Raw genomic sequence first — 144179 nt, 5'->3', positions numbered from 1 at the left:
GTCATCATGTGGGTGCTCAGAGGGTAGGCACTGTCCCCTGGGGAGCTGGTGATGGTTATCATTAGTGGGGTTGTGACATTACTCAGTATCTGACATGCATGCATCTGCAGTGGCTTTTATACTCAAGCAGCCATGTATCGCCATGCCGCCCAGCTACTAGGTCTCGGTTTAGGGTTGACATTCTGTAAATGAAACTGTTGTGGGTGGACCCTGGATAGTTGGCATATACTGAGGTGATGATTCCCTTGGCATCACATACTACCTGGATGTTGATGGAATGCCAGCGCTTGCGGTTTCTATAGATGTGCTCAGATGCCCTGGGGGGACGTAGAGCCACATGGGTTCAATCAATGGCACCTAGCACTTTGGGGAATTGTGCCACCCCGTAGAAATCCTGGGCGGCAGCCTGCCTTTCTGCTGGTGTTCTGGGCAGGTATATGTGCCTGCGGACTGATGGGCGTGTAGTGATGATGGCCAAGACCTGGTGTAGGCAGCGTGAGTGCGTGGCCTGTGACACCCCCCCACTATTGCACTTGTCCGCTGAAATGATCCAGTGGCCAAGAAGTGCAGTACATTAAGGACCTTCTCCAGGGGGCTGAGTGCTTGGGAGCACAGGGTGGGTGATGTGAGGTCATCCTTCCACTCACTGACCAGGTCGAGTATTATATGAGGTGAAAACCTGTACCTCCCATACACGTGGTCATCAGGCATCCCAAAAAGGCTGGTTCTAGGTGTGAAAATTCTGGCCCTGACTATCCTCCTCCTCCTCCTGCGGTATCCCACGGCCACTGCTGCTAGGAACGGTATAGTCATCCTGGCGTCTGAGCTTGTTTGTTTTTTGCGTGCACTTTTATGATGCGCGGGTCGACGTACGCCTGCTTCCTGCTGGTGTATGTGTTTCCGGATTGGCCCGTATTTTTGGGCGCATGCCTTAGCCACGTTCGATTCCATGAATACGTGTTGTAGGCGAGCGTGTGAAACTTCCCGCGCACCCCAGTAATACACGTACCCCGCTCGGCCAGGCCCAATCGCATGTGAAACTTCACGCGAACCCCTGAAATACACGTACCCAGGTCAATCGCGTGTGACACTTCCCGCGCACCCCAGTAATACACGTACCCCGCTCACCCAGGCCCGATCGCGTGTGAAACTTCCCGCGCACCCCTGGAATACACGTACCCCGCTCCCCCAGGCCCGATCACGTGTAGAACTTCACGCACACCCCTGAAATACACGTACCCCGCTCCCCCAGGCCCGATCACGTGTAAAACTTCCCGCACACACCCGGAATACACGCACAGGCTATTTTTCACACAGCGGGTGTCGCTGTTTGTCGCGTACCCCTTTGCACGTCATTTGTCCTAGGGGGCCACAGTATGGGACATTCATCAGAGCTGTATATTCGTGCTTTTTGTTAGCGCACATTTTGGCACACATTTTTTTCCAGCGCAGGGTCGCTACTGCCTGCCTTCATGTGGCGGACGGGTTTGGGTCTGTGCGCGTCTTTGCCCGTGCGCTGGTTTGCCCTATTCGATTCCATGAATACGTTTTGCAGGCGAGCGTGTGGGCATTCCGCGCACTTGCCTCCTGTACTTCCCCTGTGACGCCCACATTTTCACGAGTTGTTCCCCATTCTGAGTGTTACGCCCCGTGTTCCGCCTACTTTTGTTATGTGCGCCGCGCTATGTGCGCTTTCGCTGTGGCCTTAGTGCACGCCGTTAGATGACCTGTGCGCCGCGCACTTTTTCAGCACACTTCCCTGATTTTACTCGTGCACGGACTTCCATGAATAGATGTGCGCTGATTTCCCTGCAATATTCGCACTTGCACTGCGAATTTCACTCTTTCACTGCGAATCGCACGTTTTCGCATGCTTGCGCTGAAATTTTCAGCACACATTAATTCCATGAATCGGCCTGTATATGTGTTATATTTAACAGTTGATGTTTAATGTTTGTAACTGTTGATATGAGCTATCTATCTTTTGTTTAAATCTGTTCTAACTACCCTTTAGAGGATAGAGCTTCCACCTCGGTGGTGTCTATGGGACTCCATCCAAAATTTAGTGTACAAAACAAATGCAAACATGTAATATGTGTATTAAATTGAATAAATAAGAAAATGAAAATACTAACAAAAGCAGCACAAACGTAATACACATTAAAACATAAATAAAAATGCTTGCCATTTTTGTCAAGCAGAAACAACTATTCACACAACACATTACATCACTTTCACTATAAACATTTTATAGCTAAAGCAAAACATGCTTTCACCCCACAACGACAGGTGTGCGAAAAAGATTATAATATAAGATTGTTGTGAATAACACTATATTTGAAACATTGCAATAATGTAACACTGATTTTAGAGTTCGTATGTGTAAATATTTGAGATGAATTCTCGATGAATTGTTTTAAATGTGATGCTATATGATCTTGCATAGTTGTAAGACTAACATCAAATAAAGCCTTGAAAGTTGATTTATATTAACGATTACCACCCTCTAGTTAAGATCAAACCTAAGATCCATGAGCTCAAGAACTTCTTCTTCAAGGAATGTCTGCTCCCTAACACCTAGATACATACACCCTGCACTCCCCACCCTACCTGAGATTCAGTGATCTGCTCCCTACTGTCACCTACCCTGGTTGCTTATTGATTCCTTGCTGCTAATTGTCCTCCCTCCCCATCCCCTGTTAGCTCTCCGCTCCCTTTTTCTCTGCTTCCCTTACTTTGCTCTTCCCCCTTTGATTGTGAAGTACTATGTTTCTTCCCGAAGCTTGGTCCACGCTCAATAAATACTCTAATAATAAATAATAATAATAATAATAATAATTTCAAATTGACTTTGCTAATATTGCTAATAACATTTGACTGGTTTGTTGTATGTGCATAACATTTTCCAAAGACATTTTTGTTCCCGGGTCACCCATTTATGGAATGTTTGGTGCAAATGTGTGCAACATTTGAAAAATTATGAAGAGTTCAATGAAGGGGTGGTGCACACTTTTTGTATTGTTTTTCACATAGGTGAGCATTCCTTGAGCAGTTGCTTAGCCTAAACAACTCAACAGATCTGCTTCACATTTGAAATAAGTTGTGTACAAAGCAGTGCATATGTGTCTTTTGGTGGTTTAGTAAAAATCGGCCCACTATTTCTTTTCAAAATGTGGTGGACAACAGTGTACCCTGGTACCAAACTCTTTTACATATATCCCATGGTTCATTGGAACATCTAAAACTATTCAGAAATAAAAAGCCAATATGTGTGTTCAATGTTGCAAGAGGTTCCGGCAGGGATTTTGTGGTAAATTCATGTGACAACAAAAGGGGAGAAGGTCACACAAAACTCTTCAAAATGTATGCTAAAACACAAAATATTACACCCATTCTACTGGTGACACATTATCACAAAGTGGTCACTGGCCAGTGAGCAAGGACCCATAATGGGGAAAAATCCCATGGTGCACAGACTAGAAACACACTGATAATATTGAATGACATCTGTGACAATATGAAAAGAAAGAAAACTTTACTACTACGATGGTGTGAGGTGTAGCACAACAAAACCCTTGAAATTCAGTGAACAAACCTATATTGAAGTGACACTAATGCGCCCAAACCCTTGAAATTCACCAAATGTTGGAAGCTATGCACCGGAACTCTGAGCCCACTCCTTGCGCAGCCCATGAGCACAGTGATGACATACACTCTGCACTCCTACTGACCAGCAAAGCTCTCCTGCAGATGACAGTGTATTTCTATTGGGCTTAGACTTAGAGTTACATTTGGCAAAACTGCAGGTGGCATTAATATACTACTTGTACCTGAGGTAGGAGCACGTGTATGGTGCCAGCTTGTGCCTGGTGGTGACCCAATAGCTGCCATTGTTGCATTCGGATTTTGGTGCTGGAGTTGCGATTTCCGAGGACATAACAGAAAGGCTTCCCACACAAATGCTGAATCAATTAGAAATGGTGTTTCTCCAGCCCAGTCTAAAATCAGTAAATATGAGGCGTGAGGGTGTTCCTTGTTCCTGTTCCGCCATTAGTTCCGCCATTAGTTTCCCCAGTAGGCATTTGCTATTCGAGCCATTTTTATGTTTTGCTGACCCTAAAGCCTTGACGCAGCCACACAGTGGGACAGTTAGGCCAAAACGTGTGGTTTTCCATTACCTTTTTTCAGTGGGTTCATGTTACCGCTTATTCGTACACGTTCAAAAATGTGCCTTGGAGTAGGATCATATTGTACTGGCTATTGCACAGCCGCACATGCATTCTGTTTATTTTATTCAGCGATATCTAAAGTTGGCCCATGTGGCAGGACAAGAGGTGGGGTGACTGCTTTCTGCCTTCTCTGCATTTTGAGACTGGGGGCCTTTGCTCTGCTTGGTAACTCCTCTGGCAACTAAACGAAGACACTGATTGCATAGCACACCCTAAAGATGTGGCACATCCTCACAACTGAGCAGGTAAGCCAAAAGAATGTATTATCTTTGCGCATCATTTGCTCCTTTGATTGTGTTGCATACCCACTTGTGTTCTTAAATGTAATTACCTTTCACAGCTTAATGCCCATTAAATGGGAATATTTCTGCTCTCCTTGGTTTTCTTTTGTTACATGCTCGCATGCATTTATAAATTAATTTACAATTCCACAAACTATGTTTTTATGCCTTTTTCTGATAGCAATTATCAGAGATGTGACTGGCGCGTGGGGTGTCAACTAATTTTAGTCGCTCTCCTACTTTAAGTAATGCTCGTGTGTATCTTCTTTGCGTTACATGACCTCATTTTTACCTTAGGCTCCTTTGCACTTCTCCTTTTGACACCTATAAAGTTTAATATAATTTGCACACATTTTAGATGCCGACAATGGGTCATGGTCTGACCTCATAGCAAGATCTCCACCTATGCAACTCACATCACTAAACCCACAAAACTCATTAGAGACTCAGAGCTCATTAAGGACACCATGCAAGTAAGGCTCCAGAGGTTTGGACCCACCATCTATTTCTTACTACTACTTTCCCTTTGTGCTTCCTGCATTCGCCTATACACAGCAATCTTTTAGTTATGTCCCTTCTAGATATTTGCCTGGCAATCCCTGATTAATTCCCTCTGGAACTGGGAGGGGATGCTTTAAAATATGAATTGGCGGTCCAGCCTCCATACTTGTTTGAGCATTTCTCGGGTTCATTGCCGATCCATGCTCTGACTAATTCTAGAGGAGGCTTCCAAAAGAACCTGTCATCACCCGATCATGCTTAATTTCATAAGTGGTTCTCTTTCCCTGTTTCTGGTCGGCATTTCTCCTGACCCACCACCAATGCATACGCATGAATCCCTACTACTAAAATCACATATCCTCCCCCTCAACCCTTTTTTATCTCTACAATTGTCTGACTATCTGTTGCCAATTCTTAATCTCACTTTTCCTTCAATCTCACTTTTGCCCATTTTCATTTTCCTCCATGGAACAAGTTCTTGTTACCAAAGACAGGGCTACAATATCCCACTTTCCGAACAGGTTTTGATGCCGTAAGACCACTACGGTGGTGATGTGCACAATATAAAACCTTCTTAACATAATATAACATATTAGTTGCTTGCATAAATGCGTTTTGGAACTGTTTGTAACATTAACACAGTGAAACGTCTTGGAAATGTTTTAGGTAAGCGTGCATTCTGTGGTTCTAACTTTCATACGTGTGTCCAGTCCACATACGTGTTGCTTGCACAGAAAAGGCTTTGAACTCATTGGAAGCAGGGAGGATTATATTCAGTGGCTGTCAGTCAGCATGCTCTCTCAGTGCCTGAGAGGAGAGAACCCAGTGAGCACCTTGCATGACATAAATGCAGGTGCCAATGCTTTTCAGACTGGGGTTTTAGTCTCTTTCAACCAGCGCTCACTCCATATATAACACCGATCCAGAAACAATATAGACATATGTATAATAGATGGATATCCTAACAAATATGTTGGTTGTTACACAATCCTTTCAATTTATTACAACACAAGGTTACAAAACGTTCAGTCAACACGTGTTTTAACCAAATGTGGTCCTCTTCATGGCTGTTTAAATTACAAATGATACAAAACAGAAAAACATCAATTACAAATACAAGACAAATAAATCAACATATGATTCATCACCCAAATTAAAATATGGTAAAACACGGCTTAGATACATTAAACGAACCCAAAAATGTGGAAGGAGACAAACAAATAAATAAACGCAAAAAGGAGAGAAACAAGTTGATTTGACTAATTACACATTCAACATTGATTGTTGAGACCTAACAGTAAATCAAGAATATACCTCAAAAAAATGCAGTCATTCCCTATTTATTCATATATGAATAGAAAGCCAATTTGAATAAATACTTCCTTCTGTGACACCCAAACCTCAAATACAGTGTGTGCTTCACTGTGCCCGAAATACATGTTGCTTCTCTATCAACCATAATCAAAATACGTCAGAAAATAGCCCTTTTATGTGCCAACACAACACTAACTCCAATGTGTGTTATAACATGCTAAAAATTAAATCCGCCTGACTGCAAGGTAATCCCTGCACCAATGAAACCCTCTGTTGTGGATAAACCCACAACTTAACAACACTCTGTGCACATGGTCACTAAGTGCTAGTTCATTATGATCGCGCCTAGAAACACTTATGATATGATAGTTTATTTATATAGCGCCTATACACAATGTGTTTCAAAGCGCTTCAAGGAGGGAGGGGAACAAAGGAAAATACAGTTACATTCAGCAAAAGTCCTTGAAACAGTACAGAATGTAAAAATAACTATCATAATAGGCCTGTCGACATTTCTGATAGTGCAAGAGCATAGAACAAGTAAGGCAAGAGGTAATGGATAGGAGGAGAACAAAGCAAGCAGTAACATTACTATGTCTGATGACAATTTACGCAGTGCAGGTGGTAACAAGAGGAGGGGTGGGAGGCGGGGCAAGGGTACGGAGGGGAAAGGAGAACAAGGCACGATACTGAACAAAAATGTCGGTGACAAATTTGAAAGTAGGGGAGGGGGGGAGGAAGAGAACAAGGGGGGAGGAGGGGGGACAGACAAGCTGCTATCGAGAGTCACGGAACAAAAGATAGGAGTAAGTGCTAGGAGGGGGAAGTCTGAGAGGAGGGAGAAGGAGTGGGGAGTAGGAAAGGTAGTAGAAGAGGATGGATGTGAGGAGGTGGGAAGGGAAGGAGGCAGGAAGGGGGGTGGAACGCAGAGCAAAGAGGGTGGAGTAGGCACTCAGGGGGCGAAGGGGGGCACACAGGCACTCACGGAGGGCCAGGGGGGAACACGGGCACTCACGGAGGGGCAGGGGGGAACACAGGCACTCACGGAGGTGCAGGGGGGCACACAGGCACTCACGGGGGGGCAGGGGGGCACACGGGCACTCACGGAGGGGCAGGGGGGCACACGGGCACTCACAGAGGAGCAGGGGGACCACGGGCACTCACGGAGGGGGAGGGGGGCACACAGGCACTTACAGAGGGGCAGGGGGGCACACAGGCACTCACAGAGGGGCCGGGGGGCACACAGGCACTCACAGAGAGGGAGGGGGGCACACGGGCACTCACGGAGGGGCAGGGGCACACAGGCACTTACGGAGGGGCAGGGGGGCACACAGGCACTTACAGAGGGGCAGGGGGGCACACAGGCACTCACAGAGGGGGAGGGGGCACACAGGCACTCACGGGGGGTCAGGGAGGGCACACAGGCACTCACGGAGGGGCAGGCGAGGCACACAGGCACTCACGGAGGGGTAGGGGGGCACACAGGCACTCACGGAGGGGGGGCACACAGGCACTCACGGAGGGGGAGGGGGGCAAATGGGCACTCACGGAGGGGCAGGGGGGCACACGGGCACTCACGGAGGGGCAGGGGGGGCACACGGGCAATTACGGAGGGGCGGGGGGCACACAGGCACTCACGGAGGGGCAGGGGGGCACACAGGCACTCACAAAAGGTCAGGGGGGCACACAGGCACTAGGAACTCACGGAGGGGCAGGGGGACACACAGGCACTCACGGGGGGGCAGGGTGGCACACAGGCCCTGCCACACAGGCACTCACGGAGGGGCAGGGGGGCACACAGACACTCACGGAGGGGGAGGGGGGCACACAGGCACTCACGGAGGGGCAGGGGGGCACACAGGCACTCACGGAGGGGCAGGGGGGCACACAGGCACTCACGGAGGGGCAGGGGGGCACACAGGCACTCACAAAGGGTCAGGGGGGCAAGGCACACAGGCACTAGGAACTCACGGAGGGGCAAGGGGGCACACAGGCACTCACGGAGGAGGAGGGGGGGCACACGGGCAATCACGGAGGGGCAGGGGGGCACACGGGCACTCACGGAGGGGCAGGGGGGCACACGGGCACTCACAGAGGGGCAGGGGGGGCACACGGGCACACAGGCACTAGGAACTCACGGAGGGGCAGGGGGGCACACAGGCACTCACGGTGGGGCAGGGGGGCACACAGGCAATCACGGAGGGGCAGGGGGGCACACGGGCACACAGGCACTAGGAACTCACGGAGGGGCAGGGGGGCACACAGGCACTCACGGGGGGGCAGGGGGGCACACAGGCACTCACAAAGGGTCAGGGGGGCACACGGGCACACAGGCACTAGGAACTCACGGAGGGGCAGGGGGGCAAACAGGCACTCACGGGGGGGCAGGGAGGCACACAGGCACTCGCGGAGGGGCAGGGGGGCACACAGGCACTCACGGAGGGGCAGGGGGGCACACAGGCACTCACAAAGGGTCAGGGGGCAAGGCACACAGGCACTAGGAACTCACGGAGGGGCAAGGGGGCACACAGGCACTCACGGAGGGGGGGCACACGGGCAATCACGAGGGGGCAGGGGGGCACACGGGCACTCACGGAGGGGCAGGGGGGCACACGGGCACTCACGGAGGGGCAGGGGGGCACACGGGCACACAGGCACTAGGAACTCACGGAGGGGCAGGGGGGCACACAGGCACTCACGGGGGGGCAGGGGGGCACACGGGCAATCACGGAGGGGCAGGGGGGCACACGGGCACACAGGCACTAGGAACTCACGGAGGAGCAGGGGGGCACACAGGCATTCACGGGGGGGCAGGGGGGCACACAGGCACTCACAAAGGGTCAGGGGGGCACACGGGCACACAGGCACTAGGAACTCACGGAGGGGCAGGGGGGCACACAGGCACTCACGGGGGGGCAGGGAGGCACACAGGCACTCGCGGAGGGGCAGGGGGGCACACAGGCACTCACGGAGGGGCAGGGGGGCACACAGGCACTCACGGAGGGGCAGGGGGGCACACAGGCACTCACAGGGGGGCAGGGGGGCACACGGGCAATCACGGAGGGGCAGGGGGGCACACGGGCACACAGGCACTAGGAACTCACGGAGGGGCAGGGGGGCACACAGGCACTCACGGGGGGGCAGGGGGGCACACAGGCACTCACAAAGGGTCAGGGGGGCACACGGGCACACAGGCACTAGGAACTCACGGAGAGGCAGGGGGGCACACAGGCACTCACGGGGGGGCAGGGGGGCACACAGGCACTCGCGGAGGGGCAGGGGGGCACACAGGCAATCACGGAGGGGCAGGGGGGCACACAGGCACTCACGGAGGGGCAGGGGGGCACACAGGCACTCGCGGAGGGGCAGGGGGGCACACAGGCACTCACGGAGGGGCAGGGGGGCACACAGGCACTCGCAGAGGGGCAGGGGGGCACAGGGGCACACAGGCACTAGGATCTCACGGAGGGGCAGGGGGGCACGCAGGCACTCACGGAGGGGGACGGGCGAACGCCGTAACGCGGTGGACAGCGGTAGACAGGGCCTCGCAGTGGGCCTTCGATGTTGCAGCCGGCTCCTGCCTCCCGGTTGCAGCCATTGGCTTAAGGGCGGGAGCTGGCACCATAAGATGCAGAAACAACAGCAATTCAAAAACCTAGCCCAGCACACGGCCATCTTGGATGGTCTAAGGCATCAGGCCTCAATATGGCATATTTAAAACAAATCACCAGTAGAAATGCGCGGAGCGCAGCATGGCGATTCAAGTTAGATAAGGTATGCAGGCACGGTGAAATGTGCAATTAAGGCAGGTTTTCAAAGCTGCTCGCCGCAACTTGCCGAAGCGTCCCACAATTGTCAGCTCCTTACCCCACAGCAAAGCGCAGTAAGAAGAAGTCCAGGCGTCGATGGAGGGTGCTGGGGTGCAGTTGTGTTATAAATGACTTTTCATATCATATCATGATGTATGGGTTAAGCGTGGAGAAACATATCACGAATTGCATGATAGAGTATCCTTACTCATCCCTTACTTGTTGGTAATGTTGGCGATTAAACTTGTGCAGCATTTGTTTGGCATAAACAGCAGTTCCTCTCAGTTAGTGAGTAAAGTCTTTCAGCACTGGGAAGTTCCCTGATGCTACTTTTCATGCAAAGCTGCACCAGAGTTGTATGATGAGGTACTTTATGCAGCCAGGCAGGCACTAGATGAGTAGGATCCAGAAGGTTCACTTCACTAAGGGCATGTGGACCCGAAGAGAGAGCATTGTCACATGGCTTTGACTGCACATTCATTGAACTTCCTGACCCTGCCAGATAGAACGGGTCTGATCCCTCAGTAATCATGCAGTCCAGCACCATGTGACTCTGTGTATACAAGGATTTGACCGCATAGGCATGAGATGAGAATGTTTTTGATTCTCCCTTCTAAATGAGAGTTGTGAACATGAGATTATTTTGGGTAAACCGCACACTACAGGAAAGAGATGCAATCATTACACCAGGCTCTCACTGGTGATTGCGGTTGGAGGGTAGAAGGGCATGCGCTGGAGTACAGGGGAGAAAAGAGGAGTATTTACAGGGTGATGTAAATGAGCATATCTGTGGTGGCCATGGAGTAGGGATTAAAGGGGGATGGAATATGCTGAGAAAGTCTGGGATCCCCGTACAAGTGTAGGGGATGACCATAAGCAAAACTATGTTGGTGGTGTTTTCGATGTCACAAGCTATGGGAAGGGAAAAGGAAGGAGAATGAGTGGTAATGCGAGGATGCAGAGAGATTGGGGAGGATGCTAGATCATAGGGTGCTAGGATGAGAGTGGTGAGAGATGGAGTAGCCAGGGTGAGGGGTAGTCCATGTCAAACATTGAACGCTTATCAGTCTTTCCTCATTGTTCATTTCAGTGGGAAACTTTGGGATGATGGAGAGGCAGGTGAGGTTCCAGAGCATTTTGGATGGCAGTGTCTTCCAGCTCCCCTCGGTTGACCCCCACCCCTCAGTGCAGACAATTTGAGCCTAAATGCCAGACAGGAGATCAAATCAGCTGCTTCTGTATGTAGCACAGCTATCCACTCCACAACAAGAGGATGGGGAGCGAACTAAGGCACTACATGCCCCAGCAGCGGCAATCAGTGCCTCTGGCTGCAGTTGGATCTTTTACTTATCCTACTGTTCTCTTTTATGGTGGGGAATTGCCTGTATCTCCATAGGTGCTGGCAGATGCTTCCCCTGCACCACTTACATTGTTTGCCTTTTCAACAGAGGCATTGGATTTCACATGCATATAATACATTACTTTATGTCACCATAACGTGTTTACATATCGTAGTTGTGCCCCATACATAATGCACACTTGTCTTGCCCCCACACAATTCTTATTGCAGAACTTGCACACAACTGCACATGGTTCTGCCTGCACCTTCCACTCAGGCAGGGGGATGTACTTCCACACCCAGGGTGGGCCTGGATTAGAAAGTGTTTTCTAGTTTTCTTGAGTTAATCGCCTTCTCTTGGATCCGCCAATATCAGCTTGGTAAGCCTCCTCCTCCCTTTGGTAAGCCTCCTCCTCCCTTCTCTGCTCTGGTTGACACACCACCTCCACCTTCCTCCTTTCTTCCTTCTCATCCAGCTCCTAATGTTTCCCCACCTCACATAACACCTTCTGCGTCTCGTCCACATCTTCATGTTCCACACCTCCTGCCTCTAACTCGATTTATTTATTTATTTTGTTGAGCATGTGTTAGGTGCCTAAACAACAAAATGGCAGCACAAGGCAAAGTGGGCAGGGAACAGGGCGATTAGAAAAATGACCAAAATCAGTATATATTAAATTGTGGTCCTACTAGGCCTTGTGACATTCCGACATGCAAGTGCAATGAAGAGAAGTGCAGGAGGTAGGTAAGGGAAGGTTTGGGGTGTTAGAGAGCAAGGTTTGGGCAAGTGCTTGTGAGAGCCCGGGAGGGAAGTGCTGAGGGGTTCCAGGGGAAGAGGACTATTGCTAAGAGCTATGGCAGAGGAGTCCCATGGGTTGGATGTAAACCACCAGGTAGGTAGCTGCAAGGGCAGTGCTGCTTATGTGTTAAAACTCCTGCTGCACCACAGTTTCTGGTGCCTTGTGTCTCACATTCTGATGCCTCTAAATGTGTGCCTCCTTGTTTTCTACAAGTTGCTGCCTCCGATTTCACCTGCTTTTCCCCTTCATCTCCGCCTCCACCTGTTGTAACTTCTTCTGTCCCTCAATGTTTGCTTCCTAGCATCAGGGTCGTAGGGGACACATAAAATCTGGGAGGGGCAGGAGACCCCTTGGGGACTTTGCATGGTAAAATGACATGATCCATCAGGCCAGGCCAGCAGCCGGACATTCCATGTTGTGCACTGTGCTGTGTGCTGCCCCTGTGTGCTGCCCTACTGCTATACGGGTTGTTACATGCATCTCCATCCCATTACATAGCAACTGGGTTAAGAAAGTTGTCTCAGGAAGTTGTCTCGGGTATCCCCTTGCATGTAGAAGCCGTGATTCCCTAGGGAAAGTTTTGGCGGGTGGTGCCCGCTCCCTGCCGGCAGATGGAGCGGGTATAATATGGCCCTGTGTGTTAAGTGCGTGTAAATGGGCCGGTAACTAACGCCACATAATGGCCACATAATGGTTGCCATTGGTTCTTCCCAAGGGTGTCAAAGTACTGTCCAAGTGGTTGTGTTGGTCGAAAAAGAAACAAAAGTTGTTTTAATAAGCCCATATGTTCCACCTGTGCAATGTTGCCATGGCAACTGGGAGCGCTGGGATTCTGCAACAAGAGGAGCCTGCGTAGAACAGCATGACCAGGGCAATCCAACAGCATTAAACCAGAGAGCATGGCACAGTAGAGAGTAGGTTGAGCTGCCCACCCTCCTTGAATGGTTCATGTAAACGAGAGGCAGTTGCAGTGGGTAAAGGAAGAAGACTAGTCATTTGGGTTAAAAGAAGGCAGTGTGAAATGGCTTGAGGGGGAATGGTGTCAGTAACAGCGCAGAGATCATATAGCCCAAGGGCTCGGTGATGGGAAAGAGAACAGTTCAGGCCGAGTGTGAGGGAAGGGGGCAGGGGAGAGAATGAGAGCTGTATCCAAGGACTGAAGAGGAGTTGGGAGCCAGGATTATGTAATTGGAGGGGACAAACAGAATAAAGAGTCACAGAGGGAATGGAACTAACATTGGAGAAAGCTGTGCATGAGAGGATAATTTTGGGCAACAAACAGCTAATAATGCCCAGAATTCCACAGCTCTGATTGGGTGGGCCACCATAAACATTGTGTAAATGGTCCTAAAATATATTTGTACCTATGTTCTAGCTCATATTTCTGTTTGTATTGTTCAACTGAGTCAGAAAGTGGTGGCATAATAAAGTAGGACTAGCCAGTGTGTTTCCCAACCAGGAATGGCCCACCACCTGAATTAAGGCGCAAATGCAGTGACGGCTTTTGTCAGGTGCTGCAGAGAGCTCTTTATTGCCAGTATAGCCTTTAGAAGCATGCTTTATCACCACTATTACTCAATTTGTTTGTGGCAAACAGATGCAAACTGGAAGTGCAAACTTGTTATTCAAAAACAAATACAACTACAAAAAGGTGGCTGTCTTGGGGAATCCAATGGAATCTTTATAAATATACCCTTTTCCGTTTCAATGGCAATCCGAGTGCTGGAGTTAATATGGGTCAGGAGCAAGGGTGGAGTAAGCAAGCAGACATATGCATTTTGATTCATTTAGTTGCATTAGTCCAGATCTAGAAGGAAATGGGAAAACAGGGGAAAATAGGGGAGATGGATAGTAAACAAATGGTGTTAGCCAACTAAGAAAGTGGGCTGGTTAAAATGGATAAAGCCCATGTCCAAGCACACTCTTTGGCTGTAGCATACATCAATAGTGCTAATGAATGATAACACATGAGTCTGCAGGTGAATGAATGTATTCATTGGACGAGAATAAATATTTCTCATGGATGTGTGTGAGCAACCAACCATTGTGAGGGCTTCCAAAACCAAACAAAGGGAGATCGGAGAGATAATCCCCCCTTAGAATACATTTACAATTGTGCATGTTATGGCAGAGGTTTTTTGAAACAATGGGTAAATACCTATAAAACATACAATTGGCTGTGCGGGGTATCACATGAATACAATACAAAAATGTAATGCTAGGTTACCAACAGTACACACAAGTATTGTTCATTGCATTTCCGGATCCTTCTGCACACAATATATAGCAGTATTCTGCTAGTGTCAAAGACACGTTCAATCTCTATGTTTCAATGTGTGCCAGTATTCCAAAAATAAGGACACACTCATGTCGGTATTGCCCATAATGCCAGTAATGCCACTGTAAGAAGAAAAGTTCACACTGGCCGGACTTATATATGGCAGTATTCCCACATATGTTAGTACTCCCATATAAGAATACTTATGATGGATTGGCCCATAATGTTGTTGCTACAGCTTAGTTGTGCTAATTAAGGGCAATATCCTTATCTAATAAAACTCAAATTGCCTTTTCACATAATACCTCAATACTGAATGTGTAACTAGATAAAAAGTGTTATTGTTGGCTGTGGCAATAGTGGCCAGTATCTCCATGGAAAATCCCTCATGATGCCTTTGCCAATAATGCCAGTAATATTACCATGCCATTATAAACATGTCCATGCAGGTTATGCCACGATAGGCCATTGTCCCTCCTAAGAACACTCACATTGTCTTTGCCAAAAATACCAGTATTATTGACATGACACATGAAGAAAGTATGCCCATGCTGCCACTGTAAACATGTCCATGCATGTTGTGTAACATTTACCCATATAAGAACACTCATTTTGGCTTTGCCCATAATGCCAGTAACATTGCAATGACACAGCATAAAAACATGCCCATTCAGGCTGTGTCAACACAGATAACTACCTACATGTAAGCAAACGCATGTTGGCTTGGCCCATAATGCCAGCCACATTGCCAGGCTATTGTATACAAATATGTTCATGCAAGCTATGCAAACATAGGCGATAACACCCTTGAAAACAGTCATGCTGCCATTTCCCATAATGCCAATAATATTGCCATGTCACATTAAAAAAGATCAATGCTTGTCCACGTTTACCAATCCCCATCCTCTCACAAATTGCCCATGCACCAGCTCCTTCCATCACAGCCCGCAACCCCCTATCTCTTTTCATCACATCACAAACACAAGATCCCCAAGCAGACCAAATCTCACTCGAGAATTCATAACCACACAAGCTCACGCACAAATACTTTAACACAAACTCACACTTAAACACACACATATGATCACATCCAGGCCCGGGCTGGCCTATAGGGCAATAGGTCAAAATGGGCCTCTTTTTTGGCCAATTTGGGCGAGTAGATGAGTTTATTCAGTCTGCAGCTTGTAGTCTTGACCAGTGTTGCTGAATAAATATTCTTTAAAATGCACAATTTGCATCACGCGTTATCGAAAAACTCTTCCTTGCTTAATATCAAACCGTGTCACAAAAGGAATGATTGGCAATTTGCAACAGTGGGACACTTTTTCATTGGTGCCCGAGACAATTGTATGGCCCAATTCGACCCTGTTCCCATCGCACATTCATACACCATTATAGCACTTGCACATGAACAGTCTCGCTTTCTCTCTCACAGAGACAGGCCCACACACATTTGCCTTTGTACTTACCTTCGGGCTGCAATAGCAATTGCTTCATCAAAGGGCTTCGAGTATGCATATACTGGGGGGGGGGTAATTGCCATTATATCCTCCCCCACTTAAAATTGCCACTCCAAGTCGGTTTCCTCATGTCCCTCTTCCTGTTCCTGCTGCCCCCTCTCCTCACCCAAAAATGGCACACAACCAAAGATACCTTTTCTATAATGATTGTGTGGACAGCTGGTACTAAGGAAAGGTTTCACAAAGGGGTTCTACTCGAAGAAAGGCTTTCATCGTGGGGAACTCGTGGGGAACTCTTTTTCCATTCTTGAGGTGGCATACAGGAAAGGCATTGAAGAAACAACAATAAAAAGGTTTTACAAAGGATTTCTTTTTTCCTTGTTTTCCTTTTTAGAAGGAGAAGTAAAAAGGTTACGGGAAAGGGGTTAAAAAAAACAAAGCAATGGTATGTTGTGCTAATGGGATATATATATATATTGTGTTCTAGCCATATATAAAAAACAAAATAACACATTTATGACTTTTAACACATCTAAAACATGAATTTCTCATGAGGGTAAGACAAAAAAAAAAACACTCTTAACAGGTCTGTACAATAGGACCGCTCAAGGTTAACATTAAAATAAAAAGGAAAACGGGCAGATGCGCCATGAGAGTTCTTCACATCATGTTCACAGCATATTAGAGTGGAACTAGCCCTCTCCACCCCAAATCAAAAACCTTTAAAAAGTCAACAACTTCAGAGGTCAAAAAGGCTTCATTGCCTGATGATAGTCTTTCCCAGAAGATATCTGATTTCAGCCATCTTACATCATGGACAAATCTCTGGAACCTTGCCACTCTCAGTGACTAAGAACCTGAGCATTTGGATAGTAGATGTTGCAGCAACTGTTTTTCTTTTTCGTCACATTCATCACAAATGGAAGTAGGGTATTCCTCTCTGAATGGCTTCTAGGTGTTCCAGCAGATCCGAAGGGCAGAGGAGTGGCTTGTGTCAGGTGTTGCAGGGGGAGAAAGCAATATAGCTTTGTTACATTTAGCTTTGTTACAATAGTTACATTGTCGTACATACTGGAACTATCCTGAGCTGTGTGGATTTTTTTCTAGGGGTCTGTGTAGAGAGCACAGAGACATTTGTTTGTGGAGGGGAGCGTAGTGTGCCCGTGCTGCTTAGATGTATTGGCAGGGGATGTGCTATTTAAGTTGGTTTTTGAGGAGATGGGTAGTTTGACCATTTTAGTGCAGTGAACAACCACTGGATAACTTTATGGGCAGGTTGGTGAGCAGGCAATCGGCAGGCCACATCCAAAAAACCATAAGATTATATAGCAAGACATGAAAGGTTTAAAATAACATTAGAAGTTATAGCGAAGCATGACAGAGGCCTAACAAGGCAAAGCAACCTGGTATCCTATTGGCACTCCTACAACTGGCCTCTGCAGACAGCTCTGGCATTCTCACTTTGCAACTATCAACATCTCTCTCTCTCTCTCTCTCTCTCTCTCACTCTCTCTCTCTAACTATCTCTCTCTATCTCTCACCTCTCCCTACACCATGATGTGCAACAAGGATCTTGGAATTGTCAGATAATGGGAAGTGGCAGGCTTGAGACTACCCTCATTCCCTTAAGGCGAGTGCTAATGTTTATTGGAGGCGAGCGCCTCTCACCCCTCCCTACACCTTGATGTGCAACAAGGATCTTGGAATTGTCAGATAACGGGAAGTGGCAGGTTTGAGACTCCCCTCATTGCCTTCAGGCTAGTGCTAATGTTTATTGGAGTCGTGCTCCTCTCACCCCACCCTACACCATGATGTGCAACACGGATCTTGGAATTGTCAGATAACGGGAAGTGGCAGGCTTGAGACTACCCTCATTCCCTTCAGGCGAGTGCTAATGTTTATTGGAGGTGTGCTCCTCTCACCCCTCCCTACACCATGATGTGCAGCAAGGAACTTGGAATTGTCAGATAACGGGAAGTGGCAGGCTTGAGACTCCCCTCATTGCCTTCAGGCGAGTGCTAATGTTTATTGGAGGCATGCTCCTCTCACCCCTCCCTACACCATGATGTGCAACAAGGATCTTAGAATTGTCAGATAACGGGAAGTGGCAGGCTTGAGACTCCCCTCATTGCCTTCAGACGAGGGCTAATGTTTATTGGAGTTATGCTCCTCTCATCCCTCCCTACACCATGATGTGCAACAAGGATCTTGGAATTGTCAGATAACGGGAATTGGCAGGCTTGAGACTCCCCTCATTACCTTCAGGCGAGTGCTAATGTTTATTGGAGGAATGCTCCTCTCACCCCTCCCTACACCATGATGTGCAACAAGGATCTTGGAATTGTCAGATAATGGGAAGTGGCAGGCTTGAGTCCCCCCCTCAGTGCCTTCAGGTGAGTGCTAATGTTTATTGGAGGCATGCTCCTCTCACCCCTCCCTACACCATGATGTGGAACAAGGATCTTAGAATTGTCAGATAACGGGAAGTGGCAGGCTTGAGACTCCCCTCATTGCCTTCAGGCGAGTGCTAATGTTTATTGGAGGCATGCTCCACTCACCCTTCCCTACACCATGATGTGCAACAAGGATCTTGGAATTGTCAGATAACAGGAAGTGGCAGGCTTGAGACTCCCCTCATTGCCTTCAGGCGAGTGCTAATGTTTATTGGAGGCATGCTCCACTCACCCTTCCCTACACCATGATGTGCAACAAGGATCTTGGAATTGTCAGATAACGGGAAGTGGCAGGCTTGAGACTCCCCCCATTGCCTTCAGGCGAGCGCTAATGTTTATTGGAGGCATGCTCCTCTCACCCCTCCCTACACCATGAAGTGCAACAAGAATTTTGGAATTGTCAGATAACGGGAAGTGGCAGGCTTGAGACTCCCCTCATTGCCTTCAGGCGAGTGCTAATGTTTATTGGAGTTATGCTCCTCTCATACCTCCCTACACCATGATGTGCAACAAGGATCTTGGAATTCTCAGATAACAGGAAGTGGCAGGCTTGAGACCCCCCTCATTGCCTGCAGGCTTGAGACCCCCCTCATTGCCTTCAGGCGAGTGCTAATGTTTATTGGAGTTATGCTCCTCTCATACCTCCCTACACCATGATGTGCAACATGGATCTTGGAATTGTCAGATAACAGGAAGTGGCAGGCTTGAGACCCCCCTCATTGCCTTCAGGCGAGTGCTAATTCTTATTGGAGGCATGCTCCTTTGGTTCAGAAGGCTTCACAAACGGTTTTCGAAAAAGATGTATTCTTTCTATTTCTTTTCTTTTTAGGGCATCAGAAAATAAGGGAAGGCATTGTGGGTAAAAAACAATCAACGAGAAAGGGACGGGGTGTCAGAATTTAAGTAACTTCACAAAGCAAACACACGATAAAATGAAACTAACAGAAATGATATGTGAAAAATACACCAACAAAAATCAAATTCTCTCAGTGGCTACAGCACACGCTCTCCTTTCCTCTCCATGTGATTAACAGCAAAGAGAATCAGGAGCTGTGCTGGGCCTTTCACAAGCCACCTTTCCTCCCCCAAACTCCCAGGGAATCAGAGGCTTTGATTGAGCCATCAAAGCTTTACAGGAAGTGTAGTGGTTCTGATTGGCCTGCTCATGCGTGCCCAATACGCGGACTCGCTTGCTGGATTCGGGATACAACTTTGGGATGTCAGCAGTTCTGCTAGATCTCGTGGGAAGTATATGAATATTGCCACTGATTTTCGACTCATCCAGTAAGATCAAATTTATGAGGGTTCAACAGCACTTAGAACATGGCTGAGCCAGTTGATGCCAGACCACCACATTGTGGGTGGTTCTAGATTAATTGCAAACTTCATGTGGAATTCAAAGTGGCCTGATTTAGTCTACAATGGTTTAGACCTCCCTGACTGCACTGGGTCTGGATTAAGTCTGCCCTAAATCATCCATCCCTAATCATTTCCATTCACCAACACTGTATTCAACCCACTGTTTCGTGTTCACGCCGTGTTACTCTGGGCATTCTACTTTCGTCCTGAATATGTGACCCTGGGCACGCAGCTGATCACGGTGATCTCAGTAATACCGAAATCCCTGCTGCTTGCAAGCAGGCATGCATAGGAGGAACGCAGCTTGTGGGGATAATGATTCACACCTGGAAATGATTACAATTCAGCAAGATGTAAATTGGGCCGCCGGTGGAAAGTTTGCTTGAATGTACCTGTCAATCATCGTTTGTTTAGCAATGAATTTGGAGTCACTAAGCTGTGCAATTAATTCGTGAACGAGAGGCACTGGTCCAGCAGGCAGAGTGAGTAAATGCGGTAATTGAGAAAATCACCGCTGGGACAGGAAAGAGAAGCAGAGGAGTTTAAAGCTCCTCATTACATTTGACTTTTAAACTTCTTAAAATACCGTGATTTTCTCTTGGCTACATAACTTCAGTGAACGATTTGTATTTGTAAAACATTCCAGGAGTGCACAGGACAACGAACACAACATATTGGCAAGATACATCCAGCCCCCCAATACTTGTTTACAAGAGTACACTATTACAGACCTGGCCTTTGGTTGTATTTAGTTTTACTACAGCCCCTTGTATTCAATTGAAAGGAATACAGCTCCCAAAATGCACTTGGAGAAATGTACGCTCAGTTCTGGTACATGGCGTCATGATGACCTGGAGCCATCTAGTAACCCTGCACTTGAGTACCTCTGTAGGAACGAGCACACCATGTTAGACCCCTAGCATGGGAGTTAAAACGATCTGAAAACACACGGAGCACCTTGCTGGATCCCTAGGAGGGATTCAAGATCGCTAATAGCAATCACACAGTCCTGGAGGGAGAAAATACTCACCCGTACCCACCAGTCACCTAGAGCTACCTGAATTCAACCAGAACACTAGAGGGGCTAAATCTAAATGAGTACTTGAATGATCGGTTATGCCAACCATAAGACATGATGGATGCATACACACTGGAGCTTCCATCCAATCAATCATTACCTTGAGAAAGGCCAGTGGTCAAAACACGTGTTGGCTGGGTTGTGTTTATGCCAATGAAATACTACAATTTGAAGACTAATCGACTGCACTGAATTAATTGCATGAATCTAATTTGTAAGGTGTATTTTTTACTAATGCGCTCATAAAACCACTGGTGAGCGCAGAGACTGGTTCAACGTTATATCCTTAACTGCTGAACCCATTTGCATGCATTTTGTATTGGCTGGACCCTTACCATCCCCAGAAATAAGTTAGGGCACACGTTTGTCAAGTGTTGCCAATAAAAGGCCGTAGGATTTTATTGCACAGATATGGTTATGGAATAACAATAATCACATATCATAATAATATCATACTTTTGGGCACCGGGTCCTTAGGTTACCCCCTCTGGCCCGAGCCGCCACACACGGGCAGGTTGCCGGCTGGCCGTGTTCCCCCAAAAGTATCTCTTAAAGGCAACCCCTGGTGGCTACGGTTGCTGTGATTTCTTGAAAGAAATGTGCCATGCCCTGTTCTGATAGGTGGATGCCGTTCCTAAGGAAAAGGTCTGGGTCACCCAGGGTGATGACCGGGTGCTTTATGAAACCTAGGCCTCTTGCTTACAGAATTTTTCCAACCCCCTGTTCAGTTTCCTTCTGGAAATGTCTATTGATTTGTAGCAGTTGGCCCCCTGCCATTTCTTTCTGGGCAGGATGGCCAAGAAGTAGATTTCTGTGTCCCTCCAGTTGTGTGAAATGCCAGCTAAGGAAGAGCAAATTTCTTCAAGTAGGTTCCTTCTTCCTGTGGTCACCAGGTCGTTGCCTCCTAGGTGTACTATCAAGAATTCTGGGGGATCTCTGTATGCGACCAGTTCAGCTAGTGTATTGTGGATGTGGGCCTAGAGGAGGCCTCTATATCCCCACCAGGAGGCTATGGTATTCCTGAAGGGTGGGCCTTCTTTGGTTTCTTCTGCCCATTGACCTGTCCTGAAGACAAATGAGTGACCAACTATCCAAGCTGATCGGAGTGAGTGCTTCTCCCCGTCTGTTGAATCTGGAGGGGTGGGAGAAAAATTGGGGGGGGGGAGGGTGTATTAGCTGTAGTCTGACGTATCTTTTGAGCAGTCTGACTTCCATCCCCCTATGTTTTTCAGTTGTTCAGGTGCCAGGCCTCCTTGCCATGCTGAGGTGGCGGCCCAGATTCTGAAGGAGTGGGTGCCAAACTCCTTTGGATCCCATCCTGCTTTGCTGATTGCTTTCATCAGCACCCCTTTGAATCGGTAGCGGCTTAGTCCCGAGGCATCCCTGTGGATTAAACCCCCCCTACTCTGGGTATTTCTGTATAATAAAGGTTGGTGATGCACACCGGGCAGTTTGCTGCATCATCAATGCAGCATATGTTGATGGTTCATTTGGCCCCCGTTTTGGACTGTTGGATGTCTATGCTGACGCTGTCTTTTCTGCCCTGACCTCCATGATGCCTAGCCCGTTGCTGGCTTTGGTTCTGGAGGCGATGAGTTTGCCTATTCTGAAAGCCCCGAAATATGCCAGAAAAAAATGCTGTTTTAAATAGCATGATCTCATATGGGTGCCAGCATATGGCTTCTAGCTGGTCTGCTAACTTTACTAGTTTGTTGAAGTCTAAGGGACGGCGGGTGTCTACCTGCGGTTCTGCCCCAGTCTTTCATGGCATAGGCGATAAGGGCATTCTGGGTGGGGTCTGAGTCTCCCCGAATTTTTGAAAAATTTGAAATTGCTACAAGGTGTCTTTTTGCCCAGTCCCTCTTAAAACCCTGTGCATGTGCCCATTTAAAAAATATTTCTATGTCTTTGATCATTATTAATTCTACATGGTTTGAACCTGTGGCTTTAAATACTGTTTGCAAGCACTTACTGTACTGAGCTGCGGTGGTGCTTGCCAGTGCTATTTCCGCCATCTCTGTTAGGAACCTCGAGCCAGGTTCGTGTTCTCTGTGAGCAGCGTGTTGTTGGCACGCGTGTTTGAAGTGCCTGGTACATGTTGGGCATCCCGGCCTGGGCTCTCTGGCGCTGGCGTTGATGCTGTTATTCCTTGGTTCCCATTATTGACCAGCATTCCGCTGGTATTGCCGTCATCTGTCTGCGGGCGTGAGGTGCTAGCTTCTGGAATCTTGGCCACTGAAAGCAAGATAAAGCTCCTGCGATGTGTTTTGCCTTGACCACAATGTTTTCTTGTAGTGTGACCATTGTAATGGCTCGTAGTACTTTGAGTACTAGGTTGCATTTGGTAGATCTTCTGTTTATGGAGCCTACCACAGCCATGTTATCACACCAGACCAAGAGTTACGTGTTAGCTAGCTGTCTGCCCCAGATGTGTACGGTTAACCAAATGGGGAATATTTCTAGGAGGGTGATGTTTTTTGTCCAACCTGCCGATTGCCATGCTTTGGGCCAGTGTCCTGCCACCCATTCTGTGTCTAGGATGGCTCCAAAACCCCTGATCCTGGCTGCATGAGTGTACAGGACCCTTTTTGACCATGTATTCAATGGCGTGTGCGCCAGAGTGAGGTCCCATTGAAGTTTCTGAGGAAATTCCCCCAGATTTCCAGATCTTGTTTTACCTCTTTGCCTAGCCGGATGTGCAGGTGGGGTTTGGTGTATGATTTCATTTTTAGCTCTAAACTTCTGGAGAATATCTTCCCTTGGGGAATGATTCTGGCTGCAAAGTTGAGGCTTCCTGCAAGTGACTGAATTTCCTTTACTGTGCCCTTGTCTTTTGCCGTTAGGTTTTGTATTTTTTCCAGGAGATCAGCTATCTTTGTTTTTGGGATTCTGCATAAACCCCCAGCCGAGTCTATCTCTATGCCCAGGAAGATTACGTTGGTGGCTGGTTTGGTCGTTTTCTCAGCTGCTAGAGAGATGCCCCATAGTGTGGCCATTCTTTCTAATGTGGGCAGTGCTTCCCTGCATTCTCCTGATTTTGTTGGTCACATTACCATGAAATCACTGAGGTAGTCTACTACTCTAGTCCCTGGTCTCTGTTTTTGGAATGCCCATTGGAAAAAAGAGCTGAATTGCTCGAATAGGGCGCAGGATACTGCGCATCCCATGGGAAGGCATCTATCAACATAGAATGTGTTTTTGAAAGTGAAACCTAACCAAGGCTGAGAGTCTGGGTGAACTGGCAGCAGCCTGAAAGCAAATTCAATGTCCATTTTGGCCATCAAAGCGTACTTACCACATTCTTGTATGAGCCCTACTGCTTCCTGGGAGTGTGTGTATGATACTGCAGATTTGGTGTGTGGGATGCCGTCGTTCAGTGATAGGCCCTTTGGGTAGGACAAATGGTGAATTAGCCTCATTTTCCCAGGTTCTTTTTTGGGGACCAGTCCCAGGGGGGATATTATATACTCCCTGAAAGGCATAGAGTCCCAGGGGCCTGCAATCCTACCTAACCGCAATTCTTTTTCAATTTTGCTCTCTAATATTTTGGAGTTGTCCCTGGCTGACTTCAGGTTTTTGGGGATACTCTGTTTCCCTGATCCCCTGTAGGAGATGGTGAAACCCTTGGTGAAACCTTGTCAGATCGCCTCGCTGGTTTCTCTGTTTGGGTAATTCATCAGTGCTTCCTTGAAATTGTTTGGATTGATAGGGGTTCTGCCAGGCTCTAAGAGTGAGGTTGGCGGGCGGATTTGTTGTTAATCTTTTGCGTTTTTGGCTGGGACTCTGGTGCACTTGCTGGCTGAGTGATCACTGTTGCAGTTTGTGCAAGTGTGTTTGTACCAGCATTCCTTCCCCCAAGTGCATAGGTTTTTTCCGGAATTCCTGCATGGGATGTTGGCTTTGTGAGAGTGTTTTTTGTTATGCCTGTGGGCATTAGACTTAGCCGCCCATGGCTGATTCTTCCGAAAGGGCTGTTCTCCTTTTTTGTGTTTTTCATTTTCTTAAAATCTGGGGCCCTGTGCATTTTTGTTATTTTTGGAGGTTGCTTGGTTGGCCTCTTCCTCTGATGAAGGCTCAGCGTTTAGCATATATAAGTCATTCTGTACCTAGTCCCATTCTATGGCTGGTCTTTCTGACATGCTCCGCCTGAATCTAATATCATATGCTAGCCAGGTTTTTCCTTTTTGAGCGATTTTTACTTCTCTGATTTTGTCCATGTATGCCCATAATTTTCTACCATCATGAGGGAATTTTTATTCGCATATAGTTGCCAGTATGGCGAAAGATTGCAACCAGTTGTTCCAGTTCTGCTCTACTTGGGTTTTTCTAGCTATGGCTTTCTCTTCTATATTTTTGGAATCCCTAAAAGCATCTTTCTCTTTTCGTTGGGCTTCTATAAGTGAAAAGATTTTGATGAATTCTTTTGCCCAAATAGCTTCTTTGATTGTAATGTCAATGTTCCATGACAGGCATCTTTTGTATCTATTCAAGATTTCCGTCTGGAAGGATTTCAGCCTTTGGTCTAATTGGGCACTGCTAATCATGACCATGTCTGATGGGCTGTTGTTGCCTGCGCCTGTCTGGCATGGTATACTTGCATTGGGGGTTGCCCATGCTTTTAGTGCACCTGTTGGATCTGGTGTTGCCGCTCTTGTTGTCAGTGGACCTGTGGCGGCTGCTGTTGGTGTTGATGGAGGTGGTGGTGTTGGTGGTGTTATAACTGTGGGTGTGGTGGGGTTTATGATGGAGATGCCAGGTTGTAATGGTATGCTGGGGTTAGTAGGCCCTGTCCCGCATGCGGGGGGTTGTTGTTTACCCCTGATTTCTAAGCAATAATTGTTGCATATCACTCACGTTTTTGCATAATTTAGACAGCTTTTTGTTTTTGTTAACTTTTCCCATGCCCTCTGTCGTTTTCCTTTTCTTTGGAGGTGCTGGGTCCTCCTCCAGGCCGGGTGGCATGGGTGCCCCTTCCCTAGCTAAGCCATAAATCTTTTCTCTGACCCAGGCCCACCCGTAGTGTTCGGCTGCCTTGATTGCCGTTAGAAGGTGAGGAGATTTGGGTTTCTGCAGCGGAGTTGTGGGTTCTTGCGGTTTTCTTTTGGGGGCCATTGTTCTTTGCCTGTTTGAATGGAAAGAAATGTACTTGGTGTAACTAAAACAGCTGCTGTTAATACAGTTGACCATCATATGTGCAGTTTGCTTATTGCTTTATTCGCACTTGATTTGGTAATTCTGTATTTATATAGAGGTATGAATGAAATTCGGGCATCTGGGCACTGTTTGTTATGTGCCCATGGTATGTGATGCACTTTTATTGACCGGGGAGGATGGAAGGCTGGTTTCTGCCCTGACGGGACTCAGCCCTGTGTCAGCGGGTTCTGCTCAGATGTCAAAATTTAGCGTTTATCTTTGCTGTGTAATTGGATCTGCTACAGGTAAATTGAAACGGCAATTTTTTATCTGTTGCCCGTTTTGGGTAACTTGGTTGATGCTGCGGCCGTAATTTGTCAATAGTTTGATTTCCTTGTTCTGGCCGTTTTACCCATTGAACTTAAATGCGCTTTTATGTTTTCAATATTGATCCTAAAAAGTTGCAAATGTTTAGTCAATTTTGTAATTTATTTGGCCTCTGTTAATTTATGTCACGAAAAATCTTTTCCCTTCTATTTAGATAACATACGGTCTGTCTAGCGTACCCCGGGATAATTATCTCTAATATCCGCGCTGTGTGGCGGATGTGGGATTCGATCAAGCGCCGTCTTGCTTGCAAAACCTCTGCGTTGCCGGAGCGCTAAACCTAGCCCTCTGTCATTTCTTGTCTGTCTGCTAGGTCCTATATGCCTGAGCTCAAATGTACGATGCAGTGTGCAATTGTTGCTCAATGTTCTTAGCTTTGTAATTGACTTGACAAAAACAATACATTCATTCTAACGACGTATGCTGTCTGCGTGGCTGAAACACGACATTTAATGAAGCTGTGCTGGCTTACGCTCTTTGCTGTTGAGAGACAAACTGTATTTTCTGTAATCGCAGGCCGTCTCTACTTTCGGCCGGCTGCCAGCGGGATGTTTTATCTTTTGCCGGCTAATAGAAATGGCCTTTCGTTTGTTTCGAAGCCCGGCACGGGGAGGGGGTACCTACTTGGAATGAAACTGACATGCCGCTTCTGCCGGGCTTCCTTGTGTTGTTTTTTCACCACATGTTTGAGCCGCCCTCCTCCTGACCTGTTCTTCCATGTGCTGTGCGATCTCTTCAGACTAGTTTTAGCTTCTAGTTCCCCCGCTCGTCCGCAGGAGTTTGTTTGTTTTAGAACAGTGTGATGTTCTGAAAGGGAAAAAGACACTGCGGCTGCAGTGAACTTTTGAGATTGCAAAAGAAGCAAAGATGGGAGGACACTGAGTAAACAGCGAACCCCCCTGTTTGTTTGGGTCCCCATTCAGGGTCTACAAACAGATTGTGATTTCTTAGGGCTTGCTGCCCTTATTTATCAGACCCAGGGGAGCCCTGGACCTTTGTAGTGCATAGTGGGGGCTGTAGTCCAGCCCCCAGGCCAGTGTAGCTGACTATCTGGCCCCCCCTGAGGGGAGGGGCAGGTATTTGTACCTGAGCTCTGCCTGCCTGTTTTTACTTCCAGGTGCATTAGCACCTTGTTGCTTTGGGAAGGGTGAGGTGATTGTTCACAACTCACGCTTCCTTTGCTTTGTGAGCCAGAGACTGTGTGTCTCCATGACGTGGGGGGTGAGGAGCAGGCATGAGGGTGGGGGCTGCCCCTCTCCCTGGCCTGCCAGATGGTAACAGAAGTTACCCTGCCTCGCCTTGGGCGGCCCTGCGGCATTGCCCAGTAACGTTCTATTGGGTCTATGGTAGGACCCACATTTACCAGCTCTGCAGTAGACCTCAGCAATATACTCCAAATATTTTTATGCCTGAGCGCACTCACAGGCAGCTTACCCAAACAATCTTTTCTAGAACAGCCTGGCATGCTAGATTTAATCCCCGTCACCACTTTTCTCCTCCAGAAAGGGCATAAAAACAGTTGTAGCCCCTGTCTCCGGGTCCTAACCCAAACCAGGGAGAATCCAATCCTGGCCTAGATCATGGACAGTTCCCATCGAACCCCATCCTACCATTCCACAGCCCGCTGGGTAAGGAGGGGTGCTGCACCTGCTAAATAAAATCACTGTTAACAGGTGATCACTAAGTGACACAGACACCAGAGTGGATTTTCTATGGATCTCAATGGGGACCGCTCTTTATTTAATAAAAAAACACTAATACCTATTTCCTTTTCCCTAGGAGTCCCCTAGCGTGAGCTCAAACTGACTGGGGACCCGCTACGTCAGCTCACGCTTCCTTGGAGGGGTCTCAAGGACCCTTAGAGTGAGTCTGGTGCTACAGACCCCCCACCTAAACTCATGGTCAACTCACATGGAATATGAGGCCAGAGGATGGCCTCTGTGGATGGTCCCATCTTGCTAGTTGGCCTCAGACAGGCCACCACCTTATCCCACTACGCCACACCGGAGTACCTCTCCCGTACCCCTATTTAAAATGCCAGCTGTCATATAGTCCTACCTTTACTTAACTTCTAACTCTACTTAACATATCCCCTAACACTTACCACAACTCTATACTTCCCCCCTACTTGCCCATTAGCCTACATAACAGTACTGAACTAAATATATACATACAATACAACATGCATCTATACATTAACTTACAACATTATTAAAACATGAAACACTATGTCACAATGGGGTGAATGCTGCTGTCAGTCACCCCTTCAAAGTACCTTGAAGTCTGTCTCTGGTGGCACTGTCTGTTATGCTCACCTGGTTCCCACAGGAGCGTCGATCGGACCCGGACAGCTGCGGTCTCCACCAACGTGATGCGTAGTGAAGAGATGACAGTCTGGACTGGCCCGCCTAATCTTGTCTGCTGGACTCGTAGAAGTATTCTCCTGCAAGTGGAGAAAGGGATTTAGCCACCCGTGGATTTTAGTGATGGCCCCCCAACAGTTCTCGTTCTCCCCACTAATTACCTCCGATATTCCCTTTTGGTAACCTCACCTTATGTTTTTAAATGATGAGCTCTCCATCCTCCATGGCATGCAGGGGCGCGTAGATACCAGTTACTTCACTGGGTTGAAGGTACTGGAGGAGTTCCGGAGGAATATTGACTCCAGTGTCTATAAAGTTCAAAGAGTTCAATATGTCCGATGTTCACTCTTGTTCCATTCCCTCGTTAGGTTGCAGCTGGGTCCAAAAGAATTTTGCCTGGAGGCAGCTGATGGCGTTCAAGTAAGAGTCTGTATTACCAAACACTGTCTGGTAAAAGTTGCATGAGTTTAACTTGCTGTTTTCTCTCCCTTTATAGGTGCGGCATAGGAAGATGCAGCGAATTAAAGAATAATACCTCCAGTGGTAAAGCAGGTAAGCCTATGGTGGCAAAGAGATTGTCCTTGTTGGTTTTCTCAGCTCACCTTGTTATTCGTTTTGTTTTCCCCCCAGATGCTGGGTTCCGACGAAGAAAATGATGGAGGCAGCGCCGAGTCGAAAGATGCAGTGGACTGGTGAGTATAAAGGGGCGCTGCTGCTGGTGAAGTGACGCGTGCTGAAATAATGTCCTTTCCAGGCTCGGAGATGTGCTGGGTCCGGAATCAGGTAAGGAATCAAATAATGTCTGTGATCTAACCTCTTCTCCTTTCTTTGCCTTTTGTCTAGGAGCTCCGGATTCGAGGCGGGCGTGGCAGAAGACTGGATGCTGACTTGCAGACACAGTGAGCCTCACGCTGCTGGATGCAGAATAGCGCAAAGCATGGGCTGCTGTTTGGGCGTGGTTTAAATAGCCTGCAAAGTAGGCCCAGGTAAGAAGTTCCCCAGAACCACACCCGAGTGAAAAATAGTCCCTGTAATAAAATAGTCCCATCCAGGCCTCACATTGGCTTGGACTCATTTGCAGCATGGTCTGCATAAGGTAAGTAAAGTCTATGAGCCTGGCGCCTAATGCGCCAGGACTGAATCCAAACAGCCCCCAGCCAGGGCTGTTGGGGTTTTAATGAGTATCTGGCTGCCTGCTCTCGGGGCTGATGGACTCGATCCGGATGCCCGGGGGTAGACATCATGACACTGGCACATATCTGGCTGGTCACTGGCGGAAGGCAATGTGGGCTGGTGTTAACTTTGTTGGCTGGTGACTGGCTAACTGGGGCCTGTCCCTTGATACTAAATGATGGGACCCTCAGTCCACTTCTTTCTTCAATGTGGCTCTGTCCACCATGTGGGGCCACCCATACTCACTGTTCAGCCCAACCCTTATCAATGTCCTGGGCTGCTCCATGCATGGGTAGAGGTCTGCCCGCGTTCACCGCCTTGCCCCATGGCCAGTTGGTATCTTCAAGGTTGGCCTTGTTGATTGGGGAGCCCTCCCGCTCTCACCTCTGCGCCAACAGCCTTGTTTAAATATTCTAGGTGGGACCCAATGGCTGGCACTGTCCCAGTATTCTGGGTGAACTCCGTTGGCTGGGGGGCCTCCCAACATCACTGCTGTGCCCATAGTGCCATTTGTCTTCAAGCGGAATCCCTGTTGTCATGGATATGCACCATGCTAATTACCATGTTGCCCGTGTCCATCTTAGGTTCGGCAGTGTCTCCATGACAACGGGACACTGCCAATCTCTTAGCCATGTTCCGCTGCCTCAATGGGACTTCTGGCCCACCCCCTCTGCAATGCGTTACGAGACGCAGGGGGTGGGCTGCTGCCTTCACCTGGGCTGCTCCGCTGGGCGGCCTGGGCCTGTCTTCACACAAGCCACTCAACAGAGCAGCCTGGGGTTTCCTCCTTCCCCCCTCTTAACCTGGATTGGACAGCGAGGCCAACCCATGGCTTTCTCCCCGTCTCCACTCTCCTTGGTGTAACGGGATTCAACGATCTGCTCTCTTCACCTCCTGGACTGCTCCTAGCATGCACAGCCTGGGAAGGGCCTGACTTGCTTGCCACGAGGTTGGCCTTTGAGGCATGGCCAGGCAGCCCAGTCTGGACTGCCACCCACACGTGGCACAGTCCAGGCTGTACTTTATAGACCCAGGCATCACCTGGTACACTGCCTGGGCCCTGGATACTGCTGGGTCCACTGGTCCGGTGCATGAGTTAACAGTTGCAACTGCCCAGGGTGGCCGAGCTGCTCTTTGCATAGCAGCTCGGCCCCCTTGGGTCAGTCTCTGGGGGGACTCCCCACACACCACCCAGTGCCATTTTCGGGATTCAGGCCCTGGGGGGCCACTCGAGGCAGCGACCCCCAAGGTACATTTGTCTCTGCTTCTTTCTTCTTTCTCACACTCTCTAACTTTCCTTTTCTAACTGTTTTTCTTTTCAAATCCTCTCCATTCTTGAGCAGGGGAGTTTTGTCCTATAGTTCTTTTCGTTTTCTTTTAACATTCCATTCAGCCCCATGGTGTGCTGGATGGTTTCCTCCAAGACACAAACACACACACAGGACACATTTAAATAAATAAACACACTACACATTTATTAAAATGATTTGTTACCCTGGTGTCTGTGTCTTTACTTCTAGGTGATAGAGGCATGTTCCACACTGGCCAGGCCCTGTGGGGACATGAACAACACCTTTCTCTTGGTGATAGGGTAAAAGACTAAAATGTAATGTCGGCACAGGTTTTCCCGTCCTGAAATGTTCCTTACCAATTTTTTGTTCAACTGAAATTAACTAAGACTGCATTTTCCAGAATGCATTAATTTGTTAAATCAAAGCTTAGCATTATAAAAAAGTGATATAACTGTGATATGAATAATCTCATCACCCTATACCTACAGGGTAGGTGCCCAATAAGCAGTAGCTGTGACTAGATGCAATATGCCTAGATGTTGTTCACAAATGGTAAAATAAGCAAGCGTTTTGGGTGACATGCCAATGGAGCCAAAGAACATATATTTATGATTTTATATACAGGAAGGAAAAATGCCCTTTTGATCACAAAAGAACATACATACAATGAACAAGCAGACAAGACAGAGAGAGATGGGACAAGTAGACAATTAGACAAGACAACAGGCACTTAGATAGTGGTAGAAAGGTTCGCTAGATGAGTGCTTTGCTGGGTGGCAGTGTCACAGAATGGCACTACTTTCACAATGCAATTTTGAAAACAGGAGAAAACACACCTAAGTTTGAGAATCCTGAATAGTGGGGAAAGGGCCTAGGTTCCACAGTGAAATTCTGAAATACTTTCACAATGCAATTATAAAAACAGGAGAAAAACACACCTAAGTTTGAGAGTCTGCTAACTGGCAGGGTTATCAGGGTAGAGTGGAGGATCTATTCCTAACCTGGGCCACTCCTACCTTACTTAGTAGCTGCTGGTTGATGGCTGAACACTAGCTTCCCCTGCTGCCACCTGCAGACACGATATGGAGCCACCTCTGTAGGAGCCGCCCTTTGCCTAGGGGGCTCTTAGACGAAGGGGCTGCTGGGCAGAGGGCTGCCCTGGAAAGGTCAGTTAAGACCAGAGATCAGGCCAATCAAAGGTGGAGGGTGGCCTGGGAGGCGGGAAAAGGGAGGGGAAGAGGAAGCAAGAAGTAGGGAAGGAAGAGGCACACGGGCCTGGGGGCACACAAGTAACCAAGCAACAGATGTCAAAAACAAAACAAAAAAACAAATTTCATTGGGAAATTTCATTCGGAGTGCCCTGCAAGCAACCTTAATTATACAGATGTACAATGAATAACAGACATTGGCATTGTGAAAACAGAAAAATAATATGAGGCCGGGAAGCCCAAAAAGAAACACACCAACACAGGTTACAAAGAAACATACAAGTGCTTTGTTTCAAGCTACAACAGTTATCAAGTCAATTGACAAACGGATAGCTATTCGGCTCTCAGTATAACATAACGAACTTCAATGAGGGTTCGATGTGTTAGTGAGAGAGACCGCATATTGGAATACCCGGGCCTTTTATACAATTTGTCCAGCCCTGGGCCAACCCTCTTGCGGGTTAACCATTCTGCGAAACAGGTCTTAGGGTTCCTTGCCAGGTGAATCCTTTAATATATGCATTTCGATTAGTTTCGCTGATATAAGTAGTACATTTACATATAGGTCAACGGTAGGACAAGGTCTCAGTTCGCGAACCCGAAAAGTGGCCTGCAGGCATATTAATTATTCAGCTGTACGGAGGTCACAACGGCCAGAATCTTACTCAGAATGTCATTTGGCCTCCATTTTGATGTTCAGGGTGACTTCTACATAACAAGAGAACCTAAAATGGCGGCTCAATCCAAGATGGCGGCTTACATTGGTTTCTCTAAGGTCAAGACCTTGCTGTGGAGTTTGTTCGCACATAATGTTTAGACAACTTGGCGTAGGCCAATACACATACAATTGTTACAATAGGAGGCATAATATTGTTTCTATTCCGACAAACCCTCCTTTTGGCCTATGCCAAGTGCTAATACCATTTCTAATGTCTTTGTAAATAACTCCATGCATTGTCGTCCATACATCCTGAATCGTTATCTGTAATATCTAAAGCCATTAGGTCGTTCACCAGAACCTCTTGCAACACAAACTCTTTAGATGCTGTATCTGGGGCATACATTTTGTGCCCTATCGTGCTCACTACCTGAGCGCAACATCCCCCTAGCAATGCACATATACTAGGTAGACATTGGATACAGCAACAAAGGAGTAGCAGGATTCTCAAAATAACCAGTATGACAGAAAACACCTTCCAACCCCAGGATCGTAGAGAATCCCAGAACCAAGCACTAATACTCCAATCACCCACGGGAACATGCACTTCTGAACTAAGGACGTGCAAGTTCTGTATTGCTTTGAAAATTGTCGGTGAGGAATCTGGTACGAAAACACAACAAGCGGACCCCATTAATTTACATACTCCACCACGTTCTGCCAGAATGACATTGAATGCCATCCGGTTTTGGAGCGCTACCAATCTTATTGCTTTCTGTTCCAGTGACATATTGTAGAGTATATATCCGTGGTCCGGTTGATGGTTCTCTCCAGTACTCTTGCTAGCCCCCTAATATTTTCAGAATTTGCTATCTGTCCCCAAAATGGCACAACTGATTTTGTTATATCTCCCAATATTTGCCCTGGGGTATCTCCATTCTCGTCCCGCCGTGGGGGAGCCTTAGAAACTTCCAATGTATTAGCTATGAATACCCCAGGTAACAGGATTCCTAAATAACAGGTTCCCTGCCAATCCTTCGGCAAACAGGGAAATACTGTACTACCGCAAACGAAATAGACAGGCCCCCTACATACAGAGGCCTGTTCTCTCCGGTCAAATTTACAATGTTCACACAACCTTCAAAATCTCCCATTGACCGAGTGCCATTTCTTTGTACACAGAAGGGGGCTGAATCGGGGCTATGGTTAATGGAGTAGGAAGGAGGCACAGCGTCCTTATTGCCTATCAGAGCCATTTTAAAGGAAATTAGAGTTTGGAAAGGAAGAGACAGTTTATCAGATGGCCTAATAGAAGCAACATTAGGCTTACTTCTATTTGCAAAAAACGAGCATCCCAGGGGAGTCAATTCACGTTTCTCAAAATTATTTAAATTAGTTCCATCAAAGTTCCCTGAGATGCTGTCATTCCAACGGCCAAAGAATAGTGCTCTAAGAGAGGCATAGCAAGCAGTCGTTAAAGGTAAAGGGTGAATATACCATCCTAGCCCCTTGTTCCCATGTTGCGGTAAATGGGTGCAAATCCAGCAATTACTCTTATTAAAAATGGCATGCGTTGAATTCATTATTATCATTAAAGTGTTATTATGGTACTTTCGCTATGCTGGGAGTCCCTAGGTGACAAAGTATGAAGGTGTACAGAGGGAGTCAAAGCAGTAGGTACGATTTCAATTGGCAGAAGAGGCTCTAGAGGATACATTTCTTCAAAGTACCAGAGTCCCACGGCAGTAACTATACAAATTCCAATTACTATTAACACAACACAGCAATACGTCTTCGGGGCCCAGGCACATTGTTCATTGTCCGAGTTGGTCACCCCCTTATTTACAAGTCCAATGCGAGCAGCAGCAGTGGAGGTGGCAGGCATCGTAGTTTCTCAATCGACGACCCCAGTGTTCGTTGCTGGCGACACTACGGTTGCGCGACTTCTTAGTCCTTCCCCAACCCTAGCGAGCAGAATCCCCTTTCTTTCAAAAACTTTCTCTTGTAAGAACAAAACTCTCAATCACTCTTTTTCTTCTCCAGATGCACAGGCAAAACCCATGCCGTAGTTCAATTTTCTTCGTCGAAGGTCGTACCTGGTGATTCCCGGTACTGTTTGATCCGGAAACAAGGTAACATCACTTCCTGAGGGAAGCAACGTATCAGAGGCGACGGAAGTCGCAGAACTTGAAACAACGTTTTCCGGAAGTGACCTTTCCAAAGAGTGTGGAGACAAAATGGGCTGTTCCCCAAGCTCCACGGGCTCAGAGAGATTCTCCGACACACTCACAGCGCTATTTGCTACTCCAGGATCTAAGATTGTAGCATCAGGGAGGGGTTCTGCTTCTTCTGTAACGTGTGGCGTCGGGTGAGGAAGTTTCTTGACATGCGTTGCGTGGATCCAATGCTTCTTTCCAGCCACCCGCACTGCTGTCTGGGTGACCAACAGCACCTGGTAGGGTCCCCGCCAGCGAGGCGCGAGGCAGGAAGACCTTTCGTAGGCCTTCACCAGGACCCAACTTCCATGCTGAATATTGTGTCCTGGGCCCGTAAACCGTACAGGTAAAGCTGATTGAACCTGATGATAAATGAGATACAGATTTTTAGTCAACTGATTACAGTAGTCTACAAGCAATACATTTTCAACCTTCCTCAATGTTTTAGGCTTCGGAAGACCCCAAATATTAGCAGGTCTCCCCATCACTACCTCAAATGGAGAGAGCCCAGTCTTAGTTTGAGGTGTGGCACGCATGGCTAACAATACAATAGGTAAGGCGTCCGGCCATTTCAGTTTGGTGCCGGCGCATGTTTTAGCAAGCTTATTCTTTAGGATACCATTATGTCTCTCTACCAAACCAGAACTTTGAGGATGTCCAGCCGAGTGAAATCGCTTTTCAATGTGTAACGCTGTGCATATCTGCAAAATTACTGCTGCAACAAAATGGGGACCGTTGTCCGACCAAATTACTCTTGGCAGACCAAATCGTGGAAAGAATTCTTTTACCATAGTCTTTGCAGTGGTCATGGCAGTAGCATCCTTAACGAGGAAAGCCTCAACCCATTTACTAAAAGCACAAATGATCACAAGGACATATTTTAGATTGTTACACCGTTCCATCTCAATAAAATCAAAGTGGATGACCTCGAAGGGAACAGAAGCAGGCCCAAAACTACCCCTTGGAGTTACTGTCCCCTTCCCCACATTGTGCTGTAAGCATATCATGCAATTTTGAACATAGCACTGCGCGATCTTCAAAATTTTATCATTTACCCAGACTTGTTCTAACATTTTCGTGATCTGCTGAGCACACACATGCGTAGGACCGTGTGCCATCGTAACCATCGCCTGCACATATGAATCAGGGAGCAACCATTTCCCTTCAGATGTATCCACCCAACACCCATCGTCATCTAGTTTCCCCATCCCTTCGGCCCAACTTTTAGACTTTTCTATCGTGGCATCAGCTTGGATATCTCGTACAGACCCAATACCCTCATCCATTACATAGGCATCTTTTGTTTCTCTTAGAGCATACATGTCTGCGCTAAGGTCTGTGGCCGTTTGCCTGGCTATCTGGTCAGCAAAAGTGTTCCCTTTTCCCACATCATCTATGACCTTACGATGCGCTGCATATTTCATGATCGCTAACTGACTAGGGAGCGCGAGTGCCGAGAGCAATTGCACTATCAGGGGGCCCTGCTGAATCTTGGTCCCATGTGAGGTTAGGAACTCTCTTTCCGACCAGAGCCTCCCAAAGTTGTGAGCCACCCCAAAGGCGTACTGGCTATCAGTATATATGTTTACTGTATGCCCTTCAGAGAGTTCACAAGCTCGGGTCAACGCTATAATCTCTGCAGCCTGTGCGGAGTTATGCAGAATTCTCTTAGTTTCAACAACCGTACTCAATGTAGTAACTGCATAGGCAGCTGTAGATGTACCATCCGGGAGTTTGAAGCAGGAGCCATCACAAAACAGCTCCCCTTCTGCATTGCCCAAAGGAGTATCTATAAGGTCTATCCTGCCCTTCATTTCCTGTTCAGTAGTATACAGGCAGTCATGTGATTCTTCGTCACCGCAAAAAGTATTTTGCAGGAAAGGTAGGAGTTCAGCCGGATTAAGAACACAACACCTCTTAATTTGAATTTGAGGGGCAAACAAAGTTAATTCATACCTCGTTAGCCGTGCAGAGGTGAGGTGCTGTGTTTGGGTTTTATTCAATAGGACATCTACAGAGTGAGGTACCATCAGAGTTAAATAATGGCCTAGGACCATTCCCACACTCTGTTTTACAGACGCGGCAGCAGAAGCGACAGCTCGCAAACATCTTGGCAAAGCGCATGCGACAGGGTCAAGGGCGGAAGAGTAGTAGCCGCACGGTCTATTCTTCCCTCCGTGTTCCTGTGTTAAGACAGCCAAAGCACATCCATCACATTCATGCACAAACAACACAAAGGCCTTATTGTAATTTGGAATACCCAGAACTGGTGCAGAGCATAACGCGGCTTTGAGGAGCTCAAATGATCGTTGATGTTCCGATTTCCATGGCAGCGGCGAAGAAATGCCCTTCTTCGTCAAGGCCAACATCGGTTTTATCACTAGTGAGAAGTTCGGGATCCACAACCTACAGTAAGAAGCCATGCCTATTGAGGCTCTGACATCCTTCTGTGTATTTGGAACAGACATGCCAGAAATGTGTTTTATTCTTTCAGGTGTCAATCTTCTCCCCTCCTTTGACAGGAGATAGCCTAAATAGGCGACCTCCTGACAACAATATTGAAATTTCTTAAGCAAAGCTTTATGACCATGTTCAGCCAAATGAATAAGCAACAATATAGTGCCTTCTTTACAAGCACTTTCAGAATCTAGAGCTAAAAGCAAGTCATCGACATACTGAAGCAGTGTACATGTAGATAGCAATTCAAGGGTGTCAAGCTGCTCTTTCAAAGCCCTACTATAAATGCTTGGACTTTCAGTATACCCTTGAGGTGCACGAGTAAATGTGAACGAACGTCCCCCCAAGGTGAACGCGAACAAATATCTACTATCCTTGTATATAGGAATACTGAAGAAAGCATTCTTTAGATCCACAACACTAAAGTGAGTAGCTGTAGCAGGGATCATCGTTAGTATCGTTGTCACATCAGGCACAATTAGAAATTGTGGGGCGATAACTTTATTAATGGCGCATAGATCCATTATGAAACGGAATGGGATTGCATTGTCGCCTTTCTTGTACACGGGTAAAATCGGGCTGTTACATAAACTACCTGCAATCTCTTCGATCACTCCTCAATGCACAAAATCAGAGACAACGAACTTCAAAGCACGCTCGCCCTCAACTGATATTTTATATTGCGGAATGCGTGGTAGTTTAACTCCATGTTTCAAAACTATTTTAACGGGTTCAACCTGTAGTACTCTGACATCATTGTCGTCAATCGCCCACAAACATTCCAGGACAACGCTAAACTCGGGAGGCAATGGTCGAGTCAAAAACTGAGAACTGGGAAGTTGCTGTGGTGAAACTGTCAGTCGCACTCCGTCAGAGGAACAATGAATTACTGCATTTAGTTTCTTCAACAGATTTAACCCCAGCAAATTCTCCCCACAGTTTGAAGTCAAGAGGAATGGACAATGGTCCGTAAAGGGACCCAAAGAAACCGTCACCGGCGAAGAAACCGGACAAGCAACTGGTATGCCAGAAAACCCTACAGAAACATTAGTTTGCCCTGACAGTGGAATGTTTGGAACCCGAGAATGATCAATGGAGCACTTCTGTGCTCCAGTGTCTATCAAAAACTGATGTTTCCTATTCCCCACTAACAATTCAACGTAGGGACCTTTTTGACTAACGGGATTAGGTGAAGGTTCCAAACCCTGCTTCGGGCAATCCTAACGAAATAAAATGTCGTTAGAAGGAAGCTCTTCAGAAAGGTAGGCAGCAGAAGGGTGATCAAATATGTTTCTCGTGTCCACACTCGAAGTCTGATTATCCTGTGAAAAAGGTTGTTGAGGATCTTGTGAGAACTGACCTCTATCAGGGCCCCCCACTCCGGGGCGACCTCTAGGCCGTCTACCCATACTTCCAAATGTGTTGTTTGACCTCTGTTGAAGGACGGGGCCCTGTGCACGCCAATGACCTTCCTGGCGGCAATAGGCACATTGATTAATATTCACAGGACCCAAGGGGACGTTCCCTTTCGGAACATACTGACCTCTGGTCTGTGAATTACCTCCTCTGGGATTTCGAACAATTTGCTGTAACAATACTTTAGTCTTCAAATCTCCTTTCCTCTTCTCTATTCTCTCTTTTTCATTATTTACACGGTTCTCATAATACTGAGCCATGTGCAAAACTTCAGATTGGGATTTCGTCTGCCAAGCGCTCTCAGAGGACATAATCTGTGACTGGATGTCAGACAGCAATCCACGCACAAATTTGTCCACAAACAACCTTTTCCCAGACTCTGTGCCCAAGTCCTGTCCACTGAAGTCAGAGAATACCTGTTCGAATCGATTAAAGAATTCGGTGGCACCTTCAGATTTTCCTTGAACACAGGCCGTAAACTTGTCCCAAATAATTCTTTTCTCAGGAATTATGGTTTTCAATTTTGCAACAATTCTATCAGGCAAAGTGAGTATTACCTGAGGTGGTTTCTCACCAGCTGGTCTTTCCCCATCAAACCTAGTTATGTTAGCCCACGTATCTCCCAACCCTGGCACATCGTCTATTGTTCGAACCTGCTTCCATAAATCTACGGGCAGGAGTACAGGCAATAGCAAGTCAATATCACTTAGGGTGAACACAGAGGATTGTAAAACGGACTCTATCTCTTTGTAGAATCCTGTCGGATTTTTCTTATATCGGGAATTGATTGTCTAATAGTGTTCACTTCCTGTCGCGAAAACGGAACGTGAACAAATTGCGATACATAATGTGCAGGGATGTCCACAGCGGGTGCACCTGTCCCAACGTTAGCGGGAATCTCAACCTTTGGGACAAATGTCAGAGGAACCTCTCTCATTGGCAACTGAGATATAGGTAATTCCGATCGCTTACTAAGCAACAGAGCCAGGTCGAGCGCTAAGGCAGCCGAAGAAGTGTTGGGCAAAAAAGCCCTTTTACAAATACCCAATAACCCTATAGGACAACTAACCTTCTTCCTTACACATTCATCCTGCAGGTACTGTACCATTACCTGAATCACCTTCCTCTGCATTTCTACTGTATACTGACTATACGTGTCATATACTTCATCCGGCGGTATCGATGAATCCGAGATCCATCGAATCGCATCTTTGGTACAAATTCGTACTTCCTCAGATGCCGATTTACGACACGGAAGGAACCGTTTCTGTACATACATACTGTCGTCTTCACCATCCTCATCCCGTAATCTTTCTAAGTCCCTCCTATACTCAAATAACCTCTCAACATGACCATGTACTTTCTCCTCAGTGTCCCTCGAAAGCGCTAATGTATTTAGATCCCTCAACCCTTGTGGGAGATCCGTATTATGTAATCTACCCCACATTACACATAAATAAGTCCCCAAACCTTCAATGAAAACATTTTTCTCGGGAAAATTGCTCATATTTGATAATGTGGAAAAAACATCAGCTTGATCACCTCTCTCCATACAATGCTTAGCCCATACAAATAATTCCTGTTTCTTTTCTGCAGAAACAGTATTTCAAGTGACAATCTTTCAGATACTACTTGTTCAAAAGAGACACCTATATCTAGAATGAATAGATTAAACAAAGTGGACGCCAGAATGCACCCTTGTTTCAAGCCTCTCAATGTCTCGATGTGCGCAGATAGTAATCCATCGAGAGATAATCTTACTTGAATAGATGTTTTTGTATGTAGTTTTTTAATTATGGTTAGTAATGATAGAGGACAACCATACTTCTGCAGTTTCTGAAAGAGCAATGTTCTATCGACCGAGTCAAATGCTAGACGAAAATCTATAAAGGCCTTATACAATGGTTGATTAACTTCTGCATATTTAGACTTTAGCATGTTCAGGGTGATCAAATTCACTGATGTCCCTAAGCCAGCAACAAAGCCGGTTTGAAACGGATCTCTTTTGAGCTCATTAATGGTCCATTTGTTCAATTCTTGTAAAACGATACGGCTATAAAGTTTCCCAGGGGCATCTAGTAAGGCAATGGGTCTGTAGTTCTCAGGGAGACTCCGATCACCTTTTTTATGGATTGGAACAATCAACGAATGTTTCCAAGATGCAGGAATCTCTTGAGTTTCATTAATATGTTCATAAATTTGATGTAGAATTGATGACCATATTACTGGATGTTGTTTGAAAGTTTTATTGGACAGCCCATCAGGACCGGGAGCTCTAGACTGACTTATTTTGTTGATGAAGTACAATGTGTCAGATTTAGAGATGGTGATATGAAACCGTTTATGGGGAAAAGTGCTAAGAGTTGATTCGGAATTGGGCGGACCAGCGTAAACTTTAGAGAAATGGCTAATCCAACTTGCTTCCGGCACACTCTGCAGTTGCGACATAGATTGCACAGGGGATATGGCATTAGATGAAGCTTTCCAACGTTGAGCCGTGTTATGGTCGCGGATGCTTTGCAGCATTAGCTCTCCGTCTCGTTGGAATAGTCTACTGCGATGGTGTCTTCGCCAATTTCTATATGAGGTTTTAACTTGAGTGAGAACTGTAAACCTGATGCTTAATGGGAGCTTCAAGGCCTCTCTTTTTTTGAACCGAAATTCAGTTTTTGTGATTTTCGCTTCCACATCAAAGACATGTGAGCCTCTAAAGGTCTGATTTTTACGCACCCTATTATCTGCAAAATATTGTATGAGATCATAATAGGGGACAACAGTGGAGGATGTTTTTTCACGTGAGTGACAAAAGGCAGCTTGCAAGGAATTATTTAAGTCATTTAGTTTGTTTTCATTCCAGATTATACGATTTAACTGATTAGAAACATTTATTTGACCCAAATTTGCCAATGTGTTACATTTAGTAGAAGGCACATTGGTCAACCAGTTAATAATGAGCAAACAATGGTCACTATTTGGATTGGTTTCTAAGTTAAAGGAATGGATTTTCGAATACAACTTGTCGTCCACATAGATATAATCAAGTGTGGCTTTTGCAGCACCTTGTTGCCACGTATGAGCAGAATCACTAATGTCAAATTTACTCCCATTCATCATACAAAAGCCTCTGGAATGCATAAGTTGTTCCCACAATCTGCGTCTCGAATCTCCTATAACATAATTAGCAGGAAAACAGTGGAGATTGAGATCACCAGCAACAATTGTGTACTGTATTTTTGGGATAAATACAATAAAGTCCAACATAGTGGAAACATCAACCAAAAACCTCTGGTTGTCAATGCTCTTGGGACTCCAGTATAAGTTGACTATGGCGTACAAGGTTGACTCTATTGAGATAACAGTTAGTTGGGCAAAAGAATTTGGGGCGTAAGAAAAATTTATACTAGTATTAGAACTTAATTTCGAGGCCGTCAAAAGACCAGCCATCGGACACCCATTTTCGCCTTGTAGTGCTGGTAAAAAGTGTATGGCATGATTGTCCCAAGAGGGAACGCTTGTGAGCCACATTTTTTGTAATAGAGTCACATCGTAATTATTTAGAGTGTCTAGTGTGTTGTTTAGCAAATGACTAAAACCTCGAGTGTTCCAAGAGGCAAAGGTTATAATACGTTCATTCTTAACCTTGTACGAGAGTTAACTTCTGGAGTCACAATTACAGCAGCATTTAGAGGTCACATCATCTTTTGAGTATTCCTCTATAGAGTCTGTGCCCTTGTTGAGTTCGCTTATGGCTGAGTTGGTCCATGCTTCCGCCCTGAGGGATCCATCAGAGGAGTTTGTTGGACCCAATAGAAGTATGAAACCCAAAGCTAAGAGTTGATCCTTCGCCTCCCATATAAGATTTCTGACAACTCTGGACATCAGCCAAAGACACGCCGTACTTACTGAGTTATCATTAAAGAACTCTACCTGCGCTATATCTGAAGTTCCAATGTCTTGCAACAGTGGAATATCAGAAAACACCTGTAGGATACTGTGACGGTTTAGCACATATTGAGGATATGGTGCTGGACGACAACCCAGCACTAAGGCAATGTTTTTCTCCTTACCCACTTTTGTCTTCAGAATTGATTTAACAGGTGGATTACTGAAGGAGGTTGTTGTTGTAGAGCAAGGTAAATTGCTTGCAAGAGGGCATAAAGATTTCAGCAAGGAAGCAATTTCAGCATCATGGATAGACAAGGAAGAGGGCGAGACTGCCACTTTCTTGGTGTTATCACACTTAAATGAGACCGAAGGTTTAGATCCAGGTCGCTGGATGGATGGAGTATCGGAGCTGAGTGGTGCAAGTGAGGGCCTTTTTAGTATCGATAACGAGGTAAATCTGCTCATGTACACATCAACTTCCTTCCTAATTTCTGAACGACAACTCGCCAGCACCTCCTGACAAATTATTCCTGATTGCTTGTTCCACCGTCTCAACCAAAACCCTGTTACATCTCTTTATCAAACCATTTGTCTCTGGGTGATAACTGGCTGAACACCTCCACTCAATGCCAACAGAGTTAGCATAACTCATCAACTCACTACTTCTGAATTGTCGCTAATCATTCTTTTTGGATATCCTTCCCTCCTGAACACACATTTTAAGAACTTTATGACATCACTGTGCCAACCTTGCACACTAGCTTGGCCGCAAGCCATTTGGAACAGCAGTCCACCATCACAATCAAAAGTATTTTCTCCATCCCAAGATTTCCGTAGGGACAAACCATGTCAATACCAACTTGCTCTCATGCTTCCTCCAGCCTGTGTATGACCACTGGTTCTGACTTGTGCAATTTACAACTCATATCTGAGCTCTGACAAGGCCAACAACACCATAGAAACCTGTCAACCTGGAGGTTCACACCAGGCCACCAGTACTTAGATCTGACATTTCGCTTAGTGACTGTCAACCCAAGATGTCCTTGGTATGCTCTCTCAGTCAGTCCGTGCCTTAAACTATCAGGCAGTATTTACTGGCCACCCCTCAACAACAAATCATCTTCAAAAGAACATTCTCCCCTAATCTCCCAAAACAGAAGACAGGCTCCAGCCAATACATTTTTTCTGGGCCAACCTCCCATTGTGTAATCCATAACTCTACACAAAACCTCATCTGCTTGAAGATGCTCAACCCATTTCTCCATAGGAAGAAGTCCAAAACCACTGCAACCACATACAATTCTTCATCTTGAACCGCTTCTCCATTCTTGAAGGGTAGTCTCAAAAGAAAATTGACCACTCTGTTGTTAACCCCAGGCACATAGTTGACATCAAAGTTATAATCCTGCAACCTTATGCTCAATCTCACAGGGTGTTGCTTTGCACATTCCCCTCATGGTTGACATCTCCACTAACAGCTTGTGGTCGGTGCAAATGGTAAATCTGTTACCCCATCCATACTTTCGATAGTAGTTCACACCTCAAACACACGCCAACAACTCTCATTCTATTACGGAGTACACGCTCTGCATCTCTGCATTGGCCCTAGATGCATGGCAATCAATCTCTCATGTCCATCCACCTCCTGAGATAAGACCACCCCCAAACCAATCCCGCTGGAATCTACAGTGAGTTTGGTCCTCTTCCCAGCTACAAACCCTACAAGATTCAAAGTATCACCTAAACTGCTCTTTACAAGCTCTGCAGTCCACTCACATTCATTACTCCACTCAAACATGTTTTCTTTCTTAAGTAACTTCCTCATATTCTTCCTCAAGCTAGCAAAATCTCATACAAATTTACTGTAAAATTCACACAGCCCTAGGAAATACCTGAGTTTGTCCTTGTTCTTGGGATCTGGCATGCTCTTAATGGCCTGCATGGCATTGAATTTCAGTTTATTACCCTTGCCACTGACAATGTGACACACATTTTCAACTTCTGGCTCCTTAAACCTGTACTTGTTCTTTTCCACCTTCAAATCATTATCACCCAACCTATGCAACACTTCACTAAATCTCCCATTATGTTCAACCTCTCCTTTCCCAAACACAATATTATCATCTTGGTAAACCGGAGTTCTGTTTAGTCCTTTCAAAACTTGAGTCACCGCTCTCTGAAATACTGCAGCCACAGATGCTAGGCCAAACGGCATTCTCTTGTAGCGGTATAGCCCAGGTCTGATGAAATCAGTAAAATCTCTACAGAGTTTTGTAATCCAACATGGTGAACATATATGTTCCCTCAATACAATTCAATATCTCTGAAATTATTGGCAGGCAAAACTTGTCTACTTGAATGTTCCTATTTAGGTCGCTCGGTCCACACAGATCCTAACTTTTCCATTAATCTTGAGAGCCATTATAATGGAGCTCACCCACTATGAGGATTCTATTTTCTCAATGATCCCTTCACCTTCCAGCCTGTCATGTTCTTGTTCCACTTTCTGTACTCCGGCAAAGGGAATGGGCCTTTCCCTGTTGTGCACGACTGGAATTGCCTCAGGCGTTAATATAATCCTATGGGCATAATTTCTAAGCAGATCTAACTTCTCATGAACTACGTCAGTGGCTTTTTGTTCTACTTCTATGCAGTCACCAGACTTACTTGGCAATGTTTCCTTTTTTCTTTCTGCCTTTCACCAGCAAAACAGGTTCGTCCTGACAAGGATCCAGTCTAATCTTCAACGCTGCCTTATCTCTCTATCCTAATACTTTGACACCCTTTTTAGCTATGTACACCTTTATCTCTGCACAAAAGCCTTAAACTCAGCCATGCTCTTGATTCAGCCAACGATATGGATGCTTGATCCCTCAAACCCTCCATGGTTCTTTAAGTCCAGACCATGAACCTTGGCCATAGGCACTATGAATGTGAATTCCTGCGATGTCTTGTGAGTTATTATGGTGATAGAGGATTAGCTATCAACCATTATGGCCAACTTCCAATTTCCAATCATTATATCGTATCTTGGACACTTCAACTGTCAATTGTCTCATTTGTGAAACACCACAAATCGTTCTTCAGAATCCCTCTCATCTTGCCCCAAATAAATCTTATTCTTATGTCTATAAACTACAGCAAAGTGTCCTTTCATCTTGCATATGGCACATGTTTGAAATATTGCAGGGCAATTCTTCGAATTGGCATAGTGGCCGACTTTACCACACTTAAAACATCTATTCTTTACTTTGTTCAAATACTTGTACAGAACTTCCTTCACTCCTTTCTTCAATTCCTTGCACTCACATTCTTTTGGTTTCATATGATATGATATGATATGATATGATATGGCATTTGTAACGTGCCTATACACAAGTATTTCAAGGTGCAAAAAGGTAAGGAAGTGGGAACAGAGGGAGGACAGAGACAACAATATTACTATGCCAAATGACATTGAGATAGCACAAGTGCAGGGGAGGGGAGAGGGGAAAAGTGCCAGGGGAAAGGGGAGTGGGGCAGTGCTGTACATGGGAGCAAATCAATAACAAGAAGTGCAGCCAGCAGATGGCAGATGCAAGGGTAAGAGCAGACAGCATGTGTCCAAAAGTGCAGGTGTAAAGATACCGGTGGGGGGTGCCTTTACTTCTGCTCTCTATAAGGTAGAGGAGAGGCACAGAGGACCCATGCCAAGATTCTCTATAAGGTAGCAATGGACGAGCAATCAATGCCTAGCTTCTCAGGAGGTGATGCAGGTTGGTTCTTACGTGCAGTGTAGTCCCCGAAACCTCACAAAGGAATGTCCACACACTGTATTACTGAAAACACAGTCTTTATATAATTAATATTCAAAGGTATGTACACGATCACAATAACGCACTTTGTACTCGGAAATCAACAACGATAAATATATACAATTCTAAAGTGGTACCACCAATATTATCATGTCACACAGGATTCCAAGATGACGGTCGAGCCGGGTAGACGTGCGTGAGCGTAGCTCCGTCCCCTAGCTCGGGCCGCGACAATAAAGAAATGAAATAAGCAGGCGCTGTGCCCTTCAAGACGAACCTCCCTTCATCTGGTAGAGAAAAAGGGGCGAAGAGGAGCTGCGACGAACAGATGGCGGGCGACCGAGGGGTGCCCCCCCGGTCCTGACCCAGGACAGTCTTCCCGCCGGTGCAGGCCCGAGATGCCGCGCTGTCAGGCCGAGGGAGGTGCCTCCGGCGCGGGGCCAGCGAATACGCCGGAAACAGAGGAGCAAGTCCATGTGGGGACATCCAGACCTCTGCCGGAGCGCACCCCGAAGCGAACCGAGAATCTAGGCTGCGGTCCCCACCCCGCAGGGAAGCAGTGAGAGAGGAGCAGGTGGACTCGGATGCTCTGGGAAAAAGAGGGGACCGGGCAGGCGAGCGACCGCCTGGGAGAGGGAGGCGCCAGGTGAAAGGAATCGCACCCCAGAGCACACCGGCAGGGGAGCGGACGGCAAGGCCCAGCACACTGCGGCGGATACAGACGGAACCCAGTGATCCATCCGGCGGCGCGATAAGCAGGTACGAGGTGGGGCAGAGCTCTGGGACGAGCAGGGAGGGCCCCCCCGGCGCACCCAACATCGCGCCCCCAGCACGCAGATATCAGGAAACCGATCAGGAAACCGCATTCCCCAGGCAGAATCGACACAAACATAGGTCCCCCCATTCGGCGGTCCCATCAAGCAGGCCCCATTGGGAAAGGACCAGGGTCATTACCGCGCAACGGACGACCGGTGGGGAGCATATTTGCGCACAGAGGAACAGACCCCCAGGCACGCATAAGAGACTTGCAACACCGAGAGCAATAACAGAGGCGGAACCCCACCAGCCTCCTGAGAAAAAGACCAGACATCTGAGAAACCGTGGGGCACAAGCCCAAGCGGGGGTGAAATATCCGAACCCGGGAGGCCCAAGGAGTGATAGACGCAGGGATAGCGCACCGGGCAAAGAAGTCACACACATGTCCAAAGCCAAGGCGAGGCAGGGGTCACAGGCTGCAGCGACAAACAAAAGAGGAGCCAAGCAGGTACAAGATCTGACATACATTTGGGGAATAGGAAACACAGGACAAAGACAACAGGATAAACATGATAGTAAAGAAACAGACCCAATAGAGCGTAGCGAAGAGCTAGACATGGCCACTCGGGAACACATGAATACATGGTTTAAAGAATTCCAAGACCAGTTCATTGCCTCAAGGCAGTCACAATTCGATAAAATGAAAGGGGAACTGAAGCAGGCAGTACAGGAACTAAAAAAAGACATTGAATCCCTAGAGGAGAGGACGGACAACCTGGAAAAGATGGTCCAGAACATGGACGAGGAGGCGACCCAACAAGCTGAAGCACAAGACCGCCTTGCACGTCTGGCGATGGAACTCGAATCACAATGCGAGGACTTGGAAAATAGATCGAGGAGATCAAACATCTGCATCAAAAATATGCCGGAAACAGTAGAGGATAAAGATCTCCGCACAGCAGTGCAACAAGTATTTCATGATATTCTGGGGGACGATCCCAGGGAAGACATCTGCATCGATAGAATACACAGGGTAGGCCCCCAGAGAATAGGGGATCCAGGATCCCGCCCCAGAGATGTCCTAGTGGCCATGACTAGCTACACACAAAAGGAACAGATATTGAGAAAGGCCAGGACACTGGAACAAATAAGAATGAATGGCAGAGAAATACTACTGTTCCAGGACCTAGCACAATCCACGCTCACGAAGAGAAATGAGTCAACTGACCATAATCCTATCTGAAAAACCAATCCGGTACAAATGGACATTCCCCTTTGGCCTTCTATTCTCATGGGAAGAAAGGCAACATCGGATCACAACATGCGAAGAGGGCCTCAAGATTATGGGATGTCAGGAACACAAATCTGATTCCACAAAAACAAGAGAACCCCCAAAACAACAGAGACAGCCAAGGGGATGGCAAACAGAGAAAAGAAGGACAAGACTCCAATCACGCAATCCAGAATAAAATTAACGCACCAGGAACAGTAACTCCTATGCAGACTAGGAGGGAGAATAAACATTGGCACGAACATCCAAGCAAGGGCCAGTGGCGAAAAGTAGGCGCGGCAGTGTCACGGGACACCAGTGGAATTCGCACCACAAGCAGGGTTTAGGATCCCCTGCAAATAATTACCCTGAGACTTTAGAGGGCATGGAGCAAAGGCACCACGCCGGAGCAACCATAGGGCCCAGAGCCCTCCTCAGGGACAATGTTGGGGGGGAAGGAAGGGAGGGGGCAGGGGAGGGAGTTCATGGGAAAGTTCGGGGGGGGAAGACTCATACTCCGGTTCAAATGCATCCCATGGCACCCCACAGGATGGTCCCAGCAAGAAAACCCAAGTTCACGTGAAAGAATGGGGCTGAAAATCCTAACGTTTAACATTCGAGGGCTGAACACACCTGTGAAGAGGAAAAAAACGTACAAAGGGAAAAGTTTGACATAATATCGCTCCAAGAAACCCACTTTCAGAAAAAGAGGAAAGTCTACTTTGGATAAAAGGATACAAACAAATCATCCAATCCAACGATGACGAGAAAAAAAAAGGTGTACTCATAGCCTTCGCCAACCATCTGCAAGTCCAAATCAAGGAGACACTAGCGGACAAAAACGGCAGATACGTATTTGTGAAGGCCCAGATAGACAACCGTAAACTAACCATTGCAACCCTTTACGCCCCGAACATGGGCCACGAAGGATTCATCAAAGCAACAATAAACACACTAGAAAATTTTGCGGAGGGAGAGGTGATCCTGACAGGAGACTTCAACCTAGCATGGAATCTAACAGAAGATCGTTCGAATCCCAAAACACCCCATCAAGAGGCTCTGTCGAAAGCACTCAGACAATGCAGAACCTGGCACTAGAAGACGTGTGGAGAAGACTCAGAGGATCAACTAAAGGATATACGTATCACTCACACGTACACGATACAAGCTCTAGGATCGACTACATATGGGCCACAGCAGGCTGAGTCGGAGAAATACAGGACATAGAAAAAGGCACAATCTCATTAGCAGATCATGCCCCACTATGGATTACCCTTCCTAAACTGCGAAAACAATCAGGCCTATGGTGCTGGACATTCCCTAGAGAAATGATTCAAGATATAGCGACAAAAGAAATAATTAGAGAGAAAATTGAGGAATACTTTGAGAATAATGTCACCCCGGATGTCTCCCCGAGCACCACGTGGGAAGCCTTCAAAGCGGTGATTAGGGGACATCTAATAGCGTTAAAAGCTCAAAAAGATAAACTTCTACACAAATGGGAAGACGAGTTGGGGGTCAAGCTGGAAGAATTAAGGGAAGAAATGACCAAGAACACCTCAAGGAAGATGAAGAGAGCTTACCGTCACATCCAGAGCCAGATAGACCTGATAAGGACAAAGAGAGCCGAAACGCAACTACTCCACACCAAACACTGTTACGCAATGAAATCGAATAAAGCAGACAAGCTACTAGCACAACAACTAAAAGGCAAACGGCAAGAACAAATAGTGAAAACACTGACGGACGGACAGGGAGTTAAGAGATCACAAACGAAGGACACAAAAGAGGTATTCCGAGAATTGTACCAGAATCTGTACACGTCACAGCATCTGAGCGAAGAGGCACAGGCGGCTTTCTTGTCGGGGATAACATTACCAACAGTGGCTCCGGCAGAAAAGGAAGCTCTCGATCAACCAATCACAACAGAGGAGGTGCTGAAGGCAATAAGAGACCTTCCTAAGAATAAAGCTCCAGGGCCGGACGGCTTTATCGCAGCATTCTACAAAACATATGCGGAAACATTATCGCCCTATCTAACTACGCTATTTAACACCTTCAAGTCAACGCGCAATATAGCCACATCTATGAATGACGCCAAGATTTTAGTCTTCCATAATAAAGGGAAAGATCCTGAAAGTCCGAGCTCATATCGACCTATCGCCCTAATCAATGTCGACGCCAAACTCTACACAAAAGTCCTAGCCAACAGGCTTGCACCCCTGCTCCCCAAATTAATTCACCAAGAAGAATCAGGCTTCATCCCCAACAGAAAGACCCACAAAGACATCCACCTCATAGAAAAGACCGGAATCATGGAAATCCCCTCGGCAATAATAGCATTGGATGCTGAAAAAGCATTTGACCGGGTAGAGTGGTCGATGCTATTCGCTATACTACGGAAAATGGGCATGGGGGAGGATTTTATCGGCATGATTCGTGCAAATTACAACTCACCGAGGTCCAGGATTGCAGTCAACGGCGAACTCTCGGATCCAGTCACAATAGGCAGGGGAACAAATCAGGGATGCCCCCTATCGCCCCTACTCTACGCAATCTTCTTGGAACCCCTTCTAGCGAAGATCAGAGCGGCCCGGGACATAAAGGGCAATGAAATGGGAGGGCACACGCACAAAACGGCGGCATACGCAGACGACATGCTGCTGACCATATCAGACCCAAGCAACATACTTCCCCTCCTTATCCGGAGTGATATCGGGGCTGAAAATAAATAAGCAGAAATCGTCGGTAATGGCCCTGGCGGGAGACACAGAGGGAATATACAAGACAACTAAAGACCTAAACCTACTAAAGGCCGAAGAAGGAGTGAAATACTTGGGAGTAACCCTGACCCCAAAGATAAAAGACCTATATAACGGAACCTACCCCAAACTTATAGAAGACGTAAGAACCGACCTAAACAGATGGAACCCTCTATCAATATCCTGGTGGGGCAGAATAACGGTCATCAAAATGACGATATTGCCCAGGCTATTGTATTACTTCCAAGCTCTCCCCATCCGACTCCCGGTAACGTTCTTCAAGACCCTCTCTAAAATCATTACAAAATACATTTGGCAAAACAAAACACAGAGAATGTCCCAACAGGCGCTCACTGCACTTAAATCAGATGGAGGAATGGCGCTCCCCCACTTCAAAAAATACTACGAGGCGGCACAACTGTGGGTCCTACACGAATGGATCACAGACAACTCAGAAAAATGGTGGGAGGCACAGGACAGAGCCGTCGCAAGATCAAATCTGCACCACCTCCTACGGAGGAGACCCGAGCACAGACATCACAACATCAAACTTAGCGAAGTTATGAGCACCACCATGGATATATGGAACTGAGCAACCAAGAAGGAAACCCTAACGAAGGATCCCGCCCCCTTCATGCCACTGTTCGACATCCCAGACTTCCCCCCCGGACTGGTGAAAGGATCCTTTAGGAAATGGCGCGAGGCTGACTGCACAAAGGTGGGTGATATGATTGAAGGCCAACAGATCAGAACCTTTTCAGATTGCCAGGAACTGCTGGGCCTCACGGAAAGGGATAGATATCAGTACGAGCAGCTCCACCACTGGCTCTCAACACCCAGAATAACAATAGCATTGACAAGGGACCTCACCCCATTCGAAACATATATGTTGACCCAAACGGGGGGGAAAACATTTGTCTCCGCACTCTACAAGTTTATAAACGCCCAAGAAGAAAACATAACGTGGCAGTACATGAAAAAGTGGGAAGTAACCCTAGGGAAAGAAATTGCTTGGGACCAATGGACATACCTCTGTCTAATAATCCCAAAATGGACACGTGCAGTTCAAACGAGGGAAGCATGGACGAAAGTGATGGTCCAATGGCACTATACGCCGGAGAGAATTCACAAAATGTTCCCTACAACGCAAGGGAAATGCTGGAGGGGATGTGATTCCTTGGGAACCTGGAGACACATCTGGTGGGACTGTATAGTACTGCAACAATTTTGGACGGAAGTGAAAGCACAGATGCAGAAAATGTTCGAGGGTGCGGCCAACCTAGGAGAAGAGATATGGCTGTGCAGTATGTGGGCCCCCTGAGATAAATCTTTTACGAAAACTCAAAAATGGAACTTTATGGGATTCCTAGTAGCAGCATGGTTAGCCATTGCGCAAAAATGGAAACAGCAGACCCCCCCAACTACACAAGAATGGCTCAGGAGGATCTGGAACTATATAGCCATGGAGAGGATCACCTATAACCTTCAAGGAGACAGACAGAAGTTCACCACAGATTGGGGAGACGCCATAGACTTCCTGCAAAGCGATTATATACTGCAATGGTGCCCACACAACATCCGCATTCTTGATATGTTTACAGCTTAAAATGAACACATCCAAGGGTTGCAAAGACAATGGGCCTCATTCCGAGCATGGCGGTAAGGGATAGCGGCCACCGGTAACGAGACCGGTGGTGGTATTCCCTTACCGCCATACTATGAGTTCCCTCTGCGCCCTCGCCCTTAACGCCTGCTTTGAGCAGGTGTTAAAGTCGAGGGCGCAAAGGGGCCTGCAAGCCAATAACGGTGACCGTAATGAACGGTCACCGTTATTTGCATCTTCCCCATTCCCATTGAGCCCTATGGGGACTCATTTGGGAATGGGGAAGAGCCTTGGTGAATGGGGAATCACCGCCCCGCCAACCTTGGAATGGGGCGGTGATTCCGCCATCCACCAAGGCGCTGCCGGTCCGGGTACGGCGTCAACCAAGGCGTTAATAGCGCCATTGGTTAGCGCTGTACTCGGAATGAGGCCCAATGCATAGACGTTTAACCGGAGGGAAGGGAGGGGGTGGGGTGGAGGGGTTGTGGGACTATGTTGGGTCCCGATGTTTAAGTTTGAAGAAATGCCAATCAAAATATTTAAAAAATAAATAAAAAATAAAAAATGTCACACAGATCAATAACAAGGAAACCAACAATAGAGATAGGAAGGAAAGCAAGATGGTTGAAACAACAGGCAGAATACTGGCCCCTACCGATAGACACAGTTCTGTGTGGAGATCTGCCCACCTGGGCAACCTGTAAAATAAAGATATATAGCACAAGCCCAGTCCATATATTGTTCAATAGTCTTATTTCCTCCTATAATGTTTTACCCCCCCAATGTACCTGGTGGAGTAGAGTTCTTCGAAGACGCGTCGAAGGATCCTTCTTGAGTGACTCCCTTTAACGCAGGAGCCACAGATCGTCGAGAGGCGTCGAAGATGGTGAACTTGGCATCGACGGCGTCGATGAGAAGTTCAAGGCTGCCGAGACCACGACGTCGATCCAGACGGTGCTCGTCAGTGACGTCCTGCGAGGATGAGGTGGTCGGGGCACCTCGACGATTGATTGTTCAGGACGGCAAAGAGTTTCAGAAGAACTGTGGCCCAGCAAGTGCCTCAAGTCGTCGAAGTCTTTGTGGCCTTCAGGTGGCGTGAAACCCACCGGCGGATTCTCCTCGGCGCATTGGTCGTCCTCGACTTTCTCCGGTGGGACAAAGCAGTCGACGTTGCAGACAAGGGAGTCCTTTGATTCAAATGTTCTTGGGCAAAGGAGCGGGCGGCTCCGGTCGTCGGCGGCACGGCGTGAAGTGGTCCCCACAGCTGGGCAACACAACTTCGACAGGCCTCCAGCGGCTACACACACCTGCAAACCCTGGTTGACGGCAATAGACTTCGACAGCGGCGAAGTCCGGGTGCTTTGCTTTATTCTCCTGTCTCGGGTCTGCAGCCTTTCGAGGGCGAAGGTTAGCGGTGCCCGATGGTCCCTCGGAGAACGGGAAGAGGGCACCTTACCAGTTCCTCTCTCGGATCAGTCTTCGACGAATTCGGCAGCTTTCAGATCAGGTCGAAGCAAATGCAACAGCAAGTCTTCTTCTTCCAGCTGGGCGTCGAGGATCAGCAGTTCCAGTTACTCTTCAAGTGTAGACACAGCTTCTGAACAATTTCCAGTGGTGAGAGGTCCCCAGATATACTATCCTGTCTCTCATCCACACTGCTGGGTCACACGCAGCAGCCAATCATACAGAAGGACATTCATGCAGTCAGTCAACCAATCAGGCACACAGTGCATTCAGGCCATCCTCCCTCTCTCAGACACTCACAACAAGGAATGGGGATTGGGACAAGTACCCAGCCATTCATCACTACACAATGCATTCAGGCCAGTTTCGGGCAGGGCTGTCTCAGTCTTTGCCTCTCATACCAGAAACCAGCCAGCCACAACAAGAAGCGCATGTTGGCCACACACTCCATTCACCCAGGTCCCACCCACAGGGTGTACCCACAACATACAGTCACTGGGAAGGCTGCAGCCAGTCTGGACTGGACTTCACAACAACACCATATATGGAACTTCCACCCAACAGCCAGTCAGGGGGAAGGGACAGAGTCAGGGCTTCCCAGGACTTTGGAAAAACAAGGTAAAAGGCAATAGAAAGCAAGAGGCCACAGGGGCCATCTTATTTTCCATCAGGAATCAACTGATTCCAATGGCAGGGCCTGGGTATCCCAAAATGGAGGATACTCATAGAACCTGTCAAATTCAGCATGGAGCTGTCACCAGCCCATACCCTGCTCTGCGGGCCACCCACAGGTGCCCGAAAAACATACACTAGGGGCACAGGGTTGTACCCCCACCCATGGGTGCCGTAAGGGTATCCCATGGGTCTGTTCACCAAACCAAAAGAGAGAGAGCTGCACCGCCAGGAGTCCCACATGAACTCCTGTGCAGAAAACACAACAGAACACACGATAAAAAGGCAGTAAAGGACAAGGATACGGAGGGCCTGTCCCTCCGATGCATTTCCAGCATCACAGCAGGTATGGGGACTGTAGGGTTACAGATACAGACCCAGGTGCAAGGGTTGCCGGGAGGCAGTGCGGGTGTGCAACTGGGCGGGCAGAGACCTGGGCCCGAATCAGAGGGTAGCCAGGTGACCAGTGCAGTATCAGACAGGAAATCAGCAGGAGAGAGGAAGAGAGAAGGCGGAAGCAAAGCAGAAGGTCTTGTGGTGCTTCTGGAACCGGAGATGGTTCTCCTCAAGTTTCAGAGAGGAATGGAGGCTGTTCCAGAGAGAGGCCGCAGCCAAAGTAAGAGATCTACCATCACCAACTTGTTGTTTGGAGAAGCGACTGACCGTGAGGGAGTTGGAGGTGGAGGAACAAAGTGCTCGAGTAGGGAGGTATTTGCGATGAGAGAGTTGGAGGTGTTGAGAGCCCAGGCCCTAGAAGACCTTGTGGACAATGCAGAGGGTCTTGAACGTAATCCTTGCAGCCACTGGTAGCCAATACAGAGATTTCAGTGCTGGAGAGATAAGATCCTCGGGCTTGAGGCCAAGGACAAGTCTTGCAGTCCTGTTCTGAATGAGTTACAGAGGGTGGACACTAGAAGCAGGCAGATTTAAAAAGAGGCTGTTGCAGTAGTCCAGCCTAGAGAAAACCAGAGATCTTGAGACAGTGAGCTTCTGGGGGAAGGAGAGGAAAGGAAGAATACCTCTGAGGTGGTGCTGTTGGCAGTTTGACTTCCTAGAGACGTCAGAGATGTGAGGAGAAAAGGAGAGTGTGGAGTCGAAGATTACCCCGAGGTTCTTAGCCTCACAGGTGGGAGCAGGAAGAGTGCCAAGGGAGGCTGGCCAGAGATTCACAGGAAAGGGTGCCGATGAGGAGAATCTCTGTCTTACTGGCATTAAGGCAGAGATCATTGGCGACACACCATTCCTGGATAGCAGACAGACAGGTTATCATGGAGACGATTGAGCAGGATGGCATGGTTGACCATGTCAAAGGCAGAAGAGAGATCGAGTAAGATGAGGACAGAGGGGAGATTAGAATCAAGGTTAGAGAGCAGACCTTCACAGATGTTCAGGAGAGCAGTTTCCATGCTTCTGGCTGCTCTGAATCCAGGCTGATGGTCATGGAGACAACCAACAGATTCAGTGTGAAGATTAAGCTGAGAGATGGGCAGGAGTTGGCCCAGGAAAGGAGTGATGGAAATCGGGGGATAGTTAGCTGGGCAGGAGGGGTTGGCTGGGGGTTTCTTGAGAAGAGAGTGCACAAGAGAGTACTTTGGGGGGAAGGGAAGGGTCCAGTGGTGAAGGAGTGGTCGCAGAAGACAGACAGTGCCAGAGCAAGGGTGCCGATGTGGTCCTTGATTAATTTGGAAGAACAGGGAAGAACCTGTTTTTTTGAGACTTTTATAGATCATACTTGTCTAGAAGCCTTGTCAGGGGAGAACAGAGGAAATGTAGAGAAAGAGGGAGGAGCAGTGGCCACAGGGGGGTCGGAGGTAAAGGAGAGAGTAGAGGGAGGAGGAGAGTACTAGAGGGTGGACAGGATGTCCTGAGTTTTAGAGATGAAATGAGAAGCCAGGGACATGCAGAGGGCATGGGAGGGGACAGGACAGGTAGAGACTGCAACAGGATTGGCCAGCTCCTTGCAGATTTTAAAGAGTTTGGCCGAGTTGTTAGATGCTGCAGAGACACAGGCTTGGATGCGGCCTCTCTTTTTAGTGTGGACAGACAGCCTCTCACTTGTCACTTCATTGTCACCTTCAGTACTTTCCTTTTTACTTCTTGCCACACTCACTTGAGGCTTGTCTTCTGTGCCTATTGTGCCACCTTATTCTTGCTCTTAATCTCCTTTTCACATAGATGAGTGTGGGAAACCTTATTTTCTATGGCTTCAGGTAACGATGGATTTCCCACCATCCACGACCGATCTTGGATCAATGAGTCCTTTGGGAGGATAATTATACTATCTCTGATCAATTCTTCCATTGTGATGCCTGCTCCAAAATGACATGTTTGAGCCAACTTCTTAAGAGCTGAAACACATTCCTCCACAGTCTTGTCTTCCTTCTGGATCCCTGTATGGAAATTATACCTATTTATGGGAATGTTTTTTTCAGGAGCATAATATGTGTCCAATTGCCTCAAAGCACACTCATGCTTGTCAAGATCCCCTTCTTCATCACCTGTGATCTTCGGCAATTCCCTATACTTGCGCTGTCTTCTGGCCCCAAGGCATGCAGCAGGAGCAATTTTCTGTTTTGTACATTTAATCCTTCTTATTCAACTGTTTTCACATAATTCCTCCAGTATTCTTTGCACTCTGGCCATAATATGGTTGGCTGGTAGAAAACTCTCAGGCAGGTGCACAGTAATTCCCTGCGTGTTTCACGAAAAAATGTGTTCAACTACTAGTTCATTCAAACAATGTCTTCTCCAAGCCACCATTTTTTCTTTTTTCATATATGTAAGTACTGTGATGAAAATATGATCAGTGCAAGGAATGTTGATCACAGCTGCTGTGATGAGGAGAAAATTCACAGGGAAAGACTTCCACCATGCTTGAGTCCCCCCACCAAGATGGCTGCACATTAGGAGATGGTTCAGGGTGCTTTCCTCTGATGTCTTCTTTTCTGTTGCAGGCAATGCAAGCCCTGCTAGGAGCACATTGCTTCGACTTTCCGTGTGGGTCCAGGCCGTTGGTGCTCTTGTCACCAAGATGAAGTACCTTCTAAATCAGAGGTGGGAGCCAGTAACAGGTAATTTGCTTACTTCATTTAGTTAGCTTCAACAACCCTGTTCTCCCTCCATCACTCTTCACTCCAACTGACACTCTCACTTGCACCACACATTCCATTCCATCTGACGCATCCAGCATTCTCACTGAACATTCACCCAGGGAGCACAGGAATACTACACATCACACTAGGCTGCCAGAAGCACGGAAACTGCTCTCCTGAACATCCGTGAAGACCTGCTCTCCAACCTTGAATCTAACACCCCTTGTGTCCTCATCTTGCTTGATCTATCTTCTGCCTTTGACACCGTCACCCATGCCATCCTGCTCAACTGTCTCCGTGATAACTTGGGTATCACTGGTCAGGCTCTGGCATGGCTGACCTCCTTCCTCTCTGACAGACCCTCACAGGTCCAACTTGGGTCCTTCCTCTGTGCTAACATTTTCTCTACCTGTGGTGTACCCCAGGGGTCTAACCTCTCTCCCTGGTTGTTCAACCAATAGCTCGCACTCCTTGCACAACGCATCACCGCTCTCTGCCCCAACTTTCAGTGCTATGCGGATTGACACTGAGCTCATTTTCAGGCTACCCTCTGCCTCCTCCTCTCCTTCCCTCATCTCTGACTGTCTGTCTGCTATCCAGAAGTGGTGTGCCGTCAATGACCTCTGCCTTAATTCCAGTAAGACTGAGATTCTCCTCATAGGCACACCCGCTCCCTCCTTTCCTGTAATTCTCTGGCTGGCCTCTCTTGGCCCTTTGTCGGCTCCCACCTGGGAGGCTAAAAACCTTGGAGTCATATTCGACTCCACACTCTTCTTCTCTCCTCACATCTCGGACGTCTCTAAGAAGTCACACTACCAGCTGCACCTCCTCAGAGGTATTCTTCCTTTCCTCACCTTCCCCCAGAAGCTCACCATCTCCAGAGCTCTGGTCCTCTTTAGGTTGGACTATTGTAACAGCCTCTTTCTAAATCTGCCTGCTTCTACTCTCCGCCCTATGCAACTAATCCAGAACAGGACGGAAAGACTTGTCCTTGGCCACAAGCCCAGGGATCATATCTCTCCAGGAATGAAATCTCTGCACTGGCTCCCAGTGGCTGCGAGGATTAATTTCAAAACCCTCTGCATCGTTCACAATGCCTTCTGGGGCATGGGGCCTCAATACCTTCAACTCTCTCTTCCTAAATATCTTCCCTCTCGAGCTCTTCGCTCATCCGCCTCCAACTCCCTCAGGGTCAGTCGTTTCTCTAAGCAACGAGTTGGTGGTAGATCTCTTTCTTCGGCTGGGGCCTCCCTCTAGAACAGCCTCCCTGCCTCCCTCAAACTTGAGGAGAACCATCTCTGGTTCCGTAAACACCTCAAAACCTTTCTCTTTGCTTCTGCTTTTTCTCCTCATCTCCTCTGATGACCCCCTGGCTGTAACCTGAACTGCATTGGCTACCTGGACACCCTCTGATCTCAGACCCAGGTCCTTCCCCTGCAAGCGTCACACACCTGCACTGCCCACTTGGCACCCCTGCACTTGGGACTGTTTCTGTATCCCTACAGTCCCCCTACCAACCTTTGACACCTGATGTCTGCACTTACCCTGCACTTGCCACTTGCTGGCCGTTAGTTACTTATTGTTATCATCTTCCTATGTACAGCACTGTCCCTTCCCCTTTCCCACGTACTTGCGCGATCTGAATGACACCTGGCCTAGTAGGATCGCTGCCCGTCCTCCCTCTGTTCCCCTCCCTTGCCTCGTCGCGCCTCGAAACACCTGTGTATAGGCACGTTATAAATGCCATATCATATCATATCACAAGTAATATATATATACACTCTCTTGAGTCACTACGAGAACGTTAATAACTGCACCAATACCTGCAAAGGAAAATGGTGAATAACATTTGTAGCACCATGAGTCTTCAAAAATGGCAACCCTAACTTTATAGGTCTAGCTCTAAAATGAAAGGAGCATTGTGTTCAATGTTCAATGCAAGCGCAAAGCACACAGTTCTGCATGAAGTTCCAAAGTTCTTCTTATGGAGCAGGAAAAAGTAAGGGGAAGAATTTTGAAGGGGTAAAAACAGGTTCCAAGAGTCAGAAAAGGATCTGCTATGATGAAAAAAGCAGTCCCCGACTTTCAGAGGACTTTTAGGCAGCACATTCTACCCAAGCCAAAGGAAGGCTCCAAGAAAATGTCAATGCCTAATTATGATTGGATGAACAAAGGGCCACTGTTTAGTGACTTAGCGACTCACTGCCCTTAGCTTTGTTTTGGTCCAGACTTGGCAGGTCCAGTAGTGGTCACCAAAGGTACGATTTCCCGCTCTCTGTTCAGCTTCGAGATACACAGGCACTACGGATGCAGATACAGGTCTGGTATGGCACAGGAGCTGCTACTCTCGATTCAGGCAAGAAAAAAAAGAAAACAAATGCAGAAGGTCTCAGGTCACTGGAAGGAAACAGGAAAACCATCTTTAGCGACTGTCGCTGTAGCACATTGAGGCAGGGGGACCCAACTCTTGTGGCATGACGCAGTCTTCTATCTTGCCGGCCAAAGGTTGGACAAACTGGGATTCCCCAACGCCTCAGGCCAAAACACCAAATGGTGACGCTCCTGCACATCAACCAAGTTTTGAGCTGGACAGCCCACTGGATGGCTCAGGGAGACTTCCGAACAGGCTCACTTGCAGGGTTACCAGAAGACGTTGTGAGTTTGAAGCACCTTCACAGGTGTTGTGAAATCAGGTGGAAAGCAGGGCTCCATTGGAACACCACAGGATTCAGTTGCCAGACCTAGTCAAGTTCGTCTCAGGATCATTATATGTTCTGCTGGCCTCCTCAGGATATTTGACACCTTCTTCAGATCTGATGAACGAGAGCAGGGCCTCTCTTCTTATCCAGAGTCAGGTGAGTGCACGCACCCAGCCCACCAGTGGCAAGAACTGCCCAACACATGCGCACCAGCAGCGGTCCAATCAGGGACCACTGTTGTCGTCATGCTCACTTGTACACCAGACACCCTAGGACCAGTATTGTGGATTTGGTCCAGACAGTCCGAGACCACTTCCTGTGTGCCTAACATATGTGACCTGCAGAGGTCTATGAAGGAAGCAGCTTTCACAGTCAGATGCATGCCCCAAAAGGAAATCCCTGACCTGGACAGGCAGGGAGAAGGCAAAGGGACACAATGGCCAAAGGGGCAGAAAAAGAGCTTGTGGCATGGCCATGCTGGGCACAAGTCACAGCCAGGAGCCACATGCGGTAAACACAGTAAGGCTCAATAAAAAGTTATACAAATAAAATAAAAAAGCTATTGCTGCCACACAGGCACATTGTACTATCACCAGTAATTCCTTACAAGGTGTCTAGGGCCATAATTCACAAATGCTCCATTGTGCGATACTGTAAGGTACTTTGTACATTGATAAAATGTTCCCAATAACTGGCAACCAAGTCGAAAGCCAAAGAGAACCAACGTTTTTTATTAGTTACAGACAGAATTCAGTTTCCCCATATCAGTGAGCTAAAGTCCATTGGAGTGCAGCCGAAGACTATGCTCCACTGTAACAAGTCAGGCCAGGAAACTAAAATAAATGCAAAGTGTTTGGGGGTGCATGGACTATGCTTCAAGAGACATCTTTTCTAACACTCATGTAGACCTGATTCTGAGAAATGTGAATCAAAGAGGGACCATGGGCATGATGAAACAAGCATTGGCAAACCAACTGTTTTGGCATTATGTGGGCATTTGCCAGACACTGCCATGGGATACTACCTGGCCATAAGTTGACAACAGATGGAAAATGGTGGGATCACCTGAGCATATGATATCAGTGCCTGGCAAGTGCCTACCTTGCTTCTATACACAAGCCAAATCAATGCTTACTTTTAATATGACTTTGTGCAAGAAACAGATACAAATCAAGTGGCTGAAGGCACACTTTGTTAAGACATTTTTATTCCACCAATACCACACTTACAGCTGCAGATGAGCAATGAACTCTAAGCAGACTGTTTAGAAATGGCACTGCCAGGCCAACATTTGATGTTACTGCTTGATCGAGCTAGCTCAAAGAGACCTCAGGAGGATGTGTTTTAGGCAGGAAGGAGCAGATAGTGGATGGGAATGGATTTCATAGATCATCTGTTTGCATAGCTCAATTCAGTCGAGTGTACTGAGAAACACAATTAAATCTTTTATTGCACACTCCCTTAGTTTAACAAACACATTTTTGAACTAATACCGTATTTCAAATTAGAACAAGAATACAAAGAAACACACATCCTTAAATCTTTTCAATGATAATATTTTGATCTAAGGAAGTGATCTTCCTTAGGTAACTCAATCCAAAATAAACATCACTTTTCTTGGTAATCCCCATTCTATTCAAACTCTTTGTAGGAAACGCATTTCTGTAGGCATATTCCAAATCAACAAACTCATCACACATACTTGCAATTGTAGTACCATTTCTAGATCAGTTAATACATGTGCCATATAGGTGCCAACACATCTTTTCCTGGCAAGGTCATACACTTATTCACAACCTCTGGTGAGCTTCATCAGGACAATGGCTATGTCATTAGTTTCCTAATTTACACAATAAACTCCCATCCTGTGGGTGTACCGTGTTATTTGATTAATTCCAGTTAGTTATCGTCTTAATTGATCTTTTAATTGTCCAGCGCTCATAAACACTATAAAAACACTAAAAATATACTTACATGTAGAATACTGCAATTAAATAGTATGCGCAATATATGTGGTTACTGAATACAGATTTTTTTAATGTGCTTAAGTAGAAGTGCACTTAAGAAACCAATTTGCTGCTAAGTGGATACTTAATAGACTACATAAAGATTTCAATCTATAATGAGTAGCTAGGAGGGGTGGGAGGTGGCAGCATCCCAGCCAATGTGGAGGCTCAGAGAGGGGGCTTTACCACACGGTACAGCCGCTACTCTGAGCCTCCTCAGACTGGGCGGCCGTCATCTTCATTCACCGGGTTTTGCAGGAAAGTGTGCTTTCCCGCACCCACGCGTCTCATCCCCCACCCAGGCCCCTTTTCCACACAATAAGGCACCTCCTCCCCACTTACCTTTCACCTTCCTTGTCCGTTGGCTGCGCTGGAAACATTAGTGTCCCAGTGTAGCTCCGAAGTGTGCAAGGCCGACATGGAATATAGTTGATTCTCCCCGATCTATAGTGGACATCTTTATTTTTTGGTATAAAAAAATAGTCATAGGTGCTCCTCTGCGAGATCGAACATGGTAAAATGACCTGTTCCTTGGGAAGGTACCCGCTCAGAGTCTGCATCCACACTTTAGCTCACTGTATCTTTCACAGAAGGGAAATATCCATTTGCATATCAGTCTTTGTGCCGCCCACACGGGCAGTCCAGCACCAAAATGCTATGGCAATTCTCTTCTGAACAAGAGTTCCAACAGCAACCCCAGCACGTGTTTCAGCCTTGTTGGGCATCATCAGTGGGGTGGAGCTGTACCTCTCTGAGCACAGTGAGCAAGGGGTCCATGTCTGGATGACCCTAGGAAACTTAGGGTGACTAGACCTAAGTCCCTTAAACAATCAAAAATGGTCATAGGTGCCCCTCTACGAGATCGAACATGGTAAAATGACCTGTTCCTTGGGAAGGTACCCGCTCAGAGTCTGCATCCACACTTTAGCTCACTGTATCTTTCACAGAAGGGAAATATCCATTTGCATATCAGTCTTTGTGCCGCCCACACGGGCAGTCCAGCACCAAAATGCTATGGCAATTCTCTTCTGAACAAGAGTTCCAACAGCAACCCCAGCACGTGTTTCAGCCTTGTTGGGCATCATCAGTGGGGTGGAGCTGTACCTCTCTGAGCACAGTGAGTAAGGGGTCCATGTCTGGATGACCCTAGGAAACTTAGGGTGACTAGACCTAAGACCCTTAAACAATCAAAAATGGTCATAGGTGCCCCTCTACGAGATCGAACATGGCTGAATGACCTGTTCTTTGGGAAGGTACCCACTCAAGTCCACGTCTAGATGACCCAAGGAAAGTTTGGGTGACTAGACTTTTTTTTAACTTAAACAATCAAAGTAATGGTAATCCAGACGTGGACCCCTTTCTCACTCTGGACAGACATGCACAGCTCCACCTCACGGATGAGGTCTGACTAGGCCGAATCACGTGTCTCGTGTTGCTGTTGGTACTCTTGTTCACGGGATAATTGCCAAGCATTTTGGTGATGGACGACCTTCCTCCTCTGTAAATAGCGCAGTGAGCTAAAGCATGGCTGAGACTCTCCCAGGCGCAATACACCCAAGAACAGATCAATGGGCTGTGTTCGTGCTGGTAGAGGGACTCCCAGAATTTCTTTTGCATATTTATTTTTTGGTAAGTTTGTGAAATGTCACAACTTACAAACTATTAGTATCTAGGTACAACGTGCCGGGATACCATAGCAATAAACCCGTTGTTGGGGGGCCATTACCGTGTTCGGTAATGTAACTATGGCCCCGGGTCAATTCCTGATGCAGTAATGGCCCCCCAGCTAGGGGTTTATTGCTTAAAAATTAAGCTCAGGCAGGATTCTAGTTCCACATTTTTCTACTTTTATATAACAAATCTTTTTTACTCAAGGTCTAGGGCACATTGGTATACATTAAATAATAAAAATGAAACAAATAAAGATGGTAAAAGTGGGAATAATTTTTTACCACATTATCTACAGTGTTTTTAGTCCCATAGTAAGAACATTAAATCACTATATGCTTGCAACAAACTATTAAAGGTGTATACTGACATCACAGAATGCTACAGAATAAACTCAAAATGTGTCTTGGATGATTTCACTTTGCTCCTCAAAGCAAAGGAAACAAAGAGGTAGTGAGCGGGAAAATTCTCATCGCATTCCAAAGAGCATTTAAAAATAGCCTTACATATTCATATCGTTGAACTTTTTAAACTTTTACAAATACTCCCTAGCCTTAATTACCAGCAAGGGAAAAACAACTTCTCGGTCATGCACTCAAAGAGGAAAGGTAATTTCCTAATTAACAGACTTGACCTACAAGAAGAGACCATTAAACAAAATTAAAGTAACTGTTTTCAAATACCACATATCTGTGTCCATTCTTTATTGCATGAAGTGAAAGAAAAGCCATTAAACATCCTGATCTATTAAATGCTGCATCAAACTCCACTATCTTCTGTGGCTGTGCATGTTTTGTGTTTCAAGAGACGGAACAAAAGTGGACATGCAAAGCCACACACAGTCCAATAGAAGGAGACATGCCGAGCCACACACAGTGAAACAGAAGGGGACATGCCGAGTCACACACAGTCCAATAGAAGGGGACATGCCGAGCCACACACAGCGCAACAGAAGGGGACATGCCGAGTCACACACAGTCCAATAGAAGGGGACATGCCGAGCCACACACAGTGCAATAGAAGGGGACATGCCGAGTCACACACAGTCCAAGAGAAGGGGACATGCCGAGCCACACACAGTGCAATAGAAGGGGACATGCCGAGTCACACACAGTCCAATAAAAGGGGACATGCCGAGCCACACACAGTGCAATAGAAGGGGACACGACGAGCCGCACACAGTGCAAAAGAAGGGGACATGCTGAGCCACACATAGTCCAACGGGTGGGATTATAGGGTGCAAAATCAGAATGGCCTTATTTATGTAACTATGTATGCCTGTATGGGTTTTATTAAGCACAAAACTAGCTGGGTAGCAACAGAGTACGATTTATGTGTTCAATTAAATTAATTTGGCAATAAGCTCCAAGCTGGGGGCCATTACCGCTTCAGGTAATATCCTGGGGCCTGCGTAAAGGCCCTCGCTTTGCTAGGGCCTGTAACGATGGGCCCTGGGGCATTACAGGAAGTGGTAATGTCCCCTAGCGGCAAGCTAATTAGTATAAGTACTCTGGCTGTTAGACCAGGGTAGTAATAGCTTATTTTTTTAATTGTCAGACGCTCTGGCGTTGAGCAATTGAAAAAAAGAGCAAAGGGTTTAGATAGAAGTGCACACCTATGGTAAGTAAGTAAGTTTAGTAAAGAAATTCGAGGATTATTTTAAATAATTTTTTAGGTGCGGGGAGGAATCTGTTGTTAATGATACCCCACTTCTATACATATCAAAATTCTCAAGACAGGGTTTTCAGATCACAAAAGGTATAAAGAAACATTGGAATATCCTTCACAGTGATCAAACTCTATTAGAATTGTTCCCCACACCTCCAATGATGTGTTTTAAAAGGGGTAAAAATATAAGAGACAAGCTGGTGAAAGCTGAAAGAGTACCAAAGGAGAAACAACTTTTCCTAGCCACCAAAAAACTAGGCACCTTCCCTTATTTAGGGTGTATACTCTGTAATAACACAATCAAAGGTAATGTAGTGACTCACTCCAGAAATGGTCAAAAAATCAAATTAAGAGACTACTCCACGTGTCTGATATCAGGTGTCATATATATGTTGAAGTGCCCTTGTGGCAAAGTGTATGTAGGACAGACCAAAAGACCTGTCAAATCAAGACTGTCTGAACACAAGTCGAACATAAGATGTAATAACCAATACTCACTGGTAGCCCGCCACTTCAACGTGCAGAAACATTCAATTGCCCAATTAAAATAGCAGGTGCTAGAAGTTGTCAAACGACCTACAAGAGGAGGTGACTACCAGTCACTCTTACTACAAAGAGAGGCATATTGGATTGACAAGTTAAGCTCTTTACAGCCCTGGGGTTTAAATGAAGATTTCACATTGAACTGTCTTTTGTGATTTGAATTTGTCAATAAGGAATGCTTGATCTTCAACAACATACACTTGAAAGTTACATGACTATTCCAGTGTCTGACTGTGATCTAATTTGCAAAGGTAGCGGGCGCCCCTCTCTCGACAGAACAAGGCCTGATAACCTGTTCAGTGGTTATTAACCACTTGAGAGTTCGCAGCCACTGCTTTTACTCACTGTGCCTTTCACAGATGGGAAATATCCATTTGACTGTGATCTAAGGCACCACTTTGTTGAGACTAATAGATGGTTGCCATAAAAATCATTGCCTGTAAATTCAATGTAAAAATTGTTCTTATTGTTTACTCTGATTTATGTAATTTTTGTTAAACTTATTACATTTAATTTTGATCTTCTGTAAATTAAATGCGTTTACCCAACTGAGACTGTCACATTGTACTATGTCTTCCATGTGAAAAAGAGAGATCTAGGGTTAGTTTATCCACCTATTATAGACTGAGAGGTTACACGCAGTCATTCAGTGACCTTGCCCTGATGATTTGATAATTATATTTATTTTTCCCCCTCTTACATCAGAGCGCTCTGTCCAATTTACGACCTTTTTCTCATTGCTTATTTCAATTCTATTTCACACGGTAAACTATTTTTCTTAGCTTTCCTCTCCCCGTTCTACTATGTGCGGACTAGTATTTGTTATGCCCGATTTACATTTTACACTAGGTATCTGAACTGCATGAATTTTTAATATCAATCGATCTTATTTCGCACTTTTGCGCTTCTTGATTGAAATGACTTCTAGTTTATTGAATATCTAGAGGTCCATACTCTATCACAACATATAACCAAGATGGCCGATCGTTCGGCCTGATTACTCCTTAGTCCTTCTTCTTTATCTATAACTCTAGTCCTCTATTTATCTCCATGGTCCCATGCTGTTTCCATGGTTTGTGAACAACAAGCTGCTCGGCTGAACAGACCCTGTTCAGGATTGTCCCCCTACGCTCCAGATAAGCGCTAATGCATTAGCATTTGTCTATCTAGGGACCAGGGATAAAGTTCGTTAATCTCATTATTCTTTTTTCCTCACACTTTCTTTAGGTGATACTCTACCTAATCCATTACTGCCGGATTCTTCAGCTGTAGACCGGCCGCACAATCTTGACATCAGTTTCACATCAGCTTCAAGAATTGTGCCTTGTGCACATCCTAATCATGGTAATTTTTAACATTTCAGTTTGCCTTTATTAAAGATCACGTTACGTTTTCACTACTCCATTTTAGATTGCTGAGTTTTTTATACTAATCAGGACTCCATTCCTGTTCAGCTTGTTTATTTGCGTGACAGAACTCCTATATTCTGAGGCACTCCTGCAGCCACAGCGGGATATTTGTGGTCCACACTTCACGTGGGCTCTTACATTGATTATTTACCGCCATCCACATTCTGGCTAGGTATGTTATTCGATTTTTTATATATTTCATACTAATGTCCGTTACTTTTAAACAATGAGCTTGACATTGATCAGGCTCTGTTATTTACAGATTTCTACTATCTTTTTGGGAATTGGCCGTGTCTCTAGGAACTAACTGATACACGAAGACAGTCAGTTTAGTTATTTTTCCTGCTTCGCCGGATTCTTTGTTTCCGACACTTTCTACACACAAAGGTAACGACTTTCGCATTTCTTCCCCACTAGATCAATAGAGCTTAGGAACTACTAGCTTTTCTTCCCTATATATTCACTTTAGCTTATGTTTCAATATCCACTTGATAGGTTCCATTAGAGGGATCATTCCACTGAATTATAATATGTTGTACGTTTTACTGTCTATTTTACAGGAAGGCGTGTATTAATTGACCTTCAGTTTCTCTCTCAAACATGGACCACATAATTCACCTTATAATGTTGCATGTATTACAACACATATTATGACATGTTACAACTAACGTCACCAAATTTTCTAAATTGTAAAATTGAATATGTTATGAACAATCTATGAATTGTGCCTACAATGTTTTCTTTACTGAATTTGTGTTTTTCCTTTTACATTAAGAGTCCAAGTTTGGCCTTATGAAGAAGAGAACTTCCTCGAAACGCGTCGCTATTTCATTTGGACTCAATTTTTCCTCAATTTGAGCTTCATCTATTGATTCCATTTTGTTTCTATGCTCTGTAAATAATTTCTCTCTGAACTATAATTCTTGCTGAAAATAATATAGCTTGGCTATAAATATATATTTGTTTATCTCACACTTCTGTGTCTGACCATATTTGTTAGAAACAAAAATATGTACAATGCCTAGAACTCAATTTGAACAACTGTATTGGATTAATCCAAAAATTTGAAAGTGTGCAGGGGACGGGAGGGTTCCCAAGTTGAATCCTCTTTCTTTTTACAATTGAAAAAAAAACACAGAGAAAATAAAATGGCCACCATTGAACAGGATACATAGTCCTTTCTCCCTTTCCATGGTGGCCATTTAATTTAAAAGCGGAAGAAAAGTAAACAAAGAAGATGGCCGCCATGCAACAGCGAAAAGGGACTATACTTAGTCCCTTCTCCATTTCCATGGTGGCCATTTGAACATTAAATGCACCGCAGGGAAGGGTTTTGTTGTGCTGGTAATGACTCAGTGAGGGTCAATTACCTCATTGTTACAAGTTCATTGTACTTCGCTGGGTACCAATATGTGCTAGGTAATCAATATTGTATATCTTACTTTCTTTATTCTTCTAAAACATTGCACGTATTACGGGAGATAAAATACCCACTGCTCTAATTCATAAAGCTATTTCAAGTCAACTTGGAGTTCTGTGACACATATCTACATGGTCATGGAACTCCTCTGTTAGACTAAGGTGAATTTGCGATGTTAGCTTGGATGTCCAAAGTGTAGGCCTATGTGCACTGTGAAAGTGCTGCATGGGTTTATGTGGATCCACAATCTGTTTGTAGATAGCCAAATGGCGGGGTGGGCGGGTGAGTTAGTCAGCTGGCAGCTACACCTGAAAAAGATATGTGACTGGGTGTGAGAAAAGGTGGTGTGTGAGCAGGTGGCAATGGATGTGTATGCATTAATGCTGGTATGTGCATTTGTGTGGGTATGTACATGGGTATGCATGTTGTATAAATGTGTATGCAAATATGTCATGAAAATGTGTTTTGCATTGTTAATACTTGCATACATTGTGGGCACATGCTTAATGAAATTGTTTTTCCCAAAGTAATGCTAGTATATATTGTGGGCTCTGGTATCATGTATGTATTTTGCATTGGCAATGCTGGCATATAATGTGGGCATAAGCAACATGCTAATTAGCCTCCTAGTTGCAATGCTCTCATACATTTTGGCCGAACACATCATGGATATGTTTTTTACAGGGTAATGCTGGAATATGTTGGAGGCAGAGGTATTATGAAATTTGATTTACTGAGTAATGCTTACAAATATGAGAGGGACAGGAATCATTGATTGTATTTTCCAGGAACAATGCAGAAATATGTTATGGTCAGAGAGATCATAAAAATGTGTTTTAAAGCGTTCTTGTAAACTATTGGTGACATGGCATATATTGGACATTTTTATGTGTTACATTGCATAACCGATTGTTCAACGTATGCCTTTTTACCCAAATGTATCTCCTTATTTTAAGTACCATCCTGCTTGACCGTTGGATGGGTTAAGCTTGCTTGTAATGCTCCATCACTCAGGCCAATTTGACTATCAAAATTCAACAGCCATCCTTGAAAGATGGCATTCTAGTATGCAAACAGCATCAATGGTAGACTACAAGGAGAATTTAACCTAAGCAAGCCCCGATGCCATATTCCGAGAATGACATGGTGGAGTTGCCAACTGGCCCCATGTCATCAAGAACACCTTTATCAAGCCCTACTCCTTACGTTAATAGTGCTTTACCTGCAGGAAATAAGGATGATCTTGATTACACGGGGCCAGTGGGATCATACTTTCCCCAAAAATGTGTAAAAAGACACAAAAGCAACACTGGTGTCCTTCCTGTAAGGAGAAGAAACAGCAAATGCTGTTTTTCTCAGACTTCTGTGTAACTTGAGGACTCTGCAGAAAAGTGGAGATTGGAAGGGATTCAACTTTCCAGCTCCCGGGTTCAGCAGCAGCCGCAGACTATCCACAACCCAAACAACTCCAGGATTCCTCCTGTTAAATGGAACTGTAAGTCCCACAAGGAAATCCCACAGCGCCATATCATTTTGCAGATTTATTGCGCTGCTTAACCTTTGCCCTGTACCCTTTTAAAAGCTTAGAGTCTCTTTGGTAAAATCGGTTTTATGAGAAAGACATTTTTTGCATTGAAAAGTTTGATTAAAGCAAACATGGAATTGCTATATTTTTTTCATCTCCATGCCAGCAAATGAACAGTACACAGAACAGTGTTTCATTAACATTAGCTTGCATCACAAATACACGTTTGTTAGGTTTGCATGGTGGTGGAATGTAAATTACTGAAATAAGCTGTTTTGTGATGTTTCGAGAGCTGCGCGGATGGCCAAGACCCTTTGCTTTGCAATGGGTGTTTCTGTTGGGGGTCCTCTACTTTTGTATCTCCCATGCTGCGTGGTCGATAGTGCTCTCAATCAGTTACTCTTGTGTAGCTCCTTGTAAATCTCCATGGGCCTCATTACGACCCAGGCGGTAAGGGGTTTACGCCAGCGTTAACAGCGCCGACCCTTACCGCCTGACTACGAGGTCCCTTAGCGCCATGGTGATTTTAACGCCTGCTTTTTGCAGGCGTTAAAATCCATGGCGCTAAGGGACCATGGAGTTAATTACGCCACCGTAATTTACGGTGGCGTAATTAACGCCTTACCCACTCCCATTATGCCCTATGGGGCAAAAATGGGAATGGGGAAGGGTAAAATGGGGATTGGGGACTTACCGCCCCGCCAAGGTCGGAATGGGGCGGTAAGTCCGCCAACCAACATGGCGGAGTTGGCACCTTAGCGCCATGGACCATGGTGCTTATAGCGCCATGGTCCTCCGCCAAGGTCGTAATGAGGCCCATGTACTTTAGGAACTTTAAAAAAACACAGAGGCGCCATCCGCTACAAGCAAGCAAATTCAATCAAACGAACAAATATTGACCTATTCACAAAAAACAACCACAACTACAAGGTTGTGTCTTTGTGACAAACAATATGGGAAGCCAAGGGCAATTGATTTTAAGTGAACAATACCCAGGTAAGTCAGATGGTCAGAGGAAATCTCAAACCAAATTAAATAGGAAGTCAATGAAGCAGAAAGGATAACAGAGCATGATGTTTGCTCGTGGGGTGTAAAGAGTAGTGCCACATAAAAGGCCACAGGCTTCTATCCTTTTGAACACACTTAAAATGTAGTAGAGAACATAATGGTGAGTGCAGTCGGTAAATACAAGTTCTTTGAATGGACTGCTGTAAAAAAAATGTATACATTCTGAGCGAATGTTGGGAGAATCATCTGGTACCTTTTTGTAGGTTTTGGGTGTTGCTAAGAAAGACGTGGCTTTCTGGCACAAATCTTGCACAAGTGGACCCTAGTGTCAATGAGGAACTCCTTGATGCAGACAGAGTGAATCAAGAGGACATCACTGATTAATCTTTGGCCACCTTGCAGAAGCTGCTGGAACAGCCTGGTGTGCTGAGAATGCATCATTTATTTCATGTCATGTGAACAGCCTCTTTCTTCCACGCTGCTTGGTATTTATGTTTTTCCATTATTGTGCTGCATTACATTTGTTTTTGCTATTATTGATGTTGTATATGATGCTTGGTACATTGTTTTTTAAATTTATTAAATAACTGCATATTGTTAAGCTTCACAAATTGGGCCGCTTATTGTAACCAACAAGCAAGCCTCCTTAAGTATACTTATAGCACCTCGTTGCCTAGAGGGCTGCAGTGCGCTTTACAAATCCAAAATAAATAAATAAATAAATAAAATTGTGTGCTGAGCTACATTTGTTTTCATTATTATTATTGCATATGGCTGCCACTGACAGGGTGCGTAAAGAATATAAGGGAACGGCTCACTATCAAGACAAACTGGTGCTCCAGGATGTAGAGAGTCTGTCAAAGACCATTCCATCTTAGCCACAGCTGTAATTTCATGCATGTCAACTTCGAATGGCAGCAATTACCTAACAATGTTACTGTGGTTGAGTGTGTGTGATAACATGTCTTCGTATTGGGTTGTGTTGCTTATGTGTGACAACTTTGAGATGCAACATGTAAAGATACACTGGAGTGAAAGAATAATTGCATTATATTATTTAGCCCCTGTGCTACAACTTTGATCTGCAGTATGCAACGTAACACGTATGTATTATTTACCATTCCTGCTGGCAATATGGACAGTCATGTACCCGGGAGCCTGCCTTGTGGGTTCAAGAGAAACAAGTGGACAAAAGGAGTGTTCAGTGTCTAGAACATCCTATCCCCCTCCACCCCTCCCCCCCGCAGGAATGGACAGAAACGTTGTTAGCACTGGGTCGGGTGCTATGTGCAGACACAACATTTTGCACAAGAAATGCTTAAAGTGGAAAAGACAATTGGACATGCCAATAGACACTGGGCTCCCTATGTAAATGTGTCCTTCCTTGGTCTCACAGCCTTCAGATAGCAGTGATAGTCCTTTGGTAGAAAGACAGAAGGCGAGTTTAAATGTAAGAGGGGCACAGGCTGAGCTGATGACACCCTGCCTGGCTCATGGAATCCTGAGAACCATCTGGATTCGTGGTCACAGAACAGTATAATACCCAAAAGACATGTATCTTGATTGCCTTCCAAGTTTGTAGTATTTGACTGTGGGTGCTGATATTATTATTAAGGTATTTATTGAGCGTGGACACAGCTTCAGGAAGCAAGAAAGCACTTTATGATCATAAGGGGAAGAAAAAGATTAGGGAAGCAGAACATAGAAGGGAGTGGGGCTCTAACAACAGGTGAGTGCGGGCAATTTATCAGCATTGGATCTACAAGCACACAGGGGAGGAAACAGTGGCAAGCAGGTCAACCATTCTCAGGAAGGTTGGGGAGTGGAGTGTGTGTGGACCTCTGCATTAAGGAAGAGCCATTCCTCGAAGATCTTTCCTGAGGGAGCAAGTCTGATGTTGACAGGGAGGAGGTTCTAGAGTCTTGAGGCATAGACAGAGAACATCTGTCTTCTGGTTCTTTCCTTCCTGCCCTTCCTGCACCGACATAGTTCTGCAAATATACTTACTTCTGGTGTGTTGTAGGCCTTCTGAGATGCTGAGTTTCTCAGTGAAGTAGATTGGGGTCTTCAGGGAGACAGTCTTGTAGATGATGCAGTGGTATTTGAAGATGACACAGGCTTGCAGCAGGACCCAATGCAGTTTGACAGGGGTTGGGTGATGTGGTTGAATTTGTGGAGTCCTTTGATGAGTCATGCTGCAGCATGCAGGACACATCACGGCGGCCAGGGCAGTAGTAAGAAGGCCTTCCAACAGGGCATTGTCACCATCCTTGAGAGACAAAGCTTGGACAGCAGACCTGAAGTTGTTTTCTGGGATGAAGGGCTTGATTTCGCACAGGAGAGAGAGTTGGTAACAACACGTTTTCGTCTTCCTTGTTATGCGCTGTTTGAAGGAGATGTGTCTGTTGATGTCAAACCCAAGGGACTTGGCACAGGTGGCCAGCTGGGGTACGAAGCCATCAAAGTGCATAGTAGAGAGCCAGGTCTGGATATCAGGGTGTTCACTGTTGTTGGTCAGAAGTAGATATTCAGTCTTGGAGGGGTTGAGCTTCAGGTAAGCACTGGACATCCACCATTTGATCAATGAGAGGCAGCTCTTGAGCCTGTGTATCTTTTTGAGGATATTGTGAGGTAGAGCTGCCTGTCATCTGCATATTTGTGGATGTGAATGTTGCGTGGAATGAGGAGGGTTCCAAGTGGGTACATGAAAAATTGATGATCACAGGGGAGAGGATGGATCCTTGCAGGACCCCAAAGGAGATGGGTAGAAATGGTAATCTGGGCAAATCCATATGTACAAACTGGTGTGAATTAGCAAGCCATGATTTGAACTAGATGAGGAAGATCTCACTGATCCCCATGGCGCGATGTAGATTGTTGGTGAGAGTCTGGTAGTCTACTGTGTCAAATCCTCCTGCGAGGTTAAGGATAACCATGAGGCAAGGATGGCAATAAAAAAGGATTTTAAAGGCATCATAAATCACCTTGCTAGTAGCCGTTTCTGTGCTGTATCTGGGTCTGATGCCAGATTGGTAGGACTGAAGAAGGTTGTTGGTTTCTATGTGTTGGAGGAGTTGCGTGGCTACTGCTTTCTCAAGGATCTTACCTAGAAAGGGAAGATGGGTAATGGGGCGGTATTTGCTATGGTCATCATGGTTCTGTGTCGGTTTCTTGAGAAACAGCAGGATTTGTCTGGTCTTGGGGCTCGAGGGGAAGGTTCCATAAATTAGGGAACTGTTGATAATTGTCAGGTAATGCAGTATTGCTTCCGTCAAAGGGGTGTTGAATATGGAGGCTTGTAGGATTTGGCCTTGAGGGATGCTAGGATGGCAATGAGGTCTTCCATAGTCAGTGTATGAAAATGAACAGGTAGTAGTGGTCTTGCAATATGCGATGTGTGCTGTGGTGTCAGTTGTAGCGTTGGTGTCTGTGTGTTTGCATATCTTGCTGATCTTGTTGATGAAGAAAGTTGATGGCAGTGGATTTTTCAATGGATTGTGGTACACATTGTTTGGGAAGGGGCTTGATGCAGTGCTTGATGGTTTTGACTGTGGTTGGTAGTAGTTGGCCTTGGCAGTGGTGATTAATCAACTGCTTCTAACACAGACTTGCTTGAGCAGGAGTGGTCGGATGTGCTGCATGATTTTTACCAAGTCTTCGTTTGCTTCCTAATGATTCATGTGTTCAAGTTGAGCTATTTAGTGTATCAGAGTGTGGAAGGCACTCATATATTATAATTAATTAATCAGTTATTAGATGCAAGTAGAACATTTTACTTAAATGTAGTATTTCAGCAACATAATATAATAGTTTTCATGAAGCTTGGCAAAGGTGCTGCAATTTAGGGACAACAATGAGTGTTGTATATGCATTGCTTTTGGTACAACAGCTTGTGATGTTCTTTTGTTAGTACAAGCCTGTACTGAATTATAACACATTGCTGTATAAAACACAATTTCTGGCAAATATGAAAGTTAGGGTGAATAGATGAGTGCCGTTGCCGAGGGGAGAAATAGGTGCAAAGGACAATTCTGAACTACTGCTTGACTTCATCACAGTCTCTTTAACATACCATTTTCTAAATGGCTTACTCGAGTAGGGGTGGAATCTCTTCCAGACACATTCATTTGTTGTGATTCCGAATGGTCAGGTATATTCTTTCGGATCCTCCTCCTTGGCATTCGGCTGTTGGAAGAATGAAGTGAAACCCAGGAAAATGGTGTATCCTGGCCTCCTTTCCTCCTTCTGTGTCTAGATTGGACCTGTGACCCGCCCCTTTGGTTTCCCCGTGCATTTGTTTGGCCTGCCCCTCCCCTTGGCTCTCGTGTGGTCTAGGATGGGAACGCTGGGATGAGTTGGGGGAAAATGTCTTGTTGTAATGTCCATCTTTTCCTGGGGGGTGGGTTGGGGTGGGGCGGGTATAGCTGCTTCCACTTCCTCCAGGGTATCAACTGATTGGCTCTAAAACTGGGTGTTTCTGTTTGTCAATGTGCCCTGCAGAGCCATGGTCCAAGGTTCACCTCTGACTGCTGGATAAATGCTGATCCTATTTGTGGGCCACTGGACTCACTTGGGCAGTTCCAGGTCCCGGTTTCTTCCCTGTCCTTCTTGACCGCTGTCCACTGACCAAAGCATCTGGCCGGATGGGGTCCATTTGGTGTTCCTCACTGCCTGGGGTTCTTCTCCTCTTCGTTCGGGGATTCCAAGATGAACAATCTCTTTGGTGGCAGTATTTCGTCTTCTCCCCTACTTGCTTTTGTGTCCATCTGGTTAAACCCTGACAGGTGACCTTTATTATTCTGACACCTCAACACTTTGTGATCCAGCCAGCATGCAAATATAACATGATGTATAGGAAGAAATCAGACATGCTTAAAACTAGACAGCAAACCCTGGCTATCTGGAGCATGTCTGATAGGTGCTGGTCAGAGAAATTAAAGCACAAATAAGACGACGGAGAGAGTGTGAGTGACCACCTGCCAGACATGAAGTAAAAACATTGAGATTTGTCTTAAATTCTAAACATGTAAAAATAGGCACTGGCCAAATCAATAGATCTTGCTTTGCAAAAAGTAGTAGCTCAGGTATATTTGTTCTGTGGGGGTTTTACATATACACCTTACCCTGTACATTCTTAAATCCCAAGATAACAGTTCACCAATGGTTGTTTGATGTAGCACACAGCTTGCCCCAAGAAACCTCACTGTGCTTCATAGGGATGATGTATTTACCTGGATATTCCCACACATGAGGTGCTGTATAGTGTGTGGGCCAGGACATGATTGATACTGTAAGTCACACATTGGTATCATTTTATCTGTAAGGCCATCTAGTAGGATCCTTCTCGTAGCTTTTAGACCCTACATAACATAATACAAATGTAAACAGAAATCCTGTGTTTCTGAGTGTTCCCCTGAGTGTGTGCCATTCATTACATGTACATGTATTGCTTGCACACATTCTCTGATGAGTGCTAGCAAGCTGTCCATGACCAACATTCACTCCTCATCCTCTTTTCATATTAGACCTCCTGTCTATTCACAGGTATAATGAACGTGGAATTTTCATATTAGACCTCCTGTCTATTCACAGGAATAACAGACGTGGAATTGGGATTACCTCCCCAAGATAGCTCGTCCTTGGGACTTAAGGGGTTAATGAAGGAGAAAATGTTAGAAGGCTTTGCATGGTGAAATACTGAAATCACCAAAAAAGGCCTTGGCACTGGGGGGGGACAACCCATGGCAGTTAAAAGGTTAATTTGACCACACCATTATTCTAACTTGTGTTGGCAGCAACATTGCCCTTTATGCATGGTGTATTATTGGACTTGTACACTCTTGGCACAGGCTTGGCAGTCACAGAATTAACATTCTGGCTTTTGACCTGCGGTATAACGGTATATGCCCGGGCAATGCCAGCCACTAGTCTTCCAGGACTGCCCAATCGCATTCTCAAACCCTTCATGCGTCCAATTCTATACTTTGTATTAACTTACAATCCCCCAAACCTGCATTTATTATGACAACACTTTACGAACCTATTACGCACCCATGTAATCACAAAACATTCGTCCCCTGCAGCATACAATCTCGCTTTGTTTGTGATATATATTTATTTTCCGCATACCCATCCTCTTATTTTCCCTTACTTCCTTTTTTTTTCTTCTGCATACTTCATTCTGTCTTCCATGGGTGGGAGAAGAATACGACAATCTACGTAAACTACTACTCCTGTGGTGATTTGGTGTATTATAAATGCATAATAGCTGAATACCATTAATTTCATTTCTAGCCGATTAGGTTTTACAGACATCAGACAAAAAGTCTTCTCGCAACAACGCTGCGATGCCTTTATGCTGTAGTGCACTTTACAAATCTAAAAATAAAAAATACATAAAAACAGATTTGAATGCAGGCATGTTCAACTTCACCTTTCATCTTTCCTGGCCAGGTCAACTCTGCCATCGATCCGTCGAAGAGTGATTGATTGATTAGAATTAATCATTAGTAATAATAATATCAGCGATAGAGTACTTAATGCAAGCTGGAGGAATATGACATGAAGGTCGGAGCTGTGGTATTATTTTCAATTATTATATTAAATCAACACATTTGGAGTTCAAGCCATTTATCCTTAATCACCAGAGTTAAACACTTTCACCAAATATGATATGATATGGCATTTATTTATTTATTTATTTTATTGTAAAACTTCAACAATGATATATCATATCATGTTTTTGTTACATTTCATCCAGTCAATCACTTCCCTAAACTTGTCAAAGTTAAAAAAAGAAAAGAAGAAGAAACTTTAAAGGCACCGTCAAACATAATTACATAGCCTTCAGTTGATAAGTGCGCCAGTCAGATAGAGGCTGTCTTTAGCACTTCATCAAAGAAGTTAATTAAGTTACAAGACAGCTTGATATTATGCCCTGCCACGGCGTAATTCCACCAATTTTCTGAATCACTAGATATTGGTTTGAATTCCTTCAAGTGCATTTCGCGAAATGTAGTTAGCATGGGGCATTCTGCAGCCAGATGTTTTAGAGACTCAACAGCTGCTGTTTTACAAAACCTGCATTTATTGTCAACTGTGTCTTTGTTCTTTCGCATCCAGAGCATCTTGTTAGTGTTTAGGGCATTCAATCGCAACCTTAAAAATTGTGCCCTATGATGACGCGAAGGACAATCCGTTAGGAATTTTGGTTGATGATGTCATTTAATCATATTGCCAAATAAAGGCAGGGTGGATTTAAGGGCTGCACGACAATTGTAGGTTGTAATCCAGTCCCTTTTTGCGAGCTTCTTTTTGGCCAATTGTGGACGTTGGATTAGTTCTTCGTTTGATATGCCCGCTTCAACCATGATCAGATTTAATTTAGATTTCCAGACTTCGATCAAGGCATTTTCCTTTGATTCTTTGTTTGTCTTAAAAATGTTATAGGCCGTGGTGGAAGTCCCTAGATAGATCTTACGCAGGGTAGCTAACGATTTCCAAACTATTGTCATATATATAGAACTCAGCGCCAGCTCATATCTCACTGCTGATATTGAAATGTAGTTCGGGAGGTTCAAAACACATCCCCAGAATTTTCCTTCCAAGCGACTCCAAACATTATTATTAATGTTCAAAGCAGCTTCCCTCCGGAGGTGATTGTTGGAATTACCTTTTGGAGGTAGAACAATATGACAGGCGTTATAGAAAACTTCCCATAGTCAGTTTTGATTTTAGCCGCTTGCAGACTTAGGATCTTTATTTTAGACAGTAGGTCGTCGGTCCAGGCGGCTTCACGTATTGAATCGTTGACCAGTACGCCTAGATAGCGGATTGATTTGACAACTTGTAGTGTTTTTTCTTCACTTTGCCATCTGAAAGATTTCCTTGACATAGATCGTCCAATGCACATCATTTTTGTTTTCTCTGTGTTCATGCATAGCTCGTTGGCAGATAGAAACTCTTGTAGGCGTGAAAGAAGATGTTGAAGGCCGATCTGAGTCTGATCGACCAATACTATGTCGTCAGCATAGAGTAGAAGTTTTACGGTATGACCATTAAGCTTAGGAGGAAAACAATGGACAGACTTCAGCCATTCTGGTAAATCGGCTATAAAGATCTTAAAAAGGTCCGCTGCAAGAGGGCAGCCTTGTTTGACTCCCTTGAAAGTTCTTATTGGGTCTGTAAGATCGCCTTGTGAATTAACTCTGATTTGAATCGAAGTATTGGAGTGCAGGGCAATGATAGGTTCTAGCAAATAATCTGGGCACTCCCATGAGCGTAATTTTGCCCATAATTTGGACCGATTAATGGTATCAAAGGCTTGTCGAAGGTCAACAAATGCAACAAATATTCTTTTTTTTGTCATCAATGCTGATAATTTTAAAAATGACAAAAGAGTAAGATTTGCATCCGTTCCCACATCCTTTGTGAATCCTGATTGTCGGATATCAAAGGATCCCGATGAAGTGACCCAGTTTACCAGCTGTTGTCATAAAAAAGATCCAAAAATCTTGCCAATGGTGTCAAGAAGGGCGATCGGGTGATAATTTACAGGATCTGCCCGACAGCCCTTTTTGTATACGGGAACCACGATTGCCCTAGCCCATGAAGAGGGAAGCCTCTTGCTGATTGCAATTTGGGAAAACAGCTTGTGAATGAATTTGGCCCAATGTTTCCTGTGCTTTTTAAGCATAAGGTTTGATATTTGGTCAGGGCCAGCAGCTTGTGAGTTTTTTAACTTTGCAATTGCAGATTCAATATCTTCGCACGAGGGTGTGATGGTCCAACTTGATTTTGACATTATAGGCAGCAGCAAAACTTCAGTCACGGTTTTTTTGTAGATTGAAGTGAAATGTTTGCGCCATTTGTCGCTTGAGATTTCATTTGAGATCGATGGGGTTGCTTTCGTACGGTTTTTGTTTAAGATGTCCCAAATTTCTCGTGTATTTTTCTGTACAAGAAGTTTTAACATTGTTTCTGCTCGTCCCTGATCAATTCTAATTTGATGTGATCTCAGCCAATTTTGATATGCTTGCCGTCGGTACTTCGTTTCTGAAGCCCTGCGAGTTGGATCACAGAAAACTCTCTTTATTCGTTTGAGATCTCTCCTTAATAATTTTTTTGCCTCTGCTATTTCAGAGCTATATTATGGCATTTATAACGCGCCTATACACAAGTGTTTCAAGGCGGGACGAGGAAGGGAGGGGGGACAAAGGGAGGACAGACAACGATCTTACTAGGCCAGGTGTCATTCAGATCACGCAAGTGCATGGGAAGAGTGGAAGGGAAAGTGCAAAGGGGTAAGGGAGAGGGGAAAGTGCAATATATGGGGTAGTAGAATAGATGGAAAAAGGTCAGCAACATAACCTGCACTTTCCCAACTCATGGGGAATAAATAGACTATTTCAATATTATGCGTATTGCACAAAAGCACTCCTGAGACTCCATTACTGAAAAACCCTGTGATACACAGACGCATTGTTGCACCTACACCAAGGGTGCACAACATACGGCCCGCAGACCAGTTGCGGCCCGCCATGCTGTTTTTTCCAGCCTGCGAGGCACAAAGACTTTCCTAATGGAGGGCGGCCCGCAAGTAGCATCGGCCGCCCTCCATTAGGAAAGTCTTTGTTGTCTTCCGGGCCGGACAAAACACTGGCCCTCATTGGCTCAGCACACACGCACCACGTCGCTCCTACGAGCCACGTAGTGCGTGTGTGCTGCACCAATGGAGGGCCAGCACTACGGCTGGCGTGCCCATGTCGGATGTGTATGAATGTTTGATTTTTAGTGTTTGTGTTGTGTATGTTGAGATGGGGGGTTGGGGGTTGGGGGGCGTGTCGGATGTGTATGAATGTTTGTTTTTGAGTGTTTGTGTTGTGTATGTTGAGATGGGGGTGGGGGTGGGGGGCATGTCGGATGTGTATGAATGTTTGATTTTTAGTGTTTGTGTTGTGTATGTTGAGATGGGGGTGGGGGGGCGTGTCGGATGTGTATGAATGTTTGTTTTTGAGTGTTTGTGTTGTGTATGTTGAGATGGGGGTTGGGGGGGTGTCGGATGTGCATGAATGTTTGTTTTTGAATGTTCGTGTTGTGTATGTTGAGATGCATGTATGGGTGCATGCTTCAGAGTTTGTGTGCTGAGTTGGGGGTGGGGGGTTTGGGTCTGTATGGGTGCATGTTTGAGGGTGTGCTGATTTGGGGTGTGGGGGGTTCGGGTCTGTATGGGTGCATGGTGTATGCTTGAGAGTGTGTGCTGAGTTGGGGGGTGGGGGGTTAGGGTCTGTATGGGTTCATGGTGTATACTTGAGAGTGTGTGCTGAGTTGGGGGGTGGGAGGTTCGGGTCTGTATGGGTGCATGTTTGAGAGTATGTGCTGAGTTGGGGGGTGGGGGTTCGGGTCTGTATGGGTGCATGGTGTATGTTTGAGAGTGTGCTGATTTGGGGGTGGGGGTTCGGGTCTGTATGGGTGCATGTTTGAGAGTGTGTGTGCTGAGTTGGGGGTGGGGGGTTCAGGTCTGTATGGGTGCATGGTGTATGTTTGAGAGTGTGCTGATTTGGGGGACGGGGGGTTCGGGTCTGTATGGGTGCATGGTGTAGGCTTGAGAGTGTGTGCTGAGTTGGGGGGGTGGGGGGTTAGGGTCTGTATGGGTTCATGGTGTATACTTGAGTGTGTGTGCTGAGTTGGGGGTGGGGGTTCGGGTCTGTATGGGTGCATGTTTGAGAGTGTGCTGATTTGGGGTGGGGGGTTCGTGTCTGTATGGGTGCATGTTTGAGAGTGTGTGTGCTGAGTTGGGGGGTGTGGGGTTTGGGTCTGTATGGGTGCACGTTTGAGAGTGTGCTGATTTGGGGGATTCGGGTCTGTATGGGTGCATGCTTGAGTGTGTTTGGGGCATAGTGTTTGGTTGGGGGTGAGGGGGCCATGGGGCATAGTGTTTGGTTGGGGGTGAGGGGGCCAGGGGGCATAGTGTTTGGTTGGGGGTGGGAGCCATGGGGCATAGTGTTTGGTTGGGGGTGAGGGGACCATGGGGCATAGTGTTTGGTTGGGGGTGAGGGACAGGGGGCATAGTGTTTGCTTGGAGGGTGAGGGACAGTGGGCATAGTGTTTGGTTGGGGGTGGGGGCCATGGGGCATAGTGTTTGGTTGGGGGTGAGGGGGCCATGGGGCATAGTGTTTGGTTGGGGGTGGGGGCCATGGGGCATAGTGTTTGGTTGTGGGTGGGGGCCATGGGGAATAGTGTTTGGTTGGGGGTGGGAGCCATAGGGCATAGTGTTTGGTTGGGGGTGAGGGGGCCATGGGGCATAGTGTTTGGTTGGGGGTGAGGGGGCCATGGGGTATAGTGTTTGGTTGGGGGTGAGGGGGCCATGGGGCATAGTGTTTGGTTGGGGGTGGGAGCCATGGGGCATAGTGTTTGGTTGGGGGTGGTGAGGGGGCCATGGGGCATAGTGTTTGGTTGGGGGTGGGATCCATGGGGCATAGTGTTTGGTTTGGGGTGAGGGGGCCATGGGGCATAGTGTTTGGTTGGGGGTGGGCGCCATGGGGCATAGTGTTTGGTTGGGGGCGAGGGGGCCATGGGGCATAGTGTTTGGTTGGGGGTGGAGCCATGGGGCATAGTGTTTGGTTGGGGGTGGTGAGGGGGCCATGGGGCATAGTGTTTGGTTGGGGGTGGGAGCCATGGGGCATAGTGTTTGGTTTGGGGTGAGGGGGCCATGGGGCATAGTGTTTGGTTGGGGGTGGGCGCCATGGGGCATAGTGTTTGGTAGGGGGCGAGGGGGCTATGGGGCATAGTGTTTGGTTGGGGGTGAGGGGGCCATGGGGCATAGTGTTTGGTTGGGGGTGAGTGGGCCATGGGGCATAGTGTTTGGTTGGGGGTGGGAGCCATGGGGCATAGTGTTGCACTCCAAGAGTGAACCCAATAATAAAGCTAAAACAGGCACGGTTAGGAGATGTGCATCCTTTGCTTTTTTGAGGAAACCTGACTCAACGAAGGTCATACTCCTCTTGGGCAACTCAAACATCAAAGTATAGCAGTCCAAAATAACGGAATGTCCAATCAAGCGTCAATAAAATATATATAATTTAATTAAACAGTGTTTGGTTGGGGGTGAGGGGGCCATGGGGCATAGTGTTTGGTTGGAGGTGAGGGACAGGGGGCAAAGTGTTTGCTTGGGGGGTGAGGGACAAGGGGCCTAGTGTTTGCTTGGGGGTGGGGGCCATGGGGCATAGTGTTTGGTTGGAGGTCCGGGTGCCATGGGTCATAGTGTTTGGTTGGGGATGAGGGACATGGGGTATAGTGTTTGGTTGGGGGTAAGGGGGCAATGGGGCATAGTGTTTGGTTGGGGGTGGGAGCCATGGGGCATAGTGTTTTGTTGAGGGTGGTGAGGGGGCCATGGGGCATAGTGTTTGGTTGGGGGTGGGAGCCATGGGGCATAGTGTTTGGTTGGGGGTGAGGGGGCCATGGGGCATAGTGTTTGGTTGGGGGTGAGGGGGCCATGGGGTATAGTGTTTGGTTGGGGGTGAGGGGGGCATGGGGCATAGTGTTTGGTTGGGGGTGGAGCCATGGGGCATAGTGTTTGGTTGGGGGTGGTGAGGGGGCCATGGGGCATAGTGTTTGGTTGGGGGTGGGAGCCATGGGGCATAGTGTTTGGTTTGGGGTGAGGGGGCCATGGGGCATAGTGTTTGGTTGGGGGTGGGCGCCATGGGGCATAGTGTTTGGTAGGGGGCGAGGGGGCCATGGGGCATAGTGTTTGGTTGGGGGTGAGGGGGCCATGGGGCACAGTGTTTGGTTGGGGGTGAGTGGGCCATGGGGTATAGTGTTTGGTTGGGGGTGAGGGGGCCATGGGGCATAGTGTTTGGTTGGGGGTGGGAGCCATGGGGCATAGTGTGTGGTTGGAGGTGGTGGGGGGGCCATGGGGCATAGTGTTTGGTTGGTGGTGGGAGCCATGGGGCATAGTGTTTGGTTGGGGGTGGGCACCATGGGGCATAGTGCTTGGTTGGTGGTGAGGGGGCCATGGGTCATAGTGTTTGGTTGGGGATGAGGGACACGGGGTATAGTGTTTGGTTGGGGGTTAGGGGGCCATGGGGCATAGTGTTTGGTTGGGGGCCAGGGGGCCATGGGGCATAGTGTTTGGCTGATGGAGCCATGGGGCATAGTGTTTGGTTGGGGGTGAGGGGGCCATGGGGCATAGTGTTTGGTTGGGGGTGGGAGCCATGGGGCATAGTGTTGCACTCCAAGAGTGAACCCAATAATAAAGCTAAAACAGGCACGGTTAGGAGATGTACATCCTTTGCTTTTTTGAGGAAACCTGACTCAACGAAGGCCATATTCCTCTTGGGCAACCTAAACATCAAAGTATAGCAGTCCAAAATAACGGAATGTCCAATCAAGCGTCAATAAAATATATATAATTTAATTAAACAGTGTTTGGTTGGGGGTGAGGGGGCCATGGGGCATAGTGTTTGGTTGGGGGTGAGGGACAGGGGCAAAATGTTTGCTTGGGGGGTGAGGGACAAGGGGCATAGTGTTTGCTTGGGGGTTAGGGGGCAATGGGGCATAGTGTTTGGTTGGGGGTGGGAGCCACGGGGCATAGTGCTTGGTTGGGGGTGGTGAGGGGGCCATGGGGCATAGTGTTTGGTTGGGGGTGGGAGCCATGGGGCATAGTGTTTGCTTGGGAGTGAGGGGGCCATGGGGCATAGTGTTTGGTTGGGGGTGAGGGGGCCATGGGGTATAGTGTTTGGTTGGGGGTGAGGGGGGCATGGGGCATAGTGTTTGGTTGGGGGTGGAGCCATGGGGCATAGTGTTTGGTTGGGGGTGGTGAGGGGGCCATGGGGCATAGTGTTTGGTTGGGGGTGGGAGCCATGGGGCATAGTGTTTGGTTTGGGGTGAGGGGGCCATGGGGCATAGTGTTTGGTTGGGGGTGGGCGCCATGGGGCATAGTGTTTGGTAGGGGGCCATGGGGCATAGTGTTTGGTTGGGGGTGAGGGGGCCATGGGGCATAGTGTTTGGTTGGGGGTGAGTGGGCCATGGGGTATAGTGTTTGGTTGGGGGTGAGGGGCCATGGGGCATAGTGTTTGGTTGGGGGTGGGAGCCATGGGGCATAGTGTGTGGTTGGGGGTGGTGACGGGGCCATGGGGCATAGTGTTTGGTTGGGGGTGGGCACCATGGGGCATAGTGCTTGGTTGGGGGCGAGGGGGCCATGGGTCATAGTGTTTGGTTGGGGATGAGGGACATGGGGTATAGTGTTTGGTTGGGGGTTAGGGGGCCATGGGGCATAGTGTTTGGTTGGGGGCGAGGGGGCCATGGGGCATAGTGTTTGGCTGATGGAGCCATGGGGCATAGTGTTTGGTTGGGGGTGAGGGGGCCATGGGGCATAGTGTTTGGTTGGGGGTGGGAGCCATGGGGCATAGTGTTGCACTCCAAGAGTGAACCCAATAATAAAGCTAAAACAGGCACGGTTAGGAGATGTACATCCTTTGCTTTTTTGAGGAAACCTGACTCAACGAAGGCCTTATTCCTCTTGGGCAACCCAAACATCAAAGTATAGCAGTCCAAAATAACGGAATGTCCAATCAAGCGTCAATAAAATATATATAATTTAATTAAACAGACGATATACAATAACTAAATCGAAATAAATGATAACAATGGAAAATGTGTAGTACAAAATGTAAGTTTGTAATGCAATAAAAATCGTTACCCCTCAAATACATATTCTTTTTCCATGTGTTTAATACAAATTGGGGGTTGAAAAAGCCTCCTGACATGTCCCGCCTACCGCCCCGCCCACGTTTACTTTTCGGCCCACTATAGCCCTCATGTAAGGTACTTTCGGCCCTCTGTCAAAATCAGTTGTGCACCCCTGGCCTACACAAAGAGTATTTGCGCATCAACAATTACATTAACACTAGTGCTGACTTCATTTGCACTAGCAATAACACAATTGTGAACTTGTAAACGCTGTTTGCGCATGCACAAAACGCATTTGTTTAATACTATGTGTTTGGCAATTCTGCTCCAATTAGGTGTCATTTTACAAACCATGCTAATTGATAGGAGACTGGTCTGCCGAAGCTAGCCCTTACAGTATTAGATACAAACGAAGTTCGTATTATGTTAAATATAGTCCGTACGTCAGAATGTAAACAATTCTTCAATTAGTGGCAACACCAGGCCTACTTAAATGAAACATTTTGCTGGAGATTGGTGTCCAAAAAGCATTATTTATTAGTACAAACGTCAACACGAGTGAAATACAATGAGCACACCTATGTACAATGCAAAAATAAATAAAACATTTATATCAAACGCATGGTCAATGCATGCTCCTGTGATGCACGGCAAAGATTACCAGTAGCATGCAATAACAGGGATGCCATACCTGCATAAATATCAACCAGTTTATTTGTTGACTTATTGTTTACATGCTGAAGTACCGACTTACATTATATTAAAGTTCTTTTGTATATTATACTGTCATATCATCAAGCACCCTGGTGAATTTTTTAATAAAGTTAGCACTTACTCCCATCAATCTAATTTTAGGGGGTAATTCATGGAATCAAGCGCAGAAGTGGCGCACACGGCTGGCCCACAGAGGGAGCGTGCGCCAACCTGCGCCAGCCCCGTGCACCAAAACCCATTTTCACAAACCGCATATTCATGCATTTCAACATCCATAACCAGCCATGGCGCAGCGACTCTGCAGCAGTGCCAGTTACGCCCCTAACCCCGCCCTTGCACCAAAAACAAACTGCACAAATCCCCTACAAGGCGCAAAGGCCAGTGGACCAGCAAACAGCCCCCCAACAACGAAATTGCGCTAACAACGCCACTCACTCCTCACGCGACAACCCAATCGCATGTCAAACTCCTCGCGCACCCCTCGGAATACGCGTACCCTGTTCGCACCAGCCCAATCACATGTAAAACTCCTTACACACCCCTCGGAATACGCTTACCTCGCTTGCACCAGCCCAATTGCATGTAAAACTCCTCGCGCACCCCTCAGAATACGCACCCCTTGGAATACGTGTACTCTGCTTGCACCAGCCCAATCGCGTGTAAACCTCCTCACGCACCCCTCGGAATACGCTGACCCTGCGCGCCAGCCCAATCGCGTGTGAAACTCCTTGCACACCCCGCAGAATACGCGTACCCCACATGCGCCAGCCCAATCACGTGTAAAACTCCTTGCGCACCCCATCGGAATACACATACCCCGCCTGCACCAGGCAAATCACATGGAAAAAGTCCCCCTTGTGGTCTGGGCTGCCTGCGGGGCATTGCCAGGGGTGATGGGCTGCCTGCGGGGCATGGCCGGGGGTGATAGGCTGCCTGCGGGGTTTGGTCAGGGGTGATGGGCTGCCTGCGGGGCATGGCCAGGGGTGATGGGCTGGGCTGTCTGCGGGGCATGACCAGGGGTGATGGGCTGTCTATGGGGCATGGACAGGGTTGTAGGGGGTCACCTGTGGTATGGGCTGCCTGCGGGGCAGGGTCAGGGTAGTAGGGGGTCCCCTGTGGTGTGGGCTGCCTGCAGGGGGTGCATGTGGCTTCCCACCATACAGGTGCGCGAAAATGGGGGTACGCAAGTGCGCTGTTCACGCGATTCCGCTGGTGCAAGCGGGGTATGTGTATTCCAAGAGGTGCGTGAGGAGTTTTACACGCGATTGAGCTGGCCCGAACGAGGTACATGTATTTCGGTGGTGCGTGAGAAGTATTACATGCGATTGGGTTGGCGCAAGTGGGGTACGCATATACCAGGGGTGTGCACGATGTTTTACATGTGATTGGGCTGGTGCGAGCGGGTATGCGTTCCTCATGCACCACCGGAATACGCGTAGCCCTCTCCCTCCAGCCCAATCACGTGAAAAAGGACGCGCGTGCTCGGAACACCCACAAACGCATCTCGCAAGCAGCCCACGCCACAATGGAGCACCCCATCACCCATGAGCATGCCAGTAGGTATTCTGTCTTTTGTTGATGGTACCGCTGGTGGCATGCATTTGTGTATGACTTTTGTGTGGGAGGTTGTTGGGCAGTCATTTCATCTGATTCCATGTCAGGTGTAATTGTCTGAGGCATGTTTCCATTTATCATGTGGCACTTTGTGACAATTTTGTCATGTTTTGTGTATTTGATTTGCACTATTGCTGTTGCATGCCATATCATGGTGTGGCCGACAAGGGTCATGGGGGTTGGGAGGTTTTGGGTGACATACCAGTGATTTTCATGGCCTGTTTTGCAGGGGGGTGGGGTGGGATATGCACCTTGCAAGTGTTCCTTTTGGTCACACGGGATTGGTTATGTTTAAGTAGCTAGGGATGCACACAATGTAGCACTTCTGTGGAAACATTCTCAGGGTGGTAAGGTTGTGACAGTTGACTGTCCCTTTGTCATCATCAATTGTCACCTGGTATGTGCCAGGCCTGTGTGCACTCTGCAGGGGATGGGAGTTTAGGTGAAAAATGTGGCCACAAGCTGGGTCCGGGCTGCCTCGCCATGTACCCTTTCCCCTCCCATGCGCAGCGCCTGTGCGTGTGGTTGGGAATGTGCGGGCAGCACCATGTCCACCGATACGCCCCGCCGTTTTGCAACATTGTGCAGGACACATGCTGCCACAATGATCCTGCACACTACTGGGGGTGCATATAGTAGCTGCCCGCCAGAGTGGTCAAGGGAGCAGAAGCGTGACTTGAGCACTCCGAATGTGCGCTCCACTATGGCCCTGGTTGCAATATGGACTGCCTTGTATATTACCTGGGGTGGTGTGGTGGGGTTCTGTATTGGCGTCATCATGTGAGTGCTCAGAGGGAAGGCACTGTCACCTGGGGAGGTGATGATGGTGTCATTAGTTGGGTGTGCGTATTTGTCTGTGTGTGACATGCATGCATGTGCACAGACATTTCTACCCACCAATGATCCATGTGTTGCCATGCTTCCCAGCTTCCAGGGCCCGGCTCAGGGCGAACATTCTGTATATGAAACTGTCATGGGTAGACCCAGGATAGTTTGCATAGACAGATGTTATGATTCCCTGGGCATCTCATGCAAGCTGTACGTTGATGGAATGCCAGTGCTTGCAGTTGCGGTCGATGTTCTCAGTGGCCCTAGGTGGATGTAGGTGTCATGACCGCTTGAGGGGGCACAAGTTATACCACAAGCAGGCTCCCACCAGAACCCTGAGGGCCTTAAAACCACTGCAAAAGGGCTGCTGGAGCCAGTCCTGGTGCCTTCGGCAATAGGCTCATATGTAGGAAGAAAGGGCTGTTCAAACTAGGTCCCATTTATGTACATGGGCCTTTTAATCCAACATGGAAGCACCCACACAGTCTAGTTCTAAGAACAAAGCCATGCAGTCTAGTGTTTTGGGTGTGGCAGGCCTGGAACTACTTTCCCTGGTACTACTTTACCTGGGCTATATAAACCACACCCTGACTCCAGAACACGCTTCGTGTTATTCTGCAACCAGCAGCGTGATGCTCACCGTGTCCAGCTCCTGGTCTTCAGCAATAACAAGAACAAGATTATTCAGTCTTACCTGAGAAAACACCATCCAGCAGTCAGCATCTCAACTGGGCTGCAATCTGTGGAAACCAAGAGAAGAAGAAACATCATTCACCTGTGAGTACTAGCTTAAGGACTTCAGGTGAACCGCTACCACAGCTGCTGCTCGAACATCGCGACCTGCAATAACAGAAAAACGAACAACAATATTAGAACGCGAGCACTTCCAAAAACATCGAATTCCATCAGTCCTACCTGAATTCCATCGCGCTACATTGCGCTTCCATCCGGAGCACCACAGCAACATCTGCAAAGGAAAAAGAGACATATTCAGGTTCGCTTTTAATATTAAACAACCGCACAGCGCTGTACTTACCTTAACGGATTCTGGGGGCCTGTTTTTCATTGCGCTCTCATCCACTCACAGCACCACAGCGGCATGTGAGGAGAAGAAGAAGAAAACGCAGGTTAGCTTTAAAAGACAATAAAGGCGCTGTACTTCGCGCTTTCTCTTACCTAGAAACGTGCCTCTCCATCCGGCATGCCAGCATCAAGACCTTTGCACCTGAAAAGAAGGAGATAAAGACATTAACGAATTCCCACCATAAACAGAACAAAGACTTACAATTAACAAACCTTCCTGCCTACCAGCAGATTAGGGGTCACAGCAGGCCTGGGCCCAAGGAAGGTGTACTGCACCAGTGAAGCAACTCGGGCAGCTTGCCAACAAACGTCAAGCGCCCCTGCACAAGAAACGCAGGACGGATAGCTCACCCTACAAATAACTAAGGTGAGAAAAGAACCCAATTGGAAGGGAATCGGTCAGAGGGAGGTGGAAGATTCACCCATTAGAGACAGTTATCACAAATCCTCCCTTCTTTAATTGCAGATTCACTATTCAGCACTGGGCAACTACACATCCAGGGTTCCAGATCTCAGAGCCTTCCAGACGCCCCTGGGGATATCAGGTGAGCATAACAGTAGGGCCACATGTGTGCAATCTATGGCACCGAGCACTTTGGCGAAGTGCGCACCCTGTAAAAGTCCTGGACCATGGCCTGCATTTCTGCGGGTGTTCTGGGCATGTATATGTGCCTGCGGACTGAGGGGCACACAGTCATGATTGCCAACACCTGATGTAGGCAGCGTGACTGCGTGGCCTGTGAGACACCCCCAACTATGGCAGTTGTCCGCTGAAATGACCCATTGGCCAAAGAATGCAGGACATTGAGCACCTTATCCAAGGGGCTCAAGTTCTTGGGAGCACAAGATGCTCAGGCATCCCAAAAAGGCTGTTCCTGGCCAAAAAAATGTGGGACCTGGCTATTCTCCTCCTCCTGCGATGTCCCACGATCACTGCTGCGAGAAATGGAACATTCATTTTAGCTGTATATGCGTGTTTCGTTGTTAGCGTGCACTTTTATACTTTGCGGGGGCGCTTCTGCCTGCTTTCGTGTGGTGGACGTGTTTACGCCTGTGCGTGTCTCTTGGTGTGCGCGGGTTTTCCCTATTCAATTCCATGAATATGTGTTGTTCGCGAGCGTGTGGGCGTTCCATATATTTCCCAGCAGTACTTCCCCAGTTATGCCCTCATTTTCATGTGTTGTTCCCCATTCCGCGTGTTCCGCCCCCTTTTTGGTGTGTGCGCTACACGTTGTGCGCTTTCGCTGTGGTGTCACGCACGGCATTCGGGATGTCGCAGTGACGTGTAACATAGGGGTGGATTAGGCGCAGCTCCCAGGAAAAACATGCACAAAGACTTCCATGAATCGCTTGCGTGCGATTTGCATGTGTGCGCTGGTTTTTTCACGCTTGTGCCACCGATTTCGGCACGGAATTGTTCCATGAATCTGCCCCTTAATCATTAGCGCAACAGAGTGCAAGCAAATTGCAAAAACAGATGAGAACACCTTTTCACCTCATTATTGCACTGTGATTTGCAAAATGTGTAAATGCCTCTTGCATTTATGTGTGGCAGATAGTATCTATGATGGATTCCCGTGACTCTCAGGTGCAGAAATCAGGTGGATTCCATGGGGACCCATTGGTTTTACGTCAGCAAGAAAATATCATGCTGGCGTAGTGTGGTATTTAAAGGTGGAGCAGGAATGCACAGTGGAAATGTATATCCCGTTACATGCCCCACCTACTCCACCTCCAAATGTAATCAAAATGCCTGGTGTATAAAAGTAATGCATAATCTGTTTACCCCTCGGTTTGTGTTATGATGTTGCTTTACGTGTACGTGGTATCTTTGGTAGAAAGGGAGATGTGTTGTGAAGTGCTTGCAATGTATGCATGTGAAAGATAAGATGAGAGAATGTTGGTGTGCTGCAGCGGAATGTTTGGGTGTGAATGTTGTGTCAAGGTTCTATTAAGAGGCAGTTGGGAGAAGTCAGCCTGGGTGATGGGACCCAGTGGTTCACTCTATAACATCTTGTAAAGAACTAAGAATAAAGCTTACTTGAGGAACCTAAGCAGAATGTCAAGAAGATTGCTTTTCTGCATTGGCGTCGAGGAAACTAAGGAAAAGGGACCTGTGCGTAAAGAAAAAGAAAAGATGAGTAGTCTGCTGAGGGGGGAGCAGCAGAGAAGCAAAAGAGTCACTGGCCCCCAAGAGAAGTAAGTCCCATCACCCAGGGGAGAAAGAATGGAAGCTCAAGCCCCAGTGAGGTACCCAGGGGAAAACGAAGGGGAAGGCAACTCCAGCGCAAAACCCAAGCGAAAATGGTACAGGAAGTTGAAAGGGGCGAAGATGTAGTATGACGGACAGCGACCTGAGATAGCAGCATAGCCCCAGCCCTAGAGGAAGAAGATTGGAGGGACTTCATGTGAATTGAGGGCCTCACATTGCCTTAGGAGGACCCTACTCCAGGGCGAAGATAGGCAAGCAAAGGAGATGCTGTGGGTCAGGAAAGGCGGCCGCGAGTGCCACTTAGCGTGAAAGTCTCCCAAGAGGAAGATGTTTACTATTGGTAGCAATAGTTTCACGAGTAATTCTGGTTCAATATGCTGTGGAGCTGTTGGTTGTTTGGCCGGACTTCCCCCACGGAGCATTGAGCTACACTGTTCTCTGAGCTTCATAGTGCTTTTGGGAGGTCAGACAGGAGACTATAACCCCAGCAAGTGGGAATCCCAGTCCCAAAATGAATGGGATTGGTGCTGAGAAGATGAGTGAGACGTAATGCATATTGCCCTGATGAGGGACTCACCGTATTGCGGTGCAACGTTGTTTTGTAAGTATCTCTGTTGTCCGTGGAAGCAGAGTTTATAATGATGACGTCATTGAACTGCTGTTGGTGCTGGCGAAGCAGTGGAATGCTATTGTGGCGCTGCCCGATGACGGGCTTACGCGGCGGCGTGACGTGACGTGTCACGCCGCCGCGGTGTGTATAAATAATGGGGGCGTTCCCGGCCGCCAGAGAGCGACCGGGAAGCCCGAACAGGAAGGACTGGTGCCCGTGTGAGTCCTTTATGTTGAGGGGCTTACGGGACCGAGTGGGGGCTCTGACCCGCCCCCAACAGTGGCGACGAGTGGTGAGGGAGACCCGGGCCCGGCGGTGAAATCCTTTGGATACATTTTTCCAAATGGAAGCGGAACGAAGCTTCGCTTCGCTTCATGCCGGGTCGCGGGACGCACACGCGGCCGGTGGCCATTTTGTCTTGTAGGCCGTGAAACTTCACAAGGCTCCGGCTTGGAGCGTGAAGGCAACACGGGCCTAATTTTTGGAAATATTGATAGCAGGAAGTCTAACCTGCACGCCCATGCCTGTTTTGTGCATTTTAACCCAGTTTTGGGACTCCTACGTCGTGTGAAAGCTAGGAGAAGGACTAACATGACAGGGCCTGTCTAGGCCAATCCATCGCCTCAGCTCAATTTTTGGAACTCGCAGGTCTATTTGGACTACGGCAAGGTCGATTCACAGTGTTCTCTTTGTCCCCTTCATCATCAGAGCGCTGTGGCTTCTTCTTTGTCGCCTTCATCATCAAGTTTGGCTGCTCTGGGTGTCTTATTCTTTTGTGCCTCCATTGGTGCCCTGTCCGGAAGGCTCCCCCAGTTTGAACTGTTCGTGTGCCTGGAAAGGAAGGGGTGAGTTGCACTATGATGGTGGGAGTTTGAGTCGCGGCCCTCAGGACAGTAGGTGGGGGTGCCTGTGCGCTCAAGCCCATGGGTGACTCTGAGGATTCAGACAGTGATGTTGCAGCTGCGTCACTCCCCCGCGATCGTGGCCGGGCAGCGGCTCAACAACAGGCTGTCCTACCTCCGGTGATTCAAGCCCCTGCAGGACCGCTACCTGGACAACCAGGACTTCCCATCATGGCTCAAGCACAAGCACCCGCGGCCCATGCCGCCTTGCAGCCCATCCCGGAGTTCGATGCATCGGGCCCACCCTCGAGCATGGGGCCCCGATGGGGAAGATGGGTGAGTCGCCTTGACATGTATTTCAGGGCTGCACAGGTGACGGATGATGACAGCAGAATTGCCACCATGCTGTACTCGGCAGGGCCGGCAGTCCAGGAGATATTTGAATCGCTTACACCTATTAATAACTCTTATGATGCGGCCAAGGCGGCACTCCTTGCACATTTCCTTCCCCTTGCAAATGTGGATTATCAGAGATTCGTCATGCTCTCGGCTAAGCAGAAGGAAGAGGAGACACTGGACACTTTTTATGGTCGCCTACGCCGCCTCTCCCTCGGATGCGCATGGGGGGATGCAGACGACATGATGCGCACGATGCTGATCCAGGCATGCTCCTCTGGCAAGCTCAGGAAGCAAGTCCTGAGAGAGCCGGGCATCACGCTGCCCCGCATACTGGAGCTGGGCAGGTGCCACGAGGTAGCAGAAGCCCGAGCCAACAAGATGGAAGCAGGGTCTCGGTCGGTGAGGTCAGAGGATGTGTGTGTCGTGTGGCGAGGTGGCCGAGGAGTGAGACGCCCGGGTGGAGGACCCCGAGACAGGGCAGGAAGAGCCGGGGAGTCGTGCCAGAAGTGCGGGTACGACCTCCCTCACATGGCAGAATGCCCGGCGGTTGGAAAAACCTGTGGGAGGTGTGGACTGGCCGATCACTTCTCGAGAGTATGTCGTGCAGCCATGCCAGTGATGGTGCCAAGAGGTCAGGCACGGACGTGGACTCCGCTCCAGAGCCAACCGCCCAGTGTAGCCCAGGTAGAACAGGGTGAAGTCGAGTCCCATGCTGAAGGAGCCGAAGAGGAAGACGAGGAGAACATCTTTTTCGTCTCCAGCATGGGAATACTCAAAGGAAAAAGCAGGAGACAGCCGAGATGTGTGGTGGAGATCAACCACTCCCCAGTCCCAGTGCTCGTTGACACAGGCGCCTCAGTCAATGTGACGGCCAGAGGGCATTATGACTCTCTCAAACCCCTCCCAGATCTGGTCACACCGAAGGCCCGCATATTTGCTTTTGGAGGTCAGGAACCGATACCGCTAGACGGTGCCTTCGTGGCAGATGTGGAGCATGATGGCTCACAAATCAAGGCTCAATTCTATGTGACCCCGGTGAGCAGCAATACCTTGCTCAGCTGTGCAGCTGCAGAGGCCTTAGGTATCGTCAGCTTTGCATACTCCGTCCACCTGGAGGACATTAATGATTTCCTTGACAAATATGCTGCACTCTTCAGTGGGATCGGAAAGATGACTGGGGAACCAATTCGACTACACATCGATGAGTCGGTGCAGCCCATCGCATTGAAACACCGCCGACTACCATTCCATTTAAGGGAGCAGGTCGATAAGGAGCTGGACAACTTGGTGAGCCTGGATATCATCGAGAAGGTTGAAGGCCCAACCCCCTGGGTGTCTCCGATCGTGGTGGCCAGAAAGCCCAAGCAACCCGACTCGGTACGCATCTGCGTGGACATGAGGCTCCCCAACAAGGCGATCAAAAGGGAGCGGCATCTTACACCAACGATCGATGATATCATTGCTGATGTTCAAGGGGCTCGATTTTTCTCGAAACTGGACCTCCGAGCCGGGTATCACCAGGTCGTCCTTCATCCAGAGTCCCGGTACATAACAACGTTTACCACCCATCGGGGACTGTATCGATACAAGCGGTTGAGCTTCGGAGTATCGTCTGCCGCTGAAGTGTTCAAAAATATCATCAGGGGCGCCCTAGCAGATCTGGAGGGCGTCCTTAACATTAGCGATGATATTTTGGTATTCGCCAAAACCGAAGTGGATCACATGAAGAGGCTCGGTAAGACTCTGAAACGACTTCAATCATTGGGCCTCACCCTTCACAGGGAAAAGTGTGAATTCATGCGCTCCTCTATTGAATTCTTCGGCTTCATATTCAAGGAAGGGGGGGTGTCGCCAGACCCGAAAAAGGTCCAGGACATCAAAGCGGCGAAAGCCCCCGAGTCTGTGACGGACGTGAGGAGTTTCCTGGGGATGGTAACCTACTGTGGGCGGTTCATCCCGAACTTAGCCTCGAGATCTGAACTACTCCGGGCGCTGACCAAGAAAGAGTCACCATGGCATTGGGGCCCTCTCGAACAGGCCGCCTTTGAGGACATTAAGGGTGCCCTCACAACGGTGGACACCATGGCGTTTTTCGACCCCGCATTGGAATCAGAGATCGTGGTCGATGCAAGTCCTTTCGGGTTGGGAGCAGTGCTGACTCAAGTGGACCGCAATGGGATTGTTCGACCTGTGGCATATGCTAGCAAAGCGCTCACCGAAACGGAACAGAGGTACTCCCAGATCGAGCGGGAGGCCTTGGCGGTGCTGTGGGGCTGCAGACATTTCCGGCTCTATGTTTTGGGACGTCCGGTGATGGTGGTAACTGACCACAAACCACTGCTTCCAATACTGGTGGGCTCCTCTTCAAAACCACCGGCTAGAATAGAGAGGTGGATGCTCGCCCTCCTGGAGTATTCCGTCACCCTGGTGTATAGGCCAGGGGCCAACAATGCCGCAGACTACCTCTCTCGTCATCCGGGAGTGGGTGGGGGAGAGGGATATGACACCTGCGGAGAAGAAGCGGACAGTCATGTACGTATGGTGGTGGAGGCGGCAACACCAAATGCGATGTCCCTAGAGGAGTTGGAGGCTGCGGCGGCTGAGGACGAGTGCTTTCGAATCTTGAAGGACTCGATGGGTACTGGGTCTTGGAAGTCCATCCTCGAAGCTCTGGCCGGGCGCACGCAAGAAGCCAAAACAGTACTGGAGCAGTTGTGGAAGGTGAAGGAGGAGTTGTCGTTCTCGGACTCAGGGCTGCTACTCCGGGGTGACCGGATTGTTGTTCCACAGTCAAAGGTGAGCGATGTGATCAGTCTCGCCCACCATGGACATCAGGGCGCCGCCAAGACCAAGGCGCGGCTCCGTTCGAAAGTCTGGTTTCCGGAGTTGGAGAAAAGGGTAGACGACTTTGTGGCGGCATGCGTATGGTGTCAGGCGGCCTCTCCTCTGCAACGAGAGCCTGCCATTGAGGCAATGCCCCGAGGCACGAGGCCATGGGAGATCGTCCACGCCGACTTTGGCTCAACATCAGTGGGCACCCACTTCCTGGTAATAGTTGATGAACACTCGAGATACCCGGAGGTCGAGTTCGTTGGATCTGTGGCCATTGAGCATGTGGTGGTAGCGGTGGAGAAAATATTTGCCGCCCATGGTTTTCCCCACACTCTATGCTCTGACAACGGATCGCCCTTCCAAAGTGAGCGGTTCTCCGAGTTGATGGAGAGCTGCGGAATACAACACAGGAAGATATCCCCACTGTGGCCCCGAGCGAACGGGGATGCTGAGAGACTGATGCGGACTCTGAACAAAACCTTCCGAATTGCTCAGGGGCAGGGTCAATCATTACAACGCGCCCTCTATCAGTTTCTGCGGGTGTACCGCACCACCCCACATGCCGCCACGGGAGTGGCTCCGGCAGAAGTGTTATTCAAGAGGTGCCCCCGGGGGCTGTTGCCGGAAGTTGGGGAGAAAGAACCTGGGGTCATCGATAATCAGCGGGTGGAGGCTGAAAGGCGAGTCCGAACTGAACAAGAAAACCTGCGCAGGGGTCTCCGACCTCAAAGACTTGAACCGGGAGATGAGGTCCTCATCCGCAACCGACACCCCCACGGGAAGCTCTCACTCCCCTATGAACCGGAGCCATTGGATGTAGTGGCAGTGAAAGGGTCCATGGTGACGGCCTCGGATGGACGATCTGCTGTCACCCGAAATGTGAGTTTCTTCAAGAAGCTGGGTGATCCACGAACTGAAACCCCGCCCGAACCTGATCCACCAGACATGCCTGCTGGCGGAGGCCTCTGTGACGAGGTACCCGAATCCCCAGTCCGGGGAGAAGCGGCGGAAGGACGTCACGTGCCGGAGATAGGCAGGAGGTACCCCCAGAGGGCTGGGCGAGGGAAACCTGCCTACCTCAGCCAATATGTCGTGGGACAATTGGTTAGTGAACTGGGGTGAGAGGATCTGGGTGGATGACATTAAAGGGGTTTTGGGTGTGCAGTAGTGTTTATGATAGATGTGTGGTTTTCTGGTTAATAAAGTTAATGTTAATGTGTTTTGTTGTTCCTCCCGGAAAAGGAGGAGTGTGGCGCTGCCCGATGACGGGCTTATGCGGCGGCGTGACGTGTCATGCCGCCGCGGTGTGTATAAATAAAGGGGGCGTTCCCGCCAGAGAGCCACCGGGAAGCCCGAACAGGAAGGACTGGTGCCCGTGTGAGTCCTTTATGTTGAGGGGCTTACGGGACCGCGTGGGGGCTCTGACCCGCCCCCAACAGCCATGATGGGGTGTTCCACAAAGGGCAAGAGGCACACGAGATTCTGCTTAAACAGTGTTTCCTCATGTGAGGAAAGGACCTTCTGCCGCATGATGTTCTCTGGTGTCTCCTGCATCAGGATCCGGAAACATGAACCAGTCACGATAGTGGATGCGATGACGCAGTCACGATAGTGGATGCGATGACACATGCAATGTCAAAATACGTGGCGTGGAAGCGTGAACATAGCAACGTTCGAGGAGGTTTGAAAATGAACCTCAGAGAAGTGACAGTCCGCAACGGCGAGACAGGCCATAGGAGGCGTTGTGATCCTGCATTCAGGTATGACGGCGTAAAGAGAGAGAGCAACTACTTGTGACAGGACTACCAAGCATTGTTTGTGCGACCGAGACAGCGCAACTGGTTGGGACCGAAGCATCTTTTTCTTGAAGGAGGCATGGAGGCAGAGATGATAAGCTTCCGTGTGGCAAAAGTTTAAGTTGTGATTTGCTGTCACAGCTTGTGGGAAGAACGTTTTTCATGCTTACCAGTATCCTTTACGTGTTATGCACGGTTGTTGATGAAAAGTGTTAATTGACGTGCATGTTAAACTAAGTGTACAGTTTAAGTTAGACAGGTAGAAAAGTTTGTATAATTTCCAGGATCTGGTTGTGTGGGTGTGTGGTAAGGTGAAGGCTGTGCATGTTAGTTTTAGCTCTTTTGAGGAATTGCAGGATATTGTAGTGAAGTGCATCTTTTGATTTTGCAACTTGGACTTTAAGTGTTCTTATTTTTATTATGATCACTGTGTAGGGCATCGGATGTGCGTAAAGCGTGCTTGAAGTGGCGAGAATGGAGAGCCTGACTAGTTGGGCCAGATATAACCTCCTGAGGAGTTGCAGGTTTAGAGGTGATGCTTATCGACATGGACCTTTAGCATTTAACCAATGTTAATGGTTATGTGAAGTTAAGGTAGGAGCATGTTATTCCTAGAAGTTTTTAAGATGCCTAAAGTGCAGTTGGCATGAATGAATGAGTGAGAATGGTGCCTCACAAGGAATGGGGGGGTCGCACCTTCTGTGAAGAAGAAGTGAGGTCGAGTATGTTGGTATGGTGTTCCGCAACAATTGGAAGGTCGCGCCTTCCCAGTGTATGTGTGGGTGTGGTGTCCCACAAGGATGGGAGGATCACGCCTTATGAATGTGTATATGGGTATGGTGGTGTGTTCCACAAGGTTGGAGGGTAGCGTCTTTACAAGAGTGAGTGTGGGTATGATGTCCCACAAAAAGGGGTGGGGGTCGCGCCTTCCCAGTGTATGCATGAGTATGGGGTCCAGTAAGGATTGGAGGGTCACAACTTCCATTAGAATAGTTTGCTTGAGAGTAAGCAGAATGGGCATCATCATGAGACTGGCGGTAACTTTGCCGGTATAATTTTTTTTCCGGCGCCTGCGAATGGGCAATTACTGGGTTGTTACGGCCTGCCAGACCCGGTAATTGCCCATTCGCGGGCGCCAGAAAAAAATGCTCCCCATTCCCATAGGGCTCAATGGGAATGGGGAGGTCGGATGCACCAGCACCATTCGTGAATGGTGCTGGTGCATCCGACATGCTCTGCTCGCAGGTTCCGGGATGCCTGCCGGGTCAGACCTGGTGGGCGGCAAGGCACCCAAGAGCAGAACTCGTAGTTTGCCGGTCTGGTAACAACGGTATCAGTAAGCTTACTGGTACCATTGTTACTGGACCAGCAAACCTATAATGAGGCCCACTGTATTCCATACCGAGTTAAGGATATAGGCATATCCCGAGATGTTTGAAGAATGCTGCATGGAAGCATGAAAATGTGGAATCGGGAGGTCGGATGCACCGGCACCATTCATGAATGGTGCCGGTGCATCCGACATGCTCTGCTCGCGGGTGCCGGTATGCCCGCCAGGTCAGACCTGGTGGGTGGGAAGGCACCCGCGAGCAGAACTCGTAGTTTGCCAGTCCGGTAATAACAGTATCAGCAAGCTTACTGCTACCATTGTTACTGAACCAGCAAACCTATAATGAGGCCCACTGTAATCCATACCGAGTTAAGGATATAGGCATATTTCCCGAGATGTTTGAAGAGTGTTGCATGGAAGCCAGAAAATGTAGAGAGGGGGGACTCCCTCTGTGTACGGAGGTGGAGTATGTTGGGGGGAGACGCTCCCAGACTTTTACGAGTTTCATCTCTCCTTAAAAAGATGTTGCGTTAGTGTGTTCCCCATGTGTATCCTTTTGTGGTTCTGTCTGTGTGTGTGTAGAGAAGGAGATGTTTTGTGAGGTTGCTTCACGTGTATGTGGTGTCTTTGGTAGAAAGGGAGATGTGTTGTGAAGTGCTTGCAATGTATGCATGTGAAAGATGACATGAGAGAATGTTGGTGTGCTGCAGCGGAAAGTTTGGGTGTGAATGTTGTGTCAATGTTCAAGTAAAAGGCAGTTGGGAGAAGTCAGCCTGGGGGTTGGGACCCGGTGGTTCGCTCTATAACATCTTGTAAAGAACTATGAATAAAGCTTACTTGAGGAACCTAAGCAGAGTGTCAAGAAGATAGCTTTTCTATAGTTTTACACTTTCCTTTTACACTCTTTGAAAATGACCCCTTAATTTGATTTGGAAAAGAAGTGAGCTTCAGTTTTAATACAGAAGTTTGTCTCAATCAGGTGAGATTTGCAGACAATGATACAGTGAACTGGCACTGCCAATGAGAAGCTTTTGGAAAACAGACTCTAGGATGCCTCTGCATTGGTGAAGTGGCAAGGGCACTGCACTTTTTTATGTAGACTACACCTCAATGTGCAATAATGTGTGAGTATGTTCAGTGGTGAAGTCCCTGTAGCAGCACCCAGGAAATTGATGGCAGCAACCTGGCATATCATGAGAGCCACTCTGACTGCACTTTCTAGGCTATACAATAGCACAGAGACGGCAGCGTGCATTGCTTACCCGAGCAGAGACAGGCTCCAACACGGATTCACATTATTCAGCCATGGGATTTATAATTTGGAAATGTTCCCGCAGCTGCAGTGGCACCCAGTCCATGCATTTAAGTCACTTGGCAGCCTGTGCACACTGTTGCATAGACAGGTTGTGAGCCGAGGGGCAAGGCTCTACCCCCACAGTTAAACCTCCATCATTAAATTCAGTGTGTAGGGGAAACGTGTCAAATGGGCTCTCCTACGGTTTTACACTCATAGTGTATAGACGGCTCTGAAAATAAACAGACAACATTCTACAGTGTGTCATCAGGCAATACAGCGGGGAAATAAACTCAAAAGCACCACTGGATTTCTGTTTTGTAGACAAGGAAACATTTACTTCTGTTATCTCAGTTGGTTCAGACAGCGATCTGTGTTCATGCTGCTTGCAGATATGTCTGAATGTGGACAGGGCTGCCTATGTCTTTCATCTTTTCGCCGTCGAAAAAATGAATATGGCAAGGTACTGGTGTTCACTGTGATGCTGTCAAGTTTACAAAGCGCGTGCTTACGGGATTTTACGCTTCCTGAGTGGAGACAACGAGTGGCGCATGCAACAGCGGTGTGACAACTGCATCTGACAAGTCATTTTTAGTTAAAAGTATACAATAGAAAATGAAAGGTCAAACTTCAGAATGCTCCACTGAAATGTTGGGATTAAAAAAGGCATCTTTTTTAGTTTGCTGAAAACCCTTCCTTAGGCCAAAATATGTATAGGGCAACCCCCCCTGCCAAGGCATCCTGGCTACTCCACTGTGGGAATTAAATTGTCACATACATTTTCTGATGTAGAGAAATAATGCTTCAGGGTACTGTGGCATACTCTGAAGTACTGACATTTCACAAGTTACCTTCAAGAACAGACTAGAACACTTCATGGTTTTTGAGCACTATCGCTAGAAAATAACATTTTGTTAAGTGCACTATTTGGCCCTATTAAAAAAAGGACTTGCCTGAGAAAGATATGACGTGTCAGGATCACGCTGAAGGTTGGGTCACACACACAACATGTATAAACAGGGACGTAATTTCACCAAAATGCCAGGGGTAGCTGAAGGGACATCACATGACCCTTGACCCCCTGATGACATCACAGGAAGTGATGTCATTTGACCCCACCCGAAGTGATATCGCGGGAAGCAATGGAACATGTCCTTTCACCCGTTGACAAAATAGGAAATGGCATTACATAGCATTATACACTACGAAAAATATGGTTACGATATCACTATAATGTGATGTACATTTCATACAAGAATGGATCGCCATATGTATCGTTAAGATCAGTGTGTATAGGCCCATATTGCCAAATTACTGTGAATGCAAGCAGACATCCATGACCAAATGATAATGATGTGTCATTTTATAGCACTTACGCTTAAGCGCTTTATATAGAAAAAATATACACCCAATATCACCCAACCTTTGTTGGTACTCATTTATCAACCTCAGAAGGATGAAAGGCTGAGTTGAAGCATTTAAGAACAGACTAAATCAGTGACTCACCCCCTGAAGTGGGCCTGAAGTAAACCTGTAATGAGTCTAGCAATTATTGTATAGAATTCCAGAAAGACACATTATTTAGTATCCCTATTATTTCTTATTTGGGGTCAGTGCTGAAAGTGTTAGACTTGTGGCACTCCTGTTCTTATTTTTCTTCTTTTTTTAAGGGGCCTGAACAAGAAAGCCAGTCACTCCAGAACTAAAGAGCCACATTACTTAATTATTCTTTATTCATTATTGAAATAGAATACATCTATACATAGATGGGGTTACATTTGTTTCACAGAATACTTTGTACATTCACATCGGGCAAGACAGTTTATCCAATGAGAAACTCTCTTTCCCGCACGTGAAACAATAAACGCTGCCCGCTCCCGCAGCAACAAATTCCAAGCTTGAATGTTGGGAGGCAACAGGGAGACTCTACCTGAGCCCTCCCAGCCCCCAAAAACAAACCATTTCCCTTCCCCACGCTTCCCTGACTCACCACTAATCTGCTGGACCGGAACTTTGTGCTCCGTTCCCAGCGCCCCAACCATCTCCTTGCCTCCATCTCTTTTCTCCCCTTTAGACAATAGGCTACTCAGGCTACACCAAACCTCTGCAGACGAAAAAAATTAACTTTTCACCTCGGATAAACCTAGGGTTATGAATGGCTTACACCCCTGCTGTGCAGGACGGACATGGCCTTTAACGATCCACAGCCCTCGCCGAGGCCCCCTACCTGGGCTCGGGCTGATGAGCCATTAAAGGCCATGTCTGCCCCCCACAGTGGGGGTGAACACCATATTATACAACTATTTCTACATAGGCATACCTGCCCACAGCCTAGGGAAACACAACAACTGAATAGTAATTATTTTTCCCCATAGGTGTTCAATTTACATGTTCACATAAAGTTATTCATTCTATCGTAACACCTATTAGTACCCGGCGAGAGTCAAGCAGAATTCAACATGAATTCTGATTGGCTCTCGCCGAGTCACTACCTGGCCGCGAACCCCTCGATTCTCTACCGGTATTCCAGCTGCCATGTCCATGGCAGGAGTCGTGGCAGCCCCTCAGCCAATGAGGAGGCTCCAAGCGGGGCCATCACCGCTCCGAGCCGCCCCACAGCTGAGAAGCTGCCTTTGCCCCCCGCCGGGGACTCAGGTAGGTTTTCTTTTTTTCTTTCCCTTTCCTCCCACTTCCCTGCCCTCCCCACCCCACTTAACTTCTGCCTCCTTTGTCCATGGCGGGCAGCGTGGCAGCCTCTAACTGTGTGGAGGCTCAAAGCAGGGCCAACCTCGCTCCGCGGCTCCACACGGCTGGAGGCTACCATCGTCCCCCGTTGGGCATTCTGGTGCGTCTTTTTCTTCCCTCCTCCTCCTCCCAACCCCACTTACCTTCTTCTCTGTCGTCTTTTGGGAGCGGAAGCGCTGGTAACACTTCTGTTCCCAGCGCGTCCGCTCCCGATGGCCACCATCCCGGTGGCCATTTTCTTGGTCGTTTCTTTTTTTTCTGTCCCTAAACGCCACAGAAAAATTGCATTTAGTGCCCCGGTCACGCAGATCTTGCGGGCCGGGGTACTAATAGCAATATGCCCCGAGCGGTGGGGGAATTACCGAGTCAGGTAATGCTCCGGGGTCTTCGTTAATGCTCGAGCGAACTAGGGGCCCGGGGCATCACCTGACTCGGTAATGCCCCCGCCGCTCGGGGCATATTGCTTAAGTATAAACATTCAAACTGTTTCAGAAAAGAGAACTGTAGCGCATAAAGCTGATGTGAATACCCCAGGATCACACATTCTATTAAAAGGGAGAAGCAGAGACTCACATTTAGGTTGTATTCTTTTTCATTTATGAGCCACATTTACTCTTTAATATTCTTGAAATGGTAACACGTGTGCTGTCTACTATGGAGTCATGTGTGATGATAGTACGTTTTATTTCTTTTATGGTAAAATTAAAGCCCAACATAGATTGTGTGTGTGTTAATGGCATTTTTTCAGCACAATTCTAGCTGGGAACCAATGAAGCCGGTAACACGCACACAGCATAAATTCAATAACCACTTCCCGATAATGAAGCTGTTGCAATGATTTTTTATGGTGAGGAATGTTGGTTGGAAAAGGTTGAGATTCAATGCAACAAAGGATAGAAAAGTTATTTGGAGTTGTCAAATTTCTTAGGGTACAAGATACCCTCGGAAAACTAGTATTAATTGAAATGGTACACACTATGTAGTCTCTCATTCTGATTCTCTCCTAATGGTACCCCCTCTGTAGTCTCTCATTCTGATTTTCTCCTACCATCTGCCCATCGACATTTAGGCATAATTCCTCGCTCAGCCTTCCTCTCGACAAGGATGCTTTTGAAATAGATATACAGCCGTGCGATATAAACAGTTGCTGCTGGCAGCATTTAATATTAGTTTTGCCCCTCTGAAGGAGGAACATTAAATTTAAATCCTGAGTATAAGGCATCTGTTGTTGTCTGCATCTACACAGGGCCTTTGCTCTATGGCAACGGTGATACACATGCATTCATGGATAGTGGCCAGCAGGAGGTATTAATCTTAACAGCCCAGGCTTGTGCAAACCTTACATCATCGGGAACCCTTCCATTTGGGTTATACACCAGGGCAGAGTTACAAATTAGTCAAATAAAGTAATGGAATCTGGGCCATAAATCTTATTAAAAGGGCCATTAACCTCTTCTCTCATGGGTAATGGGGCTGAGGACTGGGGACATATATCAATGCAGCAGCTGTACTCCAAAGCACAAACACTGCGCTTCTCTGCTCCTATCGATGCTAGTGGTGATTGGACAGTGTTGGCTATTCACTCAGTTGTGACCAATCCATCCGGTGTCCTCGATGGAACAATTAGTTCGGATATTATGAACCCCCTTTTCAGTTATTCAATGAAATGCCTCCCATTGTGGTGACATATGTTTTGGCATACACAATTAAGAGATCATAATGCTGCCCTTCTGCAGACTCAAAAAAACACAACCAGTTTAGGGTGACTAGGCGTCCTGGTTTTTCCAGGATAGTCCCTGGGAATCGCCTTCTGTCGCGGGGTCCCGGGAGTTTTTTAATTTTTAAACCACGTCCCGGGTTTGCAAGGGTGGGTGGCTACAGGCCTAGTGCCGCTCTTCCTGTGCAAATGGGGGTGTAAAATGCTTTTCATGCCCCTTATCCTCCCCTACCCTTCCCGGCCGCTCTACTCCTATGAGAGGAGTGTGCCTGTGAGAACACATCCTCTTCTGCCCCCCACAACAGGCCATCGACATAGAAGTAGGACTACAGTTTTATTTGTGTTTACTTTAGTCCTACATCAATGTCTATGGCATGTACCTTTTTTTCTTTTTTTTTTTTATCTGGTCACCCTACATCAGTACAAAGTGAGGGAAGGCACAGTACAATCAGTGATTTTACATGCAAATGATGATGGCCAAGAAAACAATAATTGGAGAAGCAAATGCTTTTGACTTTGCAATGGCTAGAACCTTTTCAGTGTTGCTACTGTATGCCCAGGTTGTAACATCATTTGCCAGATATTGCCATTGGATGCCAAGGTTCCACACTTGTTTGCTATGTATTAAATGCAATGCTAAACTACTCAAATGAGATTGCAGGAATTGCCATTACATAGCAAGTACTATCATGTATGTCCTGATACTAGGTATCATAAGCAGAGGTATTCCCACCATTTGCCAGGTGCTACCAGGTAGGGCTGTGCAAAATGTTTTTTTCTGCTGGCGTAAGTGTGCAAAGCTCCCAACTTCACAACTCTGCAAGGTTACAGAGTTTCTCCAATGTTTACAATCACACAGCAGTAAACTATTTTGCCTGCACAATTCATTTTACGGATGAAATTTTCCTCAAATGTTTGATGTGGCTGCACATCATTGCTCACAGGTATGTGCATGATGTACACAAAGGACACTTGTGCGACGAATGAAGAATCCCACCTGTGGAAGTATATTTCTTCAAGTAGTACATTTATCAGGAAAATAACACTGAAACTACATTTGCTTCCTATTTGCACATTTCTATCCCAACAAAAAGTAAAATAAAGTTCACCAACAATGAAATAAAGAGTTCTAATACATGCAATTAGCAATTAACTATGTTTTAGCATGAAATAAGTATGAGACTCACACAGCAGAACAAAGAATGAATCCTGATTCTTACTTTCCCAAGGATGTGAGCAATCTTTACTCCTGGGGCAGATGAGAAAAAACAGGAAGTGGAAGTGATATACTGTCTATCCTGCTGATAGAAGGCTTGCAGTGAATGGCATGCTCATCTCTATCATCCTTTAGACCTGGAAGTGTTGGGTTTGCGAGAAGCAATTTCAGTAAATACTGTGTGTGGGAATATTACACTGCACAGTGTTCCTGTGTTTGATAGGAATGAGTTAGCCGAATTTGCATTTGGGTTGCAATTGTTTCTGGTGGCATAAAACACAGCTCCTCCAAAGCACTATTAATCATGCTAATATAGCTTATGCATAGTTAACCTCTTAAGTTCCAAGTACGAGTATACTTGTCCTTTTTGCATAGACTTCAATGATAGCTTGGTACTTTTATAGATGGAAAACCCTTTTTGAAGGTAATCACTAGCATCTGGCACAAACTTTACAGCTTTGTAAAGATTGAAATGTTTGGTGGACGACTCCACAAAGTGCACGCACGCAGCGTCCCACAACTTTGCACACCCTTAATACAAACACATGTTGAGATATTTGCAGAATTCACCAAGCATGCCCAGACATGGAGGGGGATGGCAAGCAATAAGGGGAGGGGGACTCAATGGAATCGGCTCTTTTATCATTATATACCTATAATGTAATATGAGCACAGAATTCTGGCAGCCCATGAGCACGACTCAGAATCATGCCTCGCCGCAAATGTAAAGGGACTGAAGAGTGCAGAGAGACAGTGAGGGCACATGGGCATTGTGCTCTTCTCTCTCTCTCTCTGAAGGTCCACTCAGACCAGGCAGCCAACAGGGGAACAAGCCACAGGGCCAGCGCCCCATGCCAAGCTCTCTAGTGGTCATTCGCTGGCTGTATGAGAATGCAGACACAATAGACCACATACTCTTTTTTGATTTTTATGTTTTTATTGTGTCAGGTTTATAAATCAAACCTTTACAAAACATTGTACACATTTCAAAATAGTAACGTCCAAATCACACATATATTTCAGTTCATAAGTATAAAAAGCACTTATAAAAAGAACCTTAGACAATTACTAACATAAGTGTTCTCACATGTGCAAAATTCGCAGATGTACAACTAATTGAACCTATCGCCTTGAAGATGTAATACATAAAACCTTAAAATAAGAACCCAGTAATGACATGGGAGAACCAAAGAATTGTCTCTCACATATTCTCCCTATTTCAGCGAGTTGAAAAAGGCTGAGACCGCTATCCCCTCTGAGGTAAGTTGGCACTTAAACATCTCTTCCAGATAGTATCACTATCCGCCCAATTTTCTAAAACAGAACAGACTTTCCATCAAGAGAGCAGGGCAATCTAGCAGCAAAATGTCTTGTGGTTTCTGTTTTCTCCAGATCTTTCCAGAATCAGCAGTAAGCCGCCTCACTACCGACCAGTTTTCTTCACACAGAACTTCTCAAGTTTGAAGGAAATTCCATATAGAACGTAATAAAATGTCCCTATAAAAAACGATTGGGGAAGATGTTAAATAAGGTCCCATAATCCCCGTTTTTTATGTTCACTCTAGTCGTTTTCGATATTTTTTGTAGAGTGACTTGTAGTTTAATTTCTTTTGTCAGTTTTCATAAAATTTTAGAAAGAGAAAACAAAAGGAAAATAATATCCAATAGCTTTGCTACACGAAACGTATCTGTTTAATGAGGAAAGCCTGAAGGTCCAAATACAGTGGATGGATCTGAAATCACAGAGATGCTTCTCAAATAAATAACACGGTTTATTTCTTTGAACCAAAACAGTTGATTCACAGGGTCCACTTTAAAACATCAAACACAGAAGGCAGATGGGCCGTTTACACCACTATCGTACACAATCTACAAATTTCTATTCCCAACCTCAATCCCTTGATCCGATGATATGCTGAATTGATAAATATACATCACACTTCTTAAAATGGGAGCGGCAACATTCACAATAGTAGGTGACTAATTAGTGCACATTTTTATTCATTCAAATCTGCATTTCGGCAAATCCAAAAAACTTTGCAGACATAAATATGCATAGCAGTATGCAATACAATTACAAATAGTACTGCACAGTAAAATCCATTACAAAAATTATGGGATATGTTATGTAAAAACAACTAAAGTTAATTTAAAAAAGCTCAAGATTCGAAATTCATCAACAGTGTTCGTATCTTCCAGGCCATCATAAGGAAATTCAATATTGCTTTTAGGCTAATTTCATCTGTTGTGGTTTGTGGTTCCAGTTAGCCAGCTATCATCCTTAACAGTCCTTACATTGAATAGTAAAAAGAACTGTCTTAAAAATTGTCTTCTTCGTCTGTTACATAACAGACATATACAAATAAAGTGTTGTACATCTTCTGCACACATTTCACACTTTTTGCACTTGCCCGATTGGCCTTTGTTCCAGCAGGACTTAATACTCTGCAGAGGTAAGATGCCCAATCTTAGTTTAGATATCACAGTTTTCACATTTTGGTTGCATGGAATAGCCAGATAATATCACAAGCAATATTACATTTGAGTTCTAAATATTGCACAACATGGTTTCTATTACCAGACATCTTAGTTGTGTCTTTAATAAACCATTGTTCAAATGCATTCCTCAGGGCTGATTTACATTGCAGTCCTTGGCTTACAGGAATGCTCTATAGAAACAGTAAGTTCATTTTATTTTTGATAAACCATGGTAGTCCCATGGCTCCTTGCTTATTTAAAACCTTGCGCATACCATCAAGACATACAGAGAGTTCGGTGGTGTTCCATAGTTTAAGCCAGTAAAGCAGGGGTTGCATTTTTACTGGGAATTCAAAACTATGCCAACACAGCTCCAATTTAGTCAGTACATTTGGTGCGCTATTCGCGAGAATCAGGAGCTGCTTCCGGATCCTATTTTCCTCTGTTATTTGTTTATTAATATCTGTGTGCACCCAAATATCCACTCCAAATGTTGCTGTTGGTATTGCCTACATTCTGAACTCCTCCATGGCATGTGAAATGCTCTGCCCTCTGTAATGATTAGAAAAGTTTAACACGGTCATACCTCTCCTAGCTAATGTGGTCACACTCTTTTCCATATGGGTACCCCATTTTGTTGAGTTATGGAGAGGCTAAACTAGGTAATCATAGGCTGACCATTTCTTCTGGTTCTGTATGCTAGAGTACATCAAACAAGAGTTCGACTCATGAATGTCTGGAGGCAGTTACTGATGGAGGCTTTTCATCCAAATGTACACCCTTCTCATGAAGTGTCTGCTTATGAGCTGGTACCTTTCGAAAATGGAAAGAAATGCAAGAATTAGCTCTTTGACCATCTCGGATCAGGCCCAGTTAGAATTGTCCTTGGTGTTGAATTCTGTTGGAAACAATCATGTATCTAAATGTTGGGCCATTAGTACTAAGAGGAAAGGAATTGTCTGTGTGCAACAAATAGTGTCATTTTTGAATGTTTAAAAGGACAGCACATAGGAGGTAGATAAATCTGGTCTGAAAGCTTTCACAGGGGGGTCTCTTCATAGTATAAATGTACCACAGAAAGAAGATAAAGGTGGAGAACTGAAGAAGCTTGAGAATGATCCCACATCATTGGAACAGAGTCTAGCCAAGAAGTTGAACATTTGTCCAAAAGATTGGACACCACTGGAGAAGATCAAGTATGAAACCTATTCAACCTATTCGTTTACAAGCTCTTTTTTATGCTCTTCACAAAAGCTGGGAAGGTTGAGGAACATGGGAAACAACTATCCCATTAACTGAGAAAACTTAGAACCAGCAGTGATTCACATTCTTTTGACCTTCCAAGGCATAACAGCAAAAGATGCTGAGATATCACTTTTTTTTTATTCTCCCAAATGGCCACAGAAGAACTCTCTCTTTGGCAGTGCATATTATCATATGATGCCAAAGACCCAGCAAGAAAAATTGAATACACACATCTCAATGTCTGAACTACAAACTAAAACTACATCTCTCAGTCTCTGGAACGCAGAGCTGTAGAAGGACTAAGAAGCTTCTCAGATACACTCTTTTAAATGCTACAAGACAGAGATTTCATATGTAATGGGCAGTAGTATACTGAAAAAACTCAAAGAGTTATGTTTCCCGCAATGCATTACTCTATTCCATATTAACATATATCAAAAAGAGGGCAAAGATCCAATAGACTGGACAAATGATAGGCCTTCTTGAAACACGAAAATGAGTATAAGATTGAAATGAAGCAATGGACAGACAGACAAAATACAAAAGTTCCCACTTTTCTTGTGTGCCAGTGCAAACATCCATCAGCTAATGATAGTGCTCCAACTGAGCCAGGCAACTAAAGTGCCAATGGTTCTAATCAGCCGAGATAAGCAGAATGCTTTTGATAATGTGGACAACATAGAAGCATTAGACAGGACTGGCCTCTCACTTTCTGGGTCACTTCTGGGTCTCTGTCATGTAGAGTGGCGAGAACCAAGAACATGGTCATGTTGGTGGCTTTCAGAAAGAACAATCCAAAGATTTCTGTCATATAGCAGGGGCAGACTGAAAGATGCTCCTCTTGTCAGATCTCAGGAAGTGGGGAGAATCTAATCAAGTCTAATGGAGGTGGCCCTTGGCCTTTTTGAAAGATAGCTCTCCCATGAACTATTGTGTTTTTTAAATAGTAGGAGCAAGGCCAAGGAGCGTAAGGTTTAAGAACAGAAGCCAAGTAAGAAAAATGCTAATGGATTCCCTTCATGATATGACCGTTACTCCTCACCCACATCAGTATTCAATCCATTTAAAAACCACAAGCTCCACTTAACAACCCCACTTCACATTTTGGTGTGTGACGTGTAGTGGTAAAGAAGACATCATCATCAGAGCTGGTACATAGGCTATGGCAATTTATTTTGCTATAGTCTACCTCAATGCAGTTTTGACTCATTTTACTGAATGTTATTTTTCCAACATTGGCCCCAGTCAGGACTTTCCTGCAGTTTAGATACAACAGCCTTGACAGCAAGAAAAACACACTAAGTCTGTGCAGTAGTGGGGGCTGAGGGGGGCTAATCACAACTGTCACAAGTGGTACTGCAATACCAGACTGCTTTTTGAACCAGTACATTAGTGGATTCATCTCCCCTACTTGTGGGAAATCCACCATACAGATATCCATCCACCAGCTGATGCTGCACGGTAGGTTCTTTTGTACACCTTTAGCATTGAGGATCCTGAATGAATGAGGTGCATGTCCCAGGTGCTCTCTGTCTCCAGCCTATCACCATCAGTGATGTTATCAAGTATGGGTCAGGATGTGAAGATAATAAGAACAAAAGGTACTCCCTGATGTTTAAGAAAACAAATTTAGTGACAACTTTGGATAAAGTGTGTTGAACATGTGGATTTATTGCATTTTCTTTCTGACTTAAAACTATTTCCTTTCCACCCACTGGATACATTGCACCGCACGTCTTAATATTTTCTCTTTTTTTCTGACTTCTCAGAGTGCTCAAGTGGCTGAAAAGCAGAAGCTTTAATCTTGAAACATTGGCTAACACCCAAGGCCAGGAGGTGTTCATTATTATGTTTCATTAAGGCTTTGCATGCATCTGCATGCATGGATGAGGGCAACACCCTTACCAGTTGCACTGTATCAATCTCGCTAGCCAAATCATGGGCTTTTATCATGATGGATTGGTTGAATTCTAGCAGGTAAACCAGTGACAAGTATGTCAGTGAGTTATGCAGTCTAAGATGCATAGTTTAAGATGCTTGGACGCCTCCTCAAAAGGTTGTAGCACACAAGAGACACCAGGTAGCAGCTGCCACTGTCATCGCATAAAGAATACCATCTGTGACTGAGTGGCAAATTGTCTGGCACTGGCCCAAGAACTGGGACTGGGCCCTGAGTGCTGAGCTACGTGAAATAAGGAAGTTGTTCCCTTCACCATAAAACCTCACTTCGGCACGGAAGTGGGTGAAAGTGGTGTGTGGTACCTGTGTGTACTTCTGGTTCTTGCAAGCTGTGAAGGTGCCTACATCAGTGGTGGCAATTACTGGCATATCTTCTCCTGGAGCACGCCCTTTAAAAACTGTGACCGGGTCCTGAGCGACGAGCAAAGCACAACGAGTAAGTTGTTGCCTTCACCATAAAACCTCTTTTCGGCATGGAGAGCGTGAAAGTAGTCTGAGGTCTGTGAGACTTAGGGGCAGAGGGACAGGGACCCTACTTCCCCTGAATTGGGTTGTGGTGCAGCGTGTGTGTATCACCGGAGCTACTGTAAAATGCCCTTGTTTCCTCTTTGCCTTTGATTGCTCAGATAACTTGACAGCGACTTGTATGCTAAGGGGCGTGATCAGTTACTCATTAATAGTATAAAGAGCTTCCTACTTGGGGCCTTTTCTATCAACTCGCCACAGATGGGTGTGTTGTGTATGCCAAGGAAAACCACAAAGAAGCCCACTAGCTTATGGCCATCTTTTTGTAGATCCAAAGACCTTGCTGAGCCACTATAAAAAGAGTCACGCGGACAAGGGGAAACGGGCTAGAAGCCCTGCAATGAACAAATCAGTGTTAAGAACGGTACAGCAATGAAAAAAGATCTCAGCACTGCCAGCGCTTACGAACGTACCCACACAAAGATAAAATCTACGCAAAGAATACTGCTTGAAGACGTGGACAGTGGTTTCCGTAAAGGCTGCCCCACTTCTGTGAAAGTGCTGACGCTGATAACCATCATCCAACCAGCATGGCTAATCAGACAAACTACAGACTGTGTGACAAATAGTCTAGAAAGGGGTCTGCTGACACAGCTTTTGAACCCTAAGGTTCCTTTTCAATGCAAGATCTGATCCAGACACAGGCAACAGCCTTGAAATTGAGCAATTATTGAACTACAACCATACGGCCCTTTCTCATTCCACTTTCTAAGACCCAGTTAACTTTCCTTGCCTTGAAAAGGAACCTTAGGGTTCGAAACACGTATGGGCTGACCACTTTCTAGACTATTTGTCTACCCTTTGTATATTAAAAAACACTATCTCAGACACTGCATCTAGCGTGTACATTCTTGTAACCACAAAACTCTATGAAAACAAATCGCAGCAAGGTAACCAGGAATTTCTACTTTCTAAGTAATCATGAAGGCTGGCTATACGTAGTGAATAGACTGCATCGCATTTTAGCAAACTAGGACCCTGTGAGCAAAAAAGGCTGAAAGTGTGGCACAGTAGAGAAAGACAGCTGACGATGAAGGACGATTCGAGAAGGATTGTCTGGCCCAGTGTCAAGGGTTGGGGCAGCCAAGAAACGGGTTATCTATTCGAGAAGATACAATGAACGTGAGAAGCGAGGCGAGTTCCTTTTGAGGTGCAATGGAAAAAACACTATGAGTGCCAAGTTTTATTAATTTAATAGAATTAAATATGAAAAAGGAGCTAAAACACGGTCTCCTGTCACATGGTGTAGAAGAAAATAGACTTTGGGCAAGTTACATCGAGACTGAAGTTAAGACTGTGCTAACACTCCCTTCTATTCTCATGCGCAGTGATACTATGCAAGGCTGAATTCAAAGCTTATTTGAATGGCAGACAGCAGGAGTGATGATGTGCTAATTGGGTGGGAAGGCATGGTCAAGTCCACCTACAAGCACCTACGGTACCAGCTTGCGTGCTGCTATCGAGTGGAATATTCCAAAAGGGTAGAAGCATGCCCACAAATTATAGAGGGCCACGTAGCAAAGAGCCCTATAGTTTGAAAGCCAATTAAATGTTGTGTATTTTATGAGACGGAAGATGACTTGCAGTAGGGGTGGGCATAGTTGTCCACCTGACTAGAAAGACCCAATCACAATCCTATCCCCCATAGAAAGTCTACCTAGACGTTCCCCGAAGACCAACCACAATTCAACTTAGGTTTTCTTATTTTGCCATGTAGTATGACGTCAATGATGATGAGTTTTTACTAGAAATGTGTGTTCTTTCATGTAACACGTTGAGAGACTTGAGCGAACTTCCATTGATGTCCGTTGTACTCCCTGTTTTAAACAATTGCAAATAAAACAGCTATGTTTTTGCCAACTTCCTGAGACATTCTTATTATTGTTGTAAGAGTAAATTCTGCATCCCCATCTATCCTATAGAGTATTACCTCTCTTAAAGGGCCTACGGGTTCAGGTGGTAGCAGAAAAGAACCATCGACCAGTAGGTCTCCAGTGTTTCGGATGATTGGACAACCTCTGCCATCTAGCCGGAAGATCACAAGGTTTCCTGTGGCGAGTGGCTGATATAGAATACTTGTAAGAAGATCGATAAAGGTGGTACGGGTCCCTCTTTGACGAAATCCCTCCTGGTATCCACAGGCGCTGAGCGGATGGAAGGCGACGGTGGAGGATTGGAGGAGGGGAGACGATACCGAAGACCTTGAGCTGAAGAGCGAATAGTGAGTAGATTGAGGGGAATGGCGAACTAAGGGGATGGGATTGTGGTAATGTAGAAAAGTCACGGGGTTGTTTAAAATATAACAAGGACCGTTATGGTTATAACGAGGAGAATTAGAGTAAAACGAGTAGAGCCCATTTTCCTACCACAAGGTAGGTTTAGAAGGAGTCCTTTTAAACCTCAATCGAGGTATAACTAGGCAGGACATAAACAGGTTTATGATAAGGAATGACTCAAACTCCAATCGGAGTATTTTATGGGCTAGGTGAAAAGGAGTACCATGGTATATATGTGAAAAGTCAACTACTCTGTCTGTTTGAAGTGTATTATGTAAGTGAAAAAAAGGTATTGAAGAGCGACAGGAATAAGCTGTGTAAAGTTGAAGTAGAGATAAAAAGTTATTACCTGTTTTAGGTCATTATCGGCACGTACCGAAAATTAGGTTGAGATCATTGAGAATTAGAGGCTTTGAGCGGCAAAGGTTGGAGCGCGCTGATATTTGTTGTTTTTCTGAAACGTATCTGTGTAACCAACTGTAAGTATTGACAGTCAATTGAGACTCATCACAATGGGAGATATTACTCCACCGATGCACTTGTGTAAGACACTGCCAAAACATGCGCCTACGCCCAAACATTATAGTGCGGACTGGCAAAAGGGCACAGCAGACAAAATGTTCATGCTATGGCAACAAAGGGGATCACTGTGAAAAGCGGTATTGCAACACATGACCACATACTTGCAAGCTGCATACACAGGGAAAACATTTGAACAGAGGTTAGCAATTTTAGAGTAAAGGAACTAAAAGCGGCGACAGGGTATAGCAACCCGATATACGAACCACCTGCTTATAGCAGTGACGATAGTCCAGAAGAGACTAGAAGAAAGGAGATCGTTAAGATCTTACAGAACAAGGAAGAGAAAAGCGAACAATTGAACATAACCACAGAAACAGAATGAGAGATTAAGAGATGGAAAGGAGAAAAGGAGAAAGCTGATGAGGTAATGCGCATACAGCACAAATGGATGGGAGGATAGATAATACTTAAGCTTGATGGGAAAAGTATTGAGGAAAACTCTTGGATATGCTTAAAAGTTGGCACATAGCTCCATCTCTGCTCTATTTTATTGAAGTGCTTTACAGCGAGACTGAGGTCAGAGTCAGACTCTCTCAGGAGGGAGTACTCTCTGTGCCCTCCCCCACCAGGCAAGGATTGAAACAGATGTGCTCTTTAGCCTCCTTGCTTTTCAACCTGTATATCTCCCAGCTCCCTCAGAGGCTGAGACAGATCTAGAATGTTCCACCACAGTATGGTGGAGAGGCACTTTTGTGCTTGGTGGCTGGGGAGGGTGGCTAAGCTGGACAGAATCATGGAATATAAATACCTGGGTATTCTCATTAGGTCAAATGTGCCCTTTGTCCAAATGGCTGATGACATAACCCATAAGGTTTGGTACAAGTGGCTGACCCTTAGAAAAAAGATTGATGCACAGGGGGGAAGATGCATTGAAGCAAACATTCTAGAATACACGACTTTAATCATTCCTGCAATGATGTATGCTCTAGATGTCTTTTCCCCGAGGGTGGTGACTCCTTTGTGCAAGCTGGAGAGAAGGATCCTTAAGTCGTTGCTGAACCTACTGCCTTCTATCCAGCTGGAGGCGTTTAGTTTATACTTGGACTAGTATCTCTAATCTCACTTTGGTCATTGGCGGCCTGTGAATTTTGGGCAAGAATACTTTATGACCTGGTTGAGGGGTGGGGGGTGGTAGGATTCCTTACTGGGCCATCCGGTGCAACACTCTTTGAGATTCTTGAGGTGTACTTGGTTTTGGATTTAGGACTCAAGAGTAAGAAGGAGTTTAGGGGGGACTGGGGTGTCCCCACTGCCGGAATCCTGGCTTGAGTATAACATTGCCAAGATACCAGAGAAAGCCCAGACATTTGATGCGGATCAGGCATTAACACATTTAGTGAAACTCCAGAAATGTCCCCAATACACACACCAAGCTTTTGTCTTGGGAGCCCCTAAGACATATTTAGTAAAACTCCTTGTCCCGGCCCTCATTAGATTTATTCTCTCATTAAGGATGCAGACCCGTCCAGTCCTGGAAATCATGGGGGCCTGGATGGGTATGCTACATAAAGATAGAATCTGCAGACTTTGCTTCAAACGTGTGGAATCAGCCCAACATATCCTGACTCAATGTGAAGCGCTTGGTAGTGTCTATGGAAGTGCATACAGTAAATTTGGTCTGTCAACAAATGACCAGTTTTGGAGTAATATCTTCGGGGCTGAGTCAATGGTCATAGCGGCTGTGTTCTTTGTGTTGAAAACAGTGGCTAGTAAATCATCTGTATCCTCAGAGATTTATTAATAAAATCTAATTGTGACACTTTTTTGCAATATGCATTCTTTTGAGAGGTTTGTAATTTAGGATTTTTAGATCAGTTTTCTGTACATTGTCCCTTTGTACTCTTTTCTCTTTTCTGTAAAGTGTGTAAGACTACTATGTAACCAAATGCACTATAAATAAATAAGAAAATAAAAATACTTAGGTGTCTGGACCCATATCGACTGATAAGGGAAGGGAAATTCACAAAGCAGTGAAATTGAGATATATATATATATATATAAAGCCATATGTACAATACCTTATTAGAAGAATTTTTTAAAAAAAATATTTCAGGAAGTGTTCCAAATAGTTGTGTGTCCAGTATGAGGCCATTGTGAGATGTGCTTTAACACTGCTTTTACTGCTGCTATCAGTGAACAGATATTTACTGACTGAGCAGCTGGTAAGATAGCTCAGCGGGTTTAGCACTTGCTGCTGATATCTGTGTGTTATCTGCTGGTCTCAGGTTACAATCCTTTTAAGGCCACCTCTGCCTTTCATCCTTCTGAGGTCGAAAAAAAAGTACCGCATTCAGTTGGGTGATAACAGTTGTATGAAAATGTTCTATGTACAGTGCTTTGGTGAAAGCGCTAAATAAGTAACAAATTATTGCTATTATTTTGCAAAGAAGCAGCCATGTCTGCCAAAAATGCAATGGGTAGAAACAGAGAAAGAGAAAGTTCACAGGACAAGAGCTGGAGGATCTAGTACATGAGGGCATCCCAGAGTAGATTCTAGTATTTGGTTGCACATCCCTATCTGCTAGGAATACCGAGTGAGAACAAATCCTAATGACAGTGAACTCTGTGTCTACTACATTGAATACCACCATCCACCTATATATGCAATCTACACAGGCAAGCGAGAGAGAAAAAAATATCTCAAAGCCACAGAATACTCACAGCAGAGTACTAGTGGATTGTTTTCAAGATGCACCAGTCCAAACTGGAATTAATGTTTTTGGAAACTGATGATCCTGCCAATCTTGAAGAGGTCAGTGGGTTTGACACGAGCCATGAAGTAGAAGGCAGTCTGGCGTCTGAATATTAGAATGCAAGCGATACGTGGATTGATTTTGGTTTTCATGTAGTTTCAGCTAGCATTTGTGATTGTGTGGTTTCTGTGCCCTAACAGTGTTATTTGCAAGGTTCACCTATTTGTAACAACATATTTTAACAGTTCTTCCACTTGTTGTATTTGTTCCTTCATGGAGATGAAACAGTGGCAGTCCGGGAAGAGGTTGGAAGATGGGGAAAATGTTAGAAGGCCGGCAAGAGGTCAGAGCCTCAATTAATAATGTCAATTAGAAGTTGGAAACATTGCCAAAATTTGCTGTTCAGAGAAATTGGGGACTACTGGGCAAAGTTCGTCTGCCTTGCCAAGTTCTCCTGTGGAATGAAATTCACCATTTCGGGTATTTTCCCACCCCAACATGCTGTTTTTTTTCACCCAAGATTGTGTTTTGTTTTTGTCTGAAATGTCATTTATTTCCACAAATGGGCAAAAAAAAGAGATTCTTGGGAAAAAGTGAAATTATTTTCAAAAAGAGAAGTTTGCCAAAAAGTGGAGGATCAGGTAAATATCTGCCCCTCTGGGAAAGTGAAATTGGAGCCAAATTTCGTCCATTTTATTTGTCAGTGGAAGTGTCACCCCTTCCTTCTGGCAATCATGATATTTTATTGTTTGATGTGAGACATAGCAAGGAGCATTTGGTCAGGATGGCTAGAATGATGCCAGGAATTGTACATTTGTCTCTGCCTCTTTCTTCTTTCTCACACTCTCTAACTTTCCTTTTCTAACTGTTTTTCTTTTCAAATCCTCTCCATTCTTGAGCACGGGAGTTTTGTCCTATAGTTCTTTTCGTTTTCTTTTAACATTCCATTCAGCCCCATGGTGTGCTGGAGGGTTTCCTCCAAGATACAAACACACACACACAGGACACATTTAAATAAATAAACACACTACACATTTATTAAAATGATTTGTTACCCTGGTGTCTGTGTCTTTACTTCTAGGTGATACAGGCATGTTCCACACTGGCCAGGCCCTGTGTAGACATGAACAACACCTTTCTCTTGGTGATAGGGTAAAAGACTAAAATGTAATAATGTCGGCACAGGTTTTCCAGTCTTGAAATGTTCCTTACCAATTTATTGTTCAACTGAAATTAACTAAGACTGCATTTTCCAGAATGCATTAATTTGTTAAATCAAAGTTTAGCATTATAAAAAGGTGATATAACTGTGATATGAATAATCTCATCACCCTATACCTTCAGGGTAGGTGCGCAATAAGCAGTGACTAGATGCAATATGCCTAGATGTTGTTCACAAATGGTACAATAAGCAAGCGTGTTGGGTGACATGCCAAAGGAGCCAAAGAACATTTATTTATGATTTTATATACAGGAAGGAACAATGCTCTTTTGATCACAAAAGAACATACATACAATGAACAAGCAGACGAGACAGAGAGAGATGGGACAAGTGGACAATTAGACAAGACAACAGGCACTTAGATAGTGGTAGAAAGGTTCGCTAGATGAGTGCTTTGCTGGGTGGCAGTGTCACAGAATGGCACTACTTTCACAATGCAATTTTAAAAACAGGAGAATACACACCTAAGTTTGAGAGTCCTGAATAGTGGGGAAAGGGCCTAGGTTCCACAGTGAAATTCTGAAATACTTTCACAATGCAATTATAAAAACAGGAGAAAAACACACCTAAGTTTGAGAGTCTGCTAAGTGGCAGGGTTATCAGGATAGAGTGGAGGATCTATTCCTAACCCGGGCCACTCCTACCTTACTTAGTAGCTGCTGGTTGATGGCTGACCACTAGCTTCCCCTGCTGCCACCTGCAGACACGATATGGAGCCACCTCTGTAGGAGCCGCCCTTTGCCTAGGGGGCTCTTAGACGAAGGGGCTGCTGGGCAGAGGGCTGCCCTGGAAAGGTCTGTTAAGACCAGAGATCAGGCCAATCAAAGGTGGAGGGGGGCCTGGGAGGCGGGAAGAGGGAGGGGAAGAGGAAGCAAGAAGTAGGGAAGGAAGAGGCACATGGGCCTGGGGGCACACAAGTAACCCAGCAACAGATGTCAAAAACAAAACAAAAAAACTAATTTCATTGGGAAATTTCATTCGCAGTGCCCTGCAAGCAACCTTAATTATACAGATGTACAATGAATAACAGACATTTTCCAAGTCCATGATGACTCGGTAAGATGGCATGGCATCTGAAATGCAGGTAAAGGTGTATTCTGATATCAGATGCATAGTTTACCTGCTTCCATAAACATGTGTCAGTGTAGTAATGACATTACCTTTGATACACTCACCAACAATTAAAAACATATTTAGTAACAATAATCACAATACAAATAAAAACTAATAATAATAATAATAATAATAATAATGTCTCACATCGCACTTCATGCTGTATTTCTCCCACTTCGAAGAGCTGTAATGTTAAGTGTTAAGATTACACCATTCAAGAACTTCTGAGAACAGTCTTACACCAAATAAAACATATTGCAGATGTGCTCATTGTTAGAATGGATTTCTAAACTTTGGCCTGGTGGAAAGATGTTAGGAAGGCCACCCTTGTTAGATGAACGGGGGTCACTTCTGGGAAGATAGCCAGACCAATTCATTGTAGCTTGGAGACCAGTCAAGGCTAAATCTCAGGAGGAGTGGGGTTGATCAGAGGTCTCCAATGAGCACAAACGGTGAAACACCAATAATTACAATTAGACAGTAGTATACAAAAATACACTGTTTATTATAGGCCCAACAACAACAGAAATGATAAAAGAAATGCACTAGAAAAATACCACACAAGCAAGATGAAGTACCTTCTAAATCAGAGGCAGGAGCTGATTACAGGTAAGTCACTTGCTTTATGTACTTAGCACCAAAAACTCTGTGCTCTGTAGGGTATTTTGTATAGATTTGGGGCCTAGCGGTATTTTCTTACCGCCAAAATGAAAATAATTCAGTAATAATCACTCTTTGCATTCAGATCAGATTTGGTATATAGTACTACAGTATACATACATTATTTCAGCACACTGATACATTTAGTGGTATACATTATGTTGGTATGCGTTATTGGTGGTATTTCTGGTGAGCATAATTCCTTTGTTTTATATGTGGCCCCAATATCCAGAACCCCTTATTTTTACGTAGTTTGTTCGTGTGATCACTAGAGAGGCCTCAGGCTTACATTTCAGGAACACCACATTTTCAATTGGAGTGCCACCATCGGCTGTCCTCGCTGTCTTATCTACGGCAGCGAGCTAACATGCGGTATTTATCACCAACTTAAATACATCGGTGAACTATGTCTAGGACCTCTCTTTCTGCTGACTCATGTACCTCCAGCAGTAGTCTATTTCATTATATTATTACACTTATATACTGAATGGAATCATGCACACAGCTACCGCTAAGTCTTATTTTTAGCTATCTTAAAAATGACAATTGCACTGTCTAAACCTCTCCCCATATTATCAGTACTGTAATGGTAGATGCACAAATAAAAGAGAAAAATAAAACACACTATCCGTCTGCTTTCAGATATTTTTTTTGTGTATTATAAAAAATTGCATTTCAACACGATCTTACTCTTTTTACAGAAATACATGGAAATTGCACAGTAACAACCTTATCTGTAACAAAATGAAAAGAGAGCGGCAAGAACATTTTCAATTCGCAACATTAAACCTGTTGATAAAACACTGGAGTTCCCTCTTCCACGCTGACTGAATAGTTTCGCACACATACACACTGCCCCCACACTCTGTAATATAATTACCAGGCCTGTCCAGCATGTGAAGTTCGTCGTCTGGTCGCCTTCTGGAAGTGGTTCAATGAATTCTTCTTAAATCACCCCAGCAAGGACGAGCATCTGCCGTCACTCAAACCGGGGGTTATTGACTGGAATTCCCAGTCTCTGGAGCAGTGCACTGGGATCTGCTTTTTCAATCAGGAAAATACCCAGCCACCAGCCAGGTCTTTCTCCCAGCTGTGTAAAAAGTCTTCTCCTGTCCTTTTTCCCGAGATTCATTAGCAAAGCTCTGTTACAGCCTGCCAAACGAGTTCAACCAATGAAATTCTATCATGTCCTACCCTCCTTCTCATTAACAATGGCTTGGCTTATACAGGTGCAACTGTAACCAAACTGATTTCCTGCTTATTCGAGTCTTTGCTTTCTGCAAATACTGTGGACAGAGCGCAGATAGAAGCAAAGAAAAAAAAATCTGGATGCGCGTTTAAAATGACTTTCAGAGCCTGTCATTTTCCATCTTATTTTGAACTGGAGAACACATTATATTATTAATGAGTTAGAATCGTTATTATTATTAATAAGTTAGTTCATTAATCCTCAAATGTGTCTCCTGCAACAGAGGAAGTTCAGGTGGAGAAAAAAATATGCTTTTAACTGTGAAAAAAATTATTTGCGTTTTAAATGTAGAAATCGTTTTTGACTGAATAGCCTGTTTTCATTTACATGTCCATGTCACACTGGCAACACATGCCTTGCTGTACCGTATTATAGCAATGCACCAAACCCATGCAGTGGTGCTGCATAAAAATAATGCTAAATACTCTTACAGCTCCCTCCATCACTATTCCCTTCAACTGACAATCTCCCACGCACCACACATTCCATTCCATCTCACGCACCCAACATTCTCACTGAGCATTTACCCAGGGAGCACAGGAACACTATACCCCCGACCAAAGTTCAACAAAACTAACTAAAACAATAAACCCCCAAAAATCGAAAAAACAAACTCAACAACAGAACTATGAAACAAATAAACCATTAACAGAAAACCAAAACATACTCAGTTCATAAAATAGTATTTGGACTAGATGGGAGGTTTTTAATGTTTTTACTCCCTCCACCTCAAATCAACAGTGTCATCAGAAATACCAAACAACTCCTCAGAAATCCTTCCTTCACTCAAATCTACCATCCTTACAGGACTCTCAGTCGCAGCACTGCTGTAGTCCTCAACTCCACCTAACTCAAAAACCCAATTTCTGCCACAACCTTCCTCTATCACATTCCCGCTAACTTCAGGACATTCCCATCTCCACTTACTCACTTGTTCCATGTTCAAAATGGAACAATCTTGAATCGTAACCGCATTATGGAACACTTCCTTCACTCTCACAGGCTTAGAGTACTTGGACACTCCCTTGTTCATCAGACTGCCTTTCTTAATCCTCACCAAATCACCTGGCTATCAACACCTCTTTACTAATTCATGACCAACGCACTCACATGATTCCATGTTCCTTTCCTCTAATGACTGGTGCCTATTCACCCACATGGGATTCAAAATGGGGTTGTGCTCCCTACCTCTCATGAGAAATAAATTAAAATATTCCTGTATCACCTCAAACAGATGGCCTGATGATCCACAATTTCTCACTTTCACAATGGCTACTTCCACTGACAAATTATTCCTGATTGCTTGTTCCACCGTCTCAACCAAAACCCTGTTACATCTCTTCATCAAACCATTGGCCTCTGGGTGATAACTGGCTGAACACCTCCACTCAATGCCATCAGAGTTAACATAACTCATCAACTCACTACTTCTGAATTGTCACTAATCATTCTTTTTGGGTATCCTTCCCTCCTGAAAACACATTTTAAGAACTTTATGACATCACTTGTTCCAACCTTGCACACTAGCTTGGCCGCAAGCCATTTGGAATAGTAGTCCACCATCACAATCAAAAATATTTTCTCCATCCCAAGATTTCCGTAGGGACAAACCATGTCAATACCAACTTGCTCTCATGCTTCTTCCAGCCTGTGTATGACCACTGGTTCTGACTTGCGCAATTTACAACTCATATCTGAGCTCTGACAAGGCCAACAACACCATAGAAACCTGTCAACCTGGAGGTCCACACCAGGCCACCAGTACTTAGATCTGACATTTCGCTTAGTGACTGTCAACCCAAGATGTCCTTGGTAAGCTCTTTCAGTCAGTCCGTGCCTTAAACTATCAGGCAGTATTTACTGGCCACCCTTCAACAACAAATCATCTTCAACAGAACATTCTCCCCTAATCCCCCAAAACAGAAGACAGGCTCCATCCAATACACTTTTTCTGGGCCAACCTCTCATTGTGTAATCTATAACTCTACACAAAACCTCATCTGCTTGAAGATGCTCAACCCATTTCTCCATAGGAAGAAGTCCAACACCACTGCAACCACATACAATTCTTCATCTTGAACCGCTTCTCCATTCTTGAAGGGTAGTCTCAAAAGAAAATTGAACACTCTGTTCTTAACCCCAGGCACATAGTTGACATCAAAGTTATAATCCTGCAACTTTATGCTCAATCTCACAAGGTGTTGCTTTGCACATTCCCCTCATGGTCGACATCTCCACTAACAGCTTGTGGTCGGTGCAAATGGTAAATCTGTTACCCCATCCATACTTTCGATAGTAGTTACTCCTCAAACACACGCCAACAACTCTCATTCTATTACAGAGTACATGCTCTGCATCTCTGTCATGGCCCTAGATGCATGGCAATCAATCTCTCATGTCCATCCACCTCCTGAGATAAGACCACCCCCAAACCAATCCCGCTGGAATCTACAGTGAGTTTGGTCCTCTTCCCAGCTACAAACCCTACAAGTTTCAAAGTATAACTTAAACTGCTCTTTATAAGCTCTGCAGCCCACTCACATTCCTTACTCCACTCAAACATGTTTTCTTTCTTAAGTAACTTCCTCAATTTCTTCCTCAAGCTAGCAACATCTCATACAGATTTACTGTAAAATTCACACAGCCCTAGGAAATACCTGAGTTTGTCCTTGTTCTTGGGATCTGGCACGCTCTTAATGGCCTGCATGGCATTGAATTTCAGTTTATAACCCTTGCCACTGACAATGTGACACAAATTTTCTACTTCTGGCTCCTTAAATCTGTACTTGTTCTTTTCCACCTTCAAATCGTTATCACCCAACCGGTGCAATACTTCACTAAAGCTCCCATTATGTTCAACCTCTCCTTTCCCAAACACAATATTATCATCTTGGTAAACCAGAGTTCTGTTTAGTCCTTTCAAAACTTGAGTCACCGCTCTCTGAAATACTGCAGCCACAGACGCTAGGCCAAACGGCATTCTCTTGTAGCGGTATAGCCCAAAGGGTCTGATGAAATCAGTCAAATCTCTACAGAGTTTTGTAATCCAACACAGTGAACATATCTGTTCCCTCATTACAATTCAATATCTCTGAAATTATTGACAGGCAAAACTTGTCTACTTGAATGTTCTTATTTAGGTCGCTCGGGTCCACACAGATCCTAACTTTTCCATTAATCTTGAGAGCCACTACAATGGGGATCACCCACTATGAGGATTCTATTTTCTCAATGATCCCTTCACCTTCCAGCCTGTCATGTTCTCGTTCCACTTTCTGTACTCCGGCAAAGGGAATGGGCCTTTCCCTGTTGTGCACAACTGGAACTGCCTCAGGTGTTAATATAATCCTATGGGCATAATTTCTAAGCAGATCTGACTTCTCATGAACTACGTCAGTGGCTTTTTGTTCTACTGCTCTACAGTCACCAGACTTACTTGGCAATGTTTCCTTTTTTATTTCTGCCTTTCACCAGCAAAACAGGTGCGTCCTCACAAGGATCCAGTCTAATCTTCAACGCTGCCTGATCTCTCTATCCTAATACTTTGACACCCCTTTTAGCTATGTACACCTTTATCTCTGCACAACAGCCCTTAAACTCAGCCATGCACTTTATTCAGCCAACGGTATGGATGCCTGATCCCTCAAACCCTCCATGGTTCTTTAAGTCCAGACCATGACCCTTGGCCATAGGCACTATGAATGTGAATTCCTGCCATGTTTTGTGAGTTATTATGGTGAAAGAGGATTAGCTATCAACCATTATGGTCAACTTCCAATTTCCAATCATTATATCATATCTGGGACACTTCAACTGTCAATTGTCTGATTCGTGAACCACTGCAAATCGTTCTTCTTCAGAATCCCTCTCATCTTGCACCAAATAAACCTTATTCTTATGTCTATAAACTACAGCAAAGTGTCCTTTCATCTTGCATATGGCACATGTTTGAAATATTGCAGGGCAATTCTTCGAATTGGCATAGTGGCCGACTTTACCACACTTAAAACATCTATTCTTTACTTTGTTCAAATACTTGTACAGAACTTCCTTCACTCCTTTCTTCAATTCCTTGCACTCACGTTCTTTTGGTTTCATGTGATATGATATAATACGATATGGCATTTGTAACGTGCCCATACACAAGTGTTTCAAGGTGCAAAAAGGCAAGGAAGCGGGAACCGATGGAGGACAGAGACAACGATATTACTATGCCAAGTGACATTGAGATTGCACAAGTGCAGGGGAGGGGAGAGGGGAAAAGTGCCAGGGGAAAGGGGAGTGGGGCAGTGCAGTACATGGGATCAAAAAAATAACAAGAAGTGCAGCCAGCAGGTGGCAGATGCAAGGGTAAGAGCAGACAGCATGTGTCCAAAAGTGCAGGTGTAAAGATACCGGTGGGGGGTGCCTGACCTTCTGCTCTCTATATGGTAGAGGAGAGGCACAGAGGACCCCAGCCAAGATTCTCTATAAGGTAGCAATGGACGAGCAATCAAGGCCTAGCTTCTCAGGAGGTGATGCAGGCTGGTTCTTAAGTACAGTGTAGTCCCCGAACCCTCACAAAGGAATGTCCACACACTGTATTACTGAAAACACAGTCTTTATATAATTAATATTCAAAGGTATGTACACGATCACAATAACGCACTTTGTACTCGGAAATCAACAATGATAAATATATACAATTCTGAAGTGGTAGCACCAATGTTATCAAATCTCATTAAAGTGCATCAACTGTACGGTTAAAATGTCACACAGATCAATAACGAGGAAACCAGCAATAGAGATACGAAGGAAAGCAAGATGGTTGAAACAATAGGCAGAATACTGGCCCCTACCGATAGACACAGTTCTGTGTGGAGATCCGCCCACCTGGGCTTCCTGTAAAATAAAGATATATAGCACAAGCCCAGTCCATATATTGTTCAATAGTCTTATTTCCTCCTATAATGTTTTACACCCCCCCCCCAATGTACCTGGTGGAGTAGAGTTCTTCGAAGACGCGTCGAAGGATCCTTCTTGAGTGACTCTCTTTAAAGCAGGAGCCACGGATCGTTGAGAGGCAACGAAGATGGTGAACTTGGCGTCGACGGCGTCAATGAGAATTTCAAGGGTGCCGAGACCACGACGTCGATCCAGGTGGTGCTCATCAGCGACGTCCTGCGAGGATGAGGTGTGCAGGGCACCTCGGCGATTGATTGTTCAGGACTGCAAAGAGTTTCCAGCAAGGGCGTCGAGTCGAAGTCTTTGTGGCCTTCAGGTGGCGGGAAACCCAACAGTGGATTCTCCTCGGCACGTTGGTCATCCTCGACTTTCTCCGGTGGGACAAAGCGGTCGACGTTGCAGACACGGGAGTCCTTTGATTCAAATGTTCTTAGGCAAAGGAACCGGCGGCTCCGGTCGTCGGCAGCACGGCGTCAATTGGTCCCCACGGCTGGGCAACACAACTTCGACGGGCCTCCAGCGGTTACACACACCTGCCAACCCTGGTTGACGGCAATAGACTTCGACAGTGGCGAAGTCCGGGTGCTTTACTTCGTTCTCCTCGGCAGTCCCGTCTCGGGTAGGCAGCCTTTCCAGGGTCTGACTTCCAGGGAGCTTTGGCAAAGGTTAGCGGTGCTCGATGGTCCCTCGCAGCACGGGAAGAGGGCGCCTTACCAGGTCCTCTCTCGGATCAGTCTTCGACGAATTCGGCAGCTTTCAGATCAGGTCGAAGCAAATGCAACAGCAAGTCTTCTTCTTCCAGCTGGGCGTCGAGGATCAGCAGTTCCAGTTACTCTTCAAGTGTAGATACAGCTTCTGAACAATTTCCAGTGGTGAGAGGTCCCCAGATATACTATCCTGTCTCTCATCCACACTGCTGGGTCACACGCAGCAGCCAATTATACAGAAGGGCATTCATGCAGCCAGTCAGCCAATCAGGCACACAGTGCATTCAGGCCATCCTCCTCCCTCTCAGACACTCACAGCAAGGAATGTGGATTCGGACAAGTACCCAGCCATTCAACACTACACACTGCATTCAGGTCAGTTTCGGGCAGGGCTGTCTCAGTCTTTGTCTCTCATACCCGAAACCAGACAGCCACAACAAGAAGTGCATATTGGTCACAAACTCCGTTCATGCAGATCCCACCCACAGGGTGTACCCACAACATATAGTCACTGGGAAGGCTCCAGCCAGTCTGGACTGGACTTCACAACAACACCATATATGGAACTTCCACTCAACAGCCAGTCAGGGGGAAGGGGCAGAGTCAGGGCTTCCCAGGACTTTGGGAAAACAAGGTAACAGGCAATAGAAAGGCAGAGGCCACCGGGGCCATCTTGTTTTCCATCAGGAATCAACTGATTCCAATGGCAGGGCCTGGGTATCCCAAAATGGAGGATACACAGAGCACCTGTCAAATTCAGCATGGAGCTGCCACCAGCCAATACCCTGCTCTGCGGGGCACCCACAGGTGCCCAAAAACATACACTAGGGGCACAGGGTTGTACCCCCCACCCATGGGTGCCGTAAGGGTATCCCATGGGTCTGTTCACCAAACCAAAAGAGAGAGAGCTGTACCGCCAGGAGTCCTACATGAACTCCTGCATGGAAAACACGACAGAACACACGATAAAAAGGCAGTAAAGGACAAGGATACGGTGGCCCTGTACCTCCAATGCATTTCCAGCATCACAGCAGGTATGGGGACTGTAGGGTTACAGATACAGACCCAAGTGCAAGGGTTGCCGGGAGGCAGTGCGGGTGTGCAACTGGCCGGGCAGAGACCTGGGCCCGAATCAGAGGGTAGCCAGGTGACCAGTGCAGTATCAAACAGGAAATCAGCAGGAGAGAGCAAGAGAGAAGGCGGAAGCAAAGCGGAAGGTCTTGTGGTGCTTCCGGAACCAGAGATGGTTCTCCTCAAGTTTCAGAGAGGAAGGGAGGCTGTGCCAGAGGGAGGCCCCAGCCAAAGTAAGAGATCTACCACCACCAACTTGTTGCTTGGAGAAGCGACTGACCGTGAGGGAGTTGGAGGTGGAGGAGCAAAGTGCTCGAGTAGGGAGGTATTTGCGATGAGAGAGTTGGAGGTGTTGAGAACCCAGGCCCTAGAAGACCTTGTGGACAATGCAGAGGGTCTTGAACGTAATCCTTGCAGCCACTGGTAGCCAATACAGAGATTTCAGTGCTGGAGAGATAAGATCCCTGGGCTTGAGGCCAAGGACAAGTCTTGCAGTCCTGTTCTGAATGAGTTACAGTGGGTGGAGAGCAGAAGCAGGCAGATTTAAAAAGAGGCTGTTGCAGTAGCCCAGCCTAGAGAGAACCAGAGATCTTGAGACAGTGAGCTTCTGGGGGAAGGAGAGGAAAGGAAGAATACCTCTCAGGTGGTGCTGTTGGCAGTTTGACTTCCTAAAGACGTCAGATAATTGGTTGAATTGGTTGATCAGAGAGGACCTTGCTCCTCTATGATCAACCCTCCCAGGTCCAACTTGGGTCCTTCCTTTCCTCTATCGAACTCTCTACCTGTGGTGTTCCCCAGGGGTCTAACCCCTCTCCCTGGTTGTTCAACCAATAGCTTGCACTCCTTGCACAACGCATCACCGCTCTCTGCCACAACTTTCAGGGCTATGCGGATTGACACTGAGCTCATTTTTAGGCTACCCTCTGCCTCCTCCTCTCCTTCCCTCATCTCTGACTGTCTGTCTGCTATCCAGAAGTGGTGTGCCGCCAATTACCTCTGCCTTAATTCCAGTAAGACTGAGATTCTCCTCATAGGCACACCCGCTCCCTCCTTTCCTGTAATTCTCTGGCCGGCCTCTCTTGGCCCTCTTCCAGCTCCCACCTGGGAGGCTAAAAACCTTGGGGTCATCTTCGACTACACACTCTCCTTCTCTCCTCATATCTCGGATGTCTCTAAGAAGTCACACTACCAGCTGCACCTTCTCAGAGGTATTCTTCCTTTCCTCACCTTCCCCCAGAAGCTCACCATCTCCAGAGCTCTGGTCCTCTTTAGGTTGGACTATTGTAACAGCCTCTTTCTAAATCTGCCTGCTTCTACTCTCTGCTCTATGCAACTTATCCAGAACAGGACTGCAAGACTTGTCTTTGGCCACAAGCCCAGGGATCATATCTCTCCAGGACTGAAATCTCTGCACTGGCTCCCAGTGGCTGCAAGGATTAAGTTCAAAACCCTCTGCATCGTTCACAAGGCCTTCTGGGGCATGGGGCCTCAATATCTTCAACTCTCTCTTCCTAAATATCTTCCCTCTCGAGCTCTTCGCTCATCCGCCCCCAACTCCCTCAGGGTCAGTCGTTTCTCTAAGCAATGAGTTGGTGGTAGATCTCTTTCTTCGGCTGGGGCCTCCCTCTAGAACAGCCTCCCTGCCTCCCTCAAACTTGAGGAGAACCATCTCTGGTTCTGTAAACACCTCAAAACCTTTCTCTTTGCTTCTGCTTTTTCTCTTCATCTCCTCTGATGACCCCTTGGCTGTAACCTGAACTGCATTGGCTACCTGGACACCCTCTGATCTCAGACCCAGGTCCTTCCCTTGCCAGCGTCACACACCTGCACTGCCCACTTGGCACCTCCACACTTGGGACTGTTTCTGTATCCCTACAGTCCCCCTACCAACCTTTGACACCTGATGTCCGCACTTACCCTGCACTTGCACTTGCAACTTGCTGGCTGTTAATGACTTATTGTTATCATCTTCCCATGTACAGCACTGTCCCTTCCCCTTTCCCACATATTTGCGCGATCTGAATGACACCTGGCCTAGTAGGATCATTGTCCGTCCTCCCTCTGTTCCCCTCCCTTGCCTCGTCGCGCCTCGAAACACTTGTGTATAGGCACGTTATAAATGCCATATCATAAGTAATATATATACCCTCACTTGAGTCACTGCGAGAAATTTAATAACTGCACCAATACCTGCAAAGGAAAATGGTGAATAACATTTGTAGCACCAACAGTCTTCAAAGATGGCAACCCTAACTTTATAGGTCTAGCCCTAAAATGAAAGGAGCCTTGTGCTCAATGTTCAATGCAAGCGTAAAGCACACAGTTCTGCATGAAGTTCCAAAGTTCTTCTTATGGAGCAGGAAAAAGTAAGGGGAAGAATTTTGAAGGGGTATAAACAGGTTCCAAGAGTCAGAAAAGGATCTGCTACGATGTAAAAAGCAGTCCCCAACTTTCAGAGGACTTTTAGGCAGCACATTCTACCCAAGCCAAAGGAAGGCCCCAAGAAAATGTCAATGCCTAATTATGATTGGATGAACAAAGGGCCACTGTTTAGTGACTTAACGACTCACTTCTCTCAGCTTTGTTTTGGTCCAGACTTGGCAGGTCCAGTGGTGGTCACCAAAGGTACGATTTCCCGCTCTATGTTCAGCTTCGAGATACACAGGCACTACGGATGCAGATACAGGTCTGGTATGGCACAGGATCTGCTACTCTCGATTCAGGCAAGAAAAAAAGAAAACAAATGCAGAAGGTCTCAGGGCACTGGAAGGAAACAGGAAAACCATCTCTAGCGACTATCACTGTAGCACATTGAGGCAGGGGGACCCAACTCTTGTGGCATGACACAGTCTTCTATCTTGCCGGCCAAAGGTTGGACAAACTGGGATTCCCCAACGCCTCAGGACAAAACACCAAATGGTGACGCTCCTGCACGTCAACCAAGTTTTGAGCTGGACAGCCCACTGGATAGCTCAGGGAGACTTCCGAACAGGCTCACTTGCAGGGTTACCAGGAGACGTTGTGAGTTCGAAGCACCTTCACAGGTGTTGTGAAATCAGGTGGAAAGCAGGGCTCCATTGGAACACCACAGAATTCAGTTGTCAGACCTAGTCAAGTTCGTCTCAGGATCATTATATGTTCTGCTGGCCTCCTCAGGATATTTGACACCTTCTTCAGATCTGATGAACGAGAGCAGGGCCCCTCTTCTTATCCACAGTCAGGTGAGTGCACGCACCCAGCCCACCAGTGGCAAGAACTGCCCAACACATGCGCACCAGCAGCGGTCCAATCAGGGACCACTGTTGTCCTCATGCTCACTTGTACACCAGACACCCTGGGACCAGTATTGTGGATTGGGTCCAGACAGTCCCAGACCACTTCCTGTGTGCCTAACACATGTGACCTGCAGAGGTCTATGAAGGAAGCAGCTTTCACAGTCAAATGCATGCCCCAAAAAGGAAATCCCTGACCTGGACAGGCAAGGAGAAGGCAAAGGAACAAAATGGACAAAGGGGCAAACAAAAGAGCTTGTGGCATGGCCATGCTGGGCACAAGTCAAAGCCAGGAGCCACATACAGTAAACACAGTAAGGCTCAATAAAAAGTTATACAAATAAAATAAAAAAGCTATTGCTGCCACACAGGCACATTGTAATATCAGCAGTAATTCCTTACAGAGTGTCTACGGCCATAATTCACAAATGCTCCATTGTGGAATACTGTAAGGTACTTTGTACATTGATAAAATATTCCCCAATAACTGGCAACCAAGTCGAAAGCCAAAAAGAACCAAAGTTTTTCTTTAGTTACAGACAGAATTCAGTTTCCCCATATCAGTGAGCTAAAGTCCATTGGAGTGCAGCCGAAGACTATGCTCCACTGTAACAAGTCAGGTCAGGAAACTAAAATAAATGCTAAGTGTTTGGGGGTGCATGGACTATGCTTCAAGAGACATCTTTTCTAACACTCATGTAGACCTGATTCTGAGAAATGTGAAGCAAAGAGGGATCAAGGGCATGATGAAACAAGCATTGGCAACCCAACTGTTTTGGCTTTATGTGGGCATTTGCCAGACACTGCCATGGGGTACTACCTGGCCATAAGTTGACAACAGATGGAAAATGGTGGGATCACCTGAGCATATGATATCAGTGCCTGGCAAGTGCCTACCTTGCTTCTATACACAAGCCAAATCAATGCTTATTTTTAACATGACTGTGGAAGAAACAGATACAAATCAAGTGGCTGAAGGCACACTTTGTTAAGACATTATTATTCCACCAATACCACACAGCTGCAGATGAGCAAGAAATGGCACTGCCAGGCCAACATTTGATGTTACTGCTTGATCGAGCTAGCTCAAAGAGATCTCGGGAGGATGTGTTTTAGGCAGGAAGGAGCAGATAGTGGATGGGAATAGATTTCATAGATCATCTGTTTGCATAGCTCAATTCAGTCGAGTGTACTGAGAAACACAATTCAATCTTTTATTGCACACTCCCTTAGTTTAACGAACACATGTTTGAACTAATACTGTATTTCAAATTAGAACAAGAAGAATACAAAGAAACACACATCCTTAAATCTTTTCAATGATAATATTTTGATCTAAGGAAGTGATCTTCCTTACATACCTCAATCCAAAATAAATATCACTTTTCTTGGTAATCCCAATTCTATTCAAACTCTTCGTAGGAAACGCATTTCTGTAGGCATATTCAAAATCAACAAACTCATCACACATACTTGAAATTGTAGTACCATTTCTAGATCAGTTAATAAATGTGCCATATAGGTGCCAACACATCTTTTCCTGGCAAGGTCATACACTTATTCACAACCTCTGGTGAGCTTCATCAGGAAAATGGCTATGTCATTAGTTTCCTAATTTACACAATAAACTCCCATCCTGTGGGTGTACCGTGTTATTTGATTAATTCCAGTCAGTTATCGTCTTAATTGATCTTTTAATTGTCCAGCGCTCATAAACACTATAAAAACACTAAAAATATACTTACATGTAGAATACTGCAATGAAATAGTATGCGCAATATATGTGGTTACTGAATACAGATTTTTTTTATGTGCTTAAGTAGAAGTGCACTTAAGAAACCAATTTGCTGCTAAGTGGATACTTAATAGACTACATAAAGATTTCAATCTATAATGAGTAGCTAGGAGGGGTGGGAGGTGGCAGCATCCCAGCCAATGTGGAGGCTCAGAGAGGGGGCTTCACCACACGGTACAGCCGCTACTCTGAGCCTCCTCAGACTGGCGGCCGTCATCTTCCTTTACCAGGTTTTGCAGGAAAGTGTGCTTTCCCACACCCACGCGTCTCATCCCCCACCCAGGCCCCTTTTCCACACAATAAGGCACCTCCTCCCCACTTACCTTTCACCTTCCTTGTCCGTTGGCTGCGCTGGAAACATTAGTATCCCAGTGTAGCTCCGAAGTGTGCAAGGCAGACATGGAATATAGTTGATTCTCCCCGATCTATAGTGGACATCTTTATTTTTTGGTATAAAAAAAGTCATAGGTGCTCCTCTGCGAGATCGAACATGGTTAAATGACCTGTTCCTTGGGAAGGTACCCGCTCAGAGTCTGCATCCACACTTTAGCTCACTGTATCTTTCACAGAAGGGAAATATCCATTTGCATACCAGTCTTTGTGCTGCCCACACGGTCAGTCCAGCACCAAATGCTATGGCAATTCTCTTCTGAACAAGAGTTCCAACAGCAACCCCAGCACGTGTTTCAGCCTTGTTGGGCATCATCAGTGGGGTGGAGCTGTACCTCTCTGAGCACAGTGAGCAAGGGGTCCATGTCTGGATGACCCTAGGAAACTTAGGGTGACTAGACCTAAGTCCCTTAAACAATCAAAAAGGGTCATAGGTGCCCCTCTACGAGATCGAACATGGCTGAATGACCTGTTCTTTGGGAAGGTACCCACTCAAATCCACTTCTAGATGACCCAAGGAAAGTTTGCGTGACTAGACTTTTTTTTAACTTAAACAATCAAAGTAATGGTAATCCTGACGTGGACCCCTTGCTCACTCTGCTCAGACAGGCACAGCTCCACCTCACTGATGAGGTCTGACTAGGCCGAATCACGTGTCTCGTGTTGCTGTTGGTACTCTTGTTCACGGGATAATTGCCAAGCATTTTGGTGATGGACGACCTTCCTCCTCTGTAAATAGCGTAGTGAGCTAAAGCATGGCTGAGACTCTCCCAAGTGCAATACACCCAAGAACAGATCAATGGGCTGTGTTCGTGCTGGTAGAGGGACTCCCAGAATTTCTTTTGCATATTTATTTTTTGGTAAGTTTGTGAAATGTCACAACTTACAAACTATTAGTATCTAGGTACAACGTGCCGGGATACCATAGCAATAAACCCGTCTTTGGGGTGCCATTACCGTGTTCGGTAATGTAACTATGGCCCCGGGTCAATTCCTGATGCAGTAATGGCCCCCCAGCTAGGGGTTTATTGCTTAAAAATTAAGCTCAGGTAGGATTCTAGTTCCACATTTTTCTACTTTTATATAACAAATCTTTTTTACTCAAGGTCTAGGGCACATTGGTATACATCAAATAATACAAATGAAACAAATAAAGATGGTAAAAGTGGGTATAATTTTTTATCACATTATCTACAGTGTTTTTAGTCCCATAGTAAGAACATTAAATCACTATATGCTTGCAACAAACTATTAAAGGTGTATACTGACATCACAGAATGCTACAGAATAAACTCAAAATGTGTCTTGGATGATTTCACTTTGCTCCTCAAAGCAAAGGAAACAAAGAGGTAGTGAGCGGGAAAATTCTCATCGCATTCCAAAGAGCATTTAAAAATAGCCTTACATATTCACATCGTTGAACTTTTTAAACTTTTACAAATACTCCCTAGCCTTAATTAACAGCAAGGGAAAAACAACTTGTCGGTCATGCACTCAAAGAGGAAAGGTAATTTCCTAATTAACAGACTTGACCTACAAGAAGAGACCATTAAACCAAATTAAAGTAACTGTTTTCAAATACCACATATCTGTGTCCATTCTTTATTGCATGAAATGAAAGAAAAGCCATTAAACATCCTGATCTATTAAATGCTGCATCAAACTCCACTATCTTCTGTGGCTATGCATGTTTTTTGTTTCAAGAGACGGAACAAAAGTGGACATGCAAAGCCACACACAGTCCAATAGAAGGAGACATGCCGAGCCACACACAGTGAAACAGAAGGGGACATGCCGCGTCACACACAGTCCAATAGAAGGGGACATGCCGAGCCACACACAGTGCAACAGAAGGGGACATGCCGAGTCACACACAGTCCAATAGAAGGGGACATGCCGAGCCACACACAGTGCAATAGAAGGGGACATGCTGAGTCACACACAGTCCAAGAGAAGGGGACATGCCGAGCCACACACAGTGCAATAGAAGAGGCTATGTCGGGTCACACAGAGTCCAATAGAAGGGGAAATGCCGAGCCACACACAGTGCAATAGAAGGGGATATGCCGAGTCACACACAATCCAATAAAAGGGGACATGCCGAGCCACACACAGTGCAATAGAAGGGGACATGACGAGCCGCACACAGTGCAAAAGAAGGGGACATGCTGAGCCACACATAGTCCAACGGGTGGGATTATAAGGTGCAAAATCAGAATGGCCTTATTTATGTAACTATGTATGCCTGTATGGGATTTATTAAGCACAAAACTAGCTGGGAAGCAACAGAGTACGATTTATGTGTTCAATTAAATTAATTTGGCAATAAGCTCCAAGCTGGGGGCCATTACCGCTTCAGGTAATATCCTGGGGCCTGCGTTAAGGCCCTCGCTTTTCTAGGGCCTGTAACTATGGGCCCTGGGGCATTACAGGAAGTGGTAATGTCCCCCAGCGGCGAGCTAATTAGTATAAGTACTCTGGCCGTTAGACCAGGGTAGTAATAGCTTATTTTTTTAATTGTCAGACGCTCTGGCGTTGAGCAATTGAAAAAAAGAGCAAAGGGTTTAGATAGAAGTGCACACCTATGGTAAGTAAGTAAGTTTAGTAAAGAAATTCGAGGATTATTTTAAATAAATTTTTAGGTGCGGGGAGGAATCTGTTGTTAATGATACCCCACTTCTATACATATCAAAATTCTCAAGACAGAGTTTTCAGATCACAAAAGGTATAAAGAAACATTAGAATATCCTTCACAATGATCAAACTCTATTAGAATTGTTCCCCACCCCTCCAATGATGTGTTTTAAAAGGGGTAAAAATATAAGAGACAAGCTGGTGAAAGCTGAAAGACTACCAAAGGAGAAACAACTTTTCCTAGCCACCAAAAAACTAGGCACCTTCCCTTATTTAGGGTGTATACTCTGTAATAACACAATCAAAGGTAATGTAGTGACTCACTCCAGAAATGGTCAAAAAATCAAATTAAGAGACTACTCCACATGTCTGATATCAGGTGTCATATATATGTTGAAGTGCCCTTGTGGCAAAGTGTATGTAGGACAGACCAAAAGACCTGTCAAATCAAGACTGTCTGAACACAAGTCGAACATAAGATGTAATAACCAATACTCACTGGTAGCCCGCCACTTCAACGTGCAGAAACATTCAATTGCCCAATTAAAATAGCAGGTGCTAAAAGTTGTCAAACGACCTACAAGAGGAGGTGACTACCAGTCACTCTTACTACAAAGAGAGGCATATTGGATTGACAAGTTAAGCTCTTTACAGCCCTGGGGTTTAAATGAAGATTTCACATTGAACTGTCTTTTGTGATTTGAATTTGTCAATAAGGAATGCTTGATCTTCAACAACATACACTTGAAAGTTACATGACTATTCCAGTGTCTGACTGTGATCTAAGGCACCACTTTGTTGAGACTAATAGATGGTTGCCATAAAAATCATTGCCTGTAAATTCAATGTAAAAATTGTTCTTATTGTTTACTCTTATTTATGTAATTTTTGTTAAACTTATTACATTTAATTTTGATCTTCTGTAAATTAAATGCGTTTACCCAACTGAGACTGTCACATTGTACTATGTCTTCCATGTGAAAAAGAGAGATCTAGGGTTTGTTTATCCACCTATTATAGACTGAGAGGTTACACGCAGTCATTCAGTGACCTTGCCCTGATGATTTGATAATTATATTTATTTTTCCCCCTCTTACATCAGAGCGCTCTGTCCAATTTACGACCTTTTTCTCATTGCTTATTTCAATTCTATTTCACACGGTAAACTATTTTCTTAGCTTTCCTCTCCCCGTTCTACTATGTGCGGAGTAGTATTTGTTATGCCCGATTTACATTTTACACTAGGTATCTGAACTGCATGAATTTTTAGTATCAATCGATCTTATTTCGCACTTTTGCGCTTCTTGATAGAAATGACTTCTAGTTTATTGAATATCGAGAGGTCCATACTCTATCACAACATATAACCTCATTTCAAGATGTCCGATCGTTTGGCCTGATTACTCCTTAGTCCTTCTTCTTTATCTATAACTCTAGTCCTCTATTTATCTCCATGGTCACATGCTGTTTCCATGGTTTGAGAACAACAAGCTGCTCGGCTGAACAGACCCTGTTCAGGATTGTCCCCCTACGCTCCAGGTAATCGCTAATGCATTAGCATTTGTCTATCTAGGGACCAGGGACAAAGTTCGTTAATCTCATTATTCTTTTTTCCTTACACTTTCTTTAGGTGATACTCTACCTAATCCATTACTACCGGATTCTTCAGCTGTAGACCGGCCGCACAATCTTGACATCAGTTTCACATCAGCTTCAAGAATCGTGCCTTGTGCACATCCTAATCATGGTAATTTTTAACATTTCAGTTTGCCTTTATTAAACATCACGTTACGTTTTCACTACTCCATTTTAGATTGCTGAGTTTTTTATACTAATCAGGACTCCATTCCTGTTCAGCTTGTTTATTTGCGTGACAGAACTCCTACATTCTGAGGCACTCCTGCAGCCACAGCGGGATATTTGTGGTCCACACTTCACGTGGGTTCTTACATTGATTATTTACCGCCATCCACATTCTGGCTAGGTATGTTATTCGATTTTTTATATATTTCATACTAATGTCCGTTACTTTTAAACAATGAGCTTGACATTGATCAGGCTCTGTTATTTACAGATTTCTAGTATCTTTTTGGGAATTGGCCGTGTCTCTAGGAACTAACTGATACACGAAGACAGTCAGTTTACTTATTTTTCCTGCTTCGCCGGATTCTTTGTTTCCGACACTTTCTACACACAAAGGTAACGACTTTTGCATTTCTTCCCCACTAGATCAATAGAGCTTAGGAACTACTAGCTTTTCTTCCCTATATATTCACTTTAGCTTATGTTTCACCACCCACTTGATAGGTCCCATTAGAGGGATCATTCCACTGAATTATAATATGTTGTACGTTTTACTGTCTATTTTACAGGAAGGCGTGTATTAATTGACCTTCAGTTTCTCTCTCATACATGGACCACATAATTCTCCTTATAATGTTGCATGTATTACAACGCATATTATGACATGTTACAAATAACGTCACCAAATTTTCTAAATTATAAAATTGAATATGTTATGAACAATCTATGAATTGTGCCTCCAATGTTTTCTTTACTGAATTTGTGTTTTTCCTTTTACATTAAGAGTCCAAGTTTGGCCTTATGAAGAAGAGGAGAACTTCCTCGAAAAGCGTCGCTATTTCATTTGGACTCAATTTTTCCTCAATTTGAGCTTCATCTATTGATTCCATTTTGTTTCTATGCACTGTAAATAATTTCTCTCTGAACTATAATTCTTGCTGAAAATAATATAGCTTGGCTATAAATATATATTTGTTTATCTCACACTTCTGTGTCTGACCATATTTGTTAGAAACAAAAATATGTACAATGCCTAGAACTCAATTTGAACAACTGTATTGGATTAATCCAAAAATTTGAAAGTGTGCAGGGGACGGGAGGGTTCCCAAGTTGAATCCTCTTTCTTTTTACAATTGAAAAAAAAACACAGAGAAAATAAAATGGCCACCATTGAACAGGATACATAGTCCTTTCTCCCTTTCCATGGTGGCCATTTAATTTAAAAGCGGAAGAAAAGTAAACAAAGAAGATGGCCGCCATGCAACGGCGAAAAGGGACTATACTTAGCCCCTTCTCCATTTCCATGGTGGCCATTTGAACATTAAATGCACCGCAGGGAAGGTTTTTGTTGTGCTGGTAATGACTCAGTGAGGGTCAATTACCTCATTGTTACAAGTTCATTGTACTTTGCTGGGTACTAATATGTGCTAGGTAATCAATATTGTATATCTTACTTTCTTTATTCTTCTAAAACATTGCACGTATTACGGGAGATAAAATACCCACTGCTCTAATTCATGAAGCTATTTCAAGTCAACTTGGAGTTCTGTGACACATATCTACATGGTCATGGAACTCCTCAATGAGACTAAGGTGAATTTGCGATGTTAGCTTGGATGTCCAAAGTGTAGGCCTATGTGCACTGTGAAAGTGCTGCATGGGTTTCTGTGAATCCACAATCTGTTTGTAGATAGCCAAATGGCGGGGTGGGCGGGTGAGTTAGTCAGCTGGCAGGTACACCTGAAAAAGATATGTGACTGGGTGTGAGAAAAGGTGGTGTGTGAGCAGGTGGCAATGGATGTGTATGCATTAATGCTGGTATGTGCATTTGTGTGGGTATGCACATGGGTATGCATGTTGTATAAATGTGTATGCAAATATGTCATGAAAATGTGTTTTGCACTGTTAATACTTGCATACATTGTGGGCACATGCTTAATGAAATAGTTTTTCCCAAAGTAATGCTAGTATATATTGTGGGCTCTGGTATCATGTATGTATTTTGCATTGGCAATGCTGGCCTATAATGTGGGCATAAGCAACATGCTAATTAGCCTCCTAGTTGCAATGCTCTCATACATTTTGGCCGAACACATCATGGATATGTTTTTTACAGGGTAATGCGGGAATATGTTGGAGGCAGAGGTATTATGAAATTTGATTTACTGCAGTAATGCTTACAAATATGAGAGGGACAGGAATCATTGATTGTATTTTACAGGAACAATGCAGACATATGTTATGATCAGCGAGATCATAAAAATGTGTTTTAAAGCGTTCTTGTATACTATTGGTGACATGGCATATATTGGAAATTTTTATGTGTTACATTGCATAACCGATTGTTCAACGTATGCCTTTTTACCCAAATGTATCTCCTTATTTTAAGTACCATCCTGCTTGACCGTTGGATGGGTTAAGCTTGCTTGTAATGCTCCATCACTCAGGCCAATTTGACTTCCAAAATTCAACAGCCATCCTTGAAAGATGGCATTCTAGTATGCAAACAGCATCAATGGTAGACTACAAGGAGAATTTAACCTAAGCAAGCCCCGATGCCATATTCCCAGAATGACATGGTGGAGTTGCCAACTGGCCCCATGTCATCAAGAACACCTTTATCAAGCCCTACTCCTTACGTTAATAGTGCTTTACCTGCAGGAAATAAGGATGATCTTGATTACACGGGGCCAGTGGGATCATACTTTCCCCAAAAATGTGTAAAAAGACACAAAAGCAACACTGGTGTCCTTCCTGTAAGGAGAAGAAACAGCAAATGCTGTTTTTCTCAGACTTCTGTGTAACTTGAGGACTCTGCAGAAAAGTGGAGATTGGAAGGGATTCAACTTTCCAGCTCCCGGGTTCAGCAGCAGCCGCAGACTATCCACAACCCAAACAACTCCAGGATTCCTCCTGTTAAATGGAACTGTAAGTCCCACAAGGAAATCCCACAGCGCCATATCATTTTGCAGATTTATTGCGCTGCTTAACCCTTGCCCTGTACCCTTTTAAAAGCTTAGAGTCTCTTTGGTAAAATCGGTTTTAGGAGAAAGACATTTTTTGCATTGAAAAGTTTGATTAAAGCAAACATGGAATTGCTATATTTTTTTCATCTCCATACCAGCAAATGAACAGTACACAGAACAGTGTTTCATTAACATTAGCTTGCATCACAAATACACGTTTGTTAGGT

Source organism: Ambystoma mexicanum, chromosome 8, assembly GCF_040938575.1.
Source record: "Ambystoma mexicanum isolate Mex_15411 chromosome 8, UKY_AmexF1_1, whole genome shotgun sequence".
NCBI lineage: Eukaryota > Metazoa > Chordata > Amphibia > Caudata > Ambystomatidae > Ambystoma > Ambystoma mexicanum.
This window is presented reverse-complemented; position numbering follows the sequence as displayed.